The following is a 139866-nucleotide window of genomic DNA, read 5'->3' as shown; positions in this document are numbered from 1 at the left end:
TTGCCTCTATTTCAGTTTTCAAGTCCTGAATAGTTTGTTTCATGTGCTTGTTTGATTTCTTTTTCTTGGTTTTCTTTAAGTGATTTGCTGATGTCTTCCAATTTTTAGTTTGTCTTTTCCTCCATTTCTTTAAGAGAATTTCTCATTTCCTCTTTAAGAATTTCAAATATTCTCTTGAAGTTATTTTTTAGGTCATTTTCTTCTGCTTCATCCATATTTGTTTGTTCAGGTCTTGCTGTCGTAGGGTCTTTAGGTTTTACTGGTGCTGTGTTGCTCTTTGAGGTGTTGCCTGTGTTCTTACCTTTTCTATTCACCTTTTCCTCTAATAGGTGTGGTTGGGACTGTCTGAGATTCTGTTGAGTAATCTTCTAAGTGCCAGTGAATCCAAAGCTCAGATGGTTGCCCCTCGTGGTACAGTCAGTGTCAGGGTTCTAGTTACCCTGTTGGTTATTCCTGTGCCTGGAGGTAGCTCAGCGCCCTTGTGCCTTGCTCTGCTCCCTTGCAGTTTGCTATCTCAGGCCTTCTTTGACCTAGGTTGCCGGCTTTGTCCTGTTTCTGTAAATCCTGGTCTGGAAGCCCTGTTGCCAAAGTTCCTGGTTTGGAGTTGGACCTGGAAAAGTTTCTGGCTCCGATCTACTGCCTCGGAGGTTCCAGGCTCGGTTGCACCTGGAATTGCTTACTCCCTCAGAGGTCCCAGACTTAAGTGGACCTGCAGAGGTTCCAGGTTCCTACCTATTCCCTTTGATGTCCCAGACCAATGTCCGGACTCACAGAGGTCCTGGCTCAGGCCTATTCCCTCTGAGGACCCAGACTCATGCCTGGCCCCGCTGAGATCTCTGGTTCCTGCCTGCCGATTCCCTCTGAGGTCCCAGGTTCACTCACGCCCAGATTGGCAGAGGTCCTGGCTCAGGCCTATTTCCTGGGGGGTCCTAGACTCATGCCCAGACCCACCAGGGTCCTAGCTTAGGTCTACTCCCTTGAAGGTCCGAGATTCACATGTGGACCCTCAGTAGTCTCTGGCTCTGGTTCACTCACTTAGCAGTTACTCTCCTGTACCTGTTCCGGTAGAAATTGCTGACTCTAGATCTGGTCGCTGGCTCAATCCTGATCCACCAGTGTCCTGGGACTGTGTTTGCTTCCAGGTCTGTATTTGCTCCTGGTTTCTGCTCACTTTCAAAATTCTAAACATCTCTTCTGCAGAAATTGACACGATTATCCTAAAATTTATATGGAAATGCAACGGATCCCAGTAACCAGTTGTATTGGAGAAGAACCAAGTTGGAGGGTTCCTACTTTCTGATTTCAGAATACTCATCAAATAAAAACTCTTGTGGGCTTCCTGGCCACCCTGAAGTGAGCTGCTTTGCCACACGCATGTACACGTGTCCTCAGCATCCTGGTAGTCAGCCTTGTTTCAGGTCCAAAGCAATGGAGCCAGCAACTATGAAGAGAAGCATCAGAGACTGACAGCTTTCCTTCTCCTTGTCCACTCCTCCTCCCTCCCTTCCCCCAGCTTCCTCCCTTTCCCCACCTCCTATCTCTTTCCCTCTTTCTTTCTTTCCTTCCCCCCTCTTTCTCTCCCTCTCTCCCCCCTCCCTTCTTTCTTCTTTGTTGCACTGGCAATTGAACCCAGGGTCACATACCTGCTGGCCTAGCCTCTACCACTGAGCTAACATTCCAGCCCTTTCATTGATTTTCAAGATTGTCTTGCTACAAAGTGGCAAAGGTCTCTAAGAGGCCACACGCCAGGGCCTCTGGGAGTACGGCTCCATTATTTCACTGTGTTGATGGCGGTGTGTGTGTGTGCTACTTTTCCTGTTACTCTCAGAAGTGTATCACCAGCAGACAGGCAGACAGAAAGCAGAGTCCCTGAGTCTGGAGTGGCCCAAGAGGAGCTTTTCCAGGAATGTTTCACACTTGACGATAACTTGGCCTCTTCTCTGTTGTGATGACCAGGAAGGACATGACAGAAATGGGCACATTTGGGGGTCAGGATTCAGCCTTCTTGACTGACATCTTCCGTGCCTTAGAAAGCTGGTGTCTACTAGCAGAGGCCATAGAGGCAGTGTGTAGCCAGATGCCCTGGTCAAACCTCAGGTTGAGCTTTTCTAAGTCTCACTACAAGGGAGTCCTTATTGGTGCTGGGTCCTGGCTGCCTTCCCTGTGTAGTGTAACGTTGTGAGATCAAACTGTAGGACATTCAAGCTATTGCATTACTGAGGATTTCTAGAGATTTGGAAATTGTGAGGTACATCCCTTGCCATAAAAGTCATTGAGTTGGGGCAAGCTGGATTACTCAGCCAGTGAAGGCATCCTGAAGTCCGTTGACCAAAGTTCAGATGCCTGGAACTTGCAATGAAAGAATTCCTAAAAGCTGTCCTCTGATCACCATGTGCATGCCACATGCTTACTTGCCGGAACCACACCCTCACACACACTGCACACAAATTATAAATAAAAATAAATACAAAGGGGTTTATTGTAGGTGTCTAGACCCAGCCTCTCCTTGGCCACGCCTACAGCTCCGTGGTCTGGAAACAGCACAAGGGTAGCTCCCTAGGGCTCTCCAGCCTTGGATCACCTTGTTCCTACAATTGGACCTGCAAGACGGAAGCTCCTTTCCTGCTATCTATTGAACACAGTTTATCTTTGCTTTGCTTCTTGTCAGTCCCTACACCTTCAGGGAGAGAGAACCTTTCCAAGAATTCCAGTAGCCTTTAGGCTAAGAAGCAAATGAGAGATCTTGGGGTAAAACCAATCTTGGGCCAAGAAGGGCTCTTGGGCCGAGAACTGTTCTACTGGAAATGTTATCTCTGATCCGTAAATGTGACACTAGCCTTTCCGTGCCCTGTTTCTCGGCCCAAGGGTTTTGTTGTGGTTAATACTGTGGCTGTCTATTTTATGCTTCATCTTCTTGGAGACAGTGAAATGTTTAGCTGTCACACATTCCTGACTCGCGCTTTGCCTTGGGCCAGCTGTGTCACTTTGAGCAACACAATGGAACCATGGGATTTTAGGTCAGAGAGAGCTGATTTGGTGAGGAAAAGAGAGGTTGAACAACAGAAGAGCCAGGGCGGTCCTTTTCAAGGTCGTCTGTGTTCCTCTCTGCAGTCTGCCTTTCTGGTGTGTAAAAACAACCCTTAGTGTAGAGGGCCTTTGGCTATTCTCCCACACCCACATTCCACAGCTCCTTTCCTGCCCGTCAATCAACCGTGTTATTTAACACCTTATAGAGATTCCCCTGGGCAAGTATTGTTATGGAACCACGTTGTTAGCATAGACAGACGTATTTGTGTCCTATAATGGTGTCAGAATTTATTAGTCACGTTGCAAACTAGGTTAAAAAAAAAAAAAGAAAACCAAAATAAACCAGAAAGCTATAGTAATTGGCACAGTATGGCACCAAAGTAGTCATTTAGAATAAGTGATAGAATAAAATGGAGGGTCTCTGGTCAATTGATTTTCAGCCAAGATGTTAAGACTGTTTTATAAGGGGAAAGAAGAATTTTTTTTTGATGAACAATGACAAGTAATTCCTGCAGAGAAATGAGCTGAGACCTCCCTCCCATTGCACACCTTGAACAAAAGTCAACTCAAAATGGATCATAGGTTTTATTTATTTATTTATTTATTTATATATGTATACAACATTCCTTCCATGTCTGCCTGCATGCCAGAAGAGGGCACAAGATCTCATTATAGATGGTTGTGAGCCACCATGTGGTTGCTGGGAATTGAACTCAGGACCTCTGGAAGAGCAGTCAGTGCTCTTAACCTAATGTAAGAATTAAAACTATAGAATACTTAGAAGAGAATATGGAACTAAATCTTTATGACTTTGGATTAAACTAGAGCTTCTTAGATATAACATCTAAAGCAAAAGCAACCATGAAATTCTAAGATTTGGGATGGGGAGATGGTTTCTTGGGTAAAGCAAACACAAAAGCCTGAGTTAGATCCCCAGAACCTCTATAGAAGGCAGATAGGACAGCATGGCACCTGCAATCCCAGCGCTGGTGGGTTTCAGGGTAACAGCAAAGACAGGCAGATCCTAGAGGCCTGCTGGCCAGCAATCTAGCTGAGATGATAAGCCCCAGGTCAGTGAGAGGCCTTACCTCAAAACTATGATAGAGGGGCTAGAGAGATGGCTCCGTGGTTAGAACACTGGTTGCTATTCCAGACGACCCAGGTTTGGTTCCCAGGACTCACATGGCGGCTCAAAAATGTTTGTAAGTCCAGTCCCAGGGGTCTGATGACCTGTTCTGGGCTCCTTGATCATTTCACGAATATGGTGCACTAACATACATGCAAGCAGAACACCCACACACATAAAATAAAAATCAAGGAAATAAAAAGTGGGGTGTGTGCTTGCCGGCGACTCCAGAGCTGTAGCGGGTAGTTGTAGCAAGAGGACCTCTTTAGCTTATGGGCTGCCAGCTTAGCTTCAGGTTCAGCAGACATTCGTCTCCAGGGAATATGTGATAGAGCAGACACCCCTCCTTTGACTTCCGTGTGTGCACCCACCCCATGCATCACACATACCCCTCTGACCCACAAGTGCAGCCATGCAGGAGCTGTTGCCGCCCTTGTGCAATACTGATGGGGAAGGGAAGATGATGTAACTGCTACAAAGTCAAGAAGGCTTGGCGGGTGATGGGAAGCAGGTTGAAAATGACCACTAACGGCTGTGGCTTCTGGATGGTGGATGCCCTGGAGGTACACAGTGATGACTCTTTTAGACTTAACAACATACTGCAGATAACAGGACTTGGCACTTTTGAGAAGGTAAATTTTATAATCTGTGAACTATTAAGAACAAACAAATGAATCTGGAACACCCTGTCTCAAAAACAAGACAAAATAGAGGCTAGAGAGTTGGCTTATTGGTTAAAAGCACCAGTTGCTCTTCCAGAGGTCCAGAATTTGATTCTCAGCACCCATATGATAGCTTACAATCATCTGTAACTCCAGTTCCAGGGCCTCTGATGCCCTAATCCTGGCTTCCATGGGCACTAAGCATGTACGTGGTGCACAGACATACATGCAAGCAAACACCATACACATAAAAGTGAAAACAATAACAAAAAACCCAAACAAACAAAAACCCCACACAAAACAAAACCAGACTGGTAGCAGTTACCAGAGCCCTGGAAGATGGTATAGGAGGGGAGTGGGGAGATGCTGGTTAAAGAGAACAGGGACACAGGTAGAGAAAAAGAAAAATATTCAGTGTCCTAAAGCACACTAGAATCACTATGATGGACAAACGGCCAGATTTCAGGTGTTTCCAACAAATAAATGACAGGTCCTAGATACAGCAAACACTCTGATATGATCACTGCATGTTGTATGTATGCATGCAAATGTCAAGCAAACTTCACAAGTATGTCCAATTACTATGCATCTATTAAAATTAGTATGAAATTAAGCATATTAGATGCATTCAAATAAAAAATTATGGAACATATAAGCGCTCATCTGATCTAAACTGAAGCATGTTGATGGAGGTTACTTGCTTGTTTCCTGGCCTCCCAGACCTGAAATAATCACATATAAACAGTATTAATTAAAACACTGCTTGGCCTGTTAGCTTATGCATATTTCTAGCTAGTTCTTATCTCTTAAATTAACCCATCTCTATTATTTTATATTTTATCACAAGGCTTGTGGTTTACAGATAAGGTTCTGATGCATCTGTCTCCTCTGGTGGCTACATAGCTTCTCCCTTTGATTTTGTCTACTCTCTCCTCCTCTGTCTGCTTGGAATTCCCACCTTTCCCTATTCTGCACTGTAATAGCCCCAAAGCAGCTTCATTATTATCCAATGGTATTCACAGCATACAAAGGGGAATCCCACATCACCTCTCCTTTTCTGTATAAATAAAAAGGAAGGTTGCTGTGGGACAATGGTCTGTACCCTCTCACTTATGTTTTAAATAAACACTGATTGGCCAGTAGCCAGGCAGAAAGTATAGGGGAGGCAACTAGGCGGGGAAGTAGAGGCAGGGCAATGAGAATTCTGGGAAGAGGGAAGTTTCAATCTGCAGTTGTAAACCAGCCGCAGAGGAAGCAAGATAGCAAGATGTGACTGCCTCGCCAAAAAAGGTACCAAGCCACGTGACTAACACAGACAAGAATTACAAGATTATATATGTTATAAGAGTTAATAAGAAGCCTGAGCTAATAGGCTAATCAGTTTATAACTAATGTAGACCTCTGTATATTTCTTTGGGACTGAACGACTGCAGGACCAGGTAGGACAGAAACCTCGGTCAATAGGTTTTAACTTTAACATAGTAAAATTACATATAACAAAACAGTTATCAAGCAAGAATTATAGTTACAATATTTAGTCCAGTTACATTTGGCAAATTAAAGAAAATACTCTATCATCTATCCTATCTTTGTGAGTCTAAAGTTTTATATCTAATCTTTTATAATTGTAAAACTGTCTTTCTTCAACTCCATAAAAATTCCACATGAATATAATATTACTTAAGTAAACAGGAAGTGCATTGTAAGCAACTTTTAAAACTCTAGAATTGACAGAGACATCTTGCTACTTGGACAGTCACCAAAGTTCCTTTGTAACATTGGAGCATTCATCTTCAGCCTCCAGACCTATAGTATCCAGCAGACTTTTTCATGAAGCAGGAAATTTCAAAGACAGTTCTGCCTATATTGGCAGTTTGTCGGTCACTTTCTTGTGTGTCCTGCAGAATGTCTGGCAGACTCTTTCATGAATCAGGAACCCTAAAGAAACTGTCTCACCTTCTTTAGGCAACTTCAGTAGTCATTTTTCTGTGGGTCTTGCATGCCCAGCTCTTACAGTATAATACCAAGCAGTCCAAGCAAGAGCAGTTTCTTGCTCAAATGGCTAACAAACTCCATAAGGAGCCTCTTCGATGCCCATCATCTTCTTGAAGTAGATTGGTACTTCCAGGAGTAAATGTGTCTCATTGTCATAAGAAGTCTTAAGTTCTTAAACATTTTAAATGCCATATTCTGTTAGTCTTTGAAAGTTTGAAGAATACCTGTCTAACTGAGATCTCTCTATATATATCTAGAAAACCTAACTAACATGATTACAAGCTTGACTATTATAGATTATTATCTATCAACCTGTATTTCCTAATTATACATTACAGTTTTAAATGAGCTGCACAAACACAATACCTTAATCAAGAGCAGAAATATACATATTACAAAATTGACCTTAAATTTGTATCAACAACCCAAGATTCATACCAATGCAAAGTATTAATCTTTATAGCAGATCCCCCTTTAAATGTAAATAAGCATTTATAAACAATATTTGGGAGTTTGGGCATAGTTCTCTCCAAACTGCTTCTTGCTTTTTGTTGGGTGAGATATTTTCTTTTAGGGCATTCACAGAGACCTTTCAAGGGGTCCATCAAACCATATTAGTCTGGAAGACACCCACAGGTTTTCATCTTCTGTGGAAACAAAAGCAGAACCTCTTTTCCAAAGCAACATAGCGTTAGACCCAAATTTTGAAGTCTAAATATCTTTACATTGGTTTAACTTAGCAGTCCCCAGAATCAAATGTCTCTGCAGTCAACAACTTCAAAGAAAACAATAATAGACATAATTCAGACTCTCTGTGTATAACCCATCTTTACATAGTTTGTTTTCTCTACTCCGTTAATCTATGTCTATACTCTGTTTCTTTAAAGATTTTAATTTTTTTAAAAAAAGATTTATTTCTTTTTATAACTCTCTATACTCTCTTCTCTCTTCTAAGCCTACATACATTTTTTTAAAACATACCATGACCTGTTCAGAGGTTTATTTCTGTCTGAATCTGTCTTTATTGCATATTTGTAATTATTTTCTGACCAGGAGCACTTTAAAATGGTAAGCAATGTGGTTGTGGCTGCCCTGGATGCTGGCTCCACCTCTCTCAGACTTTCAATATGGTGGAGGTACCTTACCACCAGCTCTGGGATGACTGATAATCGAGCTCACCACCTTAACTCTGGTAAGCAGTTGGCCCATGGAGTTTGCTGTTTTAGGCCTGCTCTGATCTAGGTTGCCAGCTCAGACCTGTTTCTGTAAATGTCCCTGGTCTGGATCTGCTCCTGTGGAGGTCTCTGGCTTGGGGTTGGTTCTGCAAAGGTCTCTGGCTCTGAAAATCTCCCTTAGAGGTCCCAGACTCAGGTGTACCCAGAGACCTGGCTCAGGCCTACTCCCTCGGAGGTCCCAGACTCAGACCTGAACCCACAGAGGTCATGGCTCAGGCCTACTCCCTCAGAGGTCCCAGACTCTGCAACTTCTTTATTAATCAATGGTATTCACAACATACAGAGGGGAATCTCACATCAGAAGCAGAGACGGAGGTGGGTGGAAGGAAGAAAAAACAGAGATAACAGTTCATCGATTATATGTGTGCTAGAATCAAGTGGTGACAACCGTATAGCTGGAACCACATAGGAAAAGAGAAATAGAATGGGATGGAAGACATCTGAATCCTATTTATAGAAGTTCTGCCTGAAAAATGTTCCAAATTTGATTTTAATTTTATAACAACCCCAGACCCATTTACCTCAGAAAATTTCAAGATAGAGCAATACAAGGATAATTATATCTGTGTACATGAAACTGGATGATGGTGGTCCATGCCTTTAATCCCAGAACTCAGAAGGCAGGGGCAGGCAGATCTTTGTTAGTTTGAGACTAGCCTGGTCTATATAGTGAATTCCAGTATAGTCAGAGCTACATAGTAAGACTCTATCTCAAAAACAAGCAAACAAACAAATAAAAAGCTGTTAAACTTCCCACGTAAAGAAACATCTTAAAGGCGGTGAGAGAAGAAGGCACACTGTATGTATTTGGATAAGGTAAGAATTTTAGTCAGCTTCTCAACAGAAACAATAGGATCCAGGGGATAATGCAAAAGGCCCTGAAAAAGAAGCTGGGATCTGAACTCCTGTCCTTACACATGCATGGAAGGCACTTGACCCATGGTACCATCTGCTCAGCCCCAGTGCCTGCTTTTGTATGGCACTGAGTCAAGTAAGAATGGTTAGCCCCAGCACAGGGCTTTGATATGATGGACAAGTCCTATATCCCTGAGCTACACCTTGTGTAGGCAGAAGCTGCTCTTTTTTTCCTGGCTGTCCAGGCCTGAAACAATCACACAGACACTATTAATTATAATACTGCTTGACCAATGGCTTAAGCGTATCTCTAGCTAGCTCTTACATCTTAAATTGATTCATTTTTATTAATTTATATTTTACCATGAGGCTGGTGGTTTACTGGTAAGGTTCCCAGGCGTCTGTCTCCTTTGGTGGCTACATGATATCTCTTTGACTCTGCCTACTTTCTCCCAGCATTCAGTTTAGTTTTCCTGCCTAGCTCTATTCTGTCCTGCCACAGGCCAAAGCAGATTTTTTATTTACCTATGATAATAAAACATATTCACAGCATACAGAAGGGAATCCCACATTAACCTTGAACCTCAGATTAAGAAAAAAAAAAGAAAAAAGAAAAGAAAAAAATTGAAGAGATGACTCAGTGGTTAAAAGTTGTGATTGTTCCTCCAGAGGACCCCAGTTTGATTCCAGCACCCACATCACAGCTCACAAGCATTGTAACTCCAATACACAGTTGACTTTGTTCTTAAATTGTTTCTATGCTCTGGGCTAGTATGACTTTAGGTTTTAAGAATCCAAAGTTAGGGAGCTCTCCCGAATCCCATCCCAGCCTTCATCCAGGTACACCTTCCTCTCTTCCCCCCTTCCTCCTGGGGCCACAAGATCTCCCCAGAGCAGTTCCCTTGCACGCTGGGCCTGGGCTGTGGGCGCAACCCGACAGGGGCAGTTCCTGTGCTTTGATAGCCTGCCTGAGGACATGCAGGCCCTGTGTCAGCTCAGCCACATTCCTGGCCAGCATGAGGCAGTGATCTTCTAGCAGACATCCATTGGAGGAGGGATCTCACCAGAGCAGTTCCCTTGCGTGCTGGGCCTGGGCTGTGAGTGCAACCCGGCAGGAGGGAGTGCCTGTGTTTCAATAGACTGCCTGAGGAAAGATAGACATTCTGTCAGTGAAGTCCCTGCCCAACAAGGGAACCTGACCCGGTACCAGAAGATCCAATAGAGAGCATTTGAAGGAAGAAATGGGCAGACACCAAGGCAGGAACTCCTCCAACAATCTAAAAAACAACATGAAAACACCAGATCCCAAAGACCCTACAATAGAAGGACTTGAACCTCTTAATTCAGAAGAAGTAGTAAAAAGTGCCATTATGAAAGCAATAGAGTCCCTTAAACAGGATATGAATAACTCCCTTAAAGAACTGGATGAGAAGTACAACAAAAAGATTGAAGAAATGAGTAAAGAAATGGAGGAGAAGTGTAACAAAAAGTTCGAAGAAATGAGTAAATCTGTGAAGGATACCCTGGGAAGCCAAGAAAAAACAATCAAACAGGTAATGGAAACAGTTCAAGAATTGAAAACTGAAATGGAGGCAATGAAGAAAACACAAAACGAGGGCCGGCTGGAAATGGAAAATCTAGGTAAACGAACAGAGACTACAGAATCAAGCATAACCAATAGGATACAAGAGATGGAAGAACGAATCTCAGAGTCTGAAGATACCATAGAGAAAATAAATGCTCTGATCAAAGAAAACAGCAAATCCAACAAATTCGCATCACAAAACATTCAAGAAATCTGGGACACAATAAAAAAACCAAATCTAAGAATAATAGGGATTGAAGAAGGAGAAGAACTGCAGATCAAAGGCCCAGAAAATATATTCAACAAAATTATAGAAGAAAACTTTCCCAACCTAAAGAATGATATTCCTATGAAGGTTCAAGAAGCATACAGAACACCGAATAGACTTGATAAAAAAAAATCCCCTCACCATATAATAATCAAAACACAAAACATACAGATTAAAGAAAGAATATTAAGAGCTGCAAAGGAAAAAGGTCAAGTAACTTATAAAGGTAAACCTATCAGACTTACACCAGACTTCTCTATGGAAACCATGAAAGCCAGAAGGTCCTGGATAGAGGTACTGCAGAAACTAAGAGACCATGGATGCAAACCCAGACTACTATACCCAGCCAAGCTATCATTCACTATCAATGGAGAAAACAAAATATTCCAGGATAAGAACAAATTTAAACAATTCGTAGCCACAAACCCAGCCTTACAGAAAGTAATAGAAGGAAAATCGCAACCCAAGGAATCCAACATTGCCAACACTGCCTACAATAACTCAGACACCTAGCGACCCTTCACGAGCTTAACTCAAAGAAGGGACACATACAAACTCTATTAATCAAACAAACAAAAAATAATAATAACCGGAGTCAACAACCACTGGTCATTAATATCACTTAATATTAATGGACTCAATTCACCTATAAAAAGGCACAGACTAAGAGACTGGATACGAAAACAGGATCCAACATTCTGCTGCTTACAAGAAACATACCTCAACCACAAAGACAGACATCTACTCAGAGTAAAGGGTTGGGAGAAGGTTTTCCAAGCAAACGGACCTAAGAAACAAGCAGGTGTGGCCATTCTAATATCTAACAAAATTGACTTCAAACTAAAATCAATCAGAAGAGATGGAGACAGACATTTTATACTCATAACAGGAACAATTCATCAGGAGGAAGTCTCAATCCTGAATATCTATGCCCCTAATATAAAGCCTCCTACTTATGTAAAAGAAACACTTCTAGAACTCAAGGCAGTCATCAAACCACAGACACTAATAGTAGGAGACTTCAACACTCCTCTCTCACCAGTGAACAGGTCAATCAGACAGAAACCTAACAGAGAAATAAGAGAATTATTGGAGGTATTGAATCAAATGGACTTAACAGACATCTATAGAACATTCCACCCAAATAGGAAAGAATATACCTTCTTCTCTGCAGCTCATGGAACCTTCTCGAAAATTGACCACATACTTGGTAACAAAGCAAACTTCCACAGATACAAAAAAATATTAGTAACCACCTGTGTCTTGTCAGACCACCATGGATTAAAGTTAGAATTCAACAACAATGCTACCCCCAGGAAACCAACAAAGTCATGGAAGTTGAACAGTCAACTACTGAATCACCCCTGGGTCAAGGAAGAAATAAAGAAAGAAATTAAAGTCTTCCTTGAATTTAATGAAAATAAAGACACAACATACTCAAACCTATGGGACACTATGAAAGCAGTGCTAAGAGGAAAGTTCATAGCACTAAGTGCCCAATTAAAGAAAACGGAGAAAGCACACATTGGAGACACTTGAAAGCTCTCGAAAAAAAAGAAGCTGATTCACCCAGGAGGTCTAGAAGACTGGAAATAATCAAACTGAGGGCTGAAATCAACAAAATAGAAACAGAAAACGATCCAAAGAATCAATGAATCAAAAAGCTGGTTCTTGGAGAAAATCAGCAAGATTGACAAACCCCTATCCAAATTAATCAAACGGCAGAGAAAGAACATGCAAATTAATAAGATCAGAAATGAAAAGGGGGACATAACCACAGACACAGAGGAAATTCAGAGAATCATTAGATCTTACTATGAAAGTTTATATGCCACAAAGTTGGAAAATGTAAAAGAAATGGACATTTTTTTAGATAAGTACCATATACCAAAGTTGAACCAAGACCAGGTGAACAATCTAAATAGACCTGTCAGTCGTGAAGAATTAGAAGCTGTTATCAAAAATCTCCCTACCAAAAAAAGCCCAGGACCAGATGGTTTCAATGCAGAATTCTACCAGAACTTCCAGGAAGAGCTAATACCTATACTCCTTAATGTATTTCACAATATAGAAACAGAAGAATCATTGCCAAACTCTTTTTATGAAGCTACAGTTACCCTGATACCAAAACCACACAAAGACACAACCAAGACAGAGAATTACAGACCAATCTCACTCATGAACATTGACGCAAAAATACTCAATAAAATACTGGCAAACCGAATCCAAGAACACATTAGAAAAATTATCCATTATGATCAAGTAGGCTTCATCCCAGAGATGCAGGGCTGGTTCAACATACGCAAATCTATCAATGTAATCCATCATATAAATAAACTGAAAGAAAAAAGCCATATGATCATTTCATTGGATGCTGAAAAAGCATTTGACAAAATTCAACACCCCTTTATGATAAAGGTGTTGGAGAGATTGGGTATACGAGGATCATACCTAAATATAATAAAAGCAATATATAACAAGCCGACAGCTAACATCAAATTGAACGGAGAGAAACTCAAAGCCATTCCATCAAAATCAGGAACACGACAAGGCTGTCCACTCTCTCCATACCTCTTCAATATAGTGCTTGAAGTTCTAGCAATAGCAATAAGACAACATAAGGGGATCAAAGGGATTCGAATTGAAAAGGATGAAGTTAAACTTTCGTTATTTGCAGATGATATGATAGTGTACATAAGGGACCCCAAAAACTCTACCAAAGAACTACTACAGTTGATAAACACCTTTAGTAATGTGGCAGGATACAAGATCAACTCCAAAAAATCGGTTGCCCTCCTATACACAAAGGATAAAGAAGCAGAGAGGGAAATCAGAGAAACATCACCTTTCATGATAGCCACAAATAGCATAAAATATCTTGGGGTAACTCTAACCAAGGAAGTGAAAGACCTATTTGACAAGAACTTTAAGTCCTTGAAGAAAGAAATTGAGGAGGCTGCCAGAAAATGGAAAGATCTCCCCTGCTCTTGGATTGGGAGAATCAACATAGTAAAAATGGCAATTCTACCAAAAGCAATCTATAAATTCAATGCAATTCCCATCAAAATCCCATCAAACTTCTTCACAGACCTTGAGAGAACAATAATCAAGTTTATATGGAAAAACAAAAAACCCAGGATAGCCAAAACAATCTTATACAATAAAGGAACTTCTGGAGGCATTACCATCCCTGACTTCAAACTCTATTACAGAGCAACAGTATTGAAAACAGCTTGGTATTGGCATAACAACAGAGAAGTCGACCTATGGAATCGAATAGAAGACCCGGGTATTAACCCACAAACTTATGAACACCTGATTTTCGACAAGGGAGCTAAAGGTATACAATGGAAGAAGGAAAGCATCTTTAACAAATGGTGCTGGCATAACTGGATGTCAACCTGTAGAAGAATGAAAATAGATCCATATCTATCACCATGCACAAAACTCAGGTCCAAATGGATTAAAGACATCAACATTAATCCAACCACTTTGAACCTGATAGAAGAGAAAGTGGGAAGTAGTCTACAAGATATAGGCACAGGAGACCACTTCCTAAGTAGAACCCCAGGAGCACAGACAATAAGAGAATCAATGAATAAATGGGACCTACTGAAACTGAGAAGCTTCTGTAAAGCAAAGGACACTGTCAGTAAGACAAAAAGGCTACCTTCGGACTGGGAAAAGACCTTCACCAACCCCTCATCAGACAAAGGTCTGATCTCCAAAATATACAAATAACTCAAGAAACTAGACACTAAAACTCTAATTAATCCAATTAAAAAATGGGGTACTGAACTGAACAGAGAATTCACAACAGATGAACTTCGAATGGCCAGAAGACACTTAAGGTCATGCTCAACGTCCTTAGCAATCAGGGAAATGCAAATCAAAACCGCTTTGAGATACCATCTTACACCTGTCAGAATAGCTAAACTCAAAAACACCAATGATAGCCTATGCTGGAGAGGATGTGGAGTGAGGGGAACACTCATCCATTGTTGGTGGGAATGCAAACTTGTACAGCCACTGTGGAAATCAGTGTGGCGGTTTCTCAGGAAACTGGGAGTCAACCTCCCTCAGGACCCAGCAATTCCACTCTTGGGAATATACCCAAGAGATGCCCTATCATACTACAAAAGCATTTGTTCAACTATGTTCATAGCAGCACTATTTGTAATAGCCAGAACAACCTAGGTTGGAAACAACCTAGGTGCCCCTCAATAGAAGAATGGTTAAAAAAAGGTGTGGAACATATACACATTAGAGTTTTACTCAGCGGTAAAAAACAATGACATCTTGAATTTTGCATGCAAATGGATGGAAATAGAAAACGCTTTATTGAGTGAGGTAACCCAGACCCAAAAAGAAGAAAATGGTATGTACTCACTCATAAGTGGATTCTAGCCATAGTTAAAGGTCTTTGAGCCTATAATTCGTGATCCTAGAGAAGCTAAATAAGAAGGTGAACATGAAGAAAATCTTATAGTTATCCTCTTGGATATTGGAAGTAGACAAGATTGCCAGGCAAACTTGGGTGCACGGGGGTGGGGGTGGGGTGGAAGTAAGGGGAGATGGTTAGAGTGAAGGGAGAGGAAGAGGATTGGGGATGGCTTGGGGAAATGGGAGTGGGGAGGAAGGATGGATATGGGACTAGGGAAGTATATATCTCAACTAAGGGAGCAATTTTAGGGTTTGCAAGAGTCTTGATTCTGGAGGGGTTCCCAGGCCCACGGAGAGGTCCCCAGATTGTTCCCTGGGCAGCGGAGAAGAGCGTACCTGAACTGGCCCTGGTCCATAACCATACTGATGAATATTTTGTATATCACCATAGATCCTTCATCAGGCGATGGATGGAGATAGAGATAGAGACACACATTGGAACACTGGACTTTAATCCCTAGGTCCAAATGAGAAGCAGAAGGAGGGAGAACGTGAGCAAGAAAGGCAGGACTAGAGGGAACCTTCATCTGACGATAGATGGAGATAGAGACGGAGACCCACATTGGAGCACTGGCCTGAGCCCCCAAGGTCCAAATGAGGAGCAGAAGGAGAGAGATCATGAAAAAGGAAATCAGAACCGTGTGGGATGCGTTCACCCTTGGATACAAGGGGACTGATCGAATGAGAGCTCACCAAGGCCAGCTGGACTGGGACTGAACGAGCGTGTGATCAAACCGGAGTCTCTAAATGTGACTGACATGGGGGCTGACTGAGAAGCCATTGTCAATGGCACTGGGTCTTGTTTTGTCTGCATGTACTAGCTTTCTGGGATCCTAGTCTGTTTGGATGCTCACCTTCCTAGACCTGGAGGGAGAGGGGAGGAACTTGAACTTCCCACAGGGCAGGAAACCCTGACTGCTCTTCGGACTGGAGAGGAAGGAGGAGAGGGAGTGGGGGAGGGAGGAGAGGGAGTGGGGAGAATGGGAGGGTAGGGGGAGGAGGGGAGGATGTGGAGATTTTTATAAACAAATAAATTAATTAATAAAAAAAAGGATCCAAAGTTATTGGAGGCTGGGGTGATGTAAATGATTGCTGTACATGTCTACATGTCTGACAGCCTAAGCTGGGATCCTCATAAATATCTGGAAGTGGTTGGTGCATGCCTATAATCCTAGATCTGGGGAGACTGAGAAAGAAGGGTCCCTGCAGATCGTTGGTCCCAGGTCCCATTGGATCAGTGAGCACCAAGTTCAATGGAAGACTCTGCCTCAAAAAATAAGGTGGACAGTGATAAGGAAGACAGCTGATGCTGACCCCTCTACCACACAGACACACACACACACACAGACACACACACAGAGACACACACAGACACAGACACACACACACACAGACAGACACACACACACACACGGATCCAAAGTTGTGGATTCTTTCTTCTCCTAAAGTTATAAAATGTTTAAAGCAAAATGCTGTTGCCTGTGTTTGCCCCCTGTGTAGATCTGGAGACTCTTTGTTCCCTTCTGCCTCTGATCAAACCCAATTGCTAGAAAAGGAACTTTGCTATACAGATTTTGAGTGTTTGTCAATTTAGTTATAAAGCAATATAAAAAAGTGAAGAACCAAGAACTACCAAACTGGCCAAGAGTATTATTTTAGAAATATTTCATTTCCAAGCAGATTTTATTATTCCTTTAGATATCCAGCCAAAAAAAGCATAGAGGGATGCACTGACTTGTTTTGTGTGCCATCTTAATACAAGCTGGAGTCACCAGAGAGGAAGGAGCCGCAGCTGAGGAAATGCCCCCATGAGACCCAGCTATAAGGCATTTTCTCAATTAGTGATCAGTGGGGAGGGCACAACCCGTTGTGTGTAGTACCATCCCTGGGCGGGTGGTCCTGGGCTCTCTAAGAAAGCAGGCTGAGGAGGACATGTGAAACAAGCCAGTAAGCAGCATCCTCCATGGCCTCTGCATCCTCCTGCCTCTATGATCCTGCCCTGCTTGAGTTCCTGTCCTGACTTCCTTTAGTAATGAACAGCAATGTAGAAGTGGAAGCCAAATAAATCCTGTCCTCTCCAACTTGCCTTTTGGCCCCAGTGTTTCATTGCAGCAGTAGAAACCCAAACCACGACAGGAAAAATATTTTAAAAACTGATTTAAAGTATCACTTCCGAGGAAAAGGAAGGAATAAAAACAGTAGCAGGTCTCTGAGATCTCTGCTGCACACATTAAAGACAAATTCCAGGGCCTGGGGAGAGGTGTCTGTGGTTAAGAGCCCATGCTGTTCTTACTAGAGTGATGTGGGATGTCCTTTTGCATATGCATTGCTTTTACTGGTTAATGAATAAAACTTCTTTGGCCTATGGCAGGGCAGAATATAGCCAGGCTGGAAGAGATAAATATAGAAAGTAGGCAGAGTCAAGGAGATGCCATGTAGCTGCCAAAGGAGAAAGAAGCTTACTGGTAGGCTACAGCTTTGTGGTGATATATATATTGATAGCAATGGGTTAATTTAGGATGTAAGAGCTGGCTAGAAAAGACGTGAGACATTGGCAAAGCAGTGTTGTAATTAATAATTTCTGTGTGATTATCTGGGTCTGGGCATCCAGGAAACAAACGAGTGATCTCCACTTACAAAATGGCACCCGAATGCTTGGCAATGTATATCCACATAAAGCCTAAGAAAGTTTCAAAAGAGGACTCCTAGACACACAAAACAGGAGCCAAGCACAGCTTCTTGGTATCCATATTTTTTTTTTCCAGATAGGCTCTGTTTGCTGGAGGTGAGCAGAGGCACGGCTCCTTTAAGAGAAGGCTTCCTGACTCAGTATTAGCAGCAAAAACTCCATGGCTTCTTAAAGATATAGCTTCCTGGTTCGTGCTGAAAGCATGAATCTCTGGCTCTTTCTGGAGGTCCTGCACTTAAATGGAGGTTGTGAGCAGTGTGCTACTAGTTGCTTAATGGCAATATAAACCTGCTGTGTCCCTGGAGCTGGGGCAGTGAATATGGCTTGAAGAACTGGCAGTAAATGTACCTCTGCCATTTTGAAAGGCCGAGAGAGAGAGAGAGAGAGAGAGAGAGAGAGAGAGAGAGAGAGAGAGGGAGGGAGAAAGAGAGAAAGAGAGAGAGCACCCAGGACTGCTGTGACTACACTGCTTACCATTTTAAAATGTCCCCTGTCAGAAAAGGATTTCTGGGACAGATTCAGACATAAAAGACCTCTAAATGAGACACAGTGTGTTTAAAAAAAATGTACGTAGGCTTTGGAGAGAAAGGAAAAAGTGTATAGACAGTTATAAAAAGAAGTAAATGGTTTAAAAAAATAAAACAAAATCATTAAAGAGACAGTAAAAGTAATATTAAAGAGTACACTCATAGATTAAAGGAGTAGAGAAAAATAAGCCACATAAAGATGGAACACACAGAGAGTCTGGATTATGTCTGTTATTGTGTTTTCTTTGAAGTTTTTGGCTACAGAGAGACTTTTGAGTCTGTGGACTACTAAGTTAAACCAACGTAAAGATATTTTAATTTCAAAATTTGGGTCTAAGGATATGTTGTTTTGGATAAGAGGTTTTGCTTTTGTTTCCACAGAAGATGAGAACCTATGGGTTCCTTCCAGGATAATGTGCTTTGATAGAGCAAGACTCCCTGAAAGATCTCCATGAACCCTAAAAATATTACCCCAACAAACAGCAGGAAGCAGTTTGGAGAAAACTATGCCCAAATCCCCAAAATGATGGTTTATAAATGTTTTGTTTAAAGGGGGTTGATTATAAGTGATTAATGGTCACAATCAATTTCTAAAAAAATAAGGGGAGTATGATATAGAGATGAATAATTTGCATTGATATGGATCTTGGTTTATTGATACAAGTTTAAGGTCAATTTGTTACACTGTGTTTGTGTATTTCAGCTCTTGTTTAAGGTATTATGTTTATGCAGCTCATTCATATAATTAAAATTACAGATTAATAGATAGTCATCTATAATAATCAAACTGTAGTCATGTTAGTTAGGTTTTCTAGATGTACAGAGATATATTTCAGATGAATAAGTATTCTTCAGATCTTTCAGAGACTAACAGAATATGGCATTTAAAATGTTTTAAGAACTTAGACTTTTCTGGGCTGGAGAGATGGCTCAGAGGTTAAGAGCACTGACTGCTCTTCCAGAGGTCCTGAGTTCCATTTCCAGCAACCACATGGTGGCTTACATCTATCTGTAATGAGATTTGGTGCCCTCTTCTGGCCAGCAAGCATACAGACAGACAGAATACTGTAACATAATAAATAAATAAATAAATCTTTTTTTAAAAAAAGAACTTAGACTTTTCTTAACAATGAGACACGTCTGCTCCTGGCAGTGCAAATCTACTTCAAGAGGAAGATGGCTTCGAAGAGGCTCCTTAAGAAGTTTTCTAGCCATTTGGGCAAGAAATTGCTCTTGCCTGGATTGCCTTATGGTTTGCTGTTTGAACTGGACATGCAAAAGTCACAGAAAAGTGACTGCTGAACTTTCCAAAAGACAGGACTGCAAACATTCTGCAGGACACAGAAGAAAGCAACTGATGAACTTTACTGTTAGGCAGAACAGTCTTTCAAATTTCCTGCTTCATGGAAAAGTCTGCCAGATACTATGGACCGGTAGGCTGAAGATAGATGCCCCAACATTATAGAAGAACTTTGGGTGACTGTCCAGGCAGCAGATGTCTCTGTCAATTCTATAGTTTTAGAAGTTGCTTACAATGCACTCCCTGTTTACTTATGTAGTAGTATATCCTTCTAGAGTCTTTGAAGAGTTTAAGACAGATACTTATAGTATAGTTTTCCATAGTTATGATAAAAGATAAATTAGATATAACACTTTAGACTCAAATAAATATTGTAAGTGTAATTCTTGCTTAATACCTTTTTTTTTGGTTTTTTGAGAAGGGTTTCTCTGTGATTATGGAGCCCATCCTGGAACTAGCTCTTGTAGACCAGGCTGGCCTTAAAAATCACAAAGATCCACCTGCCTCTGCCTCCTGAGTGCTGGAATTAAAGTGTGCATCACCATCGCCTGGCTTAATATCTGTTTTTGATACATAATTTTACTATGTTAAAGTTAAAATCTTCCTTTTCATGTAGATAGAAAAGGGGAGATGGTGTGGGATGTCCTTTTGTATATGTGTTGCTTTTATTGGTTAATGAATAAAGCTGCTTTGGCCTATGGCAGGGCAGAATATAGCCAGGCTGAAAGAAATATATATAGAAAGTAGGCAGAGTCAAGGAAATGCCATGTATCTGCAGAAAGAGAGAGATGCCTACCAGTAGGTTACAACCTTGTGGTAATGCATATAGATAGATAGAAATGGGTTCATTTAAAATGTAACAGCTAGCTAGAAATATACCTGTAATTAATATAGTTTCTGAGTGATTATTCAGGTCTCAGTGGCTGGGAAATGAACAAGTGGTCTCAGTCTACACTAAGGATCTGAATTCAGTTCCCAGTGTGCATGTTGGGTAACTTACAACAGCCTGTAACTCCGGCTCCAGGGAACTCTGATCCTGGATGTGCACATGCCTCCCCACCAATACTAATAATCTAAATAAATAGTAAATGTTGTGGTTTGAATAAAAATGGCCCCCATAGGCTCATAGTGAGTAGCACTATTCAGAAGCGTGGACTTATTAGAGAGATCTGGTCTTATTGGAGGAGGTGTGTCACTAGGGGAGGGTTTTGATATTTCAGATGCTCCTTCTTCAACACCATGTCTGCCTGTATACCACCTGCTTTCCTGTCATGATGGCAATGAACTAAACCTCTGAATTGTAAATCAGCCCCAATTAAATGTTTTCCTTTGTAAAACTGCCATGGTTATCGTACCTCTCATAGCAATAGAAACCCCAACTAAGACAGCAGGTAAATCAAACCAAATTCCAGGCCAGGTGGTAGTGGCACCGGCCTTTAATCCCAGCACTTGGGAGGCAGAGGCAGGTGGATCTCAATGAGTTTGAGGTCAACCTGCACTACCAAGCGAGTTCCATGACAGTCAAGACGGTTACATAGAGAAACCCTGTCTCAAAAAACAAAACAAAACAAAAAACAAATTCTAGGCTAGCTGTTGCTAGCTGTTACCCTGTCTCAGTGGGTAAAAGTGCTTGCCTAATGACCTGAGTTCTTAATATGTGTAAAGAAGTTGGATGTGGTGGCACACAGCTGTAATCCCAGTCCTCCTGTGGATGAGATGGGAGGAGGAGGAAGGAGAAGAGAAAGTTTGTTAGTCCACGGCCCTTAAGTACAGAAACAACAGGAGAGCCTCAAAAAAAAAATAAAAACAAAAAACAAACAAAACCCACAACAGGTCTGGAGAGATGGTTCAGTAGTTTAGAGTTCTTGTTTCTCTGACAGAGGACTGAGGTTTGATTCCCAGCACCCACATGGTGACTCACAACCATCTGTAACTCCAGTCCCAAGAGATCCAATGTCCTCTTCTGGCTTCCTCTGGCACCAGGCGCATAGGCAAAACACTTACACTTATAAAATTTAAAAATCTAAAATAAAACAAAACAAAGTCTCCCTCAAAAACAAAAAATCAAAAACAAAACAAACATGAAAACAATATCAAAACAACAAAAAACAAGGTAGAACCTTCTCCTGAAAGTTGCCCTTTGATCGCTCAACATGTACCAAGTGACTTGAATGCACCCATTCAGACAGACATGTGCGCGTGTGCACACACACTCATAAAGAAAATCCCAAGTAGGTTAAAGCAATAGCAACAACACACGAATACAGTTAGCTCTCCCAAACTGCATGTATGGATTCAAATAACCCTGGAACTGTCAATACTTGGGAAGGAGATATGCCTGCCCCAACCTCTCTTCTCGTCTTTGCTCTCCAAACAGTATTTTATAATAGCTATTCATGCAGCACTTACAGTGTAATAGGGATTATAAGTAATTTGTAGATGAATTAAAGCATGATGTGTAGGTTATATGCAAATACGATGCCATTTATATAAGGGGCTTGAGCATCGGTAGATTTTGGCATCATTAGGTGGTCTCGGAGCCAATTCCTCACGAAGGCTGACTGTAGTCTATTTCCAGCGATAGCTGTCTGTAGAACCCTCTCCCAGTATAGAGTACTTAAAATGCTGGATGAAATGCAAAAAGCATATTTCTTTTTAAAGGCATGGCAATGTTGTCAGGAAAGGAAGGGAAATTATCAGAAACAAGGAGAGAGTTCTATACCAGGAAAATTCCAGCTGGAGCTAGTGTTGCCAAGTGACACCTGCCAGTCCCTGTGGCCAAGCAAAATGCAAAGAGCCGAGTTGAAATCTGAGTCCTGGCGGGGTGGGGAAGTTGGGCTGGAACCCATCCGAAGAAGTTGGTTGAGGTTAAACTGGAGAAATGAGGGGGCTAGAGAAGTCCCAGCAGCAGAAAAGGCAGTGAGGAGCCGGTCTCCCAGCCATGGGCCTGCACTCGCTTGCAAATGATGTCTTATTACTGCGCTTTTGTAACGTCTTAAGCCTAAATTTTCACTTGATTCTGAGTTTGTAGTGCCCCCAATTGCCAGCAAAATAAAACAGATTTTCCACAGAAGAACACGTTTATCATAGAGACCTCAGTTTGCACTGATAAACTTCCAAAGAATATGAGTTCATACACATTTTAAAAACATCTGTTTATTTTTTTAAGCGGTCAACATAGGCAACGACATTTGAAAACAACTTTTATTCGATTATGCTTCTGAACTGAACATCTTTTTTGCCGCTTTTGTACGCATAGGCAGTGTGCTATGACTCATCCTGTTCCCCCCACTTCCCCACCCCCACTCGAACTGACCCCGTTCTTCCTAACCAATGCCTTTTCTACACGCGTATCTTTCCTTTTCTTTTTGGATCCATTACGTTTAATTAGAGTTGCTTATATGAGCATGGTTAGGGTTAGTTACTGGAGTATGGCCAGCTTAACAACGGCCACAGCACCGAAGAAAATGGCCTCCCTTACCCTGACAACCATCAACAGTTAAACTCCTCAGGGAGCGGTAGGGTCCCAAAACACCTCCTTCTCCCACCCCGATCTGTGAAGGAATGTTTAAGAGCCCAGTTTTGTTCAGGTCTTGTACAGGTGGGTAACCATAGTTACGGGATGCACATTTAAACATTTTTATGTATTTATGTATTAAATATTTTTGAAAATTCTCCTGCAGGGGCTGAGAGATGGGTCAGTGGTTAGGAATACTTGCTGCTTGTCTAGAGGCAGAGGACTGGGGCTCAGTTCGCAGAACCCAGACCAGCCAATCACAGTGGCCTATGTCTCCAGCCCCAGGGGTTCCCAATACTTGCCCTTTTCTGAACTCTGGGGGCACCTGCCCACATGTGGTTCACACACCATATCCACACCAACACCCACCCACCCACTCCCCCCACCACAAAATAAATACATAAATAAATATTTTTAACATACAAATAAAAATAGAATCTTAGAAAAGAAAGAGAAGTGTCTTCCTAATGGCTGAAGAAGGGAAGGGACAGGTGACTGTCACATGAAAGTACTGAGGCTCACGACCGAGTCTTCAACAGAAACCATGGATGGCAGAGACAACTGAAAGCTGCCAGTCTCGAATCTAAATCCAGTGTGACCACGTTTCAGAAACTAAAGTAAAACAGAGGCATTTCCCAACAAACAAAAGCTGAGCCAGCTTGTCATCGGGAGCGCTCCCACAAAACTATTCAGGGAAGTTTCAGTCTGGGCATGGCGGCACATGTCTGTCCTCCCTCGCTACTCAGGGACTTAAGGCAGGAGGAGAACTATAGCTCAGGAATTCAAGGCCTGTTTAGGCAACATACTGAAAATTAGAGAGAGGAGAAGGAAGGGGGTGGGAGTGGGGGAGACAGAGAGAGGTACAGTGGCAGAGAGGGAGATAGAAAGGCACACAGAGAGACCAAGGAGAGACAGAGAGGGAGAGAGAGGAGGGAAAGAAGGGAGACTTAAGGTAAAGTAAAAAGAATTCTAGACTGAAGCATACTGTTGCAGGAGGAAGCATAAAGGACTAGGCAGGATGAGGAGAAATGCACACAGATACACAAATAGCTACCTTACACTTATCACACATACATTTATGCACTTAAGTACATGTGTGTGTTTATAAAACAGCCAGCTGTGGCTGAGTATGTCGCTCAGTTGACAGAGTACTTACCTGGTGTGCATGAGGCCATGAGTCTTATTCCCAGCAGGTCCTAGGCAGAGGCAGGGGAATCAGAAGTTCAAGGTCACCTTTGGTACAAGTGAGTTCAAGGTCAGTTTGGGATACTTATGACCCTGTCTTGAAAACTCAAAGCCACAAGGACCAAGCTGGGTGTGGTGATGCCCACCTGTAACCCAGCACTCAGGAGGCAGAGGGCACATCAATAGGGAGTTCCAGACCAGCCAGGGCTACATGCGAGAATAATCTCAGAAAAATCTAATTCAGGGCTGGCAAGGTCACTCCGTTGATAAAGTGCTCTGGGCAAGCCTGGTGACCTGAGTTCAATCCTTGGAACCCACTAAAGGAAGGAGAGAGCTGGTTTCAGAGTTGTCTCCTGACCGCCACATGCACACCTTCACTCATTATAGTAATAGTAATACACAAAAATAAAAAACAACAACAACAACTAATAAACCAATAAATAGTGCTTTGTGGAATTTAGAATAGACATAGACATAAAACAGGTGACTAGATCTACACAGAGGGCAGAAGAGAGAAATGGAAGTAAACGATTGTCAAGACCTTTTGTTGTTTGACACATAATGCAAAAGCTAATCTAAGGCAGTGAGTCCAGTAGTCATATATTTTTAGAAATATTTTTTTTAATTGCAGAATAGCTTTAGAATGGTAGAGAAGCTGAGGGGACAGTATGGAAAGGCCCACAGGTCCCACATTGACTCTTCCTCCATCAACATGTTGCATTTTACTACATTTCTGTTGTGATTAGTGAGTCAACTTTGACACCTTTTATTTTGAGACAGGTCCTCACTATATAGTTCTGGCAAGTCTGGAACTTTCTATGCAGACCAGGCTGACCTTGAACTCACGGAGATCCACCTGGCTCTGACTTCTGAGTGCTGGGATTAAAGGTGTGCGTCACCATGACAAAAGCTTCAACAATGACATTTTGAAAAGATATTATTATTATTATTTAGCTTTTTGTTTTGTTTGGGTTTTGAGGCAGGCTTTCTTTGTGTAACACTCCTAGCTGTCCTGGAACTCACTCTGTAGACCAGGCTGGTCTCGAACTCACAGAAACCCACCTGCCTCTGACTCCTGAGTGCTGGGATTGAAGGTGTGAGCCACCATCCGCCCAGCTTACTTTTATTTATTTGTATACGTGTGAGTATGTGTGCATGAGTGCCTATACCCTTGGAGGTCAGAACCATCAGATCCCCTGGCGCTGGAGCTACAGGTTGTTAAGAATCAGCTGACATAGATATTAGGAATTGAACCTGGGTCCTCTGCAAGATCAGAGCAGTGTTCCTAACCATTGAGTCATCTCTTTAGTCCCCTGTCTTTTACTTACTTGTTTGTTTATGTGACAGGGTATTATGTTTCCCAGTCTGGTCATATCACTAAGAACGACTTTGAATTCCTGATCTTCCCGTCTCCTCCTCCCTAGTGTTGGGGTTGCAGGCACTGATATATTGTCAACTAAAGATGGCATTTTATATTTCTTTAATTCTTACATAACATCTTTTCCCGTTGAGGACCTGATCTAAGATACTCTAGTACATTTATTTGTGTCTCCTTGGGCTTTTCTTGGCTATGGCAGCTTTTTAAGCCTTCCTCATTTTTACATCCTTGGTAGCCCGAAGGAGCCCTGGTGGCTTGTCTTATAGGCTGTCCCTCAGTTCAGATTTGTCTGGTATTTTTGTCAAGACTAGATTGGAATTATATGGATTTTTCCCTGCATGCACCAGAGCCGGATGATCTGTCTCTGAGAGGAAGAGCAGTGTTAAAGTTCCGAATTCATCATGGAGCATCGAGGGGAGCATTACCATATCGCCTGTCTCTGTTGATGCTCGCCTTGGTCTGGGGTAGCATTGCCAGGTCGCTTCACTATGGAATTATTCCTTTTCCTCTTTCCCTTACGACGCTCCTTTGAAAGAGTCACGAAAGCCAGGCCATAGTTAAATGAGCAGAGAATTACATTGTGGCTCCTTGGGGATACAGCATCTACATCCATTCAGAGCTGGTGAGCAAGAGAGACACCTCCTTTCCCACTCAACGGTTATACCTTGGTTTATAACTGTGCATCCCAGGCTGGCCAGGCTTTTACCAGTGTCCCAAGGACTGGGATGATAGGCATGGAGGACTATGATCCGCCTGCCTCTGCCTCCTGAGTGCTGACATTAAAGGCGGGTGCCACCTTGCCTGGGTTTGTCTTAAGGCATTTCTTTTCTGTAATGAACAGTGGTAGGCACCATCACACCAGCGTGGCTCTTCTTGTTTGTCTGCTGTTCTTTGGAGTTTTGCAGACAGGGACCCTTGCTTTCTTTGAGAATTGCATTAGATGTAGGCACTAACATTAATGGGTCATTTCTTCTAGACTTTTAGAGGGCAGAATAAGAAAAAAGTGTATTATGTTGGCCTATCCATACACATATGAATTCATGTCAGGTATATCTGCATCCATATATATTTCTATATATAATCATCTGTGTCTATAGAAACCACTGAATAAAGAGAAAATGTCAAAATAATGGGTGTGATGGTTAATTTTGATTGACAACTGGATTTGATTTAGAAATACCTAAAAGATTAAAGCACACCTCTGGGTGTATCTATGAAGGCAGACCCCGAGGACGTTAGCCAGGTTGGGCAGCAGCTGAGGGGGAATGATCAGTCCTGACTGTGGTCAGGACTGTTCAATAGCCTTGAGGACCAGGGCGGGACAAAGGTAAAAGACCCAGAAGCTCCCAGAACAGGCATGCTCTCTGCTTCCTGTCCACCACTAGGTAAGCTGCTTGGCTTCCTCACATTCTCCCTTCTGTGATGTTTGGTCTCCTCCCGGGGCCATAGTGTTGCCAACTGAGCAGCTACTGAAGTATGCGAGCTCGTGAGACGAAGTAAACTTGCTCTTGTAAGCCATTTTCCCCCTCCGCTTTATTTTGTCATCACTGGAAATTGTGTGATCCGCACAACACGGGGAGGAAGGGAATAATGGGAAACAGTTCGTCCCAATGAAGACAGGGCTAGAGAAACAGCAGAACAAAAACCTAACCAAACCAGGCAAGACGGATAGAAAGCGAAGAGCAAGGTGGCGGCAGACCGAAATGGAAAGAGGATCGATGATAAGTGTGTCAGAAAAAACCAGGACAGTCGCCACTCCAGAGCTACCCTCTACTTCCTTCGTTCGGGTCTCCCCTCTGTGTTTTCCTGTTCTCTGCCTAGGGGCGCTGACCTGCGTGGGCTGGGCCAAAGCATTCCATTCCTGGCCTGGGACTCCTTCCTGGGCTCAGCAGTACAGATTCACGCAGAGCCCACGTGGGCTGCCTGTGTCCTCTGACCAAAAGCTCTGCTTCGCTCTCATTGGTTGGTTCTACAGATATTTCCGTGTGGATTTTGCAAACTGTTCACTCGCGTCAGCCCTTCAGGCCTCGGAGTATTAATAATGCTGTGGTTATTAGCTCTGTGATCCCTTGTGGGTCCCCTGTACCCTGTGCAAGACTTCATAAACGGTCCCTTCATAAAACCTTCCGTTGTATTCATTTCCACGTTGTATCTTTTTTTTTCCTTTTCCTGTTTGAACTCGGCCTGATGTAATAATTGTGGAATCTTCACGATGGGATCCTGGCTGGTGTATTTGAGGAATGCAGTCCTGCTGCTGGGGAACAATTAGGAAATGGGTCCTCTGCTTGTCTAGCATGTGTTAGCACATCGTCACACCTTGGCTTAGCTGTCGTGGGGGCACGTGACAAAATGCAGCCGAGGGAGGGGGCCTCAGTCTGGTGAGCAGCATTAATCTGCTCTGGCAACCAGTGTGGGTACAGAACAGTAGAACTGAAGGACTTCTGCTCACCACCCTGTGAAGTTTACACAGGGAAAGTTGCTACGGAAAGGAAAAAAAGAGTGAAGACCAGAATGCTTTGTGGCAGCTTTAAGGGATGCCTTGATTTCTGGCCATTGCGGGATAGATACATATGTCTGTGAACCAAGGGTAGGGGCTGATTATTGGGGTTGTAGATTTGCAGCATCTAGTAAATAAACAGTCCCACAAAGTCCCTTACATCAAGACAAAGTCGTGGGTGGGAAGAGGGAAACTGAGATAAGGGGAAGGAATGCAGGATGCTCCCCCAAAAAGATGTGAAGAGGCGATGGGGCTGAGGACGTTGAGCTTCTTTGGATGGAGCCAGCTCTCTTCTGGATGAAACCTCAGCTGGTTAACCGCCTGCACACAAGCCTGAGGACCTGAGTTCGACTCTCATGTGTCACCCCAGGACTTTAGGGACAGGTAGATCCCAGCAGCTTATTGGCCAGCTGGTTGACACGCTTCAGGTTCACTGAGGAACTTTGTTCCAAAATTAAGATGGAGAGGGTCAGCGAGTTGACTCAGCCGGTAAAGATGCTTTCATCTCCTGAGTCTGATTCCTGGACCCCAAGTGGTGGAAGAAGAGATTCCTGTAAGCTTTCTTCCAGCCTTCATATACATATCATGGCATGCACCCCTCCACACTAAAGATTTCTGTAAGCTTTCTTCCAGCCATCATACACATACCATGGCATGCACCCCTCCACACTAAATAAGTAGGTAAATAAAAAACTATAATAATGATAGTAATAATGTCCAGAGTGATTGAGGAAGACACCCAAGGTTGCCCTCTGTCCTTCACATGCATGTTCACACACCTGAATATGTGCCTGTACACATGTGCACACACTCAAACATGCACATACATCATACACACACTCGCGCGCGTGTACACGCACATGACAAAACTTCCCCGGGTGCATCACTAAGCACCTGATGTAAAATGTATGTAAGACGCTTGGCAGCTGGCTCTCCAGGTGTGGTCCTTGGACCAGCAGTAGCAGCAGCAGCACTTTTGATTTTTCAGACATGCAGAGTCTCAGGCTCCCATCAGTTCCACGGCATCTGAAACTGATGGATTGCTGCCCAGAAATCTACATCTTAAAAAATCCTACAGGTGATTGGGTTCATACCAAAATTTGAGAACCACAGACGTGATAGATCTGTTTGCTTCTGTTTTCTTGAGTCTTTAGATACCACGTCTTTCCTGTCATAGTAAGCACAGTGGCCCCTGATCAGAAAGACTGTCAGCATTGGAACTGATGAGAAAATGCTGAATCTTGGGTCCAACCCAGACTTGCTGTACAAATCCACATTTAAAAATCTCCCCAGGGGGCTGGAGAGATGGCTCAGCGGTTAAGAGCATTGCCTGCTCTTCCAAAGGTCCTGAGTTCAATTCCCAGCAACCACATGGTGGCTCACAACCATCTGAAATGAGATCTGATGCCCTCTTCTGGCCTGCAGGCAGATACACAGACAGAATATTGTATACATAATAAATAAATAAACAAATAAATAAATATTAAAAAAAATCTCCCCAGGTGATCCAAGCATGTATTGCAATTGAAAAAGCCCTGCCCTATAGCAGTGGCCTGCTAGCTTTGGCACGTTAGAGTCAGCACCTGTTGGAGACACTGTGCTGAGTAAATCTACTACGTCTCTGTAAGCACAGTCCTCCGCAGGAAGGTGTGGGTATGGGTGATTCTTTCACAAAAGCAGCTGTTGAGTAGCCGTGAAGATACCGTTTGACATACAGATGGGAAAATCCTAAGATTCAGTACTGATCACCAGCTTGGGCCCTGTTACCGGCTACAGAGTAGGGACGGTGTCATTTTGCTGCTTGCCTCCCGTATTCGTTTCCAGTGCTGTCTAACAAATAATCATCCACTGAGCACCTTCAAGCAACAGGCACCTGTTACTTTACAGTTCTGCAGACCAGAACACCATAGCACGGCGTGTATGTCTGGATTCTCTGCTCAGGGTCTTGAAAGACTGAATAATCAATCATCAGTCAGTCAGCCAACCAACCAACCAAACAACCAACCAATGAATCAAGGTTTTGGATGAACTGCATTCCCTGCCAGAGCTCAGAGTCTTCTTCCAAGCTCAAATGGTGGCGTAGCAGAATTCAGTTCCCTGTGGCTCGGAGGCAGAGTACCTCAAGTCTTTGCTGGTCATCAGACAGTTCTTAGACTCCACCCACATTCCTAGCTAGTGGCTCCTCTGTTTTCACAGCCACCAATGGAGATTGTTCATGCATTCCCCTCTCCCCATCTTTCTCCCCAGGAAGATTATGGTTGCTTTGGAGGATTTACATGCTTATTTTGGCCCTAGCCCGGTTCATCTTCATCTGATTGATTTGCGACTTTTCTTATTTGGGCAAAAGTCCTTTCCCTGAGGCTGCTTGGTTAATGCTTGTCTGGGAAACTGAGGGAAGATGCAGCCATTCTGGGGAAGAGGTTTGGGGAAGCTCTCTCAGAGCCCTACGGGCCACATCTCTCCTCACTTCCTCATTTGAGGAATGAGTGTTTTATGGAAGGTTTCAGGGGTGATTCTTGTAGGAGCCAACCATGATAAGCTAGGAACAGACCATCCACCCATTAGCAGCTGCCAGGGCAGGACTCAGCCATAGATAAGTTTAATGGAGGCCTGAGTCTCAGTAGTTTACCCTGAAGCAATACCTGGTTGCAGGAAGATCCACAAACTGAGATTGCCTGAGCACCACCCAAGAACAGACCATCCAAAGGAAATGCCTAACGTTCCAACTGTTGTAGATAGGATCACCCGCCAGCACATACTTACCAGGACTAGACAAATGTCAGCCAATCAGAGGTCCTGAATCCTAGAAATCCCTCACCCCCACCTTCTCTACTATAAAAACCCAACTCTAACTGAGCTCAGGGCTTTCCGATTATTCCAATATGTTAGACACATGGAGAGACTGAGTTTGCAAGCTTGTATAAAATAAAGGCTCTTTGCTTTTCCATTTGGGACTCAGTTTCCTTGTTGAATTTTGGGGGACTTCGCAGATCTGGGCATAACAATTCTGCCAGATTGAGAGCAGAGCTGTCTGACACATCCTGTCTAGGCGTCCTGACCTCCCCCAGCCCTCTCTGCCCAAAGAGACGTCTCTGAATTAGAGATGTTTCTGAGTCAATACCTTCAATGACTTTTCTTTCTTAAAAAAGTTTTTAAAAATTCTGTGTGTATGTATGTTTCTCTGTGTGTGTATGAACACGTGTGAATGCAGGTGCCCACAGAATCTAGAGAAGGCTGCCTGACCTCCTGGAGCTGCCGTCGTAGGTGATTGTGAGGGACCCACTGTTATAATCTGTTGGCCTGGTCTGTCACCTGGGCACCCTGTCCCTTTAAGAGACAAGCCCTGCCCACTCCCAAACTCGCCCCCCCCCCTTCTACTGAGGCTAGTAGACCACTCACCTCCTCGCCAGCCCACGTGCTCCTTTCTCTCTCTCTCTCTCTCTTCTACCCCTTTTCTCCCCTTTCCCCCTTCCCCTTTTCCTAACCCCTCCATAACACACTAAATAAACTCTATACCCCAGGTTTCTCTGCATGGCGTATCTATCTGTCTGTCTCCCACAGGACCTCGAGCCACCCACCAGGGAACCCATGCAGGCCTCGGGTCACCAGCGTTATGAATGATAACACTCACCGTGGGTGCTAAAAACTCAGGTCCAGACAAGACCAGAGAGTGCTCTCCCGACCCCCATCCCCCCATCGAGGGGTTTCCTTAACCCTTGTTCTATTGGGTTTATCTAACTGGGAGCCAACAGGAATTAGGATGATAGAGAAAGTAGGGTAATCCAAAGATTCATGCTTGAAGAATCTGAGGCTTAGTGGTCTTGATTTATTGGGCTGACAGTTTCCCATTCTTAAACACGCTCCTCCTTGGCCCCTCTTGTGCAGCTGCAATGGAATTTCCCCTTCCCTGGCAGGAAGCGTCCTTCCTCCCTTTCCTTTCTGTGGCTTCCTCTCTGTAGGCTCGCCTCCAGCCACCGTGCCCTTAGCCTGAGGGTCTCTTGTCCTCTCAGCTATCTGGTCTCCAGGACTTTGTCTCCTGGATATTAACACTGCCTTTGGCACCTTCTGGGGTGTGGAGCCCCAGCTTCCTACAGTGGCTCGCACATTGCATACTCCCCTGCCTCCTGCTCACACCTTCACAAATAGCCCCCGTTGTAACATGAGGGCCGGTTTATTGGGGTATCTATCCCGCCCAGCACCCCAACAAGTCGGCAAACCCCAAAGAAAACCAATCACACAAAGATCTCTATAAGTTATAAAGCTGATTGGCCCATTAGGTCAGGCTTCTTGTTAACTCTTATAACTTATGTTACCCCATTATTCTTATCTACGTTAGCCACATGGGCTCAGTACCTTTCTCAGTGTGACAGCTTACATGTTGCCTCTTTGGTGGTCTGGACAGGAGTGGCAGAGGAATTTCCCTGCTTCCCAGAATTCTCCTGTTCTGATTGCTCCACCCCTACTTCCTGTCTGGCTTTCCTGCCTATACTGCCTGCCTGGCCAATCAGCATTTTATTAAAATATGATTGACAGAATACAGACAATTCTCCCGCACCATTTCCCTCTTTTTTTTTAACAAAGAAAAATACCCATAGTCCATTTGTTGGAAATGTGGGCGTAGTATTTCAGGCTACTTCCTGCTGGTTGGGGGCGCTGATGATCTTATGGGGACCTAAAGAAAATTTAGAGTTATAATCAAGTCCTGACTGAAGTATCCTGTGAGTCTTGATCATCTCAGGCAGTAGTCTTGAATCTGTTCTGGATGTAAAACTCAGACATCTGGGCCATCTATTCCTGTTGGAGATTTTTCAGGTGGCCTCCCTTGGTCAAAGGTGATTTTTCTTAACTCTGAATAAATCCAAAGCCTCTCGTTTTCTGTGGAAACAAAAGCAAAATCTCTTCTCCAAAGTAACATACCTTTTGACTTCAGTTTTGAAGCCAAGGTATTTTCAAAATTCCTATCTTGGGTTAGTTCAGCAGCATTTATAAACAAAAGTCTTTCAGCAGCTGTTGCTCCTTCCTCAGCATTCAAACAATTCAAAGAGAGCATAATAACATACAGTATCAAGATTCTCTGTGTATTCTCCATCTTTATTTTAACCTCTATTTCTTTATTTTTACTTTTATCTTTTGGCTTTTTGAGTCAGGTTCTCCGTATATATCTTTGTCCTGGAATAACTCTGTAGACCAGGCTGTCCTTGAACTCACAGAGATCCTTCTGTCTCTGCCTCCCCAGTACTGGGCTCAAAGGTGTTTGCTACCACACCTTGAACTCACAGAGATCCACGTGTCTCTGCTTCCCCAGTGCTAGGATTAAAGGTGTGTGCTACCACACCTTGAACTCAGAGATCTGTCTCTTCCTCCCAGGCAATGGGATTAAAGGTGTGTGCTACCACACCTTGAAGTCACAGAGGTCAACTACCTCTGCCCCTTAAAGTCTCAGAGGTCAATGTGCCTCTGCCTCCCAGGCATTGGGATTAAAAGTGTGTACCACCACACCCTATATCTCCCTTTCTTTCTTTTTTATTTTTAATGACTTTAACCTTTAAGCCTGCATATATTTTTAACACACTGTAAACCATTTAGAGGTTTTCTTCATCTTTGAATCTCTCTTTATTGTATATCCCTCTTTTTTGACCACATGAGCCTTTAATTTACAAAGCAATACTGAAAGCCGTGGCTTTGAAGGCTAGATCCTTAGCTTTCCAGCCTCTGCGGAGGTACTGGCTGTAGCCATTTTTGTTGCCACAACTCTATGGCGTTTCAAGGTCCTTGCTAGCAAGCAAGCTGCAGCATTCTGCTCACAGACCACACTCAATCGGACTGCCTGCCTGAAACAGTCAGAGATTGCCCTGGCAGGGCAGCCCAGAAAGACGGCATTTTAAAACAGCACAGCTTTTTTCCTGCTACTGCTGAAAACTGAAAAGCATGTGTTCAGCTTTTCATCAACACCAGTTAAGTGTTTTGCGGCAGGACCTCTTAAAAGAGCTGCAGGGTTTTGCAGCTGAAGCTGAGTCAGGAAGCCTCTCTTAGATGAAAGCCTTGCTTGCCTCTAGCAAGCAGAGCAGACCCGAGAAATTGCTGCTACCAAGAAAACATGCTTTACTCTTTCCCAAGCTTTCCCAAGCTTTCTGTGGATTCAGTTATCCACGTGGGCGCCATATGTAACATGAGGGCCGGTTTATTGGGGTATCTATCCCGCCCAGCACCCCAACAAGTCGGCAAACCCCAAAGAAAACCAATCACACAAAGATCTCTATAAGTTATAAAGCTGATTGGCCCATTAGGTCAGGCTTCTTGTTAACTCTTATAACTTATGTTACCCCATTATTCTTATCTACGTTAGCCACATGGGCTCAGTACCTTTCTCAGTGTGACAGCTTACATGTTGCCTCTTTGGTGGTCTGGACAGGAGTGGCAGAGGAATTTCCCTGCTTCCCAGAATTCTCCTGTTCTGATTGCTCCACCCCTACTTCCTGTCTGGCTTTCCTGCCTATACTGCCTGCCTGGCCAATCAGCATTTTATTAAAATATGATTGACAGAATACAGACAATTCTCCCGCACCACCCCGTTGTGAAACCTCGAGAATGATCCTAATTTGAATATGCCATCTGTTTTCTGTTTGGGCTCTGACTGCTACAAGAACCTATTAGGAGACAGACACAGGGCCACGGCAGACGGAGGTACAAATATTACTTATATTACCATCAAGACTGATACGGGACAATATGGCTTAGGTGTGGTGGTAAGTGTGTTTGCTAACAATCACTCTGAGGTCAGCCCTGAGAGGCCTTGTCCCTGTGACACCTGCAGTGTGGAGAAATGACATACGTTCACATTTCTCACCAAGGGAAAGGCTCAACTGAGTAGAGCAACTCAACTCTTTGGAAAGGTGTGTATGAAAAGATGTGAGTATTTTCCGTGGTCTGTCTGTTTTTCTGTCTGTCTGTCTGTTGGTATGTATGTACATTCCATTTGCATCTGGTGCCCATGGAGGTCAGAAGAGATCATCGGGTCCGGACAGTTATAAGCCAACATGTGGGTGCTGGGGATGAACCTGGGTCTTCTGTTAGAACAATCAAGTACTCTTAACCGCCAAGCCACAGCTCCAGCCCTGCAACTCTATGCTAAAGCTACCAGCAGCCAGTTCGGTCAGTCTCAGCCCAGAACAAGACCAAGGTGGGTGGGGGGGGCAATGGACCAAAGACTTATTCTAGAACGACTCTGTGCTGAATGGTTTTATGTCAACTTGGCACAAGCTAGAGTCACTGGGAAGGAGGGACCCTCATTTAAGAAAATGCCTCTATAAGACTGGGCTATAGGAAAGCATATAGGACATTTTCCTAATTAATGATTGAGGGGGAAGGACCCAGTTCATTGTGGGTGGTTCTGGGTACTATAAGAAAGCAGACTAAGCAAGCCACGATGAGCAAGCAATTCAGTAATCAGCATTCCTCCATGGCCTCTGCATCAGCTCCTGCCTCCAGGTTCCTGCCTTGCCCAAGTTCCTGTCCTGACTTCCTTCAGTGATGGATTATGATGCGGAAGTGTAAGTCAAATAAACCCTTTCCTCCTCAAGTTGCTTTTGGTCATGGTGTACAACACCAGCGTCTTGAACAGTAAACGACATTTTAAAAAGTGACAGGAGCCTACCACGGTGGTGTTCAACTATAGTTCAAGTTGTTTCAAGCATGTGGGAAACTGAAATAGGAGATCACTTGAGCCTAAGAGTTCAAGATCAGCTTGGGTAATATAACAAGACTCTGTATCAGAAAACAAAGGGATGTGTGTTAGAGAAAGCAAAACCAAGCAAAGACTCGTAAATATTCAGATTCTTCATCATTTAGAGCTGCAAATTGCTTAATTAAAACACCAAGAATCCCACTGAAAAGTAGACAAAAACTACAAATGAATATTTCACACAGAAGGAATTCAGGTTTTTGTTGTGAAATGCTGGAAATCAAATCCGGGGTCTTACACATGCCAGGAAAACACTCTCCACCCCAGCCATGAAAATAAAATACTAATGGCAAAAAAAAAAAAAATTGTGGAATGGCGCAGTTATCCATTCTCCAGCAATAATCAAAGACCTGACTTAAAAAGAAGTATCTGGGGGTGGCGCTCAGTCAGTAAAGTGAGCTTGAATCCCCAGCATCCCTATAAAGTCAGAGAGTCTGTAGTCCCCAGGCTGGGGAGATGGACACAGGGACCTGCTAGTCAGTTAGTCAAGCAGAATCTATGAGATACAGGTTTAGTGAGAGACTCTGTCTCAAAATGTAAGATAGAGGGGCTGGAGAGGTGTCTCAGTGGTTAAGAGCACTGGCTGTTCTTTCAGGGGGTCAGGAGTCAGGTTTGACTCCTCATGTGGTGCTGCTCACAACCGGCTGTGGTCTAGTTACAGGGGTGTGACAGGTCACAACAGGTTGTGGTCTAGTTACAGGGGTGTGACATGTCACAACAGGCTGTGGTCTAGTTACAGGGGTGTGACAGGTCACAACAGGCTGTGGTCTAGTTACAAGGGTGTGACAGGTCACAATCGGCTGTGGTCTAGTTACGGGGTGTGACAGGTCACAACAGGCTGTGGTCTAGTTACAGGGGTGTGACAGGTCACAATCGACTGTGGTCTAGTTATAGGAGTGTGACAGGTCACAACAGGCTGTGGTCTAGTTACAGGGGTGTGACAGGTCACAATCGACTGTGGTCTAGTTATAGGAGTGTGACAGGTCACAACAGGCTGTGGTCTAGTTACAGGGGTGTGACAGGTCACAATTGTCTGTAGTCTAGTTACAGGGGTGTGATAGCTCACAACCGGCTGTTGTCTAGTTATGAGGGTGTGACAGCCCACAACTGGCTGTGGTCTAGTTACAGGGAATCTAGTCAGGCATGCAAGTGGTGCACAGTCATACCTGCAGGCAAAACATTCATACATGGGGGTTGGAGAGATGGCTCAGTGGTTAAGAGCATTGCCTGCTCTTCCAAAGGTCCTGAGTTCAATTCCCGACAACCACATGGTGGCTCACAACCATCTGTAATGAGGTCTGGTGCCCTCTTCTGGACTGCAGGCATACACGCAGAAAGAATATTGTATACATAATAAATAAATAAATATAAAAAATCCATACACATAAAACTAAAATAATTTAATAGAAGACCAACAAACCAGGCATGTTGGCACATGCTCCTTTAATCCCAGCACTCAGGAGGCAGAGGCAGATGGATCTCTGAGTTCAAGGCAAGGCTGGTCTACTGAGGGAATTCCAGCATAGTCTGGGCTACACAGAGAAACCCTGTCTTCAAAAACACTCAACAAACATAAAACTAAACTGACTTCAAAACATTATACCTGTATCCTATTTTAAAACACACATGCATGGGAAGTATTGCTGAGTTTAGAGTTTACAAGATGACATGCAATTAGCTAGCATTCCATTAGGCTGCCAAGAGCCTTTGTTTGTTATTAAGTATGCATATGCAAGAGAGGGAAAGAAGGGTTTCTGGATGCGATCCAGCCCCCCAGTAACAGGTTAGAAAGAAAGGATAAAGGACCAGTTACAGGAACCCCCTTTGAAAGGAGAACACGTGTAACATGGAATAGCAAATACTGTAATATTCTTCCGAGAATATGATAATTGCTTATGCAAGTGCAAATTTTGTAAAGTGATTCAATTCTGTTTTGTATAATGATGCTATTATTCAATGTATGGTGCATGCGAGATTATTCTGTTTAAATGTGCTGACATTTTAGCTACAGGATCCCGAATGTAGATGTAGCATGGATATTCCTGTATAAATGCTTGGGGACAATAGGAGGCTATGAAAGAAAAATTTTCCCCAAGATTTTCACTCCTTTCTGACGCTGTTACAAGCTGTCATGTATCCGTGTGATACGGACTATTACTGGGAAAATTGAGTATAGTCAGAAAGTTAAATTCTGAAGAGTTAGAAATGTGAGGCTCAATGGTTCAAAAAAAAAAAAATAGCAGAGCGACACTTGAATGGGGACGTTCTTAAATGGAGGCAGCTCTAACGGAAAACACGGCCGGGTATGGAAATCTACAGCCTGAAGGATAGGCTCTGACTTCAGCATATTGTAAAAATGATAGGAAACTAACAGCTCAGAAAAAGAAAGCTGAAGAGGAATGAGAGCGTTCTTGTACAGGGCACGATAATACAGTGCTGAATGAGGAGAGCGGACTAACAACGCAGGCACAGTCTGTGACTCTGAAAGACAAAGATCTCCTGCGAGACACTCACTCGGTCGCCCAGCCTTCCGCGGCTAGTTATGGGGGTTCTACAGTTTCATGCAAAGATGTCGCTATGACATTCCGGTGTAGCAAGGTTGGAGCTTTACATTGTCTAAGGTATTTTTTATTGCTGTAATAAGACACCATGACCAGCAGCACATAGAAGAAAGCGTTCATTTGGGGCTTACAGTTTCAGAGGGTGAGTCCGTGACGGCCATAGTGAGGAGCAGGGCGGCACACAGCAGGCACTGAAGTGGTAGCTGAGGGCTCACAGCTTGATCCACAGGCAGAGAGTGGAGAGAAGGACACTGGGAAGGCTTGAATCTTTTGAAGCCTCAAAGCCAGTCTCCAGCAATACACCTCCAACTTCCCCATCCTTTCCAAGCTCTTTCACCAAGTGGGGATCAAGTATTCAGACATGCGAACCTTTAAGGGCCATTCTCATTCAAATCACCACAGCGTTGCTTTTTACCAAAAGCCTCAAATATTTATTGAAGTGTGCACAGGGCTGGAGGCTGGGAGGGGAAACATCAACTGAGTTCTGGGAAATCTTGATATTTTTGGAAAGAGTTAATAGAAAACAAGACAGGTAGCCTGGTTGACTCCCTAGCAGAGGCTTTGAGTGATAGACACGGTACTTCTCTTTGTTTTGCTTTGCCTCTGCTCTCTGACATTCGTGTTAGTCTCCTGGGCTGACTGTCTCCACAAGTGTGGTTTTTCTAAGGAGAAAGGAGGGAACAGATTTTGGGCGGGCAACCTACATCTATAACAGATATTATACTGGTCCAGCCTGGGTCAGAAGACTAATCACCGGGCACTTATCCAAGTCTTCAGGTGTAGAAAAGATGGAAGTAGTCCCCCAAACAAAGGGACTAGTCCCAAAACAAGTTCCTCTGTTAGTTAGCAATTGCTGCTAACAAATTATCCCCGAACTCAGAGCCAAAGAGTTTCTCAGGGTCAGGAAACCAGGTGTGGTTTAGCGACTGTCTCCCACCCAGTGTCTCTTACAGGGTTCGACTCCGGCCTGCTTCTCTGCTCATCAGTATGGCTCTTGGTCAGTATTAAACCCTGGCCAGCTTTGGGCCGGTGTATCACTTTGGACTGTGCCTAGAATTTGCATTTTATGTGTCCTAAAGGCCCATGCGGTACACACTCAGTACCAGGTTGGCTGTTAGAAGGCAGGGGAGTCTTTCAGAGGTGGGGCCTTGTGAGAGGTCTTCAGACACTGGGGAGTTTAGGATCCCAACTCCTCCTCTCTCTTCTATTTGCTCGCTGTGAAGTGAGCAGTTTCATTCTGTCATGAGCGTTCACCAAGTGTGCTGCTCTGCCACAGCCCTAACTATCAGGTACAGTCAATCATGGACCAAAGCCTCTGAAACCATGAACCAAAATAAATCGTGTGTGTGTGTGTGTGTGTGTGTGTGTGTGTGTGTGTGTGTGTGTGTGTGTGTTGAGACTGGGTCTCACTGTGTAGTTCTGATTCTCTGTGTAGACCAGGCTAGCCTCAACCCCACAGAGATCCCCCTGCCTCCACCTCCCCAGTGCTGAGATTAAAGGTGTGTGCTTCCACACTGGCATCCTTTTTCTCTGTAAATTGATTAGCTCAGGTAAGGAAAGCTAACACAGACTGACGAACTAAATTAGCAAAGCTTTGTGGCTTTGACAACAGGTATTTATTCCTTACAATTCCTCAGTCTGGCAAGTCAGAGACTCTCTTTGCCTCACAGATGGCTGCCGCACTTGGTGCACAGAGAAAACCACTCTGGTCTCTCAGCTCCTCTTCTTATAAGGACACTGACCCCGTCACAGAATCGGAATCCTACTTGCACAATCTTATCTACATCTAATTATCTCCCAAGGGTCTCAGTTCTCAATACTGTCATGTAGGAAGTATGCGCTTGTAATGGTTAATGTGAGTTATCTTGATCATACTGAGAGATACCGAGGTCAGCAGGAAAACACACACCTGGCCATGTCTTCCAGAGAATTTCCAGAGAAGATTAGGTCAAGTCTTAATCCAAAAATGGACTCTAAATTTGAGTATGCACTGTAAGAGGTGGGACTTCACTAAAGGAAGCAGGCTGCTGGGCTGTGGGTTTGAATGATACATGAAGCCTGAACCCTTCACTTATTTGTTTTGAGACAGGGTTTCTCTGTAGGTCTAGCTGTCCTGGAACTCACTCTGTAGACCAGGCCGGCCTCGAATCCAGAGAGCCACGTGCCTCTGCCTCCCGAGTGCTGGGATTAAGGGTGTGCATTCCACACACACCTCTCCCTTCCTCTTCTGCCTCTCTGCTTCCTGCTTTCTGTGAGGTGAGCAGTCTTTGTTCTGTGCTGCGCTCCCGCTGGTAGGCCCCTCCTGCCTTGTCTCTAGTCTAAAGCCCAAAGCAATCAGTTCGGTTAATTTTGGATTGAAACTTTTGAAACCATAAGACTAAATAAATCTTATCCCCTTTCTATTGTTTTTCTCAGGGGTTTGTCACAACGATAAAATGTCTGCCTGTCACAGAACTTCAATATGTGAAGGGGTGGGTTGGAGAGATGGCTCAGTGGTTAAGAGCACTGGCTGCTCTTCCAGAGGTCCTGAGTTCAATTCCCAGCAACCACATGATGGCTCACAACCATCTGTAATGAGATCTGGCGCTCTCCTCTGGCGTGCGGGCATACACGGAGGCAGAATGTTGTATACATAATAAATAAATCTTAAAAAAAAATTAAGCTCTAGCACACAGATTTTTTTAAAAAAAAATATGTGAAGGGGTGAGAGCGACAGACACATTGTGTTATACTAACCACAGACCTCAGTCTCTACCACGCAGGCTTTTCTGCAGGGCACTTCACAACAGGGTACATTCCAAAGAGTAGGTGAGCAAGACACCCAAAAAGAAAGCCAGATTTTTTTTTTATAAGTCATTCTCTGAGCTATTTTTCACCATCTAATTTTTTGCAAGTGAGTCACATATTCAAGGGAAAAGGGGTATCCAGATATCTGGACACCAGCAGGCATAGATCACCAGGGACCATGCTGTAGGAGGCTCACTGCTCACTACAGCATCTGAGCAGATAATACCCTAAAAGGCCACTATACTGAGCAGTGACAATCTCAAAAACCACAATCACAGCCCAAACTACAAATGTTGCAAGGAAGCCGAGATTGTAGCAAAACCTTGAGATTCTAATGATCCCACAATGAAAATGTTAACACAAAACGCGCTAGCAGGTGGTAGGCATGCGTGCAGAAGGTTTAAAAGTTCTGTTTTTATTAAATATGAAACTGGTACACAAAATGAGTGCCTATAAAACATATGTAAGTGATAAAGAAGTATGATATAATTTGCATACATGGTTGTACTACCCAGTGTTAGGGAACGGATGATAAGGACTCCCGAGGTCTCCAATAGCTTCTATTTTCCTTCCCTCCCAGCACAATCATGCTGCATTTATATCTCAGAAATGTTTGTATCTCTTCATGTGATACAGTTTTCCCCTGCCTTGTATAAATGGAAGTAGGGCTGGTGAGATGGCTTAGTGGGGAAGGTGCTGCTGTACTAACCCGGTGACCTAAGTTCAACCCCACGGTCCCACAATAGAAGAAGGAAATCAAGTTTGGTTTCCAGCACTCATGTCCTGTTCCAGGGAATCAGACAATACAGGCACCCACACTCACATGCACACACCCACACTCACATGCACACACCTACACTCACACACCCACACTCACATGCACACACTCACACACGCACACACCCACACTCACATCATGCACACACTCACACACTGACACAGACACATAAATCAAATCTTTAAAAGAATAAAACTGGAAACGTACTGTGCATATTTCTCTTAAAAATTAAGTTTCTGGGCCGGGCAGTGGTGGCACACGCCTTTAATCCCAGCACTTGGGAGGCAGAGACAAGCGGATCTCTGTGAGTCTGAGGCCAGCCTGGTCTACAAGAGCTAGTTCCAGGACAGGTTCCAAAGCCACAGAGAAACCCTGTTTCGAAAAACCAAAAATAAATAAATAAATAAAAGTTTCTGAGGTCCCCTGCCCCACAGGGTTTCTGAGATTTTTATACCATCATGTTAATGTTTTCAGTTTGAGCCAAACTTCAGCTTCAGCTCCACCAAACTTCACGTTGCCCCAGTACAAGAGCAAACTCAGTATTTCATCGGAGCCGCCAGTTTTGTCTTTCCCTCTCCGTGCAACACTGTGGGGCCGTGCTACAAATCACCTGCATGTGTCTCCATGGACATTTGGCTCGTTTCATCCTTTTGCTGTGTGAACTGTGCTGCTATAAACAACATGGGGCTCGCTCCTGCCACACTGGTGCAAACATCATGGGGCTCGCTCCTGCCACACTGGTGCAAACATCACGGGGCTCGCTCCTGCCACACTGGTGCAAACGCTTCTTCAGAGAACACACCTGGAAGAGGAACGGTTGGAGCAAGGGCGGCTCGGCTGTAAGAGATCGCGCCAAATTGCTTTCCAAAGCGGTTAGAGTGATTCACATTCCTACCAACAGTGAGGAAGCAATCCAGCTGTCTGACTTTCATTCTCATTCTCGCCAGTCTGGACGGCAGTGAGTGGAATTTCACTGTGGGTTTGATCTGTATTGTACACAGGCTTGTGACTGTCTCAAGTCCACACTGGTGGATACTATCACGTGACCAGATGAGATTTTTGAACTCTGAACTCTACACTCAAGTGTTAGTTGTCATTCATTAATATTTATTGGTTGCTGATGCCGCAATAACACCACCCCCATGCAGCTTCTCTGGGTAAAAGTTAAACACAGTCGCAACTTGAAATAATAATTTAGTCCGATCCCCATGTCTTAGAGTGCTAGAAATTATAGAAGGCCAAGTTATGAGTGAAGAAAATAATTTATAGGTTGGGGCATAGTTTCAGTGAAAAAGCATGTGCTCCATGTACGGTCAGCTGGGGTCAATCCCTAGCACGGAGTAAAAGGGAAGATGCTTTTCACAGTCGTGGTGCTCCTTATGTATTTATTTCAGTGAAAGCCATAAGGGAATCGGGAGGAAAAGGGAGTTATGTCCACCTAATTCACTCTCTCGGCCACCATAAAGTAATTTGAAAGAGGCGGCGGATCACTGTGGGTCTGAGAATTTTGTTCCTGATTTGGATCTTGGGATGTAGTGGTGCTATTAGGATTTAAATAGAATTACCTTGGTACAGGTGAGGGATCTACAGTGAAGAGTTCATAAAGGAATTTCTTTCCTTTGATGTCACTCTGGATTGTAAACCTGCTGATCGATTAAAAAGCTAAACTTAGTTAAGAGGCTACAACCTTATCCGACTCTAGCCAGGGAACACACCCCAGAACAAGCCAAAGATCCAAGAGAAAATTTAGCAGCAAATGGGCAAAGTCAGGTGAGCTGGTGGGTCTGTCCTTGAGACGGAGCTGTAGGAGTGGAACCTCCAAGCAGGTGGCTTAAGAATGGGATGAGGTTGGACCCGGTGTCTGTGTGGGCTGGACTTGCGATGAGGCTGAGCAGAACAGTGGGAGCTAGCTGGGTGCACTCGGAGCTCTCAGAAAGGAGGCTAAGATGAGTTCTACTTATGGGGGGGTGTGGTATACATTTAGGTTTTAAAACTCCTTCTTTTCTCTCAGACAAGGTTTTGCTATGTTGTTCAGGCTGGCTTTGAACTCACGGTGTCCCCTGTGCCAGTCTCACACAGCTATCAAGACTTTGGGCGGGGTGGGGGTGGGGCTGGAGAGATGGTTCAGAGGTTAAGAGCACTGCCTGCTCTTCCAGAGGCCCTGAGTTTAATTTCCAGCAACTACATGGTGGCTCACAACCATCTGTAATGAGATCTGGTGCCCTCTTCTGGCCTGCAGGGACATATGCAGACAGAACACTGTATACATAATAAACAAATAAATCTTAAAACAAAACAAAACAAAACAAGAATTTAGAAGTGGTTGGAGAAGATGTGCAGTTCCACGGGACCCAAGTCTAGTTCCCAGCACCTACTTAGCAGCTAATTCCAGGAGATCTGATGCCCTCTTCTGGCCTCCGTTGGTACTGCATGAATGTAGTGCACAGACATATAAGTAGGCAAAACAATCACACATATAAAATAAATTTTAAAGATTGCCAGGTAGTGGTTGCGCACGCGTTTAATCTCAGCACTCGGGAGGCAGAGACAGGCGGATATCTGTGAGTTCGAGGCCAGCCTGGTCTACAGAGCGAGTTCCAGAACAGACTCCAAAACTACAGAGAAACCATCTTGAAAAAAACAAAACAAATAAACAAAAGCCTGTTTCCACTTATGGACTATATAATTCTATGCGGCAAGTAAGTCGGGTTTCTGTGGATGAAAGGAGATTTGTTCAAACTGTTTCAAGAAACACAGGAGACTTTGCAGGTACGTAGCATCCCAGCCACGGAAAGCGCCTAGCTGTGGGGCAGCCGCACCGGGACTGCAGGTTTTCCCGATGCTTTCACTTAAGAACTCCGTTGCGCTCTTCTGAACTCTACCTTTGTTCCACTTTTTAAAATTATTATTTTTTTTTAAGTTTTTATTTTAAGTTTCCACATACCCAGTCATCTGGCAAACCCAAATCCAGATAAGGGAATCTTGATTGGCCCAGGTTGGCTGCCCTTGGATATCCTCCCGTGACCCAATCAGCGGAGGCGGAGAAAGCCTCACCCCCAGCTGTTTACCGTCCTTACCCTGGTACAGCGGTTTCTTTTATGGACAAACATCTAGAACTGGCAAGCTCTGTGACGGACATCTTTAAAAAGGGAATCTTAAAAAAAAAGAGACGGGGACCCAGAGGCGCTTTAAAGCGCTCCTTCAGCCCGCACGCGAGCGCGCGTGCACACACACACACAATCCACAACGACACGAGGATAATTATGGGTTGTCTAAGTGTGCAGTACAACAATAAGCAGAGATTGGCATGACTTTGAAGAGTATGGAAGAACATGGGGGAATGTTAATAGACTGTCGTTTGGAAAAAGATAGGCTATAAAACTATATACAACATGATCCGAATTTTCTCAGAAAAAGAAATTGTTCACTTAGTGTTTTGTCTGGAAGGGAAAACCAAAGGGCTGGCGGTGTGAGGACTGCTGGTATAAACATCCGAGTGTGGTGGAGGTAGGCCTGTAGTCCCATAGAAGGAGGCTGAGGCAGGAGGATGGTGAAAGGAGACCTGGGCAAGCATATGTGACATAGTGAGACTCTGGCTCAAATAAAGCTATTTGCTCACAACTTTCTAGCGTTACTTAGCGAAAAGCTACATTCTTTTCTTCCACCAGGCGATTCCTTCGGACGTCCACCTCCCTTTGTTTGAACTGGACTGGGACTTTGTCTTCCAGTGCGGTCGGCGCTAGGGCGGCCTGGCTCCGCCCTTCGCCGGTTGCCCAGCTTCCTGACCCGAGGCAGCCGCCTTCCGCTCACATGGCTCCGCTACGCTTCTCGGCCAACGTTTCGTGGCTGTTCCCGGAGCTCCCCGGGCTCCCCGAGCGGCTGCAGGCCGCAGGCCGTGCGGGCTTCGAGGCGGCCGAGGTGGCCTGGCCGTACGCCGAGCCGCCCCAGGCGCTGGCGAGCGCTGCACGGGCCGCGGGGCTACGGCTGGTGCTCATCAATACGCCGCGGGGTGCGCACTGGGGCGGGGAGCCGCTGGGCTGCGGGGAGCCAAGCCCGCACTAACGCTGCTTCTCTCCACAGGAGACCAAGAGAAGGGGGAGATGGGGCTGGGGGCCGTCCCCGGGAGACAGGCGGCCTTCCGAGAGGGGCTGGAGCAGGCTGTGCTGTACGCCAAGGCTCTGGGCTGCCCCAGGTACCCTGCCCTGCCCTTCTTTGACCTGGTGCCGGCGTCTGTGGGCTAGGGCCTTTGCAGACTGCTTTTTGTATTTCATGTGTCATCTGTATAACACGCTTTCAGGCTCGTCTTACACCAGGATCCCACGCTGGGTGCTGGGGTCTGATAAGGGAGTTTAACAAGGCTGAGAAAACCGGGGTCTGGGGGTGAGGATGGGGGGCAGCGCTGTCTGCAGATAGTGATGCAGGAAATGAAACTAGCAGGCCCACACATCGGCTTTATAGAGAGAGGTCCACTCTTCAGGCAAGGAGGCTGTCCCTGCCAGAGGACGGTTGTCGTGCCCAGTTCAGTTAATGAGGCTGGAGGTGGTGAACACTAACTTCCAAGGGCCTAAACGCCCGCAGGGCCTGTGGGAATTTGGATGTTGTTGAGATGAGAAGCCTCAAAATGGGACTAATGTCAAACCCCAGAGGTCAAGAGGTGCTGGGAAGCAAATGGCGGCGAGAGGCTCATTATCAGTCAACAGTAGGGACAGAAAGCATTTGGGAGGAGGCTAAGATGGGAAGCAGGGTTAAGCAACTGTCTGAAAGGGGCAAGGGTTAAAATCCTCTTAAAAGGTAAGCCTCGGGGCTGAAGAGATGTTCTCTTGCAGAGGACCTGGGCTGGGTTGCCAGTACCCACATGGCAGCTCACAATCAAGTGACGGGGGCAGCCAACACCTTCTGACCCCCAAGAGCACCAGGCACAAACATGGTACACACACACACACACACACACACATGCAAGACGCTCGTACACAAATAAATTTTAAAAATGTGGAAAAATAGAAAGTGAGCCTCAGGCATGTTATGAGCTGCAAAGGAAGAAGGGAAAGGCGAGGTTAAGAGTCCAGGAGGGGCCAGGAGGGAGCGGCATACACCTTTAATCCCCGCACTCGGGAGGCAGACGCAGGCGGATCTTTGGAGGCCAGCCTGGTCTACAAGAGCTAGTTCCAGGATAGGCTCCAAAGCTACAGAGAAACCCTGTCTTGAGAAACAAAACAACAACAACAACAAAAAGTCCAGGAGGGAATTAGAGATAGGCAGAGCCCCCCCCCTCCCCCCATGGGCTGACTGGAAGAGGACATGGGCAACTTGCCTTGGGCTGACACGTAGGTGTGAAGGCTGCTGGGATGTCTGGGCATATGCCTTAAATGGTCTGAAGACCTGGGTGATGGGGTGAGGCTGGTACAGTCAGAGAGCACCCAGAAGATACACAGGGACTCCCCACAACCTTCTCTATAGGATCCACCTGATGGCTGGCCGGGTACCCCCTGGGGCTGACCGAGCAGCAGTCCAGGCAGAGATGGAGACAGTGTTTCTGGAGAACCTGAGGCATGCGGCTGGGGTTTTGGCTCAGGTAAGAGGCAGAAACACACAGCTGATGTGTTAGAGAGTAAGGGGTACACGGTGGGGACTGGGCACAGTGGGTGAGATACAAAGCAGAGCAAGAGCACAGGCCAGAGGAACAGATGAAGTTGTTATCAGTGATCCTTGACAGCCTCCAACATGGTTCTAGGAGAACCTCGTGGGACTGCTGGAGCCCATTAACACCCGAATCACAGACCCCCAGTACTTCCTGGATACACCCCAGCAGGGTAGGACTCTAGTCCTGTGCCACCCCCACTCTTTAATTCACACGTTCCAAAGCCTCATGACTTTTTTCCTGGCTTTCCCCCACAGCGGCAGCCATCTTGCAGAAGGTTGGGAGACCCAATCTTCAGTTGCAAATGGTGAGTGGAAGATGGGTGCTTCTCCAGGTTCTGTCTTCCAGTCTGGGGAGAACTGTGGCAGACACCTGAGGGTTTGATGTTCTCTTTCCCAGGACGTATTCCACTGGCAGATCATGGATGGGAATCTGACAGGAAATATCAGGAAGTTCCTGCCCATTGTTGGTGAGGACTCCCCCTACCAAGCTCCCTCCTGGCCCGATGCTGTTTCTCATGATTGCTTCCTTTCTCATCCCTTGTCCCTCCTCATCTGTTCCCAGGGCATGTGCAGGTGGCACAGGTCCCAGACCGAGGGGAGCCAGGAAGCTCAGGAGAGCTGGACTTTTCTTACCTGTTCCAGCTGCTAGAAGATGAAGGTTACCAAGGATTTGTGGGCTGCGAGTATCGGCCTCAAGGTGAGGCTCCTGGTAGCTTAGGGAAGGGGTCATTGGAGGATGGATGTTGAACAGGGGCTGTCCTTTCCCTTATGGGTCGAGATGGCATTACCTTTCTTTCATTGCAGGAGACACAGTGGAGGGTCTGAGCTGGCTACGCTCATACTGGGACAGACGGGGCCACCCACGGGGCGGCCAGTAGGATTCAACAGGCACCTGCATGCTGCCCTGGGGCAGCAGGTGAGGGTCCTGAGGCTCCTCTGAATTAAAGACACACTGGGCATTTCCATGTGTATATTACAGGGGTGAGGGACACACAGTGTCGAATGCTTCAATGTCTCGGGGTTGATTCCCTCCTACTGAGAAGGGACACACAGCTCAAGCTCAAATCCTCCAGCTGGTGCCAGGGTTACTGTGTAGTCACAGAGCTTCTCGGCCCTCCTTATCTACAGACAAAGAGTCAAAGGTCCAGTGGGGGTGGGAGGTAAACTGGTCACAGGTGCCTGAGAGGCAGGGCCAAGATTAGAGCCAGTGTCTTATCGCAAGAGTAATGTTCAACAGTGATGGCCAAGTGAGAACAAAGACCAGAGGGCCAAGGATGCAGGTCGCACACAGTGACAAACTCTGAGTCAGGTGCTCTAAGGGGTGAGTGCTTGCCAGTTCACGGGAAGCTCCCTGGGGCAGGTCAAGGAGGGTGGTCCCTATTGCCAGGCTGTAGCAGCAGTTCCCCAGACACAGTCACAGTCCTTGCTGTCACTGCATCTGAGGACTCGGGGCTCATAAACGCCAGTCTGTCGTGCCTCAAACAGCACGCTTATAGATCCACAGTTCAACCAATGAAGTCAGTAGTCCACTTTCTCAGAGGAGGCGGGTCCAGAGGGTGAAACAGGCTGTGTTGATGACAGATTCCAAGTGGTGATAGGTAGAGACCAGCTGGGCTGGGGGGCTCTCACTGTCCTGGGGCTGCACTGGGAAGGGTTCTCGGAAAACCACCGTCAGAGACTGTGGGGAACAAGACAGAGGCTCAGTGGTGAGAGGGCGCATGGGGAGGACAGAGAGCTGGCTGCAGAAGGAGGGCAGCCTGCTCTTAGAGGGCTGACTCGAGTACTTGGGGTACAGCTTCCGTGAAGCCCCTTGCCCTTTGTTCTCACCGTCTTTCCCAAGTGTGAGTCCAGAAACACTAACACAAAACAGTCGGTAAACTTCTGATTCAGCACAACCTGAAGCAACAGATAAAAAAGAAGAGGGAGCGAGGCTTGTCTCACCTGTGGGTGTGAACCCTCTGCAGAGGCAGGGGGGTGAGGCCCCTTTTGTCACACGTCTGAGCCTATCTGCGAGCCTGGGTCACTCAGGATGGTATTGCCACATTGGGCCTCAACCCTGACTGTCAGAGCCCTGTCAGAATCTTCTAGAGGACATAGCAGGGAAGCCAATCAGGGACGGGCAGTTCTAGACACCTGGCACAACCCTCCAGCAGGTCTCCTCCTGCCTCTGACGTTGGCTGCTCCTAGCGCTCAGCTCTGGATCTACCACTGGGTGATTTCTCCTTGGGGCTTCTGCAGCATCTGCTAATGTGGCTGCAGCCTCTATCTCTCTCTTGACCCCACATGTCCACACACCTCCTGGATGACAGACTCAACTTGCCCCAAGAACTCCTCACCCTTCCTCTGTCCCACTCCAGCTTCAGCGCTCCCATCACTGGTACCCCAAACGCCCCTTAGCCTTGGCTTCTCTGGATGACCTGTGGTGTACCCGAGACAAATCTTGCTCCAGGCTCACTCCTCCTCCTCTCACTCGCGGTCTCCCTAATCACAGCTGTGCCATCTTCTCTTTAGTTTCCCAGGCACACACTCATCACTGTCACTTTCTCGCTTCTGTCCTTCACAGCTGTGCCTTCACACCAGCATGCACAGACCTTCTGGGGATATTGCTGAGACGCAGATCCCGAGACAGTGGTGGAGGGTGAGCACCTGTGTTTCAGTGGGCTGAGTGCCACACTTGGTGTGGGCATCAACCCCGAGCCTTGTCTGGGATCTCAAGCCAAAACATGTCACTTCCCAGCAATTATGCACTCAGGCTCACTACCCACTGCTCAGAGGTTTTAAAGGCTATCAGTGTGGTTCAACTCCAGCAAGACAACAACACAAGGCACAGCTTGTTTGCTAAGCCTGGGCTCCCTGAATGGTTCTGTAATGTCAGATGAGGATTTCTACGGCTTTTCTCTGTAGAGTGAGGACAATAAGACTCACCAGGTACTGGGTTCCCATGTCCGGGCTCTGAAAATGGCGGCAGCTTTGGGGGAATCGACTCAGGAGAACCTTGATGAGGCTCTGGTACCAGGAGACCGTCATGGACAGGAAGCAGTCCTGGGGAGGGTCACAGCCCTGAGCCTACCACTCCAGAGTCACCCAAGATTCCTTCCCTCCCACCGAGTCACCTATGGAATGCTGAAAGTGATGCTGGCCCTTGTGGAGTCAGGTCTCTTACCAGCTGGGGGTCAATGTCCGCAATGGACTTGGCGTGGACTGCCTCCAGGAGCTCCTCCAGCTCTGCCAGGGCCAGGCGCCCCCCTAGTCTTAGCCGGTCAGGCCCTGGTGGCTCCAGCAAGAAGAGGCGCTTCCAGAGGGTATCCCGCCGGCAATGCCCACCAGCCAACCTAACCAGCTGAGCCAGACGTGCCCGGGCCATACCCACTTCTGTGGCCAGTGGTGGGAACAGAGGAGCTGGCCCTGGGGTCAGCATAATCCCTGATGCCTCCCCAGGGCTACCAACCAAGCTCCCAGGAGCCTCTGGCTCAGGGGGAAGCCTGGATGGTTTCCGGAATCTGCGCATGTCAGCAGTGAGTCTTGGGAAGAGTTCTCGTTGGCTGGTAAGCACCACGAAGAACTGAAGCCTAGGGAAGGGAAGGGGCAGGAGAGTGGGAAAGCGTCACAGCCACGGACTTCTGGATAGGAGCAGACGGCAATCTAAGAAATGGGTACACTCGAGGTAAGAGATCTGACCTCAGAACATGTCGCTCAGCTTCTCCTTGCTCCTCAAAGGGTGCAGCAGAGTGACAGACAAGCAGAGACACATCAAAGTCATCCTGATGGCGAAGTCCCTCAGAGTCCAGATAGGAGCCAGAGCTGCGTAGTTGGGGCGGGGAGATGTCAATTCCGAGGCTCTAATGAAACCAGTCCCAACCCTTGTACCCAAGAAAACATATCTTCCTACTCCAACTGTGTGGCCCCAACCTCAACCCTACCAGGTGTGTGCTGGAAGCTGCCTCCTAGCTTTACCTGTGCCATGCTGACACCAGGGCATATTCGTTATGTTCTGGGCCACCGGGCCGGGCCATTCGCAATGGCTTCATGTGGTAAGAGCTGGCATGGTCGGCCACATAGTTGTACAGCTGGTGGGCAGCAATGAGTGGGGTGGGGAGCTCCAATGTCCCTATGAGGCAAGTTACAGGAAAAACAGACACCAAGTTTGGGATAAGCAAGCTGGGCTGGCGAGAGAGGAGGGCAGAGGATGGGAATACTAAGGTTTTTCTTCCTTAGGGAGCTCCCAAGGTCCTGTGGAATGTTGTTGAGATGGAATAAAATGCCCAGAACAAAGGGCAGGGTAACACCGGACACAGGGCCTTCATTCTGGGATGAAACCAGCTGTGAAAAACTTAAAGGACAAAGGCCGAAAGAATGGACATGGTACAAGGAAAATGAGCAATTCATGGTCTTACCACGCTAGGCCTGGTCATGTGGTTGCCCAATTTTTGCCTCACTGGCTTGCCCTTGGGCACTGACCTTGGTAAATATGATTGCGGCCGAAGTGGGGTCCATCAGGGTGGTGGGCCAGGAAATGCTGCAGGAAGGTGGTGAGGTGGTAGCCATGGCGCAGCACCAGGTGGGCACCGAGCACATGCTGGTGCACGAGGCGCAGGTGGAAGTCATAGCTGAAGGAGTGCACATGCATCAGATCACGGACCTTGTCACACTCCTCTGTGAAGAGCATGGACAGCTGGGGAGCGACAGGAGGAGGAGGAGCCGGGGTTAGGGTGCGGGAGCACACACTGTCCAATCCATCCTTCCCTCCTGGACAGAGAGGAAGTTTGGCAGCGCTTCCTGTAGCTGTGGACCCAGAACTTCCTCCGCCAGAACAGCTTCTATGGAGAACCTTCTCCTTAACATTCCGTGTTGTTCCTCCCTGGTTATATGGATTCAGGACCACTCGGGTAGCTAATTCGAGTCTGACACAGATTCAGCAATGCAGCAGAGGCTGACTGATGGTCTCCCGTGTATTTGCCTGTGACCATTCTAAATGTAGGGAAACAGACACAGACCCTTGCCTTCAAGAAGCTTACAGTTAGCTGGATGGGGACAATAGACAATATGTGGAATAAATAATTACTAAGCACTAGAAGATATAGAACATCAGGTGGAAGACAAGGAAAGCCAGATGTTCATCTTTCAGAAAGTCTTCACCTGCCTTTCCCAAGGACAGTATGCTCTCTCCTCTGCACTCCGTACCTACGAGCCCTTGGCCTGGAACGCTCATCTGCCTGATACCCAACACTACTGTTCACTAAAAAGCTTCCCCTGGGATACGCAGAGCCAGGCCGGGGTAGGCCTCCTCTGACTCTGAGACTACCTGGCTGAATGAACTGGTGGTAGATGGAAGAGAGAGAGGAAACGAGGCAGAGATAAGGCAAAGCCCTTTCTTCACGGACTGCTCCACCAACGGTATTAATAACAGGATGTGTGCTGCTGCAACGGCAGACTTCGTCTGGACACCCTTGGGAGCATTAGTTGATAGAAAAGCAAACAAGCACTAGAAGGGGGCAGACTAGCTGTATGGCCTTGGTAAACCAGTGTCTCTAGGTGTCAGCTTCCTGACCTACCTTGGAGAAAATGCACAGTTCTCAGTCAGGGGCAGTGTGATGAGCTGAAATAGGTAAGGCTGAGATCAGTGTACAAAAACTTAGATTTCAACCAAGTCTGCCAGTGATGAGTTGTGTATCCCAGGACAAAAGTACTTAATTTCTGTGATCTTCAGGCTCAGCACCTACCTAGGATAAACTATTTCTTTTTACTCATACATGGAGACGGTATTTAACAAACAATGGCATCCTAGGGCAATTTAGACACTTGCACAAGATCAGCTCTCCCCTTCTCATGGCCTGTGAATCCTAGCAGTTGGGAGGTGGAGAGAGGAGGGTAAGGAGTACAGAGTCATTTCTGGCTACACAGTGAGCCCTGGACAGCTTGGGCTATAGAAGACCTTTCTCAAACTCAGAAGCCTGAGCAGGGTTAGAGATTAGAGAGAGCCTAGGCATCTCTGGAAATCAGATAACAGGCAGCCAGAGGCAGTTAAGAGGAAGACCTTCAACCCTACAGAAAAGTGTGAGTGAGGACCCGCTAACCAAAGCTTCTGTTTGAACACTCTGGTCCAGGAAGGTTCCTGCACTATGCTTTTCTAGGTTGTATTACCCTGTGACCTACTGTGACCACGTATCTATGCTCAACGTTCAAAGCAAAGGCAACCATCTGGGATTTGTTTTGAATCATCCAGGCATGGGGGTTCCCACAATAGAGAGGAGGTACTGGGTCCCACTAGATCCTACTCTTAGAGGTACATGAGAACTTATGACAAGCTATGGGCCCTGTTGTGACATTTCTGGCAACCCAAAGAGTCAAACCAAGCAAACCAGGGCTTCAGGTTGCTGACCTTGCTTGCTCCTAGACTAACTGCACACTCCTGACTGCTTGGCCCTCCAGGGTATCAAGGGCCTGCCTTGAGGCAGACTGACAGGACATAATAATGATCAAGTGCCAGTGTTGGTGACTACACTGGCAATGTCAACTGTCCCCAGTTTGCAGCAGACCAGGTCTTGCATGGCACTGACCTGGTGTGTCACATTACATACATGTGCTGGCACAGGGCAGGACCATCTCTGTAGCCTTTGTGCTACAGTTGAATGTAGCTTTGAATTTCCCAGGGTCAGACAGGAGAATGGTGCAGTCAGCATTACGTCCACTACATGGGTCATGAAACCACAGATACAATGGTGTGGCAACGAGTGTACCTGAGTACTCTGTCCACTCCATATTACCCTGTCTTCATCACATACCTGAGAGTTGACAGCCTGTCCCATTGGAATTCGGGAACATTCCAGAGCAAACTGTTTGACACAGAAGTAACAGCCCTGAAGAGAGGGCAAGATGAGATGAGTGGGGTATGAGAGGAAGGGGGAGCTCTCCCACTCAGTGTTCCCTGTTCTCACCTGGAATGTCAGCTCCATGAGGATGATGCCCCCAGGCAGTGCCCGCTGCAGGTGGTAGGTAGTGGCTGGGGTGCCAGTGCTCTAAAGAAAGGAAAAGGGGATATGTGCTGAGGACTCACCAGCCTCGAGCCAACACAGTGGAGTCCTAGTCTAGGATCAGCCAATCAGTACAGGCTTTAGTACTGGTAGTCTATGATCAGTCAATCAGTACAGGCTTTAGTACTAGTAGTCTAGGAATCAGCCAATCAGTATAGGTTTTAGTACTAGTAGTCTAGGAATCAGCCAATCAGTATAGGTTTTAGTACTGGTAGTCTAGGATCAGCCAACTGGTAAGTTAATCAGTCATCAACTTTGGGTACGGATAGGAACATAACTCAGGCCATTGCTGACTTTACCATCATGTGACAATGAGTTACCTTAGGGCTCCCCTCAGTCTTGATTTTAGGGAAGGAGAAGGAACCACGACCCTCTGTTCCAAGGACAGCCATAGCCCGTAGTCGGCTGGTGCTGCAGAGAAGGAAGAGAGACAAGAGGCTGAGTGAGGCAGGCTAGGGACTGAAAGTTCTAGCACCAGGCCATCTCACATGGACCTGTTTAACAGGCAAGAGTCAGGCCTGAGGAAGGATGACTTGCTCAGAGTGCCTCAGTAAGCATGGCCGGGGCTAGAGTCCACGTCCAGACTGCAGGGCAGCTGCTGCTGTCTGGCAAGTAAGCTATGTTCAGGGTGGGTGCAGGGGTGGGAGGAGACCAGGCTTCTGTCTTCATTACCTGGGAGAGAGATCTGCAGAGGGGAGGGAGATGAGGCAGGTCTGAAACCTTACTAGGGGATGCTGGGTGGGTCCTCTAAGGGAAAGGCAGTTTTAATTGGGGAATGTGTCAGCCCCACCGTTCTTGATCTTTAACTTTTTAAAAAAATTTATATGGTTTGTGTATGTGTGTGAGAATATGCATGTGATAAGTCTGCACTTTCTTGTGAAGGCCAGAAGATGGCAACAGATTCCCTAGAACTGGGGTTGTTGTAAGTTGTCTAATGTGGTACTGGGAACTGAACCTGGGTCCTGTGGAAGGCAGCAAAAACTTCTAACCACTGCGCCTATCTCTCCAGTTCCTTCTCGTTCTTAACTCAGAGCCAAGGAGAATGAGAAGCAGGGAAGGGCTTTGAAAAGTCTGAAGGAGATGGTGGTTCCCACCTGTGGCTTCAAGGAGCAGAAATGTCAGGCTCATGCTGGTAGGTGGTAATGGAGTGCCAATGCTTGAAGAAAGGGAAGTGGGGGACAAGTTAGGGGCTTACCAGCCTTGAACCAGTGTGTGGAGAATTCCCTTAGGGTCAGTAAACTCAATACCCCACTCAGAACACTGGCAATTCAATCACTATCTACCATCTGCACTGGGTACTGCTTGGGCACCTACCATGGAAGTGGCATTCTGGTAGAAATATTCTGCTTAATCCTCAAGGAAGTACTATTAGGCTGAGCCATCACTAAAACTGTTGAGAAAGGAATGCTTGACTTTAAACTATGTTTTAGAAACATTTTTTTAAAAATTAGTGTCAAGGCCAGGTTGTGGTGCACGCCTTTATTCCTTTAATCCCAGTACTCCGGAGGCAGAGACAGGTGGATCTCTGTGAGTTTGAGGTCAGCCAGGTCTACAGAGGAGTTCTAGTACAGGCTCAAAAGCTACAGAGAAACTCTGTCTTAAAACAAACAAACAAACAAACAAAAAAAGAATCACTCTTCCTCCTTGACCACCTGAGAACAAGACAGGTCACCAGCAGATGTACTGAAGTCACTCATGTAAGTTCTATCAGGATCCTCACTCTGGCTGCATCTGCTCAAACTGATCTGAAAACACCAGCTGAATCTGTGTAGTCAGTGTTCCTGTCAGCACTCAAGTACACCGGTTCATTAAGTTGGACTAAGTGCCCTTGAATAGATTATCAAGGTCTACACCATGAAAAGAGGTCATGCTAGTCTTTGTACACACACACACACACACACACACACACACACACACACAATTAAAAGCAAAAACACAGGCTCTGAATCTGGCCCAAGACAAGAAAAGTTGTTACAGAATTGTCAGGCTTAGGGTTGATGCTATGTAGTGACTGAGAGACAACTGGCTTCTTCCAGGACTCAGGCTGTTAGTACTAACCAGAGTTGAGCATGACTAAGAACAGGCCATAGTCAGGGTACAAGTAGGACCAGTGCGGAGTGCCTTGGTGAAAATGGACCAAGGTGAAGAGGTTAACATGAACACCAAGACAGAAATCAGTAAGACTCAGATTCAAAAGCTTAGGCGTGAATGTGAGAACTGCATGTATAGATATACGCAGACATGTAAAAGAATGAGGTGTAGGTGGGCACAGACTGGTGAGAACATGTACGTGTGTCTGTGAGTTTTACAAACTGCATGAGGTTTGTAGGACATGCAGTAGCACATGACACGTATCTAAGGTCTTCATACCTGTGTACCAGTGTGGTGAGCTAAAGTAAACATGTACTATACCTGAGCTGTCAAGGCAGGAGCCATATGAAGAAAAGAAGGCTGTGGGGCCTCACCCGTGGGGGTTAAGTGGTTAGGGAAGAAGGACCAGATTCACCTGCGGGTAGGTGATGGGGGCCGAAGCGGGACCAGCACAAAGCCGATGCTCTGTAGATACTGCACATACTGCTGCAGGAAGGCCAAGCTCAGCTCCTTCAGCCATGGCTCCTCTCGGGCTACTGGAGGAGGCACATCCAAGGATTCGCAGCTTGTGGAACCCTCTCGACCCCCAGATCCTGACTCAGGGCGATGTCGCCGCTGCAGGAATGGAAATTAAGGCTCTGATCTACTGACAACACTGCAGGGATGAAGTGCAGGTCACTGCTGGGCATGGGTCTCTGAGGAGAAAGCTAGGGCTCACCTGCCCCTCCGCAGGCACAGAAGTCTCTGGGGGTCCATGCAGCCAGGCAGCTGGGTCAAAGAGCAGGGCTGTCGCACAATAATGCACCAAGCGGGATGACTGCTTCAGGGTCTCCAGCTCCCCAGCCTGGGGACATGGGACAGTAAGCAGTGGGACAGTGGCCAAGGAAGGGTCAGAGGTGTTGATGGAGAACGTAGAGGGGGCTACTCACACTGATGGGCATGCTGGCTGGCGCAGACCGCTGTTGCCATGTTACAAACAGGTTCTCCATCTTCATCTGGCGCTCCAGCTCTGGGGGTGGGAGGCATCAGTAGAAGCCTTGGCAGCCGACCTCCTCTCCCTTCCAGTCTCCACAGGATCCTTCCCCATCGCCTGGCCCACAGCCTGGTCCACATTCCTCACCTTTTCGCTCTGTCATCTTGATTTCTAAGAACTGCTGCCCATGGTAGGTGACAGGATCTGGAGGTCTGGGCACAGGACCAACCGTGGAGCTGGGGCGAGCAGCTGTGATGTCCCTCAGGGCTTCATCAAAGGGAAATGTATCCAGGTGAAGGGGACCTCCACCACGAGAGGACCCACTGAGCCGGCCCTGTTCGCGACTCAGTGGAGGGCTTGCGTTCCGGATGAGGGTCTCCACGTCCATGGTCGGCAGCAAGAATGGGTTTGGCTCCTGAGAGGGATGGAGGATCACATCAGGCTCAAGCCCTTTTGACCTTGAACCCTTCCTCCCACATCAGGGTTTCCTCTGGTACCACCTCTGTCCCCAGTCTGTCTCCCTTTCCCTGCTTCTTTTAACTGCCACTCATTGGCCGGAACTAGCAGTGGGAGCTAGGCAGTAGGTACCTTTCCATCTCGCACAGGAAAATCCAACTGGCCACAGTGATGGAAGAGCCCGAGCTTCTGGCTGAGCAGACAGAAGATGAGATGGGCTCGTGCGTTCTGCCACTGCACAAGGCGGATCAGAGCTCGACCTAATGCCGCACCCAGGTCTGGAGCCCAGTTGTAAGTCAGCAGCTGTAGCTAGAGATAGGGGTCAGGATTAGTGAGGTTACAGAACTCCCTACCTCAGCCCTTGACCACACACTTACCTTCTTGTCTATGACCTCTAGCAGTAAGAGCCTTTGCCGGGGAGCACCTCGCCCTGGGCTTCCATCTCCTCCTGACTCGAAGCGCTGCACAGCTTTGGCAGCTACAGGGAGGGGAGGGGACGATGGGGGCTGAGAGCTGAGCCTCCCTCTACCCCCCCGCGTAGGGCTGAGCCCCCACTCTCACCCTGCTGGGTTGGTCTCCTCCACTGTGCAAAGTTCCTTCCCAGAAGAAGCAGATGCCGCTCCACTGCTGGGCGGGGGGCTGGGCTCAGCTGCCCTGGGGAACAAGGGCTGAAGGTATCCGGCTCGGAACCTCTGTTAGGAGGAAGGAATGGGTAAGAGGGAAACTATTCCTGGCCTCATTCTCTGGTCCAGCCTGTACTTCCTGAGGCCTTGTGTCCACCTCTCCTAGCCCAGTGCCTAATGGCTTGGCTTACTCCAGTTGCCAGCTTTTGGGGCTCTGGGGAAGGCCATTTCAACCCTACCAGATCTCAAACTCACAAATGCTGCTCAAAGACACGGACACTGGTGTCTCCAGCCATTGAGATGGCTAGAGCGGTGAACTCTGACAGGATGGATGGGAGGAGGAACCGGGACACCATGTGCGTTGAGCTCCGGGACACCGAGGCACACCCTGGAAGACAGACGTCACTGCTGGGCTGCAGGATGGAAAGCAGGCCAAGGACTGAGGAATGGGAGAGGGACTGGGGTCTCACCAATCTGAACCATAAATCCCATCCAGCGCTGAATGACACGAGCAAACACAGGGTGCAGAGTCCCCACCTCACCCTCCTCTAGCTGTGTTGTCCGGCGTCTAAAGGTAGAGTAGGAGTTAGAATGCTACACTCATGGGACACATGGGTACCAGCACCATTCAGGGACTTCACACCTGGACACGCCCTGACACCACACCATACACACACCACACTGTACCACACACAACACACACAGCACAACAAACACCACACCACACCAAACCATACCACACATCACACATACCATACCATACCACACCACACACATACCTTTGTCTCTGGGCTCCGGAATCTGGGCCTGGTGCCCGCTCAGATCCACCTGGGGTTCGAACGTTCTCAGTTTTATGACGTCTTCGACCCCGAGTATCTTCTGGCCGATCCAGGACAATATCATCAGTTGTTTTTGGGGAGCCCAAATCTCCACCTTCTGTTTTACTCTGGCAACAATGCAGGGAGTGAGGACCGGTCATTAGGAAGAAGAAAGGGGAGATGTGGGCACTGTGGAGCAGAAATGAGCCTAGAGGGGCTAGAGGACTGAGGCTCAGTCCTGGGGTCAACAGTTAACTAAGGTATGGGCAGGTTACTTAACTTTCCTGACTCATCTTCCTTTGTGGATAAAAGTGCTATTGCTTAGAGGGCTCCCATTTGAAACATAAAGGCAGTTGCTAAGCTGGGACTCTCTAGCAAGGAGAGCCTCACATGTTTTGCAAACTCCTATCCAAAGGAAAGAGCAGTTTTATCTCAACAGAGATAAACTTCTGTGGGGGAGAGGGTTGGAGCAGCCAGGAGGCAGGCAGTTAGCAGCCAGCTTCACCACTTCCTTCCATTACCAGCATATCCCAGAAGCTTCGGCGGCTGGCTCTGCTGGGTGGAGTCACTGGCTCCCCGGACACAGCGGTAGAGGGAAAGGTGCTGGCGCGGCAGGCAGGGCTCTTAGTTTCCAATGGCCCGCTCCTGAGACTTCCTGTGGACACCAAACATTGCAGGCTCCCATCATGGACTTTCTTTATAGAAAAGCTCACCCCCAGTCTGGTAAAACTGATGGTGTGTAGCTGCACATGCTTGAGAGACGAGCTCCTGAGGGTGTCTTCCTCCTCAGGTGTGTGCTGGGTCAGAGCAGCTGAGTGTATACACTTCAGCTACTGCCTCACCTTGAGGATGCACAGACAAGGTGATGGGCTTCTGTTTCTTTCTCTGAACCTCATATCTGCACCCTTGTCCACCGCATGGTTCTGCCTTGATTTCTGACTTTCTCTGGATTCAGCATAGGAGTTGAGCATACCTGGGGGTATGTCTTCTGTACACAGTGAAGCTGGCAGCAGTCTCAGCTCCATGATGGCATCAGCCAGGGCCTGGCGAGCTGCAGCTCGAAGCTTCTCCTCCAGCTGCACAATGCTAATGTTCCCCTTTTCCCACACATCCAGTCGAAGCCGTGGGGACCCATCCTGAGCTGGAGGGGAAAGCTGGAGGTTACTTGTGGTGGATTCCACCCTAGTCCCCACTCCTGCCTTCACAGCACTGAGGGAACACTCCACCTCAGCAGGTTGCCTTACCCGAAGAACCATCTAACATGTTTGGGCAGCGAATGACCTGAGTCAGCTGCTCAAATTCTTCCTCTCGTAGAGGGTCTGGAGGCCCCGGAGAGGAGGGGGGCCACAATGCTAGTGAGATGGGGGTTCCTCCTTCCTCCACAAAGGCTAGAGTGATGCAGGCAACTCCTGTAGAGAAATCCGTAGGAAGGCTCAGATCTAGCACAGGCACACAGCCCCTCCCAGGCCCCTCCTCAGCAGCAAGACTCCTTGGCCCAGAGGTGTAAAAACCTTTTCTCACACCTGCCTTTAGCCAAAGGCTTAAGCCCAGCAATTTACCTTTACCACCAGTGCCCTGTCCACCAGGCTTGTTATACAAGTAGATGTCCAAGTCGGGGAGGCCGCCCTGTGGTGGGAGTGGATGCTGGGGAGAGAACAGCCATGAGCGCTAAGTGGGGAAGAGGGTACAGGCATGCATGGGAGCTCAGAGAGACATAGGCAGGTGGATGTACACAGGCCATGGGCAAAACCAGAGATGGAAGTATCTGTAGAAAAGTTACAGTCTGGTGTGCAAGGAACAGGGTACCAAAGGTGGATGGGTAGGGCAATCTCACCTGGAAGTGGTTCCGGCTATTGCTGTCTGTGTACTTGGGTGAGTGCAGGAAGGTGAGTAAGTTCTGACGGAGGTACCAGGCCAGGGCGGGAAGCCAGGGTCTGCAGGATGGGGGCAGGGCCAGATGCAGCACCTCTGAGGGGAGGCTTCCAGGAGGTTGGATGAACTGAGAAGAGACAGAGCTGAAGGCATGGATTCTTGACTTCACATTTCCAGCACACCCTTGGCTGGATCTACAAAGGATGTCAGAGAGGCAGCTGACCTCTACATCAGCTGGGGTCAGCTTGCAGTTCCGAACCAGCATGACTGTGATGACATCCAGTGTGGCCTCATCCAGACGCCGACGCAGAACCCTCACCAATTCATCTGTGATTTCAGGACCTTGACAGAGCCATGTTAGAAAGGTGGGGGATATCGTTAGAGGATTCAGCCACCCTGAGTCCAGGCCTTAAGTCCCTGACCACAACAAGGGGACTGGATATAACTATACATGGCAGCTAAACAGAACCAGCAAAATTCTCGTTTTGTCAGCCTACCCAATATGATTCTGGACACATAAATTTTACCTAAGATCCTCAAAGTCCTCACCCAAAGAATGGCAATTTTAATACCACCAACCCAGAGCTGTGTAAAACTACCCAAAGAGAAGTCCTAGCTAACTAGCTCTAACAGCCAACTTGACACAGCCTGGAGTCATCTGAGAATGAAGTCTCAGTTGGGGGACCCCAGTTAGATTGCTTTGTAGGCATATCTGTGGGAGAATGTCTTGGTTAATAATTACTGTAGGAGGACCCAGGACCCTATGGGCAGCACCATCCTCTGGGCAGGGAGTCATGGAGGAAAAAACCAGAATGCTAGTTAAGCATGAGCCGGTAAGTGAGCCAGCACCAGTGCTCTCCGTGGTTTCAGTGTTAAGTTACTGTTGGGCTCCTGCTCTGATTTCCATTGATGATGTAACCCGTAAGCTAAAATGGACTCCTAAGTTGCTTTTAGTTAGTGTTTTTTCACAGCAACAGAAAGAAACTAGGACAGTATGTAAGCTTTAGCCTGTGATCTGGTCCACATTACCTGGACACCTCAGCTTCAATGTAGCCCCAACTGATCCCATCATCTTCACCCAGTGCATCTCTGGTCTCATGCCAGTGGACCCAGCAGCTATCCTGCGACCGTCTGGCTCCTCTTCCCACACTATACCCCAATCGGGCTGTCTTGTCTCACCCGGCTCCTACTCGAGCCAAGCCCAGAGCATAGCAAGCACTGGAGGATAGAGCCAGGGCAGACTAGATGGCTGTAAGGGAGAAATACTTCTCAGAATCCTTACCTGCCTGCCCTACACCATGCACCAACAGCTGGATATGTCTGTCTACTTGGCCCACAGGGCGAACAGCATCAGGACTGCGGCTGGAAGCCATGTCCAGGGGAGAACGAGGACCCTACAGGGACAACAATGGTCAGGGTTTGGTTCCAAAAAGCAAAGTGTGAGGGGTGCATGGGGGCAACAGATGGTGGAAAGACACATACCAAGGAATCATCAGAGGAGATGGGTTCTTGGCTTCGGGACAGAGCTAGGGATGGGGGCAGAGAATCCCCTTCCCATGGTCGGTCACTGCAAGATGTCTCCAGAAGCCTAGAAGAGAAAGGCAAGGTGTTTGGGTATGTCTCCTCCCACGCCAATCCTGTTTTAAGCTGTAACCCATGTTCTCAGGGTTCACGTACCGAAGATAGTACACGGCCTTTGTTGCTCGCTCTTGATAAACAAACATATTTTTCCGGTTCACTACAGAGAAGGCATTGAGCACAGAGCGCAGGGCCTGGATAGCTAGAATAGTAACACGGAGTGAAGAAACTTCTTTCTCTAGATCTTCTACAAGCCCCCGCCCGCCCTCTCATGCCAATCACATACCCCGAGAAACCCCCATGCTGGGTCCCATCTTGAGGCGTGAATGGACCCGGATCACAGTTCCCCATACAACGTCACAGGAGAAATGGCCTGGGACAAATTGCATTGTGGCTGCTAGGTATCCTCGGGGAGCACAGCTCTCATCGGCAGCGTAGTCTGCAGAGATGGGCAGTATGGGTGACAAACAGGATTCCCAGGCCTTAGCCTGCTTACCCTAGACTTCTTCCTCCTGATCCTTCATCCCTGACATTCTCCTAAGGAAAGGTGAACATGGGGATCAAGGAAGAGCTAGGCACAAACACATTCTGAGAAGGCCAGCTACGGTGCCAAGGCTTCTGGGACTGTCTTGGGGAGACTGGAAGGCATTAAGGAGGGACATCAAGAAAGGCAATCCTAAAGGCGATACCAAATGATTCTGGCTTATGATAACACATGACAGTAGCCCCTGGCGTCACCAAAAGTTGTAGCAGTACCTCACTGAGAAACAAGTATGGATGCTGTGCACATTAGCTGCAAAGTGGGAGTAGCCTTCCTGTGCGCTGAAGGAAAGACCCCAAAGGCTGGTATAGTAATTAAAGGTATAGGCACAGCTCAGTGCCCTGTTTGATCCTTGTCATGTTTCCAGGTGAACGATGAACTTTCTTAAGGGTGAAGGAGCAGTTTGATTTCCTAGAAATACCACTGTCGGGGGACAGCAACATGCAGGCTACACAGAACCCAGACATTCTGGCCTGCGGGCTTCAGAGAATATGTGAACATTAAAACAAGGAAGACCCGTGCCTCGGTTCTGACTGGCCTTCCATCCAGGCTGCTGTGAGTCCTGGTGTGACACTGCTTAGTTGTCTAGGCTCAGTCTCGTGTGCTAATTATGGGATTTCTATACAGGAAACATCTATACAGGAAACATCCCAGGACATGCTGAGAGAAATCCTCCTCTAACAATGGTAAAAAATGGTTGAGAATATTAAAAATAAGGCCTCTCAAGCCAGAAGGAAAAACTGCAGAGGACATGACAGGGCTTCTCTTCTGTGGGCTGGCATGTGTGCTTATGGGGTGCAAGAAAAGGGAGCACAAGTGCTGAGGCTTTAATTACTATCCCCATTAGATTAGTGTGTTTCCTTCCCATGACCAGAAACCCCAGGAATCCCAAAGAAGCCCTATGTCTGCCTGTCTGGAGGAACAGCCAATCAGAAGACCAACTTTCTATAAAGTGTCTCAAACTCCTCCCTCTGTCTCTTCCCTGCAGAACTGGCCACCAACTTCTCACACCAACTTCTCACCTGTCTATTCCTCTACTGGGCTAATGTGGAATATTAGTTTAAGATGTTTTACATTTGTTTATGTTGTGGAGAATTTGCTTAATGATGCAAAGATGTGTTGCATTCTTTTATGTTGCATTTGTTTTACTCTGTGAAGCTGTGTTACTTGCCTGCCTAAAACACCTGACTGGTCTAATAAAGAGCGAAATGGCCAATAGCTAGGCAGGAGAAAGAAATAGGCAGGGCTGGTGGGCAGAGAATAAATAGGAGGAGAATCAAGGGAAGGGAAAGAGTGACAAAAGGAGGAGAGGAGAATGCCAGAGGCTAGCCACCTGGTCACCCAGCCAGCCACAGAGTAAGAAAGAAAGAAAGATATATAGACTAAAAAAGGTTAAAAAGCCCAGAGGCAAAATATAGTTAAAGAGAAATAAGATAATTTAAGTTAGAAAAGCTGGCTAGAAACAAGTCAAGCTTAGGTCAGGCATTTATAAGTAAGAATAAATCTCCATGTATTTACTTGGGAGCTGGGTGGTGGGCTCCCAAAGAGTAAGAGTTAAAAAAAAAAATTGGGTATTAAGGCAAGAACAGGCAAAGGTGTGTCATTATGAAGCTGGGTCATAGCCTGGAGCTAACCATCTTTTTTATCTAATAGTCTTCAACATTCTTCAAGTACGGCTTTCTCCCTACTAAACACTAGCAAGCTCAATTCTGTACCTCATTTTGAAAGTCTTTCCTTGCCCCTACCTTCCTTCAGTCATATATCCACTTTCTCTGTGACCTGCCTGAAAGAGCAGTTGCTCTCTGCTCCAGCTATCCATCTTCACTCAGCCCTTTCATCTGCTTCTGCTCCATCTCTCACTGAACTGCTTTCCTTACAGTGACAACCTAGCAGCGGTCAATGCAGGGATCCTATCTTTCTAGCCTTGCTTCTCACGTGAGGCATGGGTAAAAGGACAGGCAGTGACACTGCTTTGTGAGGGAGGCTCCTGGCTGTGCCCGCATCATACCACCACTGGGCAGGGGTGCCTGCATCATACCACCACTGGGCAGGGGTACCCGCATCATACCACCACTGGGCAGGGGTGCCTGCATCATACCACCACTGGGCAGGGGTACCCGCATCATACCATCACTGGGCAGGGGTACCCGCATCATACCACCACTGGGCAGGGGTACCCGCATCATACCATCACTGGGCAGGGGTACCCGCATCATACCACCACTGGGCAGGGGTACCCGCATCATACCACCACTGGGCAGGGGTACCCGCATCATACCATCACTGGGCAGGGGTGCCCGCTGACGGGAATGGAAAGGCGTCTCACTGCGCCAGAGATCTTCTTCACTCTCAGCCACCAGGAGTGAGTTACAAACGTGACTGTCATGAAGGTCCTGAAGGAGCAGTCGCTAGGAAAAGGAGCAAGGTGTCAGAAAACTGAAATACGTTCTACTAAGTGGGTGAGGAAAGGCCACAGAGAATGATCACTACTGCTGAGGTCCAAGGTCAAAAGGAACACCAGGAGCCCAGGCTGGACTACCTATAACCTACAACACACTGTATCAAAAACGAAAGTCCATGGACGTACTGAGGACTAGGAGGCAGCCAAGGACAGTCTGCTTTAATACTGGGTTAGCCTTGCGTGCCGCGACCTGGACAACAGCCTATGTTGATAACTATGGAAAGGTTACTTCTAGGCATTGAGAAGTGAAAGCCAAGAATAGGCTTCACATCAAGGAGAGACAGAACCCATCGTTTCAGACACTGTTCAGTCTACATGGAGAAAAAGGTGATGTGGGGGTTTGGACTGGAGAGAAGCAGACATAGAGAACAACGGTCCATGGGGGAAACAGGTAGCCTGGGGAGTCAGAAACACAATTTTGAATTTCTAAAAGTGAACAAATAATTAAAGAACCTCTCAAAACCAAACAAAAGCTCTGCAACCAAGGAAGGATTCCAGTAATGAGGGTACCATTAATGGAAGGTACCAGTAGAGAATCTGGTCACCATCTTTCAGTTATCAATTAAAACTGCTTTATCCAGGAAGTCTTCCCAGATATTCCAGGGTCAGAGCCCTCTCACGTGCTCTCCCAGCAGCCTCTGCTGTTCTACTACAGAATAATTCTCCACAGCTGACACTGAAATCATCCATGTACTTTAGTTGTTCAATGTCTACATGGCCTCTTCTACACAAGCACTATAGAGTCAGGGTCCCTGTGTCTGGTTCGCAGTGATTTCTTGATGCTAGCACAGCAGAAGAACAGGAAGCATCTCAGGAGTCACTAGCACGAAAAAAGAACCTTCCAACTTGTAGGGAATGAGGGAATAACAGTTTTCCAGAACTTGGGGTACAAAGAAAAGGTCTCTGTCATTGTTAAGTCTGATACAGACCACCAGGTTCTAAAAGTTTGGTTCCTAGAATCTCCTTCCTCTTCTGCCCGAATATCAGAGTCCTGTCCCTGGCTGACTTACCTGGTTGACCTCTCTGCAGATCTCCCCAACACGCCTCACCAGGAGTTGCTGCAGGTGGCGACACTCAGTGCCAGGCCCGCCATCCTCCCGAATCAGGCTCCTAGGCAAGAAGGATGGATATGACAGAGAACTGCTGTGAGAGGAAGGTCTAGGTGTCCCAAGTGGGAAGGGAAGGTCATGGTGCTGGGCCAAAGGAAACCATAATAAAGGAGGTAAAAATGGACAAAGGAAGCGAACTTCATTGGAAAGGGAAAACATGGACATCTCCAGCAGTTTTAGAGACCTAAGCTCTATGATTGCCTTGCCAGCACCTCATGGAACTACAATGAGGCTCCCAGCATCCAGCACGCCCTTTATTTATTCTTAAAGCTTGGTCAAAATGTGGCCTTCTCTTGTGTCACCTCTAAGAACAGGTATTTAGACAGATGCCTATATTTAAGTGAGTCCTGGCTGTCACTTATTGTGACCTGGGCAAGTATTTAATTCTCTGTACAGTTTCCTCACCCATACTGTTAGGGCAATACTACTGTAGATTATGTAGTTGTTATGTAGATCCCTGCACAGGCTAGACAAGGCACTTACATGTTACATATACTTGGTTTTTTGTTTTTTTTTTCCTTTTTCTCCTTTTTTTCTTTTTTTAAGACAGGGTTTCTCTGTATCCTTGGTACCTGTCCTGGAACTAGCTCTTGTAGATCAAGCTGGCCTCGAACTCCGAGTGCTGGGGTTAAAGGCGTGCACCACCACCGCCTGGCTCCATACACTTGTTAACTATCAGCCACTACTCTTATTTTTTTTTAAATATCAACCTCTGAAACTTTTGTGAACTGTAGATGCTCTGGAGGCTCAGCTAGATGACATAATCCCCATCAGCTTTGCAACCCCACTGAGACAGTCAGGAGTGTCGGGCATGGTGGCACACACCTCTACTCCTAGCATTCAGGAGGCAGAGGCAGGTGGAACTCTATTAATTTGAAGCCAGCCTGGGCTAGAAAAGTTCCAGGCCAGTTCTATCTCAAAAACAAATGAATAAATAATAATATAAATTTAAGTGATGTGCTTTTCCTAGAAGATGTGGGAAGATCAGCAGTGGCCTCAGAAGATCCTACCAAAGCTCTCAGGCTCCCTTCTCACCCCCCGAAGATGGGTTCACTGTGGCCCTGGAGACCTGAAACAGACAGTGAAGATCAGGTTGATCTCTTCTAACTCTGTCTTCCCAGTGCTGGGGTTAAAGGTGTGTGCCGCTACAACCTGGCGTGAATAGACACAAGAAGCTGAAATCATCCGAATGCAGGCCACGGCTTCTACATACCGTGCATGTGCATACACTTCCACACGATCCTGCAGTATCCTGACGATGAGCCAGAAGTCAGGCAGGGAGGGCCCAGGAAGGCCTGAGAATGAAGGCTGTGGAGGTACTGGTCCAGGTGGAGTCCGAAGTGTGAAGGGGGCTTTCTCACCAAGGGTCTCACTGGGACCCTCACTGTCTGAGCCACTGCTGCCACCATCGTAACCTGTGTCAAATGTGCTCACATTCATCCCATCCTTAGCTGAGCCTGAGTCTTCTCATTCTCAAGAGCATCAGACTTGACGGTCTCTTTTAAGTAAGTCCCCTGATCCTTCCCCTATGCAGTTCTAAGCCCATATACCATCAACCTGGGGTGCTCCACCCCCACTCTGACCTTACCTAGGTGGTCTGAGTCCACACTGCCTTGACTGGACATAAGGCTTAGTCCCCGGGTCGGCCCAGGCTGACTGACTGTATAGAGAAAGAGAAATGCCTGGTGTGTCTCTGGATCCGTGGAGGATCTGCCAGTAGAAATGGAAGCTGGGAGAGACAGCTATGGCTCCCAGACTATGCTGCCTATCTTCTTACCTCCCTGTGACAAGCCAGGTAGGCTGATGAGGGGGGTGCCTTCAGAATCCTCCAGGGAGCCAGGGACTTGGGGGCTGGCTATCAGGACCTAAAAAGTAAAAATCAGAACTGAGATTTAGCTCCATGCCAACTGCCACACCTCTTGGTCCTCAAGTCAGACTTACCTCCCCTTCAGCATCTTCAGCCTTGTCTTCATGGCTGTGCCAGGCCCAGGCCGCTGAAGGGGGCTCCCCATGGAGTCCACCTGGTTGTTGACCAGCTGCCACAAAGAAGAAGCCACTGTCAGGATCCTCAAGAAGAACGTGGCCAGGGAGGTGAAGGCGTCGGAACTCCTAGGGAAGGAGTCAAGATCCTAGTTTAGGCAGGATTTCTCATTTGACTCTTTGACCACCACATCACCACTGCTGAGGTAAGAAAAGGTTATGTGACTTGGCCAAGCTCAGCAGGCCCAATAACAAGGTGGAAAGTTGGGTCTACTGTCGATGGAACTGGGCTATCAGGCAAGTGGGGGAGGGGTAAATGATATGGCAAGGAATCAAATTCTGAGGATTCAAATAAGAGACGGGGTCTTTCTTTCTGGGGTTCAAGGAGGGACGAGCCCCCAGGAAAGCATGCAGTATTCTGAGAGCGGCTTACCTCCTTGAACTGCGTGAGGGAGCGTTCTGGCCCAAATACAAAACTCAGAGGGGGAGCTTGGCGAAGGCAGGTAGAGCGTCCTGAAGAGCTATGGATGTGGGCAGCTGCTCGGTGTAGGGCAGCGCTCTGGGGCATGCCCCCTCTTCGGAGTGCCCCTACCATCTCATCTTCTAACAACCAGCGGATCTATAGTCAGAATGCAGGTGCAAGTCCTTAGTGGGACATCCTCAACCCCAAACCAAAAGATACCAGAAGACAGACTGCCTTACAGACCAAGAGAGCTCTGCCTCAGTCCTAGGATAACGTTAGGTACAGCACTGGAAGGCTACGGCTTACACTGAAGGGAGAAGGCTCTCACCTCATTCATTGTGTTCTCAATAGCCAGTCTGTGGGGTGTGGCCAGATTGGACAGTCCTGGGTGCCTAAGTAGAAGAAAGGTTTATAAATTAGTTTCCCAAGAATAAAACTGAGGGGGGGTTAAGATACTGAGACGGAGACAAGGATGTACCTCTCTTCTTCTGGGGGTGGTAGTGGGGGTCCTAGGCCTTCATCTGACCTTAAAGATGACGGCTGCCCTGGGGACCGTGGGAATGAAGTGCTGCTCTCAGACGTCGACCTAAGCAGGGTGGGAGCAGAATCAAAGATCAGGAGCTACTATCCTCCTAGGGTTTCCCAAGGTCTCCCTATTCCCTGAAGCCCAGAGTCTGCCAAACTTGTTGCCATACCGGTGGTGCTGAGGGTCCGTGGCTGGTGGGAGTTCCACTTCCAGGGGCAAGGTCAACACAAAGACATCCAGAGTGATACTGAGGTCCCTCAAGGGGACTCGGCCTCCAATGGGGGGTCCCTCTAGACTGGAGAGTACCTGGCCTGTGAGAGAAGTAAAATCAGGGGTTCCTGCGTGTCCTGGAAAAAGTGTGGCTTCCCAAGTCCCAAGTGACACTAAGTCATTCTCCCAGGCTCTCCGCCGCCCTCTCCTCAAGGGCAGGCAGGCAAACCAGCCATATGGGGACCTTAGGCCTTCCTCCTGGCTCCTCAGAACTCACCCAGGCAAGTGGGCAGGCTGCAGACGGGCACTGAGCTGTGCTGCCCACGCAACCGCACAGAGCATGTGAGATGTAGGAAGAGGGGTGGCAGGTCATGCATGAGGCTGTCAGGCCCAGTGGGTGAGTCACCCCCTAAGATACTGAAAGAGTCTTCATCGGGGTTCACAGTGTCTGCATCTGACAGAGATGTGGAGTCTAGCCCAGCGGGCCCCGGGTCTGGTTCCCGGCTCTCACGGTATTCCACCTCCAGCTCTGGATCACTTTCAGTGACCACACAGCAGGCAGACGTGTCCCCTAGCAGCACAAAACATGTGGTCAACAGCAGAGAAAGCAGTGGGACCACTCAATCCTGGCATGAAACAGCCATTCTACTTTGATCCGTTTGCTCACACACCTTCCTCTCCCACGAGCTCAGCCTCTGAAAACTCCAGGTCACTGACTTTTCTGTCTACAGTGTCTCGAGGACCCTCATCCTTGTGAGAGGAAAAAGCAGGTAATCAAAGCAAGACATCCAGGTGTCAGAGAACCAAGATTCAAAAGGACTCAGATGGGCTAGGGCATTCCTCTGGGGCTCTGTGTTGGGGCACGAGGAAGGAAAAGAAGAGACTCTCACCTCTCGCCGACTGGATGGAGGGCAATAGAAGAAGTAGTGGGGATTGGAGGGCACTGTGCGGAAGTGGAGGCGACTGATCTCCAGGAACTTCTCCTGTTGTGGGTTTAGAAGTAGGCTATGATGTCAGCCACCCTTAAAGGACACTAGTCCCTTGGCTAGATCAGGACACGTGACCATCCTCAACCCAGGGAAGAAGCTGAGGGCTGCAGAAGCAGGACTACCAAGTTCCCACCTGGATGAGGCCATGAAGGGCATCATGTGCCTCTCCTCTAAGCTGGCAGACATCTGTCAGAGAAATCTCCGGACCAGGGTCTGGATTCCCAAGGACCCGGGTGCTCTGGAACTCGGGCTCACTGAGGTCCTCAGTCTCTATACTGGGGTCGGAAGAAGCAGATCACTGTCAAGAACCACCAAGTTCTAGAGCAGCAAACATCTGTCTCTCTCTAGAATGTGCTAGAACAATGGTTTGGGAGGTGATGAGGGGACTCAACCCCCTCTCTCCCTTTGGGCTCTAACCTCCACCTTTCTTAGAGACAGGGTGCCCCCCCTTCTGACTCCCATGACTGAATGGAGGGGGTATTGTTCAGTATAAGCGGAGAACAGAAGAAGCAAAGTTTGTTGAAAGAGAGTGTTCACTTAGAGGGGGTCATGGAAATGGGGAGTCTGTGGCTCCAGAGCAGTGGGATGGAGTCCTTGACACCCTCAGTATTCTAGTTGCTCTTTTCTCAACAGCAACACACTGTAGAAGCTAACAGCACATCGACCGTCCTGCCTTGTCCTTCCCTCTAGCCTCCCTTCGGCAAGGAGCTGTGGAGCTGTGGAGGCCCACTGTGGAGACTCGAGAATCAACACATACTTTTGTGCTGGGCTGATACACTCACGTTAGTTGGGGGAATCAGGATGATTATGGAAGACATCAGAACAATTTCTGCTTTCACTTCCGGGAATGGGTTAGCCCTAACTCAGCTAATCAGAACACCAAAAGTTAGAGGAGATGGGGCATGCCTGAGAGGGAGACTGCTGCCAGAGCCAAGTGGGACAAAGCAGACGCACTGAAAATGAAGCCAGTGACAAGGCACCTGCTTCTCAGGTGTACTTCTCTGGACTGGAAGGTCTTCCTTGTAGGGACTTGGTCAATGTGTCTCCTACAGCCCTGCTTAACAACCTTCAAGAACAATCCTAACCTGGACTCAGAAACTAGGATAGCTCGTTCCCGGGGCTCTGGTCCTTCTTCGATGCTACTGCTGAAGGGCCCTGGACTGAGAGGACCAGGGCTTGGCGGTGCATGAGGCAAACCCCAAGTATGGCCACACAGTGCCAGCAGAAAAGAGGTGATGTCTACTTCCTGTAGTAGCTCCTCGCAAGCATCTACAGCTGTCAGCAAATCTTGGCAGGCCACTCTCTGTGACTGTTGTAAGCTTCGGAACAGCCCTAATGGAAGTAGAATAGACCACAGCAGTCAGCTCTGTCATTGTTCTTCCAGTCCCAACCCTGTAACCCTTGTAGTTCCGCCCTCAGAGGCACACTCCTTCCTTGCATGACATTTCTGCTCACCGCGGACATAGCACCGCTGTGCATGCTCCTGCAGCAAGGCACAGTGGGTGGCTGCCTCTTTGTATCTGGGCTCCATCCAGGCTGAGGATGAGGAGGGGTGGTCCAGATACTGAGTCCTAGGAATGGGAGGGAAAACAGAGCTTGGCAGACTCCCCTAAATGATACCTTGGCCTCATCAGCCATTCAAACTCCAGAGGAATGTAGAGAGCCTTAGCAAATGCATTCGTGATGAGGGGTGTCTGGTGATCTGTTGGGGTATATAGCTAAGAAGCTGAGTCCCTGAATGACGAACAGTCTGTCTACACCTGAGTGTGTACCCAGGCCTTGGCTGGAGGAGGCCAAGAGTCAAAATGGAGTACACTCACCGGAATATGAGATCTCGTGGTGCTTGAGGAGGCTGTAAGCCAACCATTTGCTCCCTCAGCGCTTCCAGAGAACAGCTATAGATGTAGACAGGACACCGGGTCCGGGGCCCATCTGCACCCTCTGTCTGAGGAGCCTGGCGCCCACTGTAAGCCAGGAAGTCTTGGCAGGAGGCCGGGCTTGGCTCTCCTGGGTCCTGGGAACTGTCTGTGAGGAGAGGCATCCATGATCTTCACATCGCTATGGGCTTCCCAACCCCAATCTACTTCAACGGCTCCAAGCGGCAACCTTACCACTAGCAAGTGTTACACTGAGGATGGGAACTTGGGACTTTGTAGCCTTAGCCCCAGTCCCTCCCAGGTCCTTCAGGCTGGGAACTGCATTCCAATCCCCAAACTTAGGTTTTGTTTCTTCTTGAAAGGAACCCTCCAGGCCATAGGCTGTCAGATGCTGGACATCTGAAGAGGAAAAGAGCGGTACCTTTCAGTGCTCTCTGGTGGGCTGGGGAGGGAGCTCAAGGGTTTGTATCAGTGGGATTGGTGAGGAAGGTCAGCCATTGGTACCTGTGAAGGTAGCTGGGAGAAAAGTCAGAAACACGTGCTGGGGGCTCAGAAGCCTTGCATAGCAGTGCCACTGAGGGGTCTGGGCAGACGGGGAGGGCCTGAGAACTCCAGGAATGCCTACACTCTGAAAGAGACAAACAGAAAACAAGAGCAACTTACAAGGGAATATTCCAAGTCCCATTCCCTTCTTCCACCCTGACTGGTTCCTCTTAGGTATAGCATGAAAGGTCCAGAGAGAGGGGATGCCAGAACTCTGTCGAGATGAAGGGAAGGAACCTGGGCGAAGGTGTGTGGTGATGGAGGGATGTAAGCATGGTAAGCGCTCAGGGAAAAGCAGTAGTGCTGACCAGGGTAGGAAGGGCGGAGTCTCCAGTGGCCTGGCCGCTGTTGCCTGCTGGATCCTTTGGGACCGTGTGGCCCCCCACTAGAGGACCTTCTGGACCTATAATGGGGTAGAGACGGTGGAAAAGGGCAGGACCAGCACAGAGGCAGGGCTCTGAGGTGAAAGGGTGGGGAAGGAGGCTAGAACTCAAAGACGGAAACCACCCTGGGGTAGAGAAGGGCAGGGCTGAAGAATGGCATTAGGAAAGCAGTGGAGAACTCACCTGAATCACGGCAGCTCCGCCGCAGGATCTCATTCAAGAAGGCAGCCTGGTCAGCGGGAGTCAGTGGGATCTCTCGGTCACTTAGCTCCTGCCCCAGGCAGCTGTGCAGCAGGCACAGCACCATGTCGTTGGTGGGACAGGGCCCCTCGGTGAGAGGCACACCCTCTGGCTCTGCCCGACACACACTCTGCTCAGCAAGGCTGCCAATGTCCCCGGCTCCACCCTGACCAGCAAAGTCCTTCCTTCAGCCTCAGCCTCAGCCGCCCTGTCACTCACTCACTGTGCTGGCTGCCCCGCTTTCTACCTTCTGAGGGGCCCAGGTCTGCTGGCCCCTTAGGTAGGGGTGAGTGGCTCCCAAGTGTACCCACCTCTGGAGAGCAGAAGGAGAAACATCTGTAGCTGCTGGCACTGCGGCAACAACCCTAGCAGGTCAAAGTGGAAAGGGATCTCATGGACACAGGTGTCTCTTCCTTGGTCCAGTCCTACAGGGAGAGAGCAGGGCACAGTGAGACCCAGAGGACCGATCTGAGGCTGCCTTCTCCCATCTTAGTACCCTGCAAATCCTCTCCACTGACCATCTGAGACCCGTGGCTCTGGGGGCACAGGCCCCCACTCCTTGCTCTGGCACAGCTGTATCAGGTATTCAAAGGTCAGCAGGGAACCTATGCAGGCAGCATCCCGTGGGTGGAGCTAGGAGAGAAACACCAGATGATAGCGTCATTCGACTCAATTTCTCACCTCTGGTTCCAAGAAGTGCATAGCTACAGCCCCCAAGCACAGTATAATCTGGTAGGAGGTAGAGGACAGTTCTGGGGTCACTCACAGCTTGAGGGATCTCAGAGTATGTCAAATCCTGCAGGTGTTTCCAGCTTTCAGGGCCAGGTCCAATTCGTCCATACTGAGGCTCCACCCATACCTCGGTGACCAGGTTGAGCTCTGAATCCCCCTCGAGGGCCTCCACCTCCACATCATTGTCATCATCTGTTGAGAAGCTAGAAGAGGAGGGGGTTTAAGCCTGGAAGAAGTCCAGTGGCAGCTGGTGGCAGGGGGACAAGGATAGCCACACAGCCTACGCAGACAAGCATGTATGTACCCAGCAGGGATCATCTAAAACCAGCAGCTCTCTGCTCTGGTTTGGGATAGAGGTCATATTACAGTATGGTAGCCAGACATTCAGGTAACCTGTGGAGGGGACTCTGCAGAGGTGGTTAGGAGGTCAGAGTCTCACCTACCTGTCTTTAGTGGAGGTAGAGTGTGGGGGGAAGAGGATGTACTGGACAACACATGTGTGCTTCTCTTCAGCTGCAGCCTGCCCCAGTGGTTCATTCTGTGGATAAACGGAAGATCCTATGCAAAACCCCGGCAGTGGAGAGGCCTAGGTCCCTTAATCTGGTGAGGCGGTTTCTAGCAGTCACCACCCAACTGAAGGCAAGTGTCCCAAGGTTCTGATGATCCTTGGGGTTAGTTTCAGGAGGGACGGCTCACACCTGAACTGGAAGCTCCAAAACCATGTTGATGATTCCTTCCCCGCTACAGGCAAAGTGGAATCCTTCAGAAAGCCGGACCCTGAAGCCCCAAAAAAACAGGACAGAGCAGAAAGATGAGGAAAGAGAAATTTAGTTCAGTGCTCCAACTTCCCACCTCCCAGGAGCTGACATGTGACCTAGTCCACTGGAGGCCTGCAGAAATTAGCAGTTTCTTAGAGTGCACAGGTCTAAGTAGGACCAGAGGCCAAAATTAGCAGAGCTGGGGAGTACAGAGCGGGAAGGCAACAGCAGGAACTCTGGATCGACAACGGTGCTTAGAGATGGGAAGTGTTCGGCTTAGGTCACTGTCCACCCCAGAGCCTACACTTATTTCTCTCCTTGCCCTAGCTGCCCTGCTGGCTTGGAGACGTACTCGGTGAGAACAGAGAGGAGCTGGGCGATGGCACTGAGTGGCAGGGTTGGGGCCAGGCCTGATGGGACACTCCACAGCCAGCGATGATGATAGAGGTAGCGCGACAACGATGCGAGGCTGGATGAGGCTGAGCGGCCTGACACCAGGGGTAATGGTCCTGGTGGCTCCAGTGTCAGCAAGAAGGGTGCTCTGTAGTCCAGGGGTAGCTTCTCATACCTGAGAAACAGGGCAGCTCTCCAGAGGATTTCTACTCAGTCTTCTCTCGTGCCCCGAGGCTTCTTCCCTGTCCTCTATACTCACCTGATAAGGAGCTTGTCTAGTGGTTTATGAAGGACTACAAGGCACGGCCGATCAGACAGGGCCTGCTGTGGTCCCAGTGTGGGGGGTGACTTGGAGGGAGAGTTGCCACCAGCAATGCCCCCTAGTCCTTTTCGCTTCACCTTGGGTGTCGGCTCCTTACTTTGTACCCGGTGAGGGAAACGAAGGCGCAGGATCTCTTCCTGAAGGCCTGACACAATCTGTGGGAAAATGTGACCAGACTCCCTGATTCCCAAGCCCTCCAGGTCTGGGAGAAGGGATCCAGAGTAAGAGAGAGAACCTGCCCTTTCATGGTCCTCAAGCCTCACTGGGACTGGGGGCACCTCTCCTTACTGAGTCAGGAGGACTGAGAAAACAGGTCATCAACAGCCAGAACTCTTCAGTCAGATGTCAATAAGGGCAGGCAGAGGCTAGCTTACCTTATGCCGGGCCTGGGCTGGTGTGCCAATTGGAAACCCCAGACGAAGAACCATGCATGGGGTCTTGGAAATAATGCGGACCATGTAGAAGGAGGAAGGGGGCTGGTCTGGGCCACTGGGGAGAAATGGAACTAAGTGAGCACTCCTGAGTTACAGTAAATGGTCTTCAGGAGTATGGATGAACGCTGAGGTTGGAGGGAGAGACTGGGAAGAGGTGTGGAGAAGGATAAGGAAATACCACTTTGCCCACCTGGAGAGCAGCTTGACGTAGGAATAGCCCTCAACCAGCACAAAGCTGCTCCAGTCTCGCAGCAGAGAGGTCAGTGAGGAGTGTGAGATTCTGCACTGGATAGTGCTATAGCGGCCATTGTTGCCCGGGGTGTGCAAGTGCTTAGGGAGTGGTCTAGGGACAGGGTGGGAGAGTGGGGTCAGATCTGCTAGCCCTTCTATGACCCTGAGGTCATGGAAGCTGATGAGCAGGAAGGCTTGGCCACAGTTGGCACTCTTCCCATCAGCCCCATTCCCCAGTGTGTTCCTCCATCAGAGCCAAGGCCCAGGCCTGAGAGTACCCACGTGTCATGCTCCAGGATTAGCACCAGGCGATGCATGTGCAGCCATCTCTGCCAGGAATTAGCATCCATGGAAAGCACTGGCTTCCAGTAGGCGGCAAACTGGGCATGGGATGAGTCGGAACCACTATGCTGAAGGGAAAGCACCTGGGGACAGAAAGATCAGCCCTTGGGAAATAGTTGTAGAGAAGCAGAATACAACCTCAGAGTAGCAAAGAGAGTTATGCTAAACTAGTTCGGGGGGGGGGGTGTCAAAATTGGGTTGTGGTTAAGGCACACAGGCCAGTCTGGGACAAAGGCAAAAACTGGTTTTCAGCGTGAAGGATATGTCAGGATGACTGACTGGGGAATGGACTGGACAGCCCTGCTGACCCAGCAGGAGGATGGAACCTGCCTATCTTATACTGCTGACTTCAGAGGAAAACTGCTGAGAGTTGGCAAGGCCTAATGACGAGGCCACTGCACACTCCCAGGGTCCCTGTGCTCACTGCACCAGGCTACCAGCTGTAGGCCCAGTAGGAGAGAGTCCAGAACTGAAGTTGTGGTCTTCAAGAAGTACTCAGTTCACATGGCTGGTGGTGGTGAAAACAGGTAATGAGCAGACAAGGGAGGCCCAAGGGCTGCATCTCCATGTGCAAGGAAAATGGTAGTCTGTGAGGATACCGTCACCTAAACATCCTGCAGAATGTCCATCTGCTTGCTAGGATGATCTATCTGTTCAGGCCCTCTTTTTGTATTAATAATTTTCCTAGGGCATTAGGATGCAGGAAGAGGAAAGATGCTTTCAAGGCTAAAACTGGTTTGGGTGCCTCAGACTTGAGAGAGAAGGAACAGTGGTGGTTCTGGCCTCAAGTCTAGACCACATGAACGGGGCTACGGAGTTTCAGGACCTCTTACCGGGGTGGTGGAGCCAGGAGGAATGTAGAAGAGGGGCACTCCACTCTTGGTGCTGTCGGGAAGTGTGAAGTGTTCCGGCACTGAGGAGAAGGACTGAAGGTGGGCCAGCATCTGATCTGTCTGGTTAATGCTGCAGAACAAGGACCAAGCCTGAGCTACAGCAAACTGCTGGGGGCAGATGAAGGGAACCTCAGGGCTTCAAAGAACCCTGGACATGAACATGGTACACTGAGTCCCTCCCCTCAGCTGCCAGATGTGTTGTTCTACAAGTGGGGCACTCTTCATTAAGAGGTGACCTTATTTACCTCTGCAGTGTGTTCCAGAACCGGCGGATAACATGAGTACGATACAGTGAGCGAATAGGTTGTCTCAGTGCACAGGACACATCATGTAAAATGTCATAACCGCCTTCCATTGTCACTTCTACCCGTGTAACTCGAGGGCCCTCAGGCTCTAGGGGCCAGGGTGCCACAGCCACATACTCAATGCGCATATTGTGTTTCCACAGCAGCACAAGCTTCACCTCCAGCTGGGAGCCTCCTGCAGGGGCAGCAGGGCAAGTGGGGGTTAGAAGAAGCAGGACTTCAGGCCCGAGTCCTACTCAAAGCCTCACGTATCTTATGGAACTCAAGCCTGGCCAGAGTTCCAAATACAGTTCCATACATTTCCGGACCATAGCCCGACATCCAACGTAGACACCATACCCCCTCGGCTCTTTACCTTGGGCTGGAGACGGAACTGGGAACTAGGTGCAAAGAGTACTCAGCCTTGAAAGCACCTCAAAGCCCATTTGTCTTAAATGACAAGCAGAGTCTCTCATGGGGACACTTAGATGAGTGGTATGCGGGTGTCCCCCTTTGTCTAGCAGGTCCGCACACATATAAGTTACCAGAAACCTGTGAAACTGTAGAAGGGTGTAGTGACTCTTACCTTTAGTTAGCGTAACCTCCCGGACACTGTAGCCCTCTCGAAGGCGTACAGACACAGTGCTGACCAAGTCAGCTGGCACCTCTTTCTCAGTGTGCTTCTTTCTGCGCAAGGCCAGGGCAGGGTTGCTGCTTGCGGAGACCAGGTGCTCATTAAACAAGCGGTGCTGAGAACCTGGAGGGCCCATGAAGATGGAGAAGGGAAAAATGGTGATCTGTCAGCTGATGGATGGGTAGGGAGGGGCTACACCGAAATCCCTATAAGAGAAAGTACCAGAGAAGCCAGCCCCAGCTGGACTAGCAGCCCTCCCAGAGCCAAGGCCACACCATTCTATAGCCACCCTTTCCCCACCCACTTACCACAGTAGTATTCAGGGTTCAGGGCTTCCCCACTGCGCAAAAAGGAGTAGAGCAGAAATGCCCGGTGGTAGACAGTCAGACCCAGGTTGCCTGGCTCAGGTTCAGGACAAGTGGACAGGTAGGAGCCAAATGTCGCCATTGCAATGAACTTCATCAATTCCACATTGGGCACATGGCCAAAGCTACAATCGTAAGAGTAAACTCCTCCCACCTGGAGAGAGTGGGCAAGTGAAGACCCTGTTCCACCAGAGGACCAGGAAACGGAGAGCAGGAGAGGGAAACTCCTGCTTCTGTATCCCAGACGCGGAGGGGCAGTGGGCCACAGTGCACCCAGGACAGACAAGCACCCTGCACCTGTCCTTCTATCTGAAACCCAAGCCAGCTGGCCATATCGTCCTATGCCCTCCTTCTTCCAGGCCAAACACTTTTCTCCCTTCTCTACAGATTTTGGCAACTGTTCCACTGGCTTCCTGTCAATACACTTCTTACAAAGTGCTTCTTAAACTTTAAGGTTGCATACAAAAGCCTTTGGGAGGTTGTTAAAGCATATGTCTGGTGTGGGGCCTGAGAACCTGCACTGAAAATAAGATTTGGTAATACCAGCACCACGGCTGGAGATCAAACCACTTCTAATCCAAGGCCAAACCCATCTATTTTTTGTTAATGAGGGTTTGTGAACATCCACACCCATTCATCTTGCACTGTGTCTATGGCTGCTTTCACACCGCTACAGCAAAGCCAAGCAGCTACGAAACAGAAGGCCCAATAAACTTAAATACTCAGTGCCTGACCTCTGCAGAAAATGTCTACAGACCTGCTCTACATGACTCATTTAATTTCCTGGCCATTCAGTTCCTAACCTTCATCTCTATTCCACACACCTGCAGCTGTCTACACAGTGGCCCTTGGCTTCACTTGGAAAGAATTCATCTTTGCAATTCCAAATTGCCACATCCCACGGTACAATACCCCTTTAGCTTCTTTCCACCCTCTTCCTGCTGTGCTTTGACCTCATTGAGATTGTCTGCCAGGTCTTTGGCCTCTGTTATCTCTGAGTCTATCCGGACCATCCTAACCCACATTACCCAACCCAGCCTCGACCCTACGATCAGGCCACTCTGAAACCATCACTGTTAAATATCTGCCCCCCTATTTTCTTCTTACCCCCTAAACCCCAGCCAGTGTCTACACTGGTGCCTTAGTGAAGGAGCTGTGTAGGCTGCTCTATGTCAAAACACAATACCCCACCCAGCTACATCTTCAGGACTGTCTTCAAATCAGTTCCTTCTTCCCTCCTTATGGATTTATTGTCTACTTCTGAGAGGAAGCAGAGACCCTTGACAGAATTTATCTGCATTTTAACTTCTAAGTCAGTGAGAGAGAGAGAGAGAGAGAGAGAGAGAGAGAGAGTTGTTCATGAAGAATTGTTCCATCTGTTTCTAGGGACAATGTTTTCCTGTCACTTTAGAGATTTTACACTACCAGGTCCTTTTTCTGTTTTTCCCCCTAATTTTTAAACCACTCTCAGACAGCATGACCCCTTTAGAACTATGAACAAGCAAACAAAAAAGGAAATTAAAATACACAGAGATTCTCTCTCCCAGTCAGAATGGCTACTGTTAAGAAAACCTCAAATGCCAGTAAGAATGTGGAGAGAAGGGGACCCTTACATACTGCTGGCAGGAATGTAAATTACCTCAGCCATTATGGAAATCAGCATGAAGGGTCTTCAAAAAACTAAAAGTATAACTCCCATATGGCCCAGCTTGACAACTCTTGGGATGTGCCCCCAAAACTCTAAATAGGTCAGCACACCACAGAAATACCTCATATCTATGGTTATTGCAGCCATAGTCACAACAGCGAAGTTAAATGATCAGCCTAGGTGTCCAATGAAAGATGAATAAAAAATGTGGTCTATATACACGATGGATTTTTTTATTTATTTAATGTGCACTGGTGTTTCGCCTGTATGTATGCCTATGTGAGGGTATTGGATCCCCTGGAACTGGAGTTACAGACAATTATGAGCTGCCATGTAGGTGCTGAGAATTGAACCTGGGTCCTCTTAACCACTTAGCCATCTCTCCAGTCCCCACAATGGAGCTTTACTCAGTGATAAAGAACTACATCATGCTGCTGTGGAAGGAACATTGATCACCAGAAGGCAATCACATTAAGTGCAATAAAAGTCAGACTCAAAAAGCATATATTTCATTTCTCTCATTTGTAGATCCTAGATTTTACGCAGATAAATAAAATGATTTGCCTATCTATGATAGCATCAAGGAGAGATGACACTGAGGGAACAAAGGACAAGCGAGAGGTAGGAGAAAGTGAGGGTACAGGAGTAAGTACGGCCACGGCAGATGAAATACCTACTTGTATGACAATGTCTATAAAACCTATTATTATGCAATGAATATATGCCAGTTAGATAAAAGAACCATGCTTGAGTGTCCACCTTAAAAAGCAAACTAAACCAAACAGAAAAAAACAAAACAAAATGCTCTTTATTTCTTTTTGGCTACCAGTCTCTCCTGCTCCTCACGGCAGGCAAATTTCTCACGTCAACATTTATCTTCACCTGTTCCTCTCCTATCCACTGCAATCCACACTTCCTGTATCACCTCTTCACTGAAATGGCTCAAAAACTTTCCATGTGACTTCCTGATCAACAAGTCCAAGGGGCACTTTTCATTCCTTGCTCTACTTGATCTTTCTGCTGTTTCTCACTAAGTGAACCACCCCTTCCTTCCAAACCTCCGACTTCTGACATCACACTGCCTCTCGTTCCTTGCTGGTGTTCCCTGGGGCTCTCCTGAGACCTCTCAACTCCTGCTGTTTCCTCAGCATCAGGATCTGTGTATCCAACTGCCACGAAGAGCCGTCCTTTGTTACCCACATATGCGCACCCTACGCACTTTAAGTGCATAGTCTCGCCCATCAGGTTAGCACTCTTACAATCTCCTTTGACAGATGAATCCTACCTAGAGAGAGCCATGTACCCAATGTCACAGAGCTAATAACAATGCCAAGGTTCAACCTGGCAGGCTTAATTCTAAAGGCTATGCGGTGAACTACAGGCACATCTAACACATGCACAGGTTTGAATTTGCCATCTTGTCTTTATCATTAGTAAACTGTCCTTGTAAAACACAAACCCACCTTTCCCTCCACACACTTTCATCACTCAATGGATTATACTCAAACCTTCTTTACAAAGCAGAATACGATATTCATGCCCTGGTTACATCTATCCTCGGGCCTTGCTTCCCATCGCTCTCGCTCCCTGCCCTGCGAGACCATCCATCCAAATGAGTGGTAGTTTCCTGAATGGGCCTCCCGTTCCTACTTTGGTTAAGCTAGTCTGAGCTGGGTTTTCTGACCCGTGTAACTAAAGCAGACGGGATTAGAACTGACTCGGATTTCAAAGTTTCTATTTTGTTCCCCACAACGTTAAGAAAAGGGGACAAATCCTGAGGAAAACCAACAACAATGAGAGTTCTCTCCCCTACTGTCACCTACCCTGCTCTAGACCTGGTACCTTCTCCCCAGGAAACCATGTCATCATCTTCACTTGGGAAATCTCGCCTGTAAAACAGTAATCGGCCATTCCTGACTTTGTGAGATACCCCACTTTCCACTCCTCCTTCCTAGAAAGCCCTCACCTGCACGAAGGAACAAGCCACAGTGCCGCTGCGGAGCTGGTTCAGTAGTGTCTCACATACGGCAACATCAGGGACACTGGTGACCCCATCTGTGATCACGATGATACCTGAGACAGGAAGTAAGAGCCCTGGAGACCTCAGTGTCTGCCCACCAGCAGTTTACCCACTCCCAGCACCTTTCTTCTTCCCCTTTCCTCCTGCCCTCCCGCAGGTGCTCCTACACCACAGATTTCCTAGATGGCGTCCTTCACATCAGGTTTCTGTTAGTGCTGAGAGTTCTGGGAATATGCTCAGAGTTGGCAAACAAGGAAACAAAGCCTGGGGTTCATTAATTCTGGGGAGTTCTCTCTCCCAGAAAGTGGGAGAGAGGCTCAGAAAGAACCCACTTCCCCCTTACACCAATAGGTCTTTTACTGACCTGCACTGGAGTTTGAAGGCAGTAGCTGCAGTGCCAAGATGCCCTGACGAATCATACTGACCAGTCCAAGATCAGCTGTCACCATGGAGACGCCTACCTTCCGGCCCAAGGACTCCCCTGATTCTGGGGACTGGTCTTCTGCCTGGCCCAAAATTACAGAAAAGGAGGAATGGTACCGATAGCACTGCTGCCCCACCTACAGCAAAATCAGAGTTCCCTTGTCTCTCTTGTTTGGTACAGGATACTGAACCTAGGACTTCACATGTGTCAGGCACATGTCTACCATTGAGTTTACACCCAGCCCTCAAACTGGGACTCAGGACCCAGTACTACCCAGGTCAGACAGGCATAATCCTAAGTACCCCAAGTTCCATTCTCTGCTCTGCTGTGTGCCCATGCCCAGCATATGAGCAGGTTGAACCGCAACCGGGAAGAGAGCAAAGCGTCAGATAAAGAGTCAGACTCTACTGAGGCATCTCTCCACCTTTCACCAAGAAAGGCTCCTTTCCATATTTCCCCATCACTGTTCCCAAGTATTCATAACCAGGCAAATACACAGCAGTCGCCCAACACTATTTGCACAGCCACTTCTACAGTCTCCAAAGTACAAGGCAGAACACACCAGCAAGTCAACCAGCTTTATCCTGATTGTGCGAAATGCTAAACAGAGATCAAAGCTGCCCATGGTCACTTCCAGACCCAGGACTGGAGAAGAAGAAAAAAAGAAAAGGCAAAACAAACAAACATCCTTTCTCCCAGCACGAGTTTGTGAGCTGCCTGTGTCTAGCAGGGAGCCTGTCCTGCCTGTTTACTAGTGCTCCAGCTGCGGCTCACTTTGTCCTTTGCTTAGCCCTTGTCTGTGCTCTCCCTTCTCTAGTGGGCCATGGTTCCTCTTTACCCTCTGTTCTTAGGTATTCTCTGAAGGGCTTCTGCCCGCTTTCTTTTCCACTTACCTGGCTCTGGGGCTCATACTGCTGTTGCAGCATAGTGGCCACCTTATCCTCAAAGAGGCAAAGCTGCTCATACACCTGCTGCAGGAATGCCTCCCGCTGGGAAGGGTCCAAAAGGCAACCCTGTACCAGAACCTGAGAAACACAAGGGACAAGCTGAGATGGGGTGGGCAGAGCGCTAGACATCACACATCTATTCTTTTGCATATCTCTCTTTGGGGAGTTCTGACTTCTCACCCAACAGGCACCCGGAGCCTAACTTCACATCCAGTTCCACCTCCTCAATCTACTCCAGCACCTCAACCCAGAAACACTGCAATCCTGCTCAGGGGCTCAGGTCACTGTCCACCTTACTCTAGGGTCACAGTGTCGCTAAGTCTCCAGGCCTACACTCTGGGCTCCTCACCCCCTACCCCTTCCTTTAAGGCAATCCTAGGATCTTCTAGTGCCTTCCAAGTTAGGCTATGGATGCTGTCTGTAAACTTCTACTTTGTTGCCTGACAAAGTTTTTCTTATTCTAATTTATGTCCTTTCATTCCTTTTTCTTCTTAAATACATTTCACATTCAAGACTCTTTCTCTGATTAAAGTTCAAAATCCATATTCCCCCTCAATAAAAACCCTTTCCTTTCTTTTAACCGGAGTAGATAATTCCCACTCTTCTTCAGGGAGAAAGTAAGTCAGGCACTAGGAACTCATCGCTGACCCAGAGGATGCACTACTCCCCAAGCCACTGACGTCACCTCTGAAGACTGCCAGAGGTGAACACCCGCCCAAGCTTGCTCTTTCTTCCTCAAGGCTCTGGAGAGAGGGTTCCTCTTCCTCCTCTTTTCCCCAAAGCCAATCCCCCCTTTTAAATTTATGTATTTATTATTTATATATCAATCCCAGTTCCCTCTCCCTCCCTTCACTCCACCGCTCCTCCCATCTGTTCCTCAGAAAGGTTAAGGCCTTCCCCGGGAACTCAATGAAGACTGTCCCATCCCCTTGTTGAGGAAGGACCAAGGTTCCTCCAACGCCGCCCCCGCCCCGTGCCTAGGCTGAGCAGGTATCTCTACATAAAGAATGGGCTCCACAGAGTCATGTCACACACTAGAGTTAGATCCTGGTCCCACTGCCAGTGGTTCCTTATACTGTCCAAGCCACACCATTCCCAAAGCTTGAACCTTTTACGTCTTACTCATTCTCTGTGGGCTCTTCTAGCTCAATCATGAGTAAGTGTCTCCTGCAGATGGACCTATGGTGGCCCTCAGGATCATCCTTCCCGGCCCTCCTGCCAAATAACTACTTCTGCTTCTTTATCCCCTGTTCTTGACTGGGTAAGGGACTTGGGACCCATTCTCCAGGTCTGTAAGATGGCGAGCAGAAGGAAATGTCAGGAACTGGAACCACAGAAATAGGAGAATGAGCGCCTATCGATTAGGACAATAGGAGACTGAAATACATCTGGATAGAATAGTAAGTTTTCACAGCTGGAAGCAGCAGTACACACCTATAATCCCAGCAGGAAGACAAGGCAAGTTGATCAAGAGCTTGAAGCCAGCCTGGGCTACATGTTGAACACTGGGCCACCTTGGACTGAGATCTTGCTCAAAAGATACCCCACAAAAAATAAATAAAATCATTAAAAATCCTATTTTTTGCATGGAATAATGTTCTATTTATAAAAACAAAGGACACGAGCCATCTATTTTGGAAGGTACACCATGGTTTTCCTCCTCTTTTGGATGAAGAGATACAGTGAGAGAGGATTAACCCACTTAGACTACAAAGTCCATAAAACATTAACAACAGTACCTTTTGAGTATTATATTATGGATAGGGTTTGTTATTTCTCTTAAGGCAGCTTTAAAATCTCCTTCAGGGGACATATTAGTAACATAATTTGACTTCTTCCATTTATTTATTTATTTATTTATTTAGAGACAGGGTTTCTCCCTGGAACTAGCTCTTGTAGATCAGGCTGGCCTCGAACTCACAGAGATCTGCCTACCTCTGCCTCCTGAGTGTTGGGATTAAAGGCATGTGCCACCACAGCCTGGCCTTTAACTTCTTTTTAAAAGCTGCTTCTGCTTCTTCTTCTTCTTCTTCTTCTTCTTCTTCTTCTTCTTCTTCTTTAAATGTATTTAACCTTTTTGGGGGGTTGGAGGGCTGCAGAAGCTGGTTTTCTCCTAGCTTGTTGGTCTTGGGGTCAAAGTAAGGTTTTCAGGCATGGTGGCAAGCATCATTTAACCAGAGCCCCTCACTGGCCCTTAATCAATCTTCCTTCCTTCCTTCCTTCCTTCCTTCCTTCCTTCCTTTCTTTCGGAATAGCAGGATACTGTTTGCAGCAACTACAGAGAGAAACATCCTCTCTTTGCCTACAGTTGCTGTCTTTGTTCAGACCTCACCCTCTCTCCCATATTTCAATTGTCTTCATAGTCTGTTCTCCCCTCTTTAAGGCTCTCCCCCAATCTACCTTCTATACTGGCCACACACAAGTGACTTTTCCCTTTGTACAAATCAAAACTTTTGTGGTTCCCTTCTCCCTAAAGCTAACTATTTTAACTACCAGTCCCTCTGACTGAAAAGCCCACTTCCACTTCTTGAATCATTCATTAACCTTTATTTTTCCCACATGCCTCAGTTCGTGCTCCATGACTTGTAGTGCAGGCTTACAGTCCCAGCCATTTGGAAGACTGAGGCAGAAGGATCATACATAAGGTCAACGGTACACAGTGACTTCAAGCTACGGATAATCCGGTCAGACGCTATCTCCAAATACAAAGTATAAAAAGTGAGCTGGAGACATAACTCCAGGGCAGGGCATTAGTTTGGCATGCATGGGGCCCTAGGTTCAATCCTTAGTACCATCCATCCATCCATCCATCCATGAGCCAGGGATGATGGCACATATCTGTAATCTTAGTATCTGAAAAGCTGAGACAGAAAATAAGAGTGCCAGGCCAGTCAGGTCTATTTAGTAAGATCTTGTCTCAAAAAGAGACTCAGTTTAAATGCAGCTTTGTCTAAAAGATTGGGTTTTAGTGGATGTTCCCTACTGGCGTCCTCACCGTACCTATGTTAAAACCTATCAATGCCTTTACCATACTCAGTTGAACTATCTCCTGTAACATCTATCTCCCTCCTAAGCTCTTAACTACTCCATCAGGACAGAGACAATATCTGGTTAATCTGTGTCCCCAGGACTTAGCCTGGACATGGCATAGCTCAGGCTCTAGTCAGTATTTCCCAAGAGGAATAGCATTTGAATGATTACCTAACAGCTATGCTATTCCTGACTTGGCTATAGGTGTCTGCAAAGTCAGGCCTCTGTTTGGAGACACAACATACAACCACCAGTTAGTGGCTGTGTTAGGAGACACTTGAAACTTGGGCAAAGGGCTGGCAGTCCTGCCTTGAGACCTGGCAAGTACCAACTGTTCTGCTAACGCTTCAGACCTTTAGGTGCTGTTCTTGGCACCTAACTCTCAAAGAAAATCTGACTGCTGAGGGTGACACTATAGCCATAAGGGTCAGTTTCAGTGAGTTGAGGGTGGCTAAGAGTAGATGAGGGGAAATTGGGCCAGTGTTTATCTAAGTCAAAAACAATTTTTCAGTAATAGACTTGGACATTTTCCAAAAGAAATGCTTTGTGATAGGCTGCACTGCTGGCAGAGAAACCTTTACATTACTTATGCAGTCAGCATTACACCTGACAGTGCACTGGGCCCTCAGAAAATAACCCTTCTCTGCTCTTAAATTACGTTCCTGGGGGCTATAATAGCTCAGAAGTCACAAAAGGTAGACAGGTGGTGGTGGCACATGCCTTTAATCCCAGCACTCGGGGGCAGAGGCAGGTGGATCTCTGTGAGTTTGAGGCCAGCCTGGTCTACAAGAGCTAGCTCCAGGACAGGCTCCAAAGCTACAGAGAAACCCTGTCTCGAAAAACCAAAAAAAAAAAAAAAATTCACAAAAGGATCCTAAAAGACTGTTCTGGGCTGCTGACAGGAGTCAGAAGAACAAGAGTCACTTCACAGAACTAAAGGAGTTGCTGAGGGGAGGGGGAGCTGGAGTCTTCACCAGGTGTGGGGCAGGGAGAGCAAATAATACAGTCAAAGGCCAGGCGGCAAAGACATTTACAGGATGGGTAGAGAAGCATGTGTCTAGCCAATGCCAACTCACCAGAGGAAACTCTTCTAAGACCTGAGCAACAAATCAAGGGGGAGAGACTTGCAGGAGTAAATACGATGGAGGCTCAAGAAGTCAGCAGAGGCCGGGCTGTGGCTCGATCTGTAGAGTACCTTTGAGCATGTGCGAAGCCCTGGGTGGCTCGCACCTGTATCTCAGCCTTTGAGAAGTGGAAGTCGTAGGGTCAGAAGTTCAAGGCCATCTTTGGCTACACAGAAAACTCAAGGTCAGCCTGAGTGACTGTGGCTCTGCCAAGGGGAAGCGGAGTGGAGGGAGACAGAGAGATGGCTTGGCAGGTAGATGCTTGCTACCAAGTCTGAAGACCTGAATCCCATCCCTGGAACCCACATGGTAGAAGGAGAGAGCTGACTCCCACACGCTGTCCTCTGACTTCCACCAACAAGGTGTAGTCACACAGACACACTAAATGTAATGAGAGGAAGAGACGGGGAGACAGAAAAACTGAGGACCTGGTGCCTGGGTACAAACAGTGGAGACAGGATAAGGGCTTTGTCTCAATAGGCTGTCAGAAATTCAGTCTGCAAGTACAAGCTGGGAGAAAAGATACACTACCTGGTGGGACTGCAGGCCAATTATGGAGGAATAGGCCTGGATTGTTACATAGATCTCAGGCTGGAAGTCGATACAGGATCCAGGCACTCGGAAGGGCCGAAGCAGCCCACCCAGACAACGGGATAGAGCGTGGAAAACTTCATCAAACAAGATCTCCCCTGTGGAATCATCCTGAGGGCAATGAAGAGAGAGATCTCACAAGGGAGGCCAAAGCGGTTTTAAGCAGAGTGCAGAAATAAGCAGGTTTCCAGGGCTAGCAGGACCCTTTTCTTAAGGCCAACTGTGCCCGTGGACACAGAACAGGCTCCATTCTGAACACCCATCACCCATTCACAAGCTTATCTTTTCCCATAAAGCTGAGGAGGTTGTTTTCACCTTTTCCAGCTCTCTCTCTCCTTCTCATTCCCATCCTGTCTTTGTTACTATTTTCCTCAAACCACTTACCACAATGCCAGTAGATGGGCTGAGGTCCAGTTCAATAACAAAACGATACTGCCAAGCCAGGAAGGTGACTCGGGTGGAAGGGACAAGAAGGAAGGGCCTTGGGACCACTGGTTCATCTGGCTGCCATCCAGGGGGCAAAACACTGAGGACTGCCAATTCCTGCTCAGACTGAAGCTGACAAGATGGAAGAGGAAGAAAGGGTCGTGCTCTCAGAGAAAACACCGTGTCAGGTGGCCCACAAGCACCTGTAACTCCAGCCCCAAGGTATCTAATACCCTCTTCTGGTTTCTATAGGCACCTACGCACATGTGACATACACTCACACACAGACACATTAAAAAAAGTTAAAAAAAGAAGGCTGAGAAGAGTACCCTCTCTTCTCTGAACCCCAATTCAGTCTGGCTGTAGTTGTGAGGCTGCAGAGAAAGTACGCAACCTCTTTAGCATCACTGTCCTCATCTGCAAAACAAACACGATCCTAAAACCAACCAAAAGTGCTGCTATGCCGTCCAAGGGAGTCAGTCCTGCACAGGAATGTTTCCAAGACCTGCCTCCTATATCCAAAATGACCCTGCACTGGTTCCACTTTTCCACATCCTTTGCTGCACTAGCTAGAAAAATGTGTCAACAAATTTCCCGTAAGGAAGCACTTCACAGGAAAAGCCACCGCCCCTCCCAGCCTTAGAGCTCTAAGGAAAAGAGAGAGAGAGAGAGAGAGAGAGAGAGAGAGAGAGAGAGAGAGAGAGAGAATATCTTCTGGGCCATGCCCTCACCTCCCACCTGTCAGTCACTAGGACATACCAGGAACTCTTGGGGTGTGGCCTGAACAGTTTGATGCAGATGATTAAGGAACCAAGCCAGGCGAACATTTCGGGAGATTCGATAATCTTTTTTCATTAACAGAAACACCTGCCCAGCTTCTTCTACCTAATGAGATAAAGGAAAAGAAAAGAGGACACTGAGTGGCCAGTATAGACACATCCCATGCAAGCAGCTTGTCCAAGGAGCCTACACAGCAAGAGGAGAGGCAGCAGAGCTGACGGCTATCCCTGCTGTCATGAAAGGTGCTCCCAACACAGACCACCACATTGATGAAGGGAACTTACCTTCTATGGTGTGTTTTCACACACGTTTACATGAGTTTCTCTTATAAACCATAAGCTCCTAAAGGCAGGAGAGGTGCTTTCTTCTGCTTGTACACTCCTGGGCTTGGCAAACTGATTTACATGAGACCCAGTAAGTATCCAATCTGCTACATGAACACTCGCCAGTAACTGCCTCAGTCTTATCCACAGCAGACATTGAAGAAGCCTTCATTGAATAGTTTAAAATTCCTGAGCGAATGAAGCCTCCTAGGTGATAGCTCACTCATGTCAAGGTTCTGTGGGTCACATTCTCCACTCACACGCCTATCACAGAGGTGGCCAGTCCAACAGCATCCTCATTTTTCTACTATACAAACCCCTGCCAAAGATGACTCTGGACATCTCATTCTCCATCCACACATACACTATGGCAGCGGTACTCTCACAGGAAGAAACCGATCATTTTGTCAGAGTGGTAAATTTTAAGAAGCTTGATTTCTTGGTCAGCAGCCTTTCTGATCCCCCCACCCCTGGTTTTTTCACAACCACCCCAAACCTGTACTCCCAGCAGAATGACTTACCTATCATTCACAAAAACTGAATAATCACCTTAGTTATTATATCATTAAAAACTGAGTAAGCCTGTTAATGGATAAAGAAATGTGGTTTTATGACAGCAAGAAACAAAGCAGCCTGATCCTGTATAGGATCCTAGGAGGATGGGACGGTGAAGGTCCATTAGAGCTCACTACATGAGATGCTCCGGATGGAGGGCAGTGACCAGTCACTGCATTACTGAACACACATTGGAGCACTCGGCTTTACAATTCTTAACCTTTCTCTTGCTCTCAATGCTGTTCTGAATGACTGATGTCTCCAAGGCTTAACTGTAGCCTGGTTCACCTGTCAGTTCTTACAGAATCCATCTCGAAACCAGGAATGCCTGCCTAGCTTTCTGGGCAAATTCCCCTGTTATCTGTGATTCTTTGATTCAAACATTCCCAAAACCTTCTAAGGTGTCATACATTCAATATATACTTTATCATAACCAGAAGGCTAGCTTAATTTAAGCAGCTGGAATGTTTTTCAGAGTGGGCTTCAAGCACCAGCTGCATCAGAATCACCTGAGCTATTTATTAAAATGCACACTTGATTCGTGAGTACCACCAGAGACCAACTGAATGAAGAGCTGAAGAAGATCAAGAATCCACATTTTAAGTTGTTCCCCTGGGCATTTTTTTCATATCACTGTTTGAGAATTGCTTTAATTAGTTATGTTTCATAGCATTCACATTCATACAGAGCTTCAAGACCTCAATGTTAACCTCCCCGGAGTCTGATGTGCACAACTTTTGAAATAGCCTGATAAACAAGACAAAGCAGGCGTTTGGCGTCAGAGCCCCAGATTCTAATGTGTTCTATTATATGTTATGCATGTGACCTTGCAGGTTACTGAAATTTTTTTCCAGGCTTCAATCTCTTTAATAGCTAGATAAGATAAGGATATCTTTGTAGGGATACTGCGAACAGGGGGGGTAAGTACAATGGCAGAGGGAGGCTATCATTGTTAAGAATATTCATTGAACCCTACATACCATTTACGCCAACCTGAATAAAGTGCTGCAGGTCTGTGCTTCCTTTTTCCTGGGTTTTGTTCTTGTATCTTTGAGATAAGGGGCCAAATTATTCTCTAACCTCTTTTTAAAACATGTGCTATCTTCCTACAACATAATGTAGATCCTTCCCTCCTAGCTGAAGCCTTTCACCATTATAAACCTGAACTTCTAGCACGATCTCAACGTGAACTTCTCTCTCCCCAGTCTCAGCCCCCTTACCCACCACTACAGTAAAAGCAGGTAGCAGAGTGTTAAGAGCATTGGACCAAATGCTGGCTCTGTCAGTTTCTTCGTTTGTGAACAGGGATAACATGAGTGATTATTTCATAAGGGTTGTACCTGTACTAGATACTTAGAGAACTTAAACCTCCTGAGTTCCACCTAACTGCTTACAGAGGGAGGTCAAATGTGCCATTAAACCTGAAACATCCTCATTTGCTCCTCGGACACACCCACTGCAATCCAATGTTCACTTATTCCTCAAAGCTTAGAAGGGTATCAGTCTTACACTCTGCATCCACCTAACACGCAGCACAACTTTGGGTCCAGAGCAGCACTCCTCTTTCTCTCTTGGGAACCTAACAACTCCAAACACCGCTTTGCTTCTTGGCATTCTGTTTCTATACTGCTCATTTTTTTTTTTCACATGTGTAGCTTCTTCATCACATTCACACAGCCATACACGTGCGTGTACTCCTACATATGTATACATATATACGTACTCTGTGTACACACAGAAAAGCACACATGTCATAGTGCACACATGTAGGTCAGAGGACAACTGGTAGGTCTAGAGTTAGACCATCTATTTGGGAGTTCTAGCCCTAATACTAGCTGTGCAACTGTGCTCCTTTTAATAGCTGTACCCCAGTTTTCTGAAAGGGGGGTGATAATGGTGTTTACCTTATAGGGTGGAAAGAGCTGGTAACAGTAAGGTGCTCAGAATGGTGGCTGACACGTAGTGAGAATCATACAAGCAACCATTACTATTTGCATCATTAGACACATCCATCACCCTTCCCTCCTAAATATTCTGCTGTCGTTCTGGACATTCTAGTCAAATCTAAGATTTTTGTTTCCTTCTCAGACCCTCTAATTCGGCTAGAATGAGTAATCCTAAGGTATCTCAGCATGATAAGGCACCTTGCCTGCTCTGATTTTCGGTTTTCTGCTCTCTATAAGAGAAAAAAAATGCCAGATTCCTTACACGAGTTCTTCGCATCTAAGGGGCGCCTCATGTGACTTAACTTGTTCTCCCCAAGCCACATCACAGAACAAAGATTTTTATAAAGAAGGAAACAGGATCTGGGAAGTTAAGCCTGCTACGATGGTTGCAGGGCTTTTCCAAAAGCATGGACGCTAAAGAGTAATCAACTAATGCTATTGATTACATTCCAGCTGATGAGATGCAAAAATCCGCAAAGTCGGTCAGCTTCGGTGTGACCCAATGAAAACCGCAACTATTAACCCAAACACGAGTTTTGTCAGCACCATTATCTCTAGGTCTGTGGATGGGAGACGCGGACCACGATGACATTTGAGTAAACAAAACAGCTACGGCCTCCTCGAGGCTCCGGAGGGTGGAGGCTGCTACACGCCTGCCCTCGGGCCTCGGCCCCGCGCCCGCCCGCCCCTCACCTCTGGCTCCGGGCGCTCCGAGGCCATCACACTGCCCTCCCGCGCCGGCCCGGGCCAGGGAGGCTGCTCCACTCCTGACCTCTGACCCAGCTAGCTCGGGAACCGGGCAGGAACCGGAAGCCGTTGGGCGGGCCGCGTTTTGAGTTTTCTGATTGGTGGGCACAGCCGGCAGCGCGAGAAACCGGAAGAGGAAGTGGTTGCGCCTGTCCCGCCGTGGCAATGCAGGTGAGAAGCGGGCTGGGCCTCCCGGCCCCTAGCCACAGGTCGGGAGGGTGGACAGACTGACTCTGGGAAGTTGGAGATGTGAGGAGGGGGCAGAGGCCTCGGCTGTTTGGGGAAAGACGGCGAAGCAGGAAGGGACGAGGACAGCTGCGGGGATTGAGCCCGCTAACGCGAGAGGGTCAGAGACTTAGGGGAGGCAAGGCCGACTTGCTTGACTGTGTGAAAGGGTCTAGAAAGTAGTGGACTGGCACCTGGCCTCGACCCTGGCGTAACAAGGCTTCAGAAGGGCTAAAGAGATTGTGGGCCGCCAAGGACGAAAATTAAGCTGTTTTTAATCCGAGACTGTGGGTGGATCTAACCCCATCAGTCACATTGTCGGGTTTGCAAACCAGCTTTGTATCATTCTTCCCGTCTTGGACCCATTTGCTAAGCGTGGAGAAATGGAGTAAATAGACTACAGATGGTCAAACGGAACCCTCTGCCGACTCAGCATTTAAAATTGTCTAACGTTCAGAAACAATGTGTTGGTTACTTCACCTTTGTCATTGATTACTCATTTAGTTCGTTGCACCTGGTAGTCCTACAGTGCGGGTTTATGGGTCACGCGAGTTTACGAAAGAGACACTGGAATACTGGCACAGCGATTCATGAATACACATTGACTCAGCAAATGCTAAGGATAGACGACCCATTGGGGAGAGGACTGCAGAGCTGGTATTCAGAGAAAGCCTCACACATGCAGGCAAAATGTGAGATTCTCCAGATTGTGGTATTGACAGTAGCTGTGTTCCCAAGGCAGAGAATAATGGTGTATGTACCTGTGCTACAGAGGCACCCTTGAGATAATGAACTTCAGGAATTCCTTCTGACATTAAGTACCGATAGCACCCCTGCTATCATGCCTAACCTTTCTAAAATGTACTGAACTTTCTGAAAGAAATGTGGCAAGCCGGGCAGTGGTGGTGCACGCCTTTAATCTCAGCACTCGGGAGGCAGAGGTAGGTGGATCTCTGTGAGTTCGAGGCCAGCCTGGTCTACAAGAGCTAGTTCCAGGACAGCCTCATAAGCTACAGAGAAACCCTGTCTCGAAAAAAAAAAGAGAGAGAGAGAGAGAGAGAGAGAGAAAAGAAAGAAAGAAATGTGGCAATACCAACCCCACAAAGTGATGCAATACAAGGATTTTCCATATGCCCCAGGAAAGCAGCGTTAATGACAGCAAGCAGGAGCATGGTAGGCAGACTATGTCTATTTTCCAGAAAAAGGCTAGGCTTAGAAAGAAGATTGGGCTTGGGCTTGAGCATGTCCTACTGCAGATCCAAGAGAAGATTGGCTTTTAAGAGCGGCAAACCTCAGAGCTGGGAGATGAGAATGGAAATGATAAAGGGTAAGGGATACAGTGCTAAGCCAATTTTGTTTTGAAGACAAAAACAAAATAAAACAAAAAAAAATGAGGTCATAAGCGGAAGGGAATTGGGCCTGGTGCAGTGTTCTTATTGAAGGACCATAGTGTAGGTGGATAGTAGAAGGGACCAGTTGGCAGGAGGACTTCAGGCCAGGTGAACAGGTTGAAAGGTCTGAGGGTTGATACTGTAACCCAAATACCAAGATAGAAAACAATTTAGCCTCTCTGTGTGTGTCACACTCACTGGTATCTGAGTAACCAAATGTCCTACTGATGCAGAGGGAGGAGAAGCAGCTTGAGGCATCATTAGATGCACTGCTGAATCAAGTGGCCGATCTGAAGAATTCACTGGGGAGCTTCATTTACAAGCTGGAAAACGAGTATGACCGGCTCACCTGGTAAGGACTGCCAGGACAAGCTGGGGAGGGAGCCATGGGTGGTGGGGCCAAGCCCCCTGGCTGACAGGACATCTCCAGTGATGTAACTATTTATCAGTTTGCAAATATCCTTTTTGATTTGGAAAGAACTAGGTTGCCCAACATTGACAAGTATAGTTTGGTTTAAGGCCTCCATAGCCAGGAAGTAGAGAAATGCCCAGTTTCCCAACTCAGGTTATTTCTAGGTTTTAATTCTTATGCTTTGACTTCTTTGGTGAGGAGGTATTTCCCCCAGTGGAGGACCATAATAGCATGCTGTATCTCCTTCCACCGATGTGACTGAATCTGAGATCTATCCTACTCTGCAAAGGTGGATTCTGTTAGGAAGCTACAAAGGAGGCTTTTATCCACTTTAAGAATTTTCACCACAGTATAACCAGTTTCTGTTTGCCACCACTCCCAATCCCATTCAAACAAGTTACTTTTTTCAACCTCTATGTCAGAAATTGAAAGTGTGTTCCTCTTTCCTAACTCCATCTGCTAGCAAGTCTGGTTCTTGCCTAGGCCAGTCCTAGGGCTGTGAGTCTTCTAGGGGTTAGTCTGGGTGTTCCCGCATTGGGAACTTTTAGAGATTACTTTATAGGGAAAAGTAGTTCTGATGACTTCTTGCCACCCCCAGGCCCTCTGTCCTGGATAGCTTTGCACTGCTCTCTGGACAGTTGAACACTCTGAACAAGGTCTTAAAGCATGAGAAGACACCCCTGTTTCGTAACCAGGTCATCATCCCTCTGGTGCTGTCCCCAGATCGAGATGAAGACCTCATGGTAAGAAGAAAGGATTAAACTTGGGAAATCAAGTTAAATGAAAGTCTAGAGCACAGTTGTTTATTGGATCCTCCGTATAGCAATGGAAAGTAAGGGCTGCCATCTGGAAGACTTGCTTTTTTATTCTTCTGGAGGTGGTAGTCACTCTTAAACAATGCTGTGAAAACCAAGGCCCATGTCACCAAGTCCATGGCCTTTCTTTTCCAACATCTATATCAGGCAAAAAAAAAAAAAAAAAAGGCTGTTCTGCCTGCCTGTGATTTTGTCCAATCAGTCTTTAAAATATGGGGTTGGGAATTTAGCTCAGTGGTAGAACAAAGTCCTGGTTTTGGTCCCAGAATGGGGGTCAGGGTGGGGAATCACAAAAGACCAAAACAAACAACAAAAAGACAATTACAGTGTGGAATTTAATTTGCCCGAGTTCTGATAGAGTGTGTGTGGAAAGACAGTGCCATAGAAAGCTACATTTGTGCCTCAGGTTGTGTTGTCTCTGAAAATGCCGTTTCTTGTGGAAGGGAAACTGGGTTAGAGTCAACTTACTTGGATAGCAAATAGGATTAATACAATCTGTGTTACAGCGTCAGACTGAAGGACGAGTGCCTGTTTTCAGCCATGAGGTCGTCCCTGACCATTTGAGAACCAAGCCTGACCCTGAAGTTGAAGAGCAGGAGAAGCAGCTGACAACAGATGCTGCCAGAATTGGTGCTGATGCAGCGCAGGTTAGACTGAGTCACTGCCCTGCTGCCCCATCCCCATTCCTTCATAAGAAGCAAGGCTTTACCAATCCTGTGTAATAGGGGTATGTGGTTGGTTACATACAGCTAGGCTGCCTCTGGAAGAGCACAAGGGAGATGCTTCCCCAGAATCATTACTAATCTATATCAATTCATGTGTGTTACAGAAGCAGATCCAGAGCTTGAATAAAATGTGCTCAAACCTTTTAGAGAAAATCAGCAAAGAGGAACGAGAATCAGAGAGTGGAGGTAAGGAGGGATGGTTGACAGAACAGAGGAGGAGCTGTACAAGATCACTAGAGTAGTAATAGTAATCTGCCTAGTGGTGAAGTAAGGATAGAAGAATAGACTGCTGGGCCTGGCAAGATGGCTGAGTAGGCAAAGGCACCTGTTGCCAGGCCTGACCTAAATTTGATCCCTGGGACCAATATGGTGGAGGGAAGAACCAACAAGTTGTCCTGTAACCACCACACACAAAATAAATAAATGTGATTTTAAAAAAGAAGAATAAACTGGCAAGGAAAGTGTCTGTATCCTGTTAGTGTTTTGTGTCTGAGACTAGCCTTAAAGCAAATGGAAGAAATGGACAAAGTGAAAATTAAAGTTAGGTTTGGGGGACTTTGAGCTCTTTGGAGTTGGAGGAATTCTAGTTGTCTCTGCAATCAGAACTGGTGGTCATCACGGCCCTCCAGCTGCTGGGTTTAGTCCAGAATTGAACACACACACACACTTCATGGTTCTTGACTTTTTCTTCAGGTCTTCGGCCAAACAAGCAGACTTTCAACCCTGCAGACACCAATGCCTTAGTGGCAGCTGTTGCCTTTGGGAAGGGGCTATCTAATTGGAGACCTTCAGGTAGCAGTGGTCCTGGCCAACCCGGCCAGCCAGGAGCTGGTCCAATCCTTGCAGGAGCCTCAGGATTACAGCAAGTTCAAATGGCAGGTGCTTCAAACCAGCAGCAGACAATGCTCAGTGGTGTCCAGATGGCTCAAGCAGGTCAACCAGGTAGGGTGACATGGGCTAACTATCCAGGAGTATGGGAATGAGCTAGAGTAAGCCTTCTTTAACCCCGGACCTGGAGATCTTCCTCCTTTGCATTGCTACTTAGAAGACATTTGGAAGCTTTGCAACAGGTACCAGAGAGTGAAGAAATGGACTTGAATAGCAAAAACTGGTGCTGCCTTTTACTTCCATTTCAGACTTTTGTCTCAATTGTCCTATTTATTCTAGATGTTAGTGTGTATCTCTTAGGTAGAGAAATAAGTGACCAGACCTTGATCAAGACCATTTGGTAGATAATCAAGATTCATTGCCAGGTGGTGGTGATGCGTGCCTTTAATCCCAGCACTCAGGAGGCAGAGGCAGGGCAGGAGGATGTCTGTGAGTTTGAGGCCAACCTGGTCTACAGAGCTAGTTCTAGGACAGGCTCCAAAGCTACAGAGAAACCCTGTCTTAGAAAATCATCAACAAGCTGGCAGTTTTCTGGGTCTGGGTCTGCATGGATTCTTCTCTTGACCCTGTCCCTTAGTCTTGGTTTTCTGCCATCTCTCATGCTCATACTTACTTCTGTGAGAGCAGTCTGGAGGGGTCACAGGAACAGCTGCAGAAGTGTCTGCAGGCTGTCTAGGGAGAAGGACAACTAGAATAGCGGAGAACATGGTTTTCTATTTGTAACATTAAACAGGGACCACATAGGCCACATGCCTGTCTTTTCCAGAAGTAGATGGTGGATGAGCAGAAGACTGGGGATGGGAGCGGGCACGGGACTGTTCAGATCCTCATCTCCTTTCAGATCACCCCTTTCCTCCTGATACCTTCAGTGAGGGAACTGGCTGAAGAGCCACAACCTGTAATCTCTGCCATCCAGAGTCAGAAGTCACAGAAGAGATGACAGCATTCTGAGAAGCTGCATTTCTGATTGATTTATTGTGAAAGTTTACCTTTCTTTGTGTTACTTTTAGGGAAAATGCCAAGTGGGATAAAAACCAACATCAAGTCGGCTTCAATGCATCCCTACCAGCGGTGAGTGTGGACAGCAGCCTCCACTCTCAGGTGATCTGTGCCGAGTTGGGCAATGAAATTATCTTTTACTCAAGGCTTACGTAGATGGGTACAATGAAAAGAACACAGGCTTTCAGCAACAGAGAAATCTCAGCTCCTCTGTGAAGAGCTGTGTGACCTTGGGAAAGTGACCTGATTTCTCTGAGCCCAGCTTCTCATTTGTAAATGGTCATATTACCTACCTCATAAGGTTGTTGTGAGGATTAAAATGAGAAAATGAATGTAAAACACTTAGCATGGTATGTGAAATACTGGGTCTTGAATAAATGATAGTTATTTTTTACTTTTCCACCCAGCTATTTACTGTCCTTTACCCAGAACACACTGTAGTTGATACAGCTCCATGACAGTAGTGCGCTAATGGAGACAGGATCAAGTAATCCAAAGACCATGGCAGCCTGCATGTCTTGGAGGTATATTTTTTTCTGTATCCTCTCTTGCCCAGGTTCCATCCTGTTGGCTCCATCCCGGCTGCAGGTGAAGAGGTTTCTGGGCTGGGACACTAGTGATACTAGTTCAGCTTTTACCTGGAAAATAGGGGAAAGTACCCATCTTTTACCCTACCCTGCCTATGAAGATGTCTAGGGACCAGTAGGTGGGAGATTTCTTAGGAAGTGGCCCTGTCAGGCAATAGCACAGATGAAATACCATCTTCCTCTTTTGAGACAAATTGTACTTCACACTGTCGTTGTCAGGGTTGCTTTGGCCTCACAGTCAGTACTCCCTGTTTCTGTCCTCTTCCATGGCACTAAATGTGTGGCTCAGATAAAATCCAGATTGAAAGTGGGAAGGGCATAGCCCCATCCACCTTGCCTGCTTTTGGAGAGTTGAAGAACTGTCCAAAGGGACAGGCAGCCATGTTGCCTTTTTCAGCATTCTTTCGTGGGCAAGGGCAGGGATTGAGTCAGCAAAAGTGGGCCAAAGGGTTTCTTTGTTCAATAAAGTTATTTAAATTGATGTTCACTGACTCAGGGTTGTCTGATTGAAATTTATGAATGATCTACCAGGTAATTCTAATTCTCCTTAAAGTATTCCCCCTTATCTTTAATTTTTCTTTTATTTTAAAATCCAAAGAGTTTCTTCCAGCTGCACTGTTGGTGTTCTCCCCTGCCACACACTGATGCTGGTCTTTGGTCTTTGTTAAACAGCATTCTACCAGGCTGTGGCAGCAAAGGCCTGGAAAAGTGGTCCTCTGTTGCTGGTCTATGGAAACATGAGTGGTGTTGACAAAGCTAATTGACCACAGCTCACTGTACCAGGGGAGTCCTGTCATCTGCTCTGAGGCAATGCCAAACCTTTCTCCCACTTAAATTGGCCGGGCCATTAGCCCATCCAGGTGTTGTTTATCTTCTCATCTTTTCTCTTCCCACTAAATGTCAAAGCTAACTGGGATATTGAATAGAACTCTAGCTGGCCTTTTCCAGCCTGTCAGAGTATCTTCCAGTGACTGCTGTCCTTTGCTCCGCCTGTAACCAACCCTGAGAGTCTTTGTTGTCCCAGCTAAACTGACTTCATTCCCCCCATACTATTGTAATGGCTTCCTTGTCCTCCAAGAACAGGAATATCTTCCTGCTGCAAGAGGAGCATTCAGGGCCTCACCTACATCTCATGCCCTTAAGCAAACACTTTGGTGGTGGAGGCACCCACACCTCTCTTAGTTGCTCTGGTAGCACATACTGTCATTTCCACCGCCTCCTCCCTCCAGAGCCCCAGACATCTCAGCATGCAAATCTGCTCCTCTCCCACTTTGGGGCTCATATACCAGTTCACCCCACAATGGAAAGAATGTCTGGAACCCCTACTATTTGATCTCTCAGGAGGAATGTATACGGAGTTGCTTATGGAAAAGACAACACTGTTTTCTTGCCCAGATTTGGGTTTGTAGATGACTTGCACTACTCTAGCATTCCTGTTTCTGACCATCATTTTCCACTTGGGGATCGTGCCTTCTGCTGCTCTTGGGGCCCTTGGCCAGAGGTCTGCTCCATTGTCTCCCAGGTTTGCTCTGGGATGGAGAAAGCAGCAGCAGGTGTGAAACTTCACGTCTTCCCACAGCAGTTCATCCCACTGAAGGTGGAAGCTTTGGAATCCACGTCAAGCCAAGCCCGACAAGGTTACCTAAGACCTTTCTCTCTAGTTCTGCCCTGAGGCTGGGATTCAGCCATTGCTGAATGCCCTGGTCACCTATTCTTTCTCTTCTTCCATTGTAGAATTGCTGTCCTACTTAGCTGACTCACCACACTCAACTGCTTTTTGGGAACAATAGCTAAGATAGGTAGGTTGTAGCCAAATGTTCCCTGTAGCTTTGTAGAGGGCCAGCACTAGGTACAGGCTAGAGAGGATGAACCACCTCTTAGCCTGCTGCTGAAAGGAAGAAGCTAAACTCGGCAGGAATGCCCCCAATGTGAGGCCGAGCCCTTTTCCACCCCCTCCACTACCTCCCCCAAGCAGCTGGAAACAACCTCTCCCTTTGTCTGATTTTCTTGTACAGAATAATCCTCCTTATGGACAATGTATTCTCTGTGTCTTGTGGACACAGGAGCCGTGTGCGCTGATCCCAGCACTAGGCAGGACGGAGGCTGAAGCCTTCCAAACGCCCACCCTGCTCAGCTCCTGATCGATGTCCAGTGGAACTAAGAGTTGGACATTTTTCCTGTGTGTTCCAGATTGGGGTGGCAGCAGAGCCTTTTGTGGCTTGTCGCTGACCAGTGGTGTGACCAGTTGTGCCCCCTTTTCTGGTCTGCCCTGAGTGGTAAGCACCAACTTGTAGAGGTTTGGTGTGATTGCTTCCTCAAAGTCGGGAGTGCGCAGGGGCTAGCACTTGGAAAATGATAGGGACAGGAAGTGACTTTTCTGACAGGCCATGGTGCTCCATCGTGTCACTTGGACATCAACATGTACTCTAGTCCACAGGACAAACTTCTTTCTTTAGCAGGCTCTGTCTGTCCTGTGCCTGACTCTCATATGTCACTGAAGCAGAGCCTGGGTTCCTCTAATGTGGTCTTTTGTTAAGAGCCACATGTCCTCAGAATGTGAGCTACTACTTGCACACTTCCCAAGCATGGCAGAGACCAAGGTTGTTGAGTCCCTTGCACCCCCCTTACCTCACCCGAATGACCCCAGTGATCTTTCTAGCCTGGCAGTTGATGTTGACTCCAAAGGCCACTTGTGTGTGCTTTCTTTTTTGTTTTATTTTACTTACTGTATAGCTGTATCACATGAATAGGGCAGATTTTCTAAATTCCTCAAACCCCTAACAGCTCCTTCTAGCATTCTCTGTCATGAGCCTTCCTCTAAAGCAGTGGTTCTTAACCTTCCTAACACTGTGACCCTTTAATACAGTCCCTCATGTTATGATGACCTTCCAACCATAAAGTTATTTTCGTTGCTACTTCATAACTAATTTTGCTACTGTTAAGAATCATGTAAACATCTGTTTTCCAGTGGGATTATTCGACCTCCAAAGGGGTCTTGACCCATAGGTTAAGACCTGCTGCTCTAGCCTATGTCCCCGGCACTCTTCTTTAGCTTTCGTGCCTTTCTCATGAAGATGACTCAAAGAGGCGGTGAGGTAGCCGGGTGTGGTGGCGCACGCCTTTAATCTCAGCATTTGGGAGGCAGATGCAGGCGGATCTCTGACTTTGAGTCTAGCCTGGTCTACTTAATGAGTTCTAGAATAGCCAGGGCTACATAGTGAGACCCTGTCTCAAAACAAACAAAAACAAAAAAGGTGGTGAGGTGGCTGTGGATTCGAAGTTAACTTCCCACTCTTAAAGATCTGGCTCCTCTGGACAAGATAAATACATGGAAAGATTTTTTTTTTCAGTCCAGATTATACTTGGTGTAACTTTGATAACCCTTACCTACTTGGCCTATAGTTAACACAGGTTCTGAATGTCTAAACTCAGTCATCCCTCCCCTCATGCCTGTTTCCCAATTTTCCTGGAAATAACATAAGCCAGGAATATGGGAGCACCGTGAACTATTTTTCTTACACGTTCCCAGCTACCTCTGCCATATGATAGTAACTTCGCCTCCTGAACCAAATACAGAGTGCCCTGAGTGGCTTCCCTTTCCACTGCCTCCCTCGCTCTCACCCTACCTCCCTAGTGTGTAGTCTTTTATTCTTTATGCTAATTTCTCTGGAGTTCTCTTGTTTTCACGGCCTGGTTAATGATGTTTTAAGAGTCTTCCATAGAAGAAAACGTTCTCTGATTCTGTTCTTATGTTACTTAACCTCTCCATAGCACTTGGCAACGCCGACCATTTCCTTTAAGTCCCTTTCCCTGCACTGGCTTCGATCTCAGCCTCTTGTTCTCCCACCTCACTGGATAGTCCTCCTCTGCAGCTTCAGGACTGCTGAACTTCTGCTTTCTTGATTGCTGCTCTTCTCAACTTGCCCTTAACCCCTTCTTAGGCTACCTACCTTCCAAATGATCACCATCCTTTTGTGCACAACTCAGACAAGTGTCATTTTTAGCTCAGATCTCTGCTGAATCGTAGGTTGCTGTTTTGATATCCCTGGTCCCTTTGACCCACAGTTACCACAGGTTCCAGGTGTCCAAATCCAGTCATCCTTCCTTCTCCATGCTTGTTTTTCTTCTAGTTTCCTTGGGTATTATCTAAGCTAGGGACAAGAGAGCACCCTAAACTATTTCTCTCACGTGTTCCCAGCTACCTCCCCTATGTCCAATACCAAGCTCTGTCAGTTTATCTCCTCAACGCCTAACCCGTGTGTGTGTGTGTGTGTGTGTGTGTGTGTGAGAGAGAGAGAGAGAGAGAGAGAGAGAGAGAGAGAGAGAGAGACTAGGAATTGAGCCTAGGCCCTTTTGCATAATAGGCAAGTGTTCTGTATCACTTCTCTTTTTACTTTCTGTATTCCCAGTTCTCTTTTTACTTTCATTTTGGTACAGGGTTTCACTAAGTTACCTAGGCTGGCCTTGAACTCACTGTAGCCCAGGCTGGCCTTGAATTTGGGATCCTCCTGCCTCAACCTCCCAAGCAACTGGGATTACCAACCTGTACTAACAGGCCCAGGCAGGCAGTCAGATTTATTAGGAGAAAATAAGATTTCAAGGAAATCTGGACTGAAGGGCTTCAGACCACGTGGCAGATTTCCTGGGGCTATTTAAAAGTGGCTCACATTTTGTGGAAAGGCAAGTAAGCCTCTTTGACCTAGTTGCCTGCCTTCTGGCTTATATTGTTGATTTGCCACCTGCTTAATTCCAAAAGCCATACAAATGGCCTGGTATGACCAGTTCTTTCGAGTCTCCGTTTTCCCCCTTCTACTTTGCTTTATCATCCTGTCTGATAAATAGTCAGCCGTGTTTCTTTTGGGGGAAAGGGTTTTTAAACTGGGTCTCATCCAACTGAGGCTGGCCTAAAACTCTTGGCAATCTTTCTACCTCAGCCTCCTAATCACCATGCCAAACTCCCAATCAATTTTTAAAACTGCGCTCCAATGTCACCTCTCGTGAGGCCTTTAGCACCCCAGCCTATCCCCAATCCAATGCCACTCCCACCAAGAAAGGTCACTTACCTCCTCTTATGCTCCAAGTTTGTACCTTGTACAGACTCCTAGTTCCGCCTGCCCTTCAAGGTCAAGCACCCTGAAGTCAACTCAACCTGTCAGAGTTGAGTTACAGTTTTTCCACTTGAGAAAGCGTGGTCTTTGGGAAGATAATGTATTTCTGGTATCGCATAGCATGTGGCTACCTATGGAAGTGTTGCTATTATTTGTATTATGATTCAGTTTTGAAGTGGTAATATGAAATAACTTTGATGAGCATGGTGGTACATGCCAATAATTATGGCTCTCAGGAGGCAGAGGCAGGAGGATTGCTGTGAGTTCTAGGCAAGCCATAGCTACATAGTAATACTGTTTAAACAAACAAATAAGAAGTACAGATGTATACATATGTATATTTTGTGCATGTGTGTATATTTGTGGTGTCATGTTGCTTGAATTTAAATCCTAGTCTAGCTGCTTACTAGCTGTATAGTGCTGGGATATCAAAATATGTGTTTAGTTTCCTTATTCCAGTAGATATTCTAGAGGGTTGTTTAAAACGGTGCCCGACAACAGGAGAACCTTGATACATCTTAGCTATTCCTAACTAGAAATCTGTTCCCTGAAGTTACTTGAATAAATGATTGACCAATTCCTCTAAGAAGCCATAAACTCTTCCTCCTCTATGCTTATGCCTGGAGAGCTGCCCTCAGAGACACCCTTGTATGAGTTTCATTCCCAGGGTCTCCTTAGCAACCGTACAGAGTTAGCAATGGAACATTTTTACACTGAGTTGCCTGATGCTGTGAATCGATTTTGTATCTAGTTTTGTGACTTATTTCTCCCACTTAGCTGTTGCTTATGCTCCTCTCTGAAGCCCCAGTGTGGTCCTGATTTGTATCCTTGAACAAGCTCCCTCACCTAAGATGTTCTTTTTCATTGTCTCTGAATGATGTCTCATCCCCATCTGAACCAGCTAACCAACTCAGCTCAGTCTTCTGCCCCTAAAAGGGGCTTTTGTCATCCCTCAGATTCCTCTCCTTGCAGCTGTGATAAGCCCCTGCTTCAAGGGAATTACTGGGTATCAGAGCCAGAGCCCCATAGTCCCGGGTCTGCTCCTCCCTTCACACTGGCCACTGTTCTTCAGACATTGGTCCATGGCATCCTCTACCATTCTCACCACTTTGCTGGAAAGAGCAAGAGTGAGAGCGAGAGCAAGAGAGTGAGAGAGCGAGAGAGAGAGAGAGAGAGAGAGAGAGAGAGAGAGAAGACAGACAGACAGACAGACAGAAGAAAAGGAGACCCACCTGTACTTGGGTTGTGTGTGGTTTTTAGATGGGTTTAGGGTCTCCAAGTTTGTTCCCTGCCTCTGCATCTCTCCATTCTGCTTCATTGGAATCCCTCTCATGAAAAACTCTAGATTTGCTGGATTAAATGCTATGAGGAGCTTGGATCTGGGGGTATGTTGTGGAAGACATAGAAGTAGTAGGTGAGAAATGCCTTGAGAGAAGTGAAAGCAGGGACAGCCCCAAACTGGAGCTGCAATTGTATGCATTGTGTGGTGCTACCTCTAGAGAGATCCTTGGACCTCATTTTTCTGGATTCACAGTACTGGGGTTCAGATTGCCTGTGATATGTGTCTCCCCACCTCAGCCTCGGAATGTCCCAGACTGCATTCATGTTCTGTCCACTCCACCCATGTTATAGGGCTTGCATCAGGCCTGGGTTCTCTCTGTTCCCTCCACCACTGATGTAGGTCAGACATGTGCCACATCTGTGCCTCTGAATGGGTCCCCGTCGGCCTCACTCCCTTCTTCTGCTTCCTTTCTGACACACACTTACTGCAGCAGGTTTGTCCATCTGAGTACTAGATGGACCATGTCATTCTGCTCAGAAATCTTTAAGGGCATCTCTACATAAACAGCTCCTCATTTTACTTTTTGAATCCCAAACACTCCATGACTTTAGGCCAGACCCCATTTTTACCTATGTCACTCCCCATATCTTTTAGACAGAGTGTCCCTTGCAGCTCCCTACGCCTGTCCTATGCTTTCCTGGGTCCATTCCTTTGTCTGTTTTCCTCAGCGGTGCTCATTACACAACCTTGAGCTGCATCTTCAACCTCTCTAACTCCCCATTTCCATCTGAACGGGAGTCAGACCCGATGGCAGTGCTGACATTACAGGACTCAACCGTAAGAGCACAGGAAAAGCACCTGGCCTCAGGCTGTCCAGAGAAAGAACTGAATAAAAAATTTCTCTTTGCCATTCTCGATCCTTCTCACAGGTCTTGCTAATTCTTTCTCTTCCTCCCTAATAGCCTGCTCTGGTTTGCTCTCTAATAAAAAGCCTCTCCTTTCTTCTCAGTGTTCTTCTCCTCCCCAGTCTCTTCAGTTCCATGCACACTGACTGGAACCCATAGTGCATGGCACTGGCTGCACGCCTATCAGACCTCACCTCTCACCACTCAGGGCCTCAAGCACACGTTCAGATTAGAGAGAAGATGAGTGTTTGCACGCTGGCTCTCCCTTTGTCATCAGATGTCTTTCTAGTCACCTTAGCCAGGAGCCAGAAATCTGGCTGGGGCCCAGGGGCCCTGCAGAATGATTAACTGGAACACCCTTCACCCACATATTTGCTCCTTATACCTTACAGGTGTAACCCCCTCTCTGCTTCTGTCTGGTGCTGTATTATAGAAGTGCCCTTTGTCTTTCACAAGATGGGCTTTGTAGGAGCTTGACAGTTCTTGAGAGGCTGCCTTAGAGAACCCTGGGTCCCCCACAGTCTTCCTCCACTGCTACACTCACTCATAAACATCTGGTATACCTTTTCCCACTCGGCACTGCCATTCCTGCTTCTCTGATCCTTCTTGTATTTTTTTCTTTTGTGCCCAAATAGCTTCAATCATGTACTAGAGTTGGTAGAATTCATACAGGTGGTGGCTTTCAGGCTGAACCACAGGGAAAATGTCATTGCTTCTTTTTCCCCTAGAGCAATGGTTCTCAACCTTCTTAATGCCACCACCCTTTAATACAGTTCCTCATGCTGTAGTGACTCCAAACATACAACTATTGTGTTATACTTCATAACTGTAATTTTGCTGCTATTATGGATTGTAGTGTAAATATTTGATATGTGACCCCCAAAAGGGTCCTGACCCACAGGTTGAGAACCACTGCTTTAGGGAAGGAGGACAGAGAACATTCCCTTCAAGAGCAGTGAGTAAAGAGTGAGTCTGTCAGGGTGGGACTGAGAATGAAGCTGCCATTTCACTTCCCAGGTGTCAGAAAGGCTCCTTTAAGGGGAAGGGATTGTAGCTATTGGACCAGGCAATCTTCCCCACTTTCCTGGGATTTCATTCTTATCTATCTTGTGGGCCCAGTTCCTCCAGTGTGTCAGCCTGCACTTTGGTTTGCTTTCCCTCTCACCTCCAAGGCCTTCCATGTAGCTTCCCTGTAGATCCCAACCTGTCCCATAGATGTCCACTCTCCTAACCTAAGTTCACTGGAGTTCATATGTACCTGTAGTCTCAGTACTTGGGAAGCTGAGGCAGGAAAATAGAGAATTCAAGGCTTGCCTGAGCTGTAAAGTAAGGGCCTACCTTTAAAGGGCAGTGGGACAGCACTAGGAAGATGCCCCAGACAGTAAAGTGCTTGCCACCCAAACAGGATTTGAGTTTAATTCCTAGCACCAATGCAAAAGATTGGTGTTATTCTACACACACACACACACACTTTTATAAAAGAAACAAAGTAAAACAAAACCCCTAAACCTGAATCTCTGGTTTTTGTTTTTTGTTTGTTTGTTTTAGACAGGGTTTCTCTGTAGCTTTGAAGACTGTCCTGGAACTAGCTCTCGTAGACAAGGCTGGCCTCAAACTCACAGAGATGCACCTGCCTCTGCCTCCCAAGTGCTGGGATTAAAGGTGTGCACCACTGCCAGCCTAAACCTGAATCTCTGATGAAGAAGGCCACCATGCACAGTTTCCAGTGGGTGGGGTCCTCTGTCCTCAGGAAGCCTGCCCAATGCCTGCCATCAGTACCATTTTCTATTACTGACACTCATGCTCACTGAATGCCTCCCTCACCCTCTGCTGAAGAGAAAATAGTCCTCCTTTATGAAATGCTCTCAGTTCCATCCCAGCCTACCGGCAGACCTCATGTCTACACATCCAGTCTGTGAGGTGTTTTTCTTAGCCAAAGGCCAGGCTGTGTGTGTGTTCCTGGTGGGTCCCATTGTTTCTTTCCACACAGCCTATAAACAAATTCCAGCCCTTTCCTATTAAAAACAACCATTAGCATCAATTTAGAAGTGAGAGGCAGGCACTGATTCTGAAAGCTCCCACAGGTGATTCCTGTGTGCATCCAGAGCCAAAAATTATAAATAGAGGCAGGGGATGGCCACACATGCCTGTAATCGTAGCACTGAGGAGACAGACTGGGACAGGAGGACCTGGCATCTGAGAGCCTGTCTCAAAATGTGCGTGCACACACACACGGGGTGGGGGTAAGGGAGGCTGGGGGTGCTCTCTGAGCTGGAGCTCTACCAAGCTGCTAAGAGTTTCCAACACCTGCCACATCTTTTGCTTCTAGGTCATTACATGCTTCTCTGTGTCTCAAAGGCCCTCCCTGACCGCGAGAAACTGTTCCTTAGTGCTCAACTCAGGTGTCGTTCCCGAGAAGCTTCTAAGAACTAACCCCCACCCTTATGGAGGTCCCCACTTCCCGGGGCCTTCATAAGCCGCTGGGTCTCTCTTTGGGAAGGTTCAAATGCTACTCTGTGCTGTTCACTTGTATGTACATCTGTTCTCCTAGGCTGGGGTTTTGCAAGAGTTCATTATGAGCGGTTTCCAATGTGCTTTCATAATGGAGATGTAGCCCCAAATCTCTTAGTAGGGCTTTCAGAGAAGCATATTGTTTAGGAAAGATTCATTAAAGGAGTACTCGTTAATTCATATGCAGACATGTTGGTGAAGCAGAATGCTAAGCACTGTACATGGGTTCATCTCCTTTAAACTTTGCAGTGATTCTAAAAACTAGGTAGTATTTGTTCCCATTTTTAAGAGATTCCACAGCATATACACGATCTCACACATATTAACTGGACATTTAAACTCAGAACTTCAGAGACAGGTGTGGCCTCAAAGCTGTTCGAGTGCACATGGAAGACATCAGGACCTCAATAAGCGCTGGTTAGCTCAGTACTGCTCTCAAGGGAAATATAAAGATGTGAATTCTTACTGTTCTCCCCACTTGGCTCTGGGTCTCTTGCTTTCTCCCTCTTCCTTCCATTGTCCTCTTCATTCTAACATCTAATCAATACACTTTGTGTGGGGGCAACTGAATGACAGGCAATGGGCCCAGTTATGGGGAGAGAGATATGACTAAAAGATGAGCTTCTCCTGCTGGAGAAGGGAGTTGGGAGAGATGCAGAAAATCGCATGATAGTAAGCCAGACGCAGGATCTGCCTGGAGATCTGACTGCATCTTGTGCTGAGCCAAGGGAAAGGCTTGAGAGTTGGAGGCAGTCCCATAGATCAATATATGTTTGTCTGTGAATTTGTGACCATTCACTTAACAAGTCTTTCCTAAGCATACATGCAAAGCATCATTCTGAATGCTCTACTGGAAGGTTTTGGATAAGTAGCCATCATGGATGCCCATTGGAAAGATGCCGGCCATTAATGATGGCTGAGGCGCAGGCTGTGGCTTGAGAAGGACACAGGTAGGCAGAATGAGAAGACCAGAGAGGTCAGGGGTTTAGGGGACAGTGCTAAGGAGACTGGATTTGGGATTCTCTGCTGTTTCTTGTCGAGAGTAGGTTCTGACAGGTAATCTACGGTGTGCTCAAAACTGTACCCTGGTTTTTCACCTCTTACCAAGCTCTAAAGATGCCCAGGCCTGGGTAGATACAGCCGCCAGTTATCAATGTAGTATCCCTCTCAGCCACTGGATTCCCCAGCTCGCTACTTATGCACAGCATCCAGGTGTCCAGGCTGTAACTGGATCATTCTAGGCCAAAGAGAAAGCGATTTTCATATAACACTGAAACCTGGTCTAATAGTTTGGGCTACCTGATGGAGGGGGGCACGTAGTGTTGAACTGACAACTAAGTAGAAACCCCCACGCCTGTCCTTCCCAGTCTCATCAGTTTCCTCTTCAGGTCCAGGTTTTCTCTCACCTTATCTCTCTCTAGTACCTTGTACCTGGACTGTAAATTATGTAAGTGACAGGACCAGAGCTTAATGTGGTTTTGCACATTGTAGATGGCCGGTAAATGTCTGATGAATGAGATGAGCTGCCTCAAAATCTTGTTTTCTTTTACTTCTAGAATAAAAGTCAGCCTCATTTGGCCTCTTGAGATCTACTACGTTGAACCACAGCCAATTTCACTTGCCTTCCCCCCCACCCCCACCCACTACCTTGAAGGCTAGTTTAGACAATGATTCACAGTTTTTGCCTGGGGCCACTTGTATTCTCCCATCTCCATTCCAGGAAATCCTCTCCGTGGCTCCTTAAGCTAGGACTCATCCAAGTTTATAGGTTCTGAGAGGCATAGTGGTGGCAAGCTGCTGCCTCCCGTTAAGGCCTCCCGACACCCCAATCAGCCCTTAGCAGGCACAGCTGGCCCTCCTCTGCTCCTGCTGGAGAACACTTGAGGGAATGGTTGAACCCTGGAATTTCCCCGGAGTCTTAAAGCGTGCCTGTCGCAGACAGCAGATGAGTGGTCCTCATGCTGGACTGGACAGAGGTCCGCGAATGAGACCACGCAGGCTTCACGTCAAGGAGGAGCTGGGTGCAGGCCAAGCCACAGTCATCAGCGGGGCAGGCTGAGAGATGCGAAGGAAGGGGTGGAGAGCTGGGGCTGGGTGTGCTTCCTGCCCGGGGATCAGGCGACCCGCCCCTACTCCCGCCCTGGCGACCAGGCGGGTGCTGGACGGCCCCTCCTGCCTCGGCCAGCCGCCCAATCAGCAGGCGCCCCCCGCCCGGCCCGCCCCCTCCCCCTCTGGTGACAGAAAGTCGGCCCAGCAGATGAGGAAGTGGCCGGCAGGCGGCCCTTGGGACTACTCTCCGGCCCTGATCCCTCCGAACCCTTCACTGCTGCCCGCCTGGTTCCCACTGGTGAGTGTGGACCTTCCATGGCTCCCCACGTGCCAGCGCCCCCTGCCTGGCTGGCCAGGCTAGCCCTGCCCTGCCCTGCCCTGCCCAGGCTGTGGGCGAGGCTGTTCTTGGGGAGAGTGGGTGGGAGGTCCTAGCTACTGGGGCTGGACCAGCCCAGCATGCTCCCTCCCCCGACACCTTGGCCCCTGACCCCCATTTGCTCACACCTAGTTCTTTTCCAGCACCTCCTGGCCTTGCCCACTCTGTCACCTCGTCTCCCTTACCCTTCCTTCCCTATGCCGGTGCCCTTTTTCACTTCCATCCATCTTAAAGGAACTGACCGTGTTCCACCGCGGGGTACACACCCGGGTTTCCCTCAAGCTTAGGGAGAGATCCTTCCCAGAAGGCTGACCCCCTCCTGTCCGCTACCGGTGTATGTGGTGTTGAGGGGGGAGTGAATCGAAGGAGGTGGTTGAGGGAGATAAGGAGCTGGCAAGTTTACATGTGTCAGAGAGGAACCGTGTGTGAGAGCACATGTGCTAGGCCCCACTCCAACATAAGCCACCAACCAAAGTGTGACTGTGTGTGAAGAAATGATTAGTGTCGCTCACCAAGAGCTCTGTGTGGAGGAGGGAGGTGGGAGTGAGGCCATGTTCCCTCACCTCTCCATGTGTCCGTGCCTTGTTAAGTGTGAGGGCCACTCTGCGAATGCAGTCCCTGCCAGGTGTAAGATTTAGGAGTCCAGTGGGGATGCCTGTTTGGGTGGTGTGGTCAGCAAGATTTGCATGGCTGTATGTAGATGTGTGCTAGCCCCTGGTAGAGGTTGTATGTCTCGGGGTCTGAGGCAAGCGTGTCTAAGTGTGAGAGCGCAGATGGGAACGGTAGAGTTGAGCCCTGAGAAAGGACAGTGATGGAGGGCACCTGGAGCACTCAGGTTGTTGTGCAATCGCCTGATCCCTCTGGGACAGAGTCCTAGGCTTTCCTGGGTCTAGGCTAGTAGGTTTTGAATCCCTGTAAGCCTTCTTCTGACATTCCTTCCAACTTTGAGGAGGAGGGGCCTAGCCCACGAGGAACCCTCCCAGAGGAGGGAAGATTCCTGAGATCTCCCCCACTCTCCCACCTCCTCACATACCACTGGTGTCCTTGCCCCTCCCTGGAAGGGAAGGGTGATGCCCATTCTGAAGTAGGACAAACTGAGAATTCGTGCTGGTTTGGGAGAGAATGCTGGGTGTGGATTTTTAGCAATCTTCTGACCAGAGCTTATCTGGCTGGTCTAAGGTGGCGAGTCTGGAGCCTTGGCTTTCTCAATTCTGGTGGGTCCTGCTCCTCTAGGCATTGACCTGTGGCCTGGACCCACCCTCCACCCCATGCCCAATGTAGCGGGGGCGGGCAGAGGGCGGGGCTGCTGCAAGATCTAGTCAGACAGGTGGAGCCGCCAGGGCAGGAGTCTCAAAGAGCCAGGCTCCAGGAGTGGAAGAGAGAGAGAGAGGAGAGCTTGCAGGTGAGAAGAGGGAGGAGAGAGTCTGAAGGTGAGCACTGGGAAGCAGCAGGAGGCCGGAGGTGAGGGACCCCTGAAGACAGAGGTTTGTTCAGATACTGGGGTAGAAAGACCATGGAGGTGGGAGTCCTGGCAAGGGACACACGGGAGATGGGAGTCTCGGGAAGGAACCAGAAGGACTTTACTTGGGAGAAAGGGGAGTAAAAGAGAAGAGGCTGAAAGGGGGAATTGCTGGAGGAAGGATGTTGGAGGTCTCATCTCACTGCCGGGGAGAAGAGACTGAAGGGTGCGGAGGGAAGGTGAGCTGTGCTGTGAGGATGAAGACTCCAGGAGACCCGCTTCAGAGGAAGGGAGCGAGGCCAGGAAGGAAAACTCAGGAGTAGAGAGATGGAGGGGAAGGTGTGGAGAGGAAGGGTGGGACAGCTCTCTGCAGGCAGGCAGGATGCTTAGGGAGCAGAATCGCCTTTTCTCCCAGTATATCCCCGCTCGCCATGGCTGGGATTAAATTCGGGGCCATGGCATGCTAGGAAAGTGCTGTACTACCGAGTTCTAGTCGCAGCGAAGTAGGCTGTCTTGTCTCGGTGGACCAAGTGTAGGACGGGGGCATGCAGTGATCCCTATCTGATGCCCACTCTCCATCCTTCCTCAGAGTCCTCAGCCAGGATGGAGACTGTTGTGAACTGGTATCAGAACTTGATGAAGCTTGCAGGTAAGCTGCTGTCTATAGTCACGCCTTCCCACCTTCCCTGGGACCCCAGGATCTAGGTTGATATCCTAATGAAATTCCTTATGAACTATTTCATCCTTTTGTGACCTGATCTCATGACTAGAGCCAGAAAGGTATCTTGAACCCTGTGACCCTAACTCCTTTGACCTCCTATTCACAGATCCCCGGATCAAGAAATACCCTCTGATGGGGTCCCCCTGGCTAATAACATCCATCATTTTGACCTATGTATACTTTGTCCTCTCACTTGGGCCTCGACTCATGGCTAATCGGAAGCCCTTCCAACTTCGTGGCTTCATGGTTGTCTACAATTTCTCACTGGTGATATTCTCCCTCTACATTGTCTATGAGGTAGGCTGGAATGCCTGGGCTATAGTTCTGTCTGCAGGGTAAGGGTTAGGGCATAGGGCATGGGCCAGTGCATGGCATGTCTACCTTCCAGAGGTTCGGTTGGTGAAGGGGAGGAGTTAAAGGGAGAGAGGAACTCTGGTCTAATTCCTATTCTTTCCTAGTTCCTAATGTCTGGTTGGCTGACCACGTACACCTGGCGCTGTGACCCTGTAGACTTTTCCAATAGCCCTGAGGCACTTCGGGTAAGTAGAGCCTTGGGTAGTAAATCATAAGCAACCTAGATAAAGGAGTAGTCAGAGAAGTCCTGTGTGTGGTTGGCCAGTAAGCAGAGGCTGTTTACATACTGTGTAAAAAGCATTAAGACTGATCTAACTTCTTACAGATGGTTCGAGTGGCCTGGTTCTTCATGTTTTCCAAGGTCATTGAGCTGATGGACACAGTGAGTAGTTATGGATATTAGAACTGGGGGGGGAGAAAGGAAAGCGCTGGCACTCAGTCTTTCCTCCACTCTTCTCACAGGTGATATTTGTTCTCCGGAAGAAAGATGGGCAGGTGACCTTCCTACATGTCTTCCATCACTCAGTGCTTCCCTGGAGCTGGTGGTGGGGGATAAGAATTGCTCCAGGTAAGCAGTTGAGGTCACTGGAGAGGAGGGTGGCCACTGGGGGCAGAGGCTCATCTCCTCACTCTTTGTTTTCTTTCCATCTTAGGAGGAATGGCCTCTTTCCATGCCATGATAAACTCCTCTGTACATGTTGTCATGTACCTATACTATGGATTGTCTGCCCTTGGTCCTGTGGCTCAACCCTACCTTTGGTGGAAAAAACATATGACAGCCATTCAGCTGGTGAGGGACCTGATGGGCCTAAAACTAAACCCCCAATATTCCTTAGTTCCTTCTTTTACCTAACCAGTCTCCTACTATCCTTCCCTAAAGCCTTTATTTCTAGTCTCCTTCCTCCCAAACCTATTTTTGACCCTTGTCTTTTTCTATCCCAGATTCAGTTTGTCCTGGTCTCACTGCACATCAGCCAATACTACTTCATCCCCAGCTGCACCTACCAGTACCCTGTCATCATCCACCTCATCTGGATTTACGGTACCGTCTTCTTCGTGCTCTTCTCCAACTTCTGGTACCACTCTTACACTAAGGGAAAGCGGCTGCCCCGTGCAGTCCAGCAAAATGGAACTCCAGCTATCACCAAGGTCAAGGCCAACTGAGAAGCATGGCCTAACTATTGCCCACCTAAGTGCCTCCAGACTGCACCTTGGGCAGCATCCACCAGTGTCCTCTCCACCTACACCTATGACCAGGGCTCATGTGGTCAGGACTGAGTAGGAGGACCGGTTCTCCCCTCCCCACAGCTGGTCTACAGGGACTACTGTTCCCATCCCTTCTTCCAGCCAGCTCCAGGGATGTGGTCTCACTGCTGTCTGCCACCAGAACTGGAGGCTGAAAGGGCTGGACACTTCCCTCTCCCTGCCTTAAACTTGGGAGAGGAACACTCAGGGCTGGCCCCCACCAGGGTCTTGTGGCCTTTCTCCTCACACTGAAGAGGTCAGCAATAATCTGTCACAATGGACTCAGGCTCCCTTTTCCACTACACATTGAAGCATGAGCTTCTGGGCCAAAGGTCAGGATGGGCAGCAAGCCTGGCAATACAGGCGGTGTACTCATTTGTGTCTTAATTAAAGTGACAGAGGAAACCACTGAGATTGTGTGAATGTATAAATGGAGGTGGGGCATACAGCACACAGAGGGATGGTAGTGCTGGCAGTAATTCTAGTTGAGGAGGGTTGCTGAAGCAAGAAGCTCAGAAGTTCACGGTTAGCCTAGACCCTGTCTCAAAATAAAAATGAAGCTCAGTCAGTCGTAAGGTGCTGGGTTTGATCCCCAGTACCACCACCACAACAAAATGTGGCTGAAAGTTCTCACAAGATTTCTAGCTCTGATTAGAGTAGGAGCAGCCCCTAGGAAGGATGCTTGGGACACAAGAAAGGAAGATACAACTTTATTAAAAAATAAAACAAAAAAAACCAAGAGGGGTCTGTTTTCAACGGATGCCTTGGTGGATAAGGCTACTTTTGGCTACGCTGGCTTTCTCCCTCTCCCGCCGCAGGGCAGGGTCCAACTCAAAGCAGCGCCACAGCCGCAGAGTCTCATCGGCTGCTGCTGATGCCACTGTGGCCCCATCTGGACTCATGGTGAGACTCAGGACCCGGGCTGTGTGACCTAGGGTAAGAGCAGTGCATTTGAGTATACACACAGCCCTCTAATTGTTAGTCCCCTTGAAATAAAATTTGAATGCTATCATCTCACCCTCTTAAATAATTCAGTGGCTTTACTGTATTTACAAGGCTGTGCAATGTTCCAGCCGGTACCGCAGCAATCTAAATCATACTTCCCATCTTCTCCAAAGCCACTAACAAACCATTACTCCCTTTACTCTTTCCACATTTACCTATTCTCAACATTTCATACAAATGAAATCATACACTATGTAGCCTCTCTGCCTGGCTTCCCTTTGCCACCGACCTTTGAGCTCAGCCACCTTGGCCATGGTTGGGTACTTCCAAATAACCAGCTGGTTCTGGGCAAAGCCATGCCCTGAGATAAGCTCCTTATAGTGGGGAGACCAGAGGATGGAACACACCTGTGGGAAAGAGTTGTTATGGGCATGACAACAGCCTGGGCTACTCAGAATTGAGTCCATTCTAGTATTGGGAATTCTATAATGTGCTACAGATTCAACCGTAATGGTTCACAGTCCTTACTGTAGTTCCGTAAGACAAGTATCTATTTTATGGAAGATAAATCCACCAATAGGAAGTTCCATAAATTGTCCCCAAATAAGTTCAAGTATATGACTTCAGAGCCAATGCCTGCAGTGAAGGCTGAGTGTGAGGGAAATGAACAGGGTTGGCCGGAGTGTTTACAGCAAGGCACACATCAACAGCAAGAGCCTCGAATGTTCTAATGTATTTGGATCATGTTGTAGGTTGTGGGAGTCATAGGCTTAAGGACAGTAAGATACCACACCACTCAGTCTGAAATATAGAGGAGAGACTGGGGGAGTGGGAGCCTGAGCATGGTGACACACACTTGGAACGCTGAAACAGGAGGATCACTGTAAGTCTGAGGCTAGGCAGGGCAAAACTGTCTCAAAAAAATAAATGATAGTGAGACCCAGTGACCTGGGGACAGATGTGAATGATATTCCAAGATAAAACCATTCTCTGGAAGATGAAAGATTCTTGGCGACTAAGACCTCTAAGCAGATCTGCCATTCTGAAGCGGTACAAGAGGAACAATACGTCAGGAAGGCAAGGTGAAGTGACAAGCTTAATTCTTAGAGGACCTAGGGTTGGAGATAAGCCAAACTTGGAAATGGTGACTCAAGAATGAACCGAGTTAGTTCAGAAATTATCAGGTATAGAGCCGGAGTGGAACTGGCTGGAATAGGCTACAACATGAATCACCACTATCAAGCCCCAACCAAATTACCTGGGAATGGGCATCCACAGCACTCAAACAGGCACCAGAGCAGACATTCCAAATGCGGATGTGTCGGTCACTGGTGCCTCCTCCGGTCGCCAGAATATTGGACTGCCAGGGACACCACGCAACAGCCTAGGTGGGATGGACAAAGGCTGGGTCAGGCCAATGGAGAGGCAGTAGAGCGGGTCAAGAAGCTCTAAGTGTCCCAGTCTAACCCCACCATGTCATCTCTCTTTAAGTCTCCAGCTGTTAGCTGAGGGTCTGCAGAGACCTCAGCTCAAATGCTTCCTCACCTTGACAGCACCTTGATGTTGAGTGAAGGTCTGCAGCGGGGCCCAGCCACTTTCTCCAGGACCACTCGGCCACACGTTCACCACGTTATCATTGCCACCGCTTGCCAGATGCCGTCCATCCGGGGCCCAGCGCAGCCCACATACTTCCTGGCTATGGCCACTCAATGTGGCCACATGGTGTTCTGCTACCCGAACATCATGGTGGTGTATGTGGCCAGAGCGTGAACCACTGAGAAGAAAGGAGATTTAGTTCTGAGGCAGGGAATCGAGTCAGAGCCACTTCAGTTCTGGCATGATGGCATGAAGTAGGCCGAAATCAGACTTCTGCTACAGACGAGAAAAAAACAAAAACACCAAAACACCACTGACCTGGACAGAATATAGCTGTTCCAACTTAGAGAGCTTACTCGAGCCGAGTGGCTAGTCATATTCCGAAGCCGTTTCTGCTGTTGCACATCCCATAGCTGTAGAGGCGAGACCATAGGGGATCAGAGACTGGAACTGGGCACCAGCATCTTTGCAGCTGAGCTAGCTCCTCCCTAGAGCTGATGACGACAGAGCCACAACACAAGCACCAGCCTCACCTGCACTTCAGCGTTACTGGTGCCCACGGCCAGGTAGTTGCCCTCTTTGATCCAGGCCACGGAGGATATGTAGTCCCCAGGCTGTTCCATTTGCAACAGCTGCAGGATGTCACCAGTGCCAGCGTTCCATAAGTACACACTGTTGTCCAGTGCCACAGCCAGTACATTTCCAGAGCTCCAATCCACAAGGTTCAGGTCTGCCAGAGGCAGAAAGAATGAAACATGAGGTCCTCTGTTGGACTGGTTCATTCCTAGGCCATCTTTCTCCATCCACAGACAAAAACAATGATGCACTTACAGTAGTCATTTCGGATTTCAGGGGCATCAAGTATCCTGTCTGGCAGGGAAGGAATGTATCGGCAAGTCTTCCGGCTGGAGCCAGGCGTGGCTTTCTGGCTGTAGAGGACTTTCAGTCTGTTCTGGTAGCCTGTGGCAACAGAGTGAGTCTAGACCTTCAAAACTTATACCACCCTTGCCTGCGACTTCACGCAGGAAAAGCAGGCACATGTCTCCCTTAGGAGGGACTGGGACCAACCTTCCGGGGCATTCTGAGGTTTTCCACTGAGTCTGAGGATCTTGGCTTCCTCCACATCAAAACCGTTCAGGTTCAGGGCCCAGGCTTTCTGATGTTCCTGGCACAGATAGGTGTAGTGAGGCATACTGCTATCATCCAAGGGACACATAAGGTCTCATGCCTCATGACCCCTGTGCAATCATACCTTCTTGGTGGGCGTCTCCCCGTCTTCCGGCTGGTTTTCCTTGCTCAAGAGGAAGCTGGCCACCTCCATTTGGGAAGCACTGCGATGGGGGATATAGCGGTCACCTCCAGGTTTGCTAGGGGTAGTCTGAACCTTGGAATTCGATTTGCCTGGGCCAGGGAGAGAGAAGACAGTCTGTTGAGGCCCCTGGAGGGAGCTCGAAGGCCGACTCACAGCCAAAGCATCTCTCCCTCCCCCGGCCCCCAACTCACCAGGAGTCCGGCCCGGGGTCCGGCCGGCGCTGTGAGATCTATTGGCTGCCCGCATGGGCGAGGGCGCTGGGCCTTTTGTTTCCTTCGCTTTGCGCTGCCAGCGTGCAACAGGTGCATTGGGGATAGGCGCGTCCAGTTGAAGCAGAGAGTGCAAGTCGCTCTCGAACACGAACTGCGCCATGGCAGCGACTACGGGGGCGAGAGGCGACCAAGCTCTGGATCGTGCCGGGATTTCTGGGCTACGCCGGTCACAGCTCCCACCAGAACGGCACCTCCCGCACGCTGCCTTCCCAGGCACTAGCCCCCAACTCCTCACAGTCAGTCCGTGCGACTACCGAACGCGTTCTTTCCCCGACCAGCTAAAGGCACGCCGGGCAGTTGTGCTTAAACTCTCCGCTGCGAGCACTCATTGGCTCCTTCAAAACCCAACCGTCTTAACCGTCGCCCTTGCCCATTGGTCGCTGCCCTGGAAAGGGGCGAGTCTTCCGGGAACGATTCTCAGATCTCACGAGAGTGTGGCTGCTCAGCCTACCGGCGAAATCCCAAACTCACCTCCCGGAGCCAGAGTCCCATCCCAGAGCGGAGCGCGGCGGGCGGGGCTTGCGCTGCCTGTCAGTCCTCGGCAACCGCTAACCGCTTGACGTCTCTCCGGGTGGGACCGAGCAGCTGGTGGGGATCTGAGAGCCTGAGAACGGCCTCACCGAAGTCTGGGTGTGGGTAGTAGAGGTTATATGCACAAGGGTAAACGCGACCCCGAGGGGCCGAGTGCTTAGAGACCTTGGGCAGGAGTTTGTTGGCATACAGCCGGCTAGCCAAAAACCCTGCTAGGAAGGAGATAGGCCTGCGTGTGTGGTACTTAACAAAGTGAAACAGAGGGAAGGGGGTAAAAAAATAAATAAATAAAAATTAAAAAAAAAAGGATTAGGATTCCAGCCTTTTCCGACGTGAAGATTAGGTTAGGCTGCCCTTGGGGACATCCTGTGGCTTTCGTGGGGCTTTGGAGTCTTGAGAATTTAGAGATCCTGTCTTAACTTGGGTTGCGTGCAACCTGCCAGTGAGCAATACCTTTTTTTTTTTTTTTTTTTTTCTTCCTCCGAGACAGAGTTTCTCTGTAGTTTTGGAGCTTGCCCTGGAACTAGCTTGTTGACCATACTGGCCTCGAACTCAAAGAGTGCTGGGACTAAAGGCATGCGCCACCACCGCCTGGCTCCATTTTATTTGACGAGGGTCTCACTAACCAGTCTAGGCTGGCCTAGAACTCAGATCCGCTGGAATTTAAAGGCATGTGCCGCCACACCCGACCCTGAACCAGGTTGTTGGCGCAAAAAGCTAAGGCCCAATGCAAGGGATTTGCCCAAGGTCATAGAAAGAAGTTGGTCCAGGTCTGGGACCTGGAGAGATAGCTCCGTGGGTAAGGGATATTTGCTGCGCTTCCAAGGACTGGAATTTGGTTTGTCAGCACACAACTATATTTGTAACTCTGGGTTCTTCTGGGTTCCACCGGAACCTAGCACACAGGTGGCATACACTCACGCAGACACAGACATACAGACACACTCACACACATGCATAAAAATAAAATCTTTTAAGGGAGGGGCATCCCTGGAGAGATGGCTTAGCTGATAAGAACACTGGATGCTTTTCCAGAAGACCCAGGGTTCAGTCCCCAGCACCCATACAGCGGTTCACAACTATCTATAATTCTAGTCCCAGGGGATCCAATGCCCTCTTCTGACCTCCACCAGCACCAGGCATGCATGAGATGCATAGACATACATGCAGGCAAAACACCCTTGCACGTTAAAAAAAGTATCCTCTGGATGGCGATACAGATGGAGACCCATATTGGAGCACCGGACTGAGCACTCCACGGTCCAAATGAGGAGCAGAAGGATGAAGAAAATAAAAAAAGTAATCAGGACTGCGAAGGATGCGAGCACCCACTGATACAAGGGGATTGATATAATGAGAGTTCACCAAGGCCTGTTGGACTGGGACTGAACGAGGACGTGATCCAACCAGATTCTCTGAATGTGGCTGGCCCGGAGCCTTTCTGAAAAGCCATTGACAATGACACTGGGACTTACTTCCTCTGCATATACTGGTTTTTGGCGATCCAGTCTGTTTGGACTCTCACCTTCCCTGGACCTGGAGGGAGGGGGGAGGAACTTGAACTTCCCACAGGGCAGGAAACCCTAACTGCTCTAGGGGATGGAGAGGGAGGAGGAGAGGGAGTGGGGGGAGTGGGAGGGTGTTGGGAGGAGGGGCTGAAATGGAAACTTTTATAATTTAATAATAAAAAAAAAGTATCCTCTGATCTCCACACCTATGCCATAGTGCACCTCTTCCCTCCAGTAATATTTTTTAAAAAATTGCTTGAAAACATCCAGAATCCAAGTCTGATTCATTTAGTTCAGGGCTCTAATGAGTTGGATGGATATGCTCAGAGGTAAAACAGCATTGATACAGATACTAATGGATGCCACTAATGGAACATCTAACTATTGCATTAAAACAGTTTGCATAATTTTCTTTGGAAACATGTTCTCATGTAGCCCAGGCTGGCCTTGAACTCCATGTAGCTAAGGATGTCCCTGAATCCTCCCACCCTCACCCCACACAAAGTTCCTGTGTAGCCCTGGCTGTCCTGACTCATTCTGTAAACGAGGCTGTTCCAGATGCCTCTTCCTCCGGAGTACTGGGATTAAAGGTTTGTGCTCCGGCATCTGGCAAATTCCCTGAACTCTTAAGGCAGATAAATCAGCTGTCTTCATTTTACATAAAAAAGAAATTAGGTCAGAGGGCCAAGCATGGTGGCACACACCTTTTACACATTTATCTCAACACTTAGAAGCAGAGGCAGGTGGTTCTCTGTGAGTTCCAGGACAGGTAGAACTACTTAACAGAGAGATCCTGTCTCCAAAAATCAAAACAAGACAGAAATTAGGTGAGAATGAGGTAATAGAAGTTAACAAAGGCACCCTTTGCAGTCCCAACAACATACTGCCTAAGGAAGTCAGAAAAGGGTGCGTTTGGTCCTTAGCCTAATGTCACCCCATGATAATGGGAGGACACACTCCAGCTGTTAGTCTAAACTCACTGTTGTCTCTAACTCTGAAACACTTGTTTGTTTGTTTTTTTTTGCTTTTTTTTTTTTTGTTTTTCTGTTTCTAGTTACCATGGAAAACTAGAGCGTTAATGCCCTAGAGTTCCTGAAACTAAAAAAAACCAAAAAAAAACCAAAAAGGTAGCCTGGTGTGGTGGTTTGGTGTCAGGCTTCCATGTTAAGCTAAGGAGTTTGGCTTTTATCCGCCAGGACCCTTGGGATCAGTGGAGGTTCCTGTGCAGAAAGACTCAACATGGAAGCAAGACAAGCACTTTGCTTTGTCCGTGCCTGGCTAAGGTGACTATGTTACAGAGAAGGAAGACAGGAGCACAGCCGCAGCGAACATACGCGCATTGGAAAGTGAGCATGCGCCCAAGCCCCAGCACCCTGAGGCAGAGGCTTACAGTGACTAGCCTAGCAGTGCTGGCACTTGTCTTTAATCCCAGCACTCTGGAGACAGAGACCGGGATCTCTATGAGTTCAAGGCCAGCTTGGACTACAGAGTGAGTTCCAGAACAGGTCTACACAGAGAGAAGGTGTCTCCAAAAACCAAACCAAACCAAAACAACAACAAAATCAGAACCTTATCATTATGATATAAACTAGGCAAGGGCCACTTGAGAAGCAAGTCACTGGTAGTTCTGTGGGGAGGATGAGAGAACTGAGGGCTAGCGGTCCCTTCAAAAGAGCTTGCAGAAAGCAAGTCAGACTGTGGAGTCTGCAGGGTCGACCGTGAGCCCAGCCTCGGAGTGTGCTAGAACTGCCATAACTGAGTGCCACAAACAGGGTGTCCCTGAGGCTAGAAGTGCCAGACCAAGATGTTGACAGTTGGAGAAGTCTGAGGAAGAACCTGTTCCGTGCTTCTGGCTTCCAGTGGTTTGGTGGTGTTTCCCAGTGTCCTTGCCATCTTCTCCTGGCTTTCTCCTTCCACTATCTATGTCTAAACTCCGCCCCCCATGGTTTTTAAATTACATTTGAGGTACTTGGGTTTGAGACCTCAACATTTGAATTTTGGAGAAATGGGATACTTTTTTTTTTTTTTTTTTTTTTTTCCGAGACAGGGTTTCTCTGTAGCTTTGGAGCCTGTCCTGGAACTAGCTCTTGTAGATCAGGCTGGCCTCGAACTCACAGAGACCAAGTGAGTTCTCTGCCTCCCAAGTGCTGGGATTAAAGGTGTGTGTCATCACCGCGCGGAAGATATTTACCAATATCTTCCCATAGAACCCAAGCAGAAGCCAAAACTCTGGGAAATCATCTGATGCAGACCCTGTGAATCAAGTCCGTGAATCGAGGTGGGAAAAGATGAAGTTGTGGCAATAGATGGAATACAATACATTTGTGATTCACACCTCCCCCCCCCCCCCGTCCGCCATTTACAATGACTCTCTTTTCTAAGAGACTCAAAACTAAGCATTTGAATTATTTATTCCTCTGGTCCCGCCTACCAAAGGCAAGAGGCTTGTCTCCCATACTGCTTGGTGTCTAGGGTTGGTACCAGCTTTGTTAATAGCCCTGCAGTACAAGGGACTATTCCTTAATGGTTTTCCTCCCCTTTAGTAAAGAGCCTTGTATTAAGCTTGTCAAATTGTCTGAGAGTGGTGGTGCATGTCTTTAATCTCAATACTTGGGAGGCAGAAACAGGTGGATCTCTGTGAGTTCAAGTCCAGCTTAGTCTACAAAGTGAGTTCCAGGCCATCCAGGATTCTTACACAAAGAAACTCAGTTCTTGAACAAACAAAACCAGCTGGGCGTGGTGGCGCACATCTTTAATCCCAGCACTTGGGAGACAGAGGCAGGCGGATCTCTGTGAGTTTGAGGCCAGCCTGGTCTACAGAGTGAGTTTCAGGACAGACTCCAATGCTACACAGAGAAAGAACCCTGTCTCGAAAAACCAACCCCCCCCCAAAATGAGATAAACTTGTCCAATTACCCAGTATGTCCATCTGTCTCTGATAAGACCCTGAGTAACAAATTGGGTATAGTTGGAGCTAACAAAGACCCAAACATGGTATCATCTGATTGAGAAACTGAATGGTTTAGAGGAGTCCGTAACTTGAGTGGTTCAAGTTTATTTACCATTGCATAGGAGAGGCTTGAAATGTGAAGGAAGTTGGCACGGAATTAAGGCAACAGCATTCAGAAAGATTTCATTAATTTAGACAATATTTATTGAAGGTCTATTACCTATCATGCCCCAAATAGTATTCAAGGTGCTGGGGGAAAGGACAAATCCTTGCCCTCATGGCTCACTATCCAGTAGCAAGAAACACACATGTAAAAAGTCACATAGAGCATCATGGGCACTATAGTAGAAATCTGGGCTGGTGACCGGAACTTCCAATGGTCATAATATAATAAAGATAGAGAAGAAATCATTAGGGCTCTAGTCGAAGTATGTTGAGTGTTTAATATATCTTTGCCAATGTGTCCTCAGTTGTTTCTGCAGCTCTGTGGAGTTCTGCTATTGTCCACGCTCTGTAGATGACAGGGAAAGGCTGAAGGGCTTTCTGCTCTTTGCCCAAGTTTGTACAGCTAGCAGGTGTGAAAGACAGGCTTGGAACCTGGCTCTAGCTCCAGAGTTGGTTCTAGTGCTGGTATGCTCAGAGAGGCAGGTGCAGAGCCATGGTGGAGGGAAATGCCGAGAGAGCAAATAAATAAATGATTAACAAGACCCTCTTGGATCGCATCATTAAAAGGCTTGAAGTGGACTTGGCCTGCACAGTTTCATTAGCAGCATGGTGGTAGGGGAACTCACTCTAAAGGGAGGTGGGGGAGTAGAGACTTTCCCATCCAAGAGGAATTACAGGGCATGGAAACTTCAGTGCCAGCAGGCAAGTCTCTGTGAGTTCGGGGCCAGCCTTTTCTATATAGCTACTTATAGGCCATCAGGGTATGTACTAAACCCCTGTCTCAAGAGAAGTCAGAGGAGCCTAGTGGAGATTAGCCTAATAGTGGCTATGGGGAAAGGGCTCTGAATTTGTCAGCAGCAGGATGGCGACATCAGTGTTACAAAGCCCAAGGAGATGGGTAAACAGAATGGATGGTGGTGGTGGTAAGGATGGATAAGGTGGTATGTGGGAGCCCTAGGTCTGTGGTAGCAAGGGGACTGCTGTCAGGGTTGCTGCCAATAGCTGAGTGGTAGGTAGGAGTGGTTGGCAATGTGGGTAGTGCAGCAGGCTCCCGGCTCAGCCGCGGGTGGACACACAGACAGGGGGTGTGGTCCGCAGGCAAGGTTGCAGCCCTCGGTAGTCCATCTGGGGCTGGGAGGAGCACAAGGGCAAAGGAGTCCTCTCTGAGGACTTAGGGAGGATTTCCAGAAGGCTGGGCTCCACTTCTTCACAGGTGTCGGGAACCGTGGTCTTAGGCTGAGAGAGAGATGAGCAAAAGGAGACAGATGAATCCCGGCACTTGGGAGGCAGAGGCAGGAAGATCTCTGTGAGTTTGAGGACAGCCTGAATTGGAGCAGATCGTAGGGCATGGGGTGGGTTGGATTAAATAATAATATTTAGGCTGGGGTGTGTGTGTGTAACTCCTAGGGATAGTACATGCCAAGGCAAAGACCGTGAACAAGTTGCATTGTGGAAACAAGAGTCATTGGTGGTGGGATGACTGGACGAAGGGAGGGCTGGGGTGTACTCACAGGACTTAGGGCTGCAGTGTCTCTAAGGTACTGGCCTAGGACCCGATGTAGGTCTGGAAGGGAGGGCCACACAGCATGCCTCAGTCTTCTGTAGGGAAGGAAGAGAGAGGAATCTGACTTGGGATTGAGTTGGGAGTGATGAAGAGGGCACCAAAGTGAGACAGAGAAGTAAACTTGAAGAGACGGGGCATAGTCAGAGCATGTCGGCCGTCCCTGAGCACTGCCAACTCGGTACCATTCCTTCTCCGTCACCCTCTATCTCGGGATCTGCTGTTCTTCTTAACTTCCTGGATAGTCATTGTATTTTTATGTTAGTTTGTTCTTCTCTTACTCCACCAGAACACAAGCTGTATGAGAGCTTGAAGATTATCTATTTTCGACTTCTCGATCCCCGGCCTTGAGCCCACAGTGGGTGCCTGAGAAACTGCAAGAGCGAAGGAGGAAAAACAGTGGCGCTTCTTGCGATGTGACTGCAGAAGGTTGTCTGGGAAGAGTGTCAATTCAGGTATACTGAGGAGGCTTCCAACTCCTTTGCCCCAGATTTTCATGTTAAAGGGTTTCAGCCAAAGGTGTCTGGCCTATTCCACGACCTTCACCCCCATCTCCTGGGAGAAGTAGCTTTCTGATCTCAGAAAAAAAAAAAAAAAAAGCCTGTGTGCCTATTAGCAATACCACTTCCTCTTCTCTGTCCACCTTATTTTTTTTTTCTTGTCAGATATGGCTACGTTGAATAGAGGCTCCATTCTAGTTTGCTCTTACACAAAGGCAGATTAAAAGTTCAAAGAAAGTCAGGCATGATGGCTCATGCCTGTAATCCTAAGACTCAGGGTGGGGCAGGGTGGGGGGGCAAGGTAGGAGGATTGCCATGGCCATGAGCTTGAGGTCACGCTGGACCATACAGTTGAGTTCCAGGCCAGCCTGGGATACAAGTAAGAACCTGCCAAAAAAAAAAAAAAAAAAAAAAAGCCAAGCACTTCTCCGGAGTTCCAGAGAAGGGCGCCTGGCCTAGCCTATAACCTAAACACACACTCTACACTTTGACTTCTGAGCTAGGTGTTCAAGAATCAGCAGATTCTCGAACCAATTGAATGACTGAGGTGGTGCGGATTTTATCTTTAGGTTTACAATTTCTCCTCAGCCCTCACATAAATGAGTCATTCATTATGACATTTATTTAAGGGCCTTCTACTTGGCAGGCACTATGCTGAGGATTTAAAAATGACCAAGAAAGGTATGATGGGGAAGGCGTGTAAAGGAATAAATGCTGGGCTGTGAGTGTAGGGCAGTGGCAAAGCTGTGCTTAGCGTGCACGAGCCCTGGGTTCAACACTCCTTGCACCAAATACATAGGCTAATGCAGGAAAACACTACAGGAGCACAAAGCAGCAGCCAGTGAGGGACGGCCAGGAGAGGTTAAGAGTTAGTGAAGAAAGATATTTAAAGAGACTGGGTAGTCAGCCTAAGAGGATATTCCAGGCAGCAGGGACATTGTGTGCAAAGGCGTTGAGCAGTAAAACAGCCTAACTGGGGGTAAGTCAAGACTTTGGTAGGCTGATTATACTGGGTAAAAGATTTTGTAGAGCTTTGCTGGGTTCTATCCTGGGTAGCTACTGAAGGAGTTAGGCAGGTCACCATAGGCTAATGTGTTTTTCGAGAAGCTTATGAGGAGAGAAGAGGCACCATTCCAATGAGCCAGGCAGTGTGCCGGGCCAGAGAAAGAAAGCTTTGTTGGATCCATTTCCTGAGGTGGACTGACCAGGCCTCAAGGCCAACTGGGTGAGGTGGGGTTGGGAAGATTTGGGCCAAGGCTGGACAGTAGCCCTACCACTGAGCATCTAGATGGTAGGGCTGTTGAAAGTGTTCATAGAGTGGCCAGGCTAGAGTGTAAAGAGAAGGTGCCACTCCCAGAGGAGTGTGGAAGCAGCTGAAAGGGTGGGTGTGGATGTTCTGTGGTCCCGAGAGCAGTGTCATCAAGTGACTCGAGAATTCTAGTTCAGAGGCCACTGGCCTTGCAGAGACCACACCCCATCACCCTCTTGGCAGGGCGGTACCTGTAGTGCGCAGGAAACTGCCACTTCAGCAGCCCCAGGCCCAGGAGAACACTGAGGCACAGCACCAGGAGCAGAGCAGTCACCAAGGAGATCCAAGCTAGGGGACAAAAAGCGTGTGACCCCGGTCGACCCTCGGCCCCGCCTAGGGGCGTGCCGGCTCCAGCCCTGGCTCCTCCCTCAGCTTCCCAAGTGCCCAACACCACCCTGAGACTGAGACACTGAGAGCTCCAAGGCCCGCCCATCGTCCCGAACCACGCCCTCTACGCGGCATAGACCAGCTTCGACCCCGCCCATCCTCACCGGTCTCGGAGCCAGTGTCCACCCTAGCTGGGGGAGACCAGGCGCTCCAGGGGCCTTGGTAGGTGGGGCCGTTGAGCCTGGCGCGCAGCTGTAAGCTGTAGCGAGTTCGGGGACGCAACTCCAGGGTCCCTCCCCGAGCCCCGAGGGACGGCTCCAGCACCTGAGAGGACAAGCGTGGAGCAGACACTCAGAGTCACACAGACCGTGCCACAAGTTCCGCACGAGGCGTGCAGGATCAAAAGCCCTGCCTGAGTTCACGCCTGGGAACACACCCTGGCACTCACCAAGCTGTGCATCCAGCCACAAGATGTGGGGACACCGGCTACAGGCGCTCACCACCTACGCTGGTCATGCCTTGGATTAGAGACAAGCTTGGACCCTCAGAGCCACACAGTGCCACAAGTTCTATAGCGCAGAGGACGCCAGATTTGCGCTAGCTGCCAGAGTCACAAACACTATTTTGCACAAGCAAGAATACACTTAACAGACATTTGAGTTGCTTAGGAAATGCCAAACATTGACCTAGGCGGTAGAGACAAAGGTAAGTAAGTGAAATACAGTTTTATCTGAAGTAAGTACGCAGATACTCACAATTAATTAGTGCAAGGCACCATGGGAGCACAGTGAAACAATACTGCCTAGTTTAGTATGCCAAGGACACGGATGGTCAAAGGGAAAACCAGGAGTGAAGCGTGTTTAATACGTTATTCAAATTACTTGTTGCTAAGTAGGAGAGGGGGAAGTGAAAGGAGGAATCAAGGATGAGTCTAGGCTCTGGTCTTGGGTAAGAGGTGGCTCCACGGTCAAAGAGCTGGGAGCAGTAAGCTTGAAAATAAAAACTGCATATGGGTCTACTTTATAGAAAGTTTAGCTACGGTCAGATGAGTAATGCCAAGATAGTGGCCAGTTTTGGTTACTATGCAGGGCCACTGTAGGAGGCAAGGCTCTGATGGAGTCTGCATATGTTATATGGAGATCTGGGTAAGTGACAAATTGGCTACATGTATGGGATACACATGAAAAATTTACACTATATTTAAGGTTTGTATACGTTATTGTTTATGGGCTATACCTAGTAAAAGTACAGCTGGGGAGGAAAATGAATTTAGCTTCAATACAGTGCATCTGATCTGTTGGAGATGTTGTTTACTAGAGTTGTCTGGTAGGAAGATGCATATATGTGTGTGTGTGTATCCATGTATGTATGTGTGTATATATACATGTATGTGTGTGTATATATACATATATGTATGTGTACATATATGTGTGTGTATATATATACATGCTGAGAATAAAAACAATGTTTGTGCATTGAGTGAGTACCTTTCTATATGCCAGGAATTTATATATTAAAAATTTTTAGATTTATTTTAATTGTATGAGTGTTTGTCTGTATATACATATGTACATCAGATGTGTGTCTGGTACCCTCAGATTCCATGCGGAGAAACTGGGGTTATGGAGTGATGTGGGTGCAGGGAACTGACGCTGGGTTCCCTGCAGAAACAAGTACTGCTAACTGCTGAGATATCTCTCTAGTCCTTATAGTTAATTTTTATTCAACTCTAAGACAGCTAGCTTTCCCCCCATTTCACTAATGAGGAGATTTCAAAAGTTTAGGTAATTTGCATGTGGTGCTTAAATCCCTTTCTGTGTTCTATGTGGGGTCTAGAATGCGAGGTTGTTAATGTTTACTTGATGCATAGTCATTGAAACCATAGGGTTTGAACCACTCAGCTAGGCAGAGCAGACATTTATCTAGGGGAGAGCATTTTGGATGGGGTACTAGTAAGAACAACTTGTCTCATGAAAGAGTAGACAAGGGAGAGTCAGGGGAAGAAAAGATAAAACTCAGAGAGATAGGGAGAGGATGAGGGAGGCCACCATCTCACAGACAAAGGGAAAGAACTTTTTTTAATGGTTCTGGGACGGAACCCAGGCCTCCTGCATGCTAGGTGAGTGCTATGCCACTGAGATCCACCTCCAGCATGGGGAGAGAACGGTTCATATGGAGTGGCCCACGGTGCCACGTGCCCACGAGGGAGTAAGACAGCAGCTGAATCCGTTAAACATAGATGGACAAGTCCAGAGACTGATCCAGAGCCAGTGTTGGCATGGGGAATGCCATGTGTGGTGGTCCACAGGCATGTGTTGCTTTCTGGTACCTTCCAGTCCTCGTGGCCTTCTCCCGTGTAGCGGAGCTGGTAGCAGGTCTCTTGAGCTGCCCAGGATGACTGGTGCTGCCACTCCAACTCCAGCCTCCCGCTGGCGACCTCTCTCCAGTGCAGGCTCGGGGTGGGGAGGAGCACTGCAGGGGTTTCAACAGGGACTGTGCTAAGCCCTTTTGTGTATCCTCATGCCACCAGGGCCGTGGGTCAGAAATGTTAAATGGTAATAACTATAAAGACATGAGCAAAGATGAAAGAACGTAGTCTATAGAGTTCAAGTTTCAGCCTTCCAGTTAGATTTGGTGAAGGTGGGAATTATGTGGGGATACTTACCAGCCTGGTGGATCCAGAAAGGTGAGCCCAGGTAGCTGTGAATGTCACCTTGGGCTGTGGTCACCTCTACAAGGATGTGAATAACACTGTCATTTTGTGGCTTGAAGTGGCAGCGGGAGAATAGAGCAGACTGTGATCCTGGCTCTGTTTTCTCTTCTTCTGCTTCACATTTCTCCCAGGTGGGATCTCTAAATCAATCCAAGAGAGTCACTGAGTCAGGCTTGCCCCAGACACCTCTCCATCCTCCCCGACACACGGGCACTGTGTGCTGCATGGATCATAACTGAAGTCCTTTCTCTGTGCCTTGGGCCTCCAGGGCGCTCTCTGCCTTTATGCCATGAGGTCTAGCCTCTTTCCTCAAGGAAAGGGCAGGCATGATATGTGAAAATAATATGGTTATATGATGAAACCTGCGACTGTGTACAAGCTTAATAATAACGTCAATGATAACAACAATAATAAGACATGAACATAATCTATAGAGTCAGAACTCAAACTCCTAGTTCGTACCTTGGCCAAAGGTGTGATTTTTCTCTGCTCTAGCTCCCTTCCTTTGAGGAACTGTTTTGATACCTACCTTGCAGGCTGTTTCCAAGATGAAAGAGATGATCATTTTAGAAGCAAACATATTTATATTTTTAAATTTGTTCTTTTTCAGTAGCCTTCTGACATTGCTTCCAGAATTTGTTTCCCAAAACTGATTACTTGCTAATAACACCCAGAACATATCACTTTGACCTTTGCTATTGCCGCGTAAAGTGAAGCCACCATTATTGCTTGTGTGGGTTAAAGTATATTCTAATGGGTGGACATGTTGCTGCTTTTTTTTCTCCCTCTTTCTTTTTCTTAAAAGACTAGTTCAAAAAAAAAAAAAAGAAACCCAAACAAATAAAAAATAAAAACAAAACACCGGGTCTCATTATGTAGTCCTGATTGACTTGGAAATTGCTAAGTAGGCCAGGCTGGCCTTGAATTTGTGGTGCACTTGCCTCTGATAACTGGGGATTAAAGGTGTGTCCTTTTTGAGGCAGGGTCTCACTCATAGCAAGGCTGGTCTCAAATGCCTCCTCTTGATTTTAATCTTTTGGTGATCTTATCATCCCTAAAATGGTGATTATTTTATTCACACATCCACCCACTTAATCAACAAATAGTTGATACTGATGTGCCAAGCATTGTGCAAGGCCTGGACAGTATATAGATAAAAAGTAATCTTAAAGGTGCCTCCATGTCAAAGGGCAAGTCACAAACACAAACAGTCGTGTGGAGCACGGGCTGACAGGAGAGATCACAGAGCATCTAACTGGGAGGGAGGGTCAAGGATTGCTTCCTGGCTGAGACAGTGTTTACACTGAGGCTCAGACTATGAATAGGTTAGGGAGGGGGACAACTAGCTATTCCAGGCACATGCTGTGCACAAATAAAGGGAGTATTGTGCTGTGGGGTGATTTTTTTTTTCTTTTTCCTGAGGCAGGGTATCACTGTGTTAACAGCCTTGGCTGTCCTGAAACCCGGTTCATAGACCAGCCTGGCTCAAACTCACAGAGATCTTTCCACCTCTGCATCCTGACTTGTGATAGGGGTGGGGTAGTTGTGTAGGAGATTCTAAATGGTTTAGAATGAGGGATGGTTTTAGGACCGAGAGCTTGCTGGTAAATGGTAAACGGGACTGTGGACCCCGTCATGGGTGGTGGTAGTGGTAAGAAAGGCTCACACTACCTAGTTCTGGCATGCCTGGAGCTAGAGGTGAGCCTCCTGCCTCAGCTTCCTAAGTATGGGGATTAGAGCAGGGGCTTGACCTTAATCTCATAGTTTAGGAACTCTCAAATACCGTAACCAGGGAAGGATCATACACGTTGTGCTTCAGAAGACCCCTCTAACTGCTGTTTGTGGAGAGGATTTGGGAGAGGAGAGGAGCAGAGAACTCCACTAGGACATTGTTGGGATTTTCATGTGCAAAGTAGTGAAGGTGAGAAAACGGTGGAGACAGAATGAAAGAAAGGATGCAAGAAACTTCTGTGTTAACACGGCTATTTCTGATTAGACCTGGGGGGCAGAGAAAGGAGGAAAGTAAAGGGCGATTGAGGTGTGGAACTTGAGCTCGTGGTAGAATAGAGCAAGAGAAAATTTGAGTGAAAAAACTGATTGATTTTATTTGTTTTGTTTTGTTTTTCAAGGCAGAGTCTCTGTTTTGTCCTGACTGTCCTGGAACTTGCTCTGTAGACCAGGCTAGCCTAGAACTTGCAGAGATTCGCCTGCCTCTGCTTCCCCAGTGCTGGTATTAAAGGCGTGCATTTCTATGCCTGGCTTGATTTGGTTTTGTCACCTTAAATTCACCCATGAATTAGAGCTGCACCCTATGAAAATCTGTGCGACCATTTAAAAGAATAGCTACTTTTTTTGGTTTGTTTTTTGTTTTTTGAGAGAGGTTTCTCTGTAGCTTTGGAGCCTGTCCCGGAACTAACTCTTGTAGACCAGGCTGGCCTTGAACTCACAGAGATCTGCCTGCCACCCGAGTACTGGGATTAAAGGCGTGCACCACCATGGCCCAGCCTACAGCAAAACTCTTCAGAGTGACTCTCATTCATTTGTTGAGGGTTTTTTCCTTGCATATGTGTCCTTGTGTATGTGTGTACATGTGTATGTACACATTCATATGAGTGTGACTGCACATGCGGAGTTGGAGGACATCCTCGGGTGTTGGTCTTCAAGGTCCACCTTGTTTGAGACAGGATCTCTTGGCTTTTTCTCTGCTATGTACAGCAGGCTAGCCCTTGAATGTCCAAGGATCCTTCTGTCTCTCTGTCTTGCTGTGGTGTCACTGGGATCCCAGATGTGTTCGACTGGGCTCAGCTTTGCATGGGCCCCAAGGATCTGGCTGAATGGCAAGGGCTTTATCCAGCCATCCCCCTCCTCGCTCACTGCCCACTGTGGTAGGTGAGAATGTATTGGTGAGGAAAGATGGATGCTGATTTTGTTATCATGAGTCACACATAGCCAATGTCAGTGTTTCTTGACTAGAGATCTGACGGAGAGCTTTTTGTGTTACTGTTTTTGGAAAAAAACTCAATCTTACATAGCCCAGGCTGTCCTAAAATTCAAAGGTTGACCTCAGTTCCTCCTGCCTCTACTTCCCTAGTCCTAAGGTTATAGGTATGGACCACCTACTAAGGTTTTTAATTAAATAATCACAATAAGGATAAATGTTAAATTGCATCTGAAATTAGTGTTTAAAAAGGAGAGACTGGATGGCGGTGCACACCTTTAGGTCCAGCCCTCGGGAGACAAGGCAGGCGGACCTCTGTGAGTTCAAGACCAGCCTGATCTACAAAGCGAGTTTCAGGACAGCCAGATCCATTACACAGAGAAACCCTGTCTCACAAAAAACAAAAACAACAAAACAAGGAAAGTTACCTAATACAACAAGCATGTATAAACATGCTAGCAAGATGGCTTCACTGGTAAGGGCACTTGCTGCCAAGCCTGACAACCCAAGTTCCATCCCCGGAACCCACATGGTGGAGGAATAGAACCGACTCCCTTACGTTGTCTTCTGACCTCCACGCTCATGCTGGCACAACACATGTACCCTTGACCCCTGCGGCAAAGTAAGCAAGTTTTTAAAAAATGCGTAATTATGCTATTGGACCTAATAAAGAAGGGGCGGTTTCCTGAGGTCTGAAGGGTAAGGGACAGTAGAGAGGAGAGAGGGCCGGATAAGCAGCTCATCAGAGGTCAGCAGAGCGGGAAAAGAGCCTGTGCTGGAAGAGGGATCAGCGGAGTACAGCAGACAGACTTCGTTAAGATCAGTGGGAACTTAGCAAGGGTTTTAAAGCAGGGGGTGTTCTGTTTATTTCTGAACTTCTGGATCTCTCCAGTTCCTGTGTGAAGAACTCTTTTCAGGGAACAAGTGGGAGATGATAACCCTCCTCCCCCACCCCCAGGACTGGGGATTGAACCCAGGGTCTTATGCATGTCAGGCAAGCCCTTTACCAAGTAATCTGTCTCCCCAACTGCATGGATTGTAATCGGGCAATGGCAGTGATACAACTTTGGGCACACTTAGTATGCCAAACCAACAACATTGGTAATAGATTGACTTCAGAAAGGATGAAGGATCAGGGAGGCATTTGGTAGATGTCCTTGAAGGCCAGGTTGGGTTTTGGATAGAGTTACTAGATCACAGATCATAGGATATTGCAGTACATACTTGAGTAGCAGAAGGTTGTGAGCAGTAAACTTCACAAAGCTCTTGCAATGTGGGAGGTTAGCATCGTGGGGAGCAAACTGAAGGTAAATAGAATTGCCAAGGGTGTCTGACCTTTTGATATTGTGAAATGACCTGGTTATATGAGAAATTCAAACTTAAGTGCCACACACACAATCGGGTTACACAAAAACTGCGTGTGTTAAGTAAGTTTTTGAGTTGGGTTAAGGTCATAGCTGTCCTTGGTCACATGTGGCCTTTGGGTCCTATGTTGGGCGTGCCTGCTAGGCCGCCTCAAGAGTCCAGACGAGATGATTAAGTCTGACAAAAGCAAGCCATTCCCATCAGAAACGAAGAGAGACAATGGACACACTCGTTGGCGTACGAGAGATCAGGGAGCAGCGCCTGGAGGGGACCCACAGCCACGCTGACTTTCCACAGGTTCAGGCTCACCCAGCAGTTGCAGTCTTACCTGGCCGTGGGGCAGCACCGTGTCCTGCTGTGGTGGAAGAAGCCCTGGGAGCGAGCGTGGTCCCGGTGCTGCCACTGGCAGATCACCTTCTTTAGATCCAAGGTAAAACACTGAAGCCCAATTGCCACTGTGGTCAGAGAAGAGAGCCGAGGCTTTTTACTCGGGAGCGTCCCTAAACTGTCTCCACACACACAGCAGAGCATTCTCCCCTATTCTCTGCCTGAGCACAGCTGTCCTGTGCAATGCCAGATTTGAGGTCACCAGGAATGACCATGATTCTCAGCCCAAGTCTCCCTGGAGGTCTGTCTTAATCCCTTCCCCATCTCCTCATTCCTTTTCTGACCCACCTGCATCTCCTGGAAGGTCCACAGTCACAGGAAGGGACCAGGGACCCCAGGAGCCACGAAGGGAGACCCCATCTGGTTGACTGCGTAGTTGGAGCCAGTAGGATTTGCCAGGCTGGAGCCCTGAGATGAGGCAGCTTCCACCCTTCACTGTCAGAGATGGAACCTGGGGGGGAAAAATCCTAGGCTTGCTTCTCAGCTAAGATAGCTCACATACCTCGTATTTGAACCATTGTGCAAACCTCGGCCCGTTGCTGGATAGATATGCACCAGAGCAGGGGCTGTGCGGGCAAATTTTGGGTGGTGTTTAGGGAGTATCAATTTGGAAGCCTGAAAGGCTTCCATTATATTAGTGTGAATGATCCAAAGTGGGAGACCCCTAGACAGGGCTCCTGAAAGCTAGTCAGAGTCTACACTGGCCCCTCAAAGGCCAACCCTATCCAGGGTCCCCTAAGGATGACCTTTCTTTTTCAGGGGACGCGTTGGGGTAGGAAATAGGAAGAGGAGTAGAAAGCTAGAATACTTCTCCTGTTGGGGAGGTCCTCATGGGTCCGTGCTGTTGGGGCACTGTAGGCCGAACACACGGAGGTCGGTCATGAGCAGGAACTGGGTTCAGCATCCACAAAGTGGGGCAGCAGGTTTCTGTGGAGAGCAGCTGCATGACCGAGGGGCCAGTGGAGTTGCTGGGGTCTGTGGGGCCATAGCGGAGTTCATGCCTCAGGAAATCACTGATTTCAGGAGCAGGGGCCTTCCAGTGGATCTGAAGTTCCCCTGGTTGGCTCCCACCCCTGGCCTTGATGATACTGGGGGGAGCTGGCAGGCCTGAGGGCAAGACAAGGCACATCAAATTGCTGAGTGCCAGCCTATGGTTCAAGCCATGGACTGCAGAGAGGGCTGTGGAAGTCTGAATAGAGCAACTCTGAACTAAAAAAGACACCGGTTCTCATCTCCATGGAGGGGGAAAGAGGGAGCTGCCCGTCCTCTTCTCCTATCCTCTTGTGAATAAGGAGCTCACTATGGTGTAATGGCTTGCTAGATTTGTGCCTCTTAAAGCAGGGACCTCTTTCCATCTCTGTCTCCTTGTCGCCTGGCACACATCAGTGATCTGACTGTTGAACAGGTGAATGTATGTATATGTTAATGAGAGGAGCAAGATATCCTTGGTGTGAAATGACTTATGGGAGAAATCTAGTTCTGGGTGCCGAGGCTGGGAGAAATAGCAAGGGCAGTGGTTCTGAGATGCCTCTGGGAATCTGATCGAGAAGGGTGCCCACACTGTCCTGAAAGACTACGGGTGAGCCTGATTCTGGGTGCTTTCGCAGGCAGCAAATGGAGGGACAGTGTGGTAGAGATGCCCTTACCTACACTGTCCACAAAGAGCTCCCGCTGGGTCAAAGTTTGGTTGAGGACCACATTCTTCAGCCAGAGGTGCAGCGGAAAGAAGAGGCGTACTTCATCCTGGGCTGGAAACCGGCACACGTATCGGGTTCCAAAGGTGGGCACCCTCTGGGAATGCAGGGGACACGCACGGGCCTTCTCTCTGTTGGCACAGGAGAAGTTCTACCTACATAGTCGGCATGCTCATCCCCGACACCCCAGGTGGAACCCATGCCCAATTTCTCTCTCCATGATTCCCATTTTCTTCTCGCTGCCTGCGGTAGGAATCCCACAGGGACTTGAGCTGGCCCCATTTATAGCGCGGTGATGTACTGGGTATGCATTTGGAGTACTCCTCTGATAGGGCCAAAGACAGGGAAGCTCAGAGTATGACTCAGCTAACATAGGGACAGATAAATGGGGATTGGGGCTCAGTCCAGAACCTACCCTTGGTAGGCATACAGCAGCTGGTATGTCCCACTGGGTGCTGCCTCTTCCTCATCCCAGAAGCAAGTGAGGTCCTCAAATGTTTGGGAGAAGCAGTTCAGGGGCTCTGTGCCCAAGGCCAGCAAGAAGACATCTGAGAAACAGTTGGTGAGTCGGGCTCTAGATTCTTCCAGTCAGGTTTGTGGGTAAGAGCAGGGGACCAGTGGGAGTCTTTTACCCTGTTCCCCTCCCAGGACTCCCTTTGCCTGAGCATAGATAATCTCCACCCTCTATACACCTCACCTTGGTTGGTGACTTGTGCCTGGTTTGGAGGGACCAAGAGGAGGCAGGAGGTGACCATGAAGAGGGCCCAAGAGGGCATCTTCTCCCGCACTGTGTGCCTGCCTTAGCCCATCCTCCCTTCAGGAAGCTGGGCCCCAATCCCCTCCCGGGCCAGCCCCTCAGGTTCCTGTCAGATACAGCCCCACGTCCTGTCCCTGTCTCTGCCCCTCTGGGGCCCTTCCAGACCACACTGGGGCCAGGGGCCAGGGGAGGGGGAGTGGGCAGGAGGAAAAGAGGAATTCAAAAGAGAAGACATGAGTCTTTTCTTGGTCGGGACATGGTAGCATGTATTTGCCTGTGACTCAAAAGGAGGCACCATGTGGGTGCGTGCACTGCCGTGGAAGAGCATATGGTCATCAGGACAGTGTTCACCATGCTACACGGGGTGACTCAGCATCCATACAGTAGCCTTATTTCCCACAGGAAGATGAGAAAGATGGGATAGAGCAAGGTTAAAAGGTTACTTAAGGTCATATATCCAGGAAGATGGAAGGTG

At 47.7% G+C, this 139866-nt stretch overlaps 6 protein-coding genes and 1 long non-coding RNA gene across 18 annotated transcripts; 3 read left to right on the top strand and 4 right to left on the bottom strand.

Annotated features, from left to right (window-relative positions):
* Positions 1 to 41773: 41773 nt before the first annotated feature.
* LOC148122701 (uncharacterized) lies at positions 41774 to 43380 on the bottom strand. The gene is made up of 2 exons (XR_015737512.1): positions 43052 to 43380; positions 41774 to 42958 (listed from the first exon to the last, which is right to left on the bottom strand). It is a non-coding gene; the product is annotated as an uncharacterized LOC148122701 (long non-coding RNA).
* A 2571-nt stretch (positions 43381 to 45951) lies between these two features.
* Positions 45952 to 48759, top strand: Hyi (hydroxypyruvate isomerase (putative)). Its single transcript, XM_085698807.1, has 8 exons — positions 45952 to 46165; positions 46237 to 46348; positions 47614 to 47728; positions 47888 to 47966; positions 48052 to 48101; positions 48194 to 48263; positions 48359 to 48493; positions 48601 to 48759. The coding sequence occupies exons 1-8, from the start codon at positions 45967 to 45969 to the stop codon at positions 48672 to 48674; spliced, it is 834 nt and encodes a 277-aa protein (XP_085554933.1). The 5' UTR covers positions 45952 to 45966; the 3' UTR covers positions 48675 to 48759.
* On the bottom strand, positions 48753 to 94563 carry Szt2 (SZT2 subunit of KICSTOR complex). Of its 8 annotated transcripts, XM_048450487.3 has the most exons (72): positions 94456 to 94563; positions 90918 to 91043; positions 90117 to 90290; positions 89673 to 89843; positions 84934 to 85065; positions 83981 to 84122; positions 83563 to 83669; positions 79892 to 80102; positions 79536 to 79706; positions 78911 to 79145; positions 78606 to 78735; positions 77713 to 77855; positions 77390 to 77542; positions 77140 to 77254; positions 76703 to 76920; positions 76403 to 76618; positions 75991 to 76069; positions 75736 to 75830; positions 75327 to 75495; positions 75079 to 75193; positions 74872 to 74985; positions 74504 to 74674; positions 74246 to 74340; positions 73899 to 74022; positions 73629 to 73793; positions 73338 to 73542; positions 72973 to 73088; positions 72603 to 72849; positions 71651 to 71792; positions 71419 to 71511; positions 71200 to 71278; positions 70806 to 71099; positions 70488 to 70629; positions 70271 to 70378; positions 70121 to 70184; positions 69763 to 69948; positions 69291 to 69458; positions 69127 to 69214; positions 68938 to 69009; positions 68563 to 68764; positions 67251 to 67350; positions 66058 to 66187; positions 63525 to 63677; positions 63338 to 63440; positions 63143 to 63248; positions 62943 to 63054; positions 61884 to 62002; positions 61623 to 61787; positions 61348 to 61432; positions 61033 to 61197; positions 60762 to 60929; positions 60310 to 60443; positions 59750 to 59916; positions 59441 to 59538; positions 59226 to 59358; positions 58909 to 59039; positions 58725 to 58825; positions 58480 to 58656; positions 58039 to 58306; positions 57848 to 57927; positions 57637 to 57762; positions 57334 to 57533; positions 55148 to 55238; positions 54732 to 54812; positions 54579 to 54653; positions 52255 to 52468; positions 51751 to 51904; positions 51475 to 51597; positions 50960 to 51365; positions 50722 to 50838; positions 49624 to 49692; positions 48753 to 49474 (listed from the first exon to the last, which is right to left on the bottom strand). In XM_048450487.3, the coding sequence occupies exons 1-72, from the start codon at positions 94480 to 94482 to the stop codon at positions 49331 to 49333; spliced, it is 10299 nt and encodes a 3432-aa protein (XP_048306444.3). In that variant the 5' UTR covers positions 94483 to 94563; the 3' UTR covers positions 48753 to 49330. The 8 variants fall into 8 exon arrangements, 4 of the variants coding, with proteins under 4 accessions (XP_048306444.3, XP_048306445.3, XP_085554926.2 ...); XM_048450488.3 differs by lacking the exons at positions 48753 to 49474; positions 49624 to 49692; positions 50722 to 50838; ... (1 more) ...; positions 51475 to 51597; positions 51751 to 51904 and adding an exon at positions 53349 to 53392 and having other exon boundaries at positions 52280 to 52468; XR_007235185.3 differs by lacking the exons at positions 48753 to 49474; positions 49624 to 49692; positions 50722 to 50838; ... (1 more) ...; positions 51475 to 51597; positions 51751 to 51904 and adding an exon at positions 55922 to 55983 and having other exon boundaries at positions 52406 to 52468.
* Positions 94564 to 96352: 1789 nt separating this feature from the next.
* Positions 96353 to 101032, top strand: Med8 (mediator complex subunit 8). Its single transcript, XM_048450490.2, has 6 exons — positions 96353 to 96477; positions 97136 to 97280; positions 97859 to 97999; positions 98182 to 98263; positions 98771 to 99019; positions 99976 to 101032. Exons 1-6 carry the CDS (start codon positions 96353 to 96355, stop codon positions 100038 to 100040), a joined length of 807 nt encoding a protein of 268 aa, XP_048306447.1. The 3' UTR covers positions 100041 to 101032.
* An 11518-nt stretch (positions 101033 to 112550) lies between these two features.
* On the top strand, positions 112551 to 116969 carry Elovl1 (ELOVL fatty acid elongase 1). Of its 5 annotated transcripts, none has more exons than XM_048450486.2 (8): positions 112551 to 112704; positions 114831 to 114890; positions 115069 to 115259; positions 115421 to 115501; positions 115642 to 115698; positions 115779 to 115884; positions 115970 to 116106; positions 116259 to 116969. In XM_048450486.2, the coding sequence occupies exons 2-8, from the start codon at positions 114845 to 114847 to the stop codon at positions 116478 to 116480; spliced, it is 840 nt and encodes a 279-aa protein (XP_048306443.1). In that variant the 5' UTR covers positions 112551 to 112704; positions 114831 to 114844; the 3' UTR covers positions 116481 to 116969. The 5 variants fall into 5 exon arrangements, with proteins under 5 accessions (XP_048306443.1, XP_085554931.1, XP_085554928.1 ...); XM_085698805.2 differs by lacking the exon at positions 112551 to 112704 and adding an exon at positions 114096 to 114184; XM_085698802.2 differs by lacking the exon at positions 112551 to 112704 and adding an exon at positions 114111 to 114243.
* A 286-nt stretch (positions 116970 to 117255) lies between these two features.
* Positions 117256 to 121015, bottom strand: Cdc20 (cell division cycle 20). Its single transcript, XM_048450485.3, has 10 exons — positions 120606 to 121015; positions 120355 to 120503; positions 120171 to 120267; positions 119934 to 120062; positions 119636 to 119832; positions 119421 to 119515; positions 119052 to 119280; positions 118765 to 118890; positions 117796 to 117913; positions 117256 to 117492 (listed from the first exon to the last, which is right to left on the bottom strand). Exons 1-10 carry the CDS (start codon positions 120784 to 120786, stop codon positions 117314 to 117316), a joined length of 1500 nt encoding a protein of 499 aa, XP_048306442.1. The 5' UTR covers positions 120787 to 121015; the 3' UTR covers positions 117256 to 117313.
* Positions 121016 to 125856: 4841 nt separating this feature from the next.
* On the bottom strand, positions 125857 to 139464 carry Mpl (MPL proto-oncogene, thrombopoietin receptor). Its single transcript, XM_048450481.3, is given in 13 exon segments — positions 125857 to 126925; positions 126927 to 127076; positions 127352 to 127439; positions 129402 to 129498; positions 129702 to 129861; positions 131867 to 132009; positions 132203 to 132390; positions 136882 to 137008; positions 137229 to 137391; positions 137749 to 138047; positions 138587 to 138765; positions 139050 to 139182; positions 139332 to 139464. Coding segments are annotated over 13 exon segments (1908 nt in total). The 5' UTR covers positions 139411 to 139464; the 3' UTR covers positions 125857 to 126823.
* Positions 139465 to 139866: the final 402 nt, after the last annotated feature.

This window comes from Myodes glareolus, chromosome 3, assembly GCF_982192425.1.
Source record: "Myodes glareolus chromosome 3, mMyoGla1.1, whole genome shotgun sequence".
NCBI lineage: Eukaryota > Metazoa > Chordata > Mammalia > Rodentia > Cricetidae > Myodes > Myodes glareolus.
The sequence above is the reverse complement of the archived record's forward strand: the minus strand, read 5'-3'. Positions and strand labels throughout refer to the sequence as shown.

Bases quoted from the DNA above. Each gene is read 5' to 3' on its own strand.
- Cdc20 (XM_048450485.3), bottom strand. From the start codon at position 120,786: ATGGCGCAGTTCGTGTTCGAGAGCGACTTGCACTCTCTGCTTCAACTG. The intron at 120,063-120,170 runs GTTGGTCCCAGT...CTGTTGCCACAG, and splicing joins ACCTCAGAATGCCCCGGAAG to GCTACCAGAACAGACTGAAA. The intron at 119,516-119,635 runs GTGAGGCTGGTG...TCGCCTCTACAG, and splicing joins CCAGTAACGCTGAAGTGCAG to CTATGGGATGTGCAACAGCA.
- Elovl1 (XM_048450486.2), top strand. From the start codon at position 114,845: ATGGAGACTGTTGTGAACTGGTATCAGAACTTGATGAAGCTTGCAG. The intron at 115,502-115,641 runs GTAAGTAGAGCC...AACTTCTTACAG, and splicing joins ATAGCCCTGAGGCACTTCGG to ATGGTTCGAGTGGCCTGGTT. The intron at 116,107-116,258 runs GTGAGGGACCTG...TTTCTATCCCAG, and splicing joins ATATGACAGCCATTCAGCTG to ATTCAGTTTGTCCTGGTCTC.
- Med8 (XM_048450490.2), top strand. From the start codon at position 96,353: ATGCAGAGGGAGGAGAAGCAGCTTGAGGCATCATTAGATGCACTGCTG. The intron at 98,000-98,181 runs GTTAGACTGAGT...TGTGTGTTACAG, and splicing joins TTGGTGCTGATGCAGCGCAG to AAGCAGATCCAGAGCTTGAA. The intron at 98,264-98,770 runs GTAAGGAGGGAT...CTTTTTCTTCAG, and splicing joins ACGAGAATCAGAGAGTGGAG to GTCTTCGGCCAAACAAGCAG.
- Hyi (XM_085698807.1), top strand. From the start codon at position 45,967: ATGGCTCCGCTACGCTTCTCGGCCAACGTTTCGTGGCTGTTCCCGGAG. The intron at 47,729-47,887 runs GTAAGAGGCAGA...ACATGGTTCTAG, and splicing joins CGGCTGGGGTTTTGGCTCAG to GAGAACCTCGTGGGACTGCT. The intron at 47,967-48,051 runs GTAGGACTCTAG...TTTCCCCCACAG, and splicing joins CCTGGATACACCCCAGCAGG to CGGCAGCCATCTTGCAGAAG.
- Szt2 (XM_048450487.3), bottom strand. From the start codon at position 94,482: ATGGCCTCGGAGCGCCCGGAGCCAGAG. The intron at 59,539-59,749 runs GTATGTGTGTGG...CTCTACCTTTAG, and splicing joins TCCGGAGCCCAGAGACAAAG to ACGCCGGACAACACAGCTAG. The intron at 57,534-57,636 runs GTGAGCCCTAGC...CCATTCCTGCAG, and splicing joins CTGTGCCTGCGGAGGGGCAG to CGGCGACATCGCCCTGAGTC.